At 40.2% G+C, this 121,896-nt stretch overlaps 1 long non-coding RNA gene and 1 pseudogene across 1 annotated transcript; one reads left to right on the forward strand and one right to left on the reverse strand.

The window, feature by feature from the left end:
• Positions 1–57,425: 57,425 nt before the first annotated feature.
• On the forward strand, positions 57,426–57,604 carry LOC112443045 (uncharacterized; annotated as a pseudogene).
• Positions 57,605–63,135: 5,531 nt separating this feature from the next.
• On the reverse strand, positions 63,136–104,438 carry LOC112443037 (uncharacterized). The gene is made up of 3 exons (XR_003031320.2): positions 104,121–104,438; positions 96,215–96,295; positions 63,136–63,759 (listed from the first exon to the last, which is right to left on the reverse strand). It is a non-coding gene; the product is annotated as an uncharacterized lncRNA (long non-coding RNA).
• Positions 104,439–121,896: the final 17,458 nt, after the last annotated feature.

Consider the following 121,896-nt stretch of genomic DNA (forward strand, 5'->3'; position numbering starts at 1 on the left):
GTAGCCCTCTAGGTTCCTCTGTCCATGGGATTTCCCAGGCAAGAGTAGTGGAGTGGGTTGCCATTTCCTTCTCCAGGAGGTCTTCCTGACCCAGAGATCAAACCTGTGGCTCCTGCATTACAGTCAAATTCTTTACTGCTGAGCCACTAGGGGAGCCCATATAGGTTCATAAATTATAACAAATATACCAATCTTTTGTGGGTTGCAGATGGTGGGGGCTGGGAGTACGTAAGAACTCTCAGTATTCTGCTCAATTATTCTGTGAACCTAAAAAACAAGTACTATTAAAAATAGAAGACATGCAGACAGAATTTATTCATAATTAATTTAGAGACATATTAAGCCCTGACTCCATAGTTTAGAATAGTAATTACAAAAAAACTTTAAAATGGCAACTTATTCATTTAGGGTGTGTCCATGGAACTTGATGCATCATCCACTGTTTTGAAAAAGCATGTTCTGTGTTAACAATTAATTGGCAACACACTCTAGAAATGGGTCTGATCAGTTCAACATGGAGCATTTATCTGTAATGTGTTTGCTTGCAAAGTCATGTTTATTTACCAAAGATTAAAAACTATAGTACAGTACCAAAGGTTTTGTTTTAATTAAAATATTTTAATGTTAGTAATTCTATAACTTGCTTAGAAAACAGCCAACTGGGAAAAACAATGTTTATTAAGTCCAAGTGTTGCTTGTACTGGAAGGAAGCTAACACTCAAAGATAACTCTCAAATTATAATGGCCTACATATTTTAGGATTAGCATGAAGATTCTGATGTATATAGTTTTTAGCCTTCTGGCTTGTTTTCTAGTTGATTGTCTTGTCTTAGCTGCTTATAATTTAATATTTGACAGAGTTGAGCCAGTGCAATTTTGTTCTTTCTTTCTTATATTCCTAAAATGGATTGAAACACCCTACCAGATGGTGCAGAGATAAAGAATACACCTGCCAATGTAGGACACACTGGTTCGATCCCTGGGTCAGGAAGATCCTCTGCAGTAGGAAATGGCAATCCATTCTGACATTCTCACCTGGAAAAATCCATGGACAGAGGAGCCTGGAGGGCTACAGTCCATGGAGTTGCAAAGAGCCAGACACCACTGAAGGCACACACACACACACACACACCTTCATATAAAATAATTATTTGATATAAACTTTCTGGCAAAGAATAAATTAGTATATAGGACAATAATATCCATTTTTGTAGAGCAACAAAGCTGCATTCTTCAATTTTTTTCTCTTCTTTTTTCCAACTTTAAGGACATTTTGCTGAGAGAAGCACCTAGAATAAAGTTCAATAAATCAAATTATTATGTTTTGTCATACTAATGACAAAAAGTTACTAAACTTTAAGAGAGATCAATGTATAGAGAAAACATGAAGACTATTGTATATGACAAAAGTATCATCTCAATTAGAGTTGAGAATTTTTCATTTTAAAATCTTTTATATTTGTATTTTCCAAAAATTGGGGCAATTGTTTGGAAAAGATTCCATCCGATTCTTATTTCATACTGCTTAAACAAACAAACAAACAAAAAAGATGAAATAGTTGCATGTATGTTAAGCTAAATGATAGCCCCAAAGATACCCAGTCCTAATCTTTGGAACCTGTGAATGTCATCTTGTCTTGCAAAAGAAATTTTGCAGATGTAATTAAGTTTAGAATTAGAATTGGAAACTTTATCCTAGACTATCTGGGTACACCCTAAGTGTAATCACAAATGTCCTTATAAGAAAGGGAAAGACAGAGATTTGACTGTAGGAAAGATGTGACAATGGAAGAAAGGGTTTGGAATGATTTAAGAAAGGGATTAGGGTTTTGCTGGTGGCTCAATCATAAAGAATCTGCCTTCCAATGCAGGAGACGTGGGTTTGGGGAAGATTCCCTGGAGAACAGCATGGCAACCCACTCCAGTATTCTTGCCTGGAGAATTCCATGGACAGGGGAGTTGGAGGACTACAGTCCATGGGGTCACAAAGAGTCAGACACAACTGAGCAACTAAGCAACAACAAGAAAGGGATTGCAAGTCAAAGGACACAGCCAGTCAGAAGCTTCTAGAAAAGTCTTGGAAAAGGGTTCTCCCCAGAGCTTCTAGAAGGAACCAGTCCTGCCCCCTGTAACCCGTTGAAACTGATTTCACACTCTGGTCTCCAAAACTACAAGAGCATAAATATGTTATTTTGAGCCACCCACACCACGTGAATTGCACTTCGGGCCATGGAAACTACGGCAGACCATAGTTTGGAGACCAAAGGTGAAAGGTGAAGTCGCTCGGTTATGGTCAACTCTTTGCGACCCCATGCACTGTAGCCCACCAGGCTCCTCCATCCATGGGATTTTCCAGGCAAGAATACTGGAGTGGGTTGCCATTTCCTTCTCCAGGGGATCTTCCCAAACCAGGGATCAAATTCAGGTCTACCACATTGCAGGAAGACTCTTTACTGTCTGAGCCACTGGGGAATCCCATAAGCCACCCAGTTCATAGTGATTAGTTTCAGCTACCATAGAAAACAAAGCTATATGTGTAAGTCAAAATATACCAAAACAAGAGAAATCCATTCAAACATCCTCAAGTAACAACAAATAACACACCACTCATATATTCTTTGATGTGGGATGGCAGAAGTAACTATTTAAAATGTGCTCTATCTGGCTAAGAAATTGAGAAATCAAAGTATCACAAATGTGAAAGGTTTTTTTGCTGTTGTTAGAGTATAGTTGCTTTACCATGTTGTGTTAGTTTCTGCTGTGCAATGAAGTGAATCAGTTATATATATATATCCATATATCTTCTACATCTTGGACCTCCCTCTTCTCCCATCTCACCAGAGATAGCTACCCCCATGTTTTCGCACATATATCTGTTAACCATTTTCTGGAATAATCTTTCATCTTTTAGTGTTGATATTTATCTAAGGTCAGTATGATTTTTGTTCCCTTGCAGCAACTTTAAAGACTTTAATCATAAAATAAAATCATTTCCAGTACACAAAAAAAGGACAAAACTTATGTCAAATACATACAGTATGCATATTGAGGTTTTCAAGAGATGCAATTGATGGATGCCACTTTGAAATGAATAAAAATAGATTGATGTGTTGGGTAGAGTGATGGAAAGATGGATAGATATATAAGAAAGAGTACATGCTAATGGTAGACTCCAGAGGGTACTAATACAGGTTTTCACTGTAAATTGTTTTCATGATTTCTAAGTTTGAAATAATTTTTAATAAAATAGTGGGGTTGAGTCATAAATGAAAACACAGGTTATCTATGGGATAAGAAATAATCTTTTTTCCATGATACCAAGAGTTAAACCTGGAAATCAAAATTTTATTGGATTTGCATGAGTCAAGTGAATAAAGTTAAAAGAAAAATAATGAAGTGGGAAATATTTGCCATATGTGTGTCAGAAGGGTATGTATCCATAATATGATAATAAAATATTGTCCCTAGAGATTGACACATATACACTGCTGCTGCTGCTGCTAACTCGCTTCAGTCGTGTCCAACTCTGTGCAACCCCATAGACCGCAGCCCACCAGGCTCCCCCATCCCTGGGATTCTCCAGGCAAGAACACTGGAGTGGGTTGCCATTTCCTTCCCCAATGCATGACAGTGAAAAGTGAAAGGGAAGTCGCTCAGTCGTGTCCAACTCTTAGCAACCCCATGGACTGCAGCCCACCAGGCTCCTCTGTCCATGGGACTCTCCAGACAAGAATACTGGAGTGGGGTGCCATTGCCTTCTCCAGACACATATACACACTACTTCATATAAAATAGATAACTAATGTGAATATACTGCATAGCACAGGGAACTCAGTGCTCTGTGGTGACCTGAATGGGATGGAAATCTAAAAAATGAGTAGGTGTATGCATATATTTAACCGATTCACTTTGCTGCACAGCAGAAAATAACACAACATTATAAAGAAACTGTGTGCTGTGCTATGCTTAGTCACTCAGTCGTGTCTGACTCTTTGCAACCTCATGGATTGTAGCCCTCCAGGTACCTCTGTGCATAGAGATTGTCCAGACAAGAAAACTGGAGTGAGTTGCCATGCCCTCCTCCAGGGGATCTTGCCATGCCCTCCTCCAGGGGATCTTGCCATGCCCTCCTCCAGGGGATCTTCCCAACCCAGGGATTGAACCCAGGTCTCCTGCATTGCGGGTGGATTCTTTACTGTCCTAGCCACCAGGGAAGCCAAAGAATACTGGAGTGGGTAGCCTATCCTTTCTCTAGAAGAACTTCTTGACGCAGGAATTGAACGGGGGTCTCCTGCGTTGCAAGCGGATTCTTTACCAGCTGAGCTACCGAGGAAGCCCAAAGCAACTATACTCCAATAAAAATTAATAAAAAAATAAATATTGTCCTTTGAGGCTTGCAGTAGTCTCCAAATAATCCTGAATACATAAAACTATTGAGTTTTAAGATTCAGATTAATATGCTATATTTATACTTTGACGTCAACTCCTTTTCTTTATCTACAATATCATTATTATTTGAGGAAAATTATATGCAAAAAGTATGGAAGAAACCCCATGAAAAGTTATGAGAAAACTCTCTTTTATTTGTCATAATGAATGATGCTAATTAGTGATATACATGATATTTTGGATCTTCCACCAGCAGAGCATGCACATGGATGTTGACTCAGAAGTAAACTTGCATCTATTAATAGATGACCTAGCCAGTCTTTCCTTGATCTCTTCCAACACACAAGGTGGGTGCTTTAGAAATTAACTCAGCTTCAATTAATTTAAAGATTATGAACTGAATATAAAATCTAAAGTGCCCCTTAACATCTATTCTCTATAAATAAGGTCATTTATTTAAACATTATAAAGATGAGCTACTGTCTCAAGAGTCTACATTGGAAAAAGAATGATTAAGAATATTATGGTGTGTTCTAATCAGTGGAATTGTATGTATCCAGTACAAACTGTTTTCAGAGAATCTTTAGCTATCAGGGGAAATGTTCATAAGGATGGTTACACAAAATAGCAGTTATGTAGAGTTGTTTGTATGGTATGGTCCCAATATTTTAACAAAACAGACCAGAAGGAGCAACACCAAACTGCTGGCAGTCATTTTCTGGATTGTGGGAAATGGTTGCTGTTTCTAGCTTTTAGTTCTCTCCTGTATTTTTCTTTCCTCCTTTCTTCTTTTCTTCCTTCCTTTCTTTCACTCTATGTCTTTCTTTTTACTATAGCCACGAGTCATTTTTATAATAAAACAACACAAAAGATACATTTATACATGCATGTATGTGTAAGTGGACAATGTGATTCCATGAAATCACAGAAGCAGTAATTCCAGTCTTAGTAACCTTAAGGGAGTTGGTCACTATTGAATTCCACCCAATCTGCTTCTCAACCCTGAGTCTCTGGTTCCTCGGGGCAACCACTGAGGGAACTTATAAACATACAATACTTAGGCCCTATGCTTAGAAAGGCTGAGATTGTTTTAAATGGGGACAAAGCATTTGTATTCCATTAAGTTCCCGCAAGAGACTAATATGCAGGCAGATTTGAGGATTACATAGCTAAACGGTGGTTCTCCAGAGAAGGTGACGGCACCCCACTCCAGTACTCTTGTCTAGCAAATCCCATAGACGGAGGAGCCTAGTGGGCTGCAGTCCATGGGGTCACAAAGAGTAGGACATGACTGAGCGACTTCCCTTTCACTTTTCACTTTCATGCATTGGAGAAGGAAATGGCAACCCACTCCAGTGTTCTTGCCTGGAGAATCCCAGGGACAGGGGAGCCTGGTGGGCTGCCGTCACAGAGTCGGACACGACTGAAGTGACTTAGCAGTGGCAGTAGCAGTAGCTAAACAGTGGTTCTCAGATTTTCATATGTAGAACTACCACCTGGTACTTGTTAAAAAATACGGTTTTTGGATTCTTACCTTTCAGTGTGAGGCAAAGCCAAAGCAGAAATCTGCATTTTTAACAAGCACCTAACTGTTCTGATACACCCATTTAATAAGCAACATGTTATAAAACAGACTGGAGAAGGAAATGGCCAACCCACTCCAGTACTCTTGCCTGGAAAATCCCATGGACAGAGGAGCCTGGTAAGCTACTGTCCACGGGGTCGCAAAGAGTCGGACACAACTGAGCAACTTTACTTACTTATAAAACAGAGCTATTATGCTTTAAAATATACAGGGAAGTTGAGAGAAAGTATTTTATAAGGGTAATTTATACCTTTACTCCAAATTCACACTGCCAACACATATGTATATATGTACTTTTTTTTTTCACTATTTCACGTCTTGCAATTATGTTTCCATTTGTAGTTTACCTTAAAATACAAAAGTGTCATCTAGGGGTCAAAAGAGGTAACTGCAAGTTTATTCAAGTTTCTGCATTAAATTTGTAGTTATTCCACTTCTAAGAACTCTTGCACAAACACTAGACAAGCAAGTTTCAAGCTGAGACAAGTTCTGAAGTCCCTCTAATCTTTGACTCCTTGCTTTACTATTGTACTCGTGAACTATATGATCCTCTGAATCTCAATTCCTTTACTAGAAAAATAGGGCTGTCCGTTGTGCTTCTTCCACAGGGTTAGGTATCAGTGCTTGAAAGTACTTAGCACAGCACCTAGCATCTACTACAAGCTCAGTGAAAGGTTATGCCTTCTTATACCAAAATCCACTCACTAAATCTGATTCATATTTAAGTTGAATAATATATCAGGTGACTCCAATACTTAGCCACCTGAAAGGAGGAGCTGACTCATTGGAAAAGACCCTGATACTAGGAAAGATCAGAGTCAAAAGGATGAGGAGGCCCCAGAAGATGAGATGATTCAATAGCATCACTGATTCAATGGACACAAATTTGAGCAAACTCTGGGAGATAGTGGAGGACCATAGGAGCCTGGTGCTCTGCAGTTCATAGGATCACAGAGAGTCAGACACAACCGAGCTACTGAACAACAACAAATATGACCTCAGTGGTATATGCTGTTCTTGATCATTGCAAAACTGCAAATATCTAAAATCTGTGATAAATGTTTAGCTACAGTAACACTGATGCAAACTACTGATCTTGTTTTGATGATTAGCCCTAACGTGCACTCAGAACTAAGACTCAGTTGTGAGTTCAAATTAATTCAATTCTTTCTATGACCTTAAACATATCTTCAGTTCAGTCACTCAGTCGTGTCTGACTCTTTGCAACCCCATGGACTGCAGCACACCAGGCTTCCCTGTCCATCACCAGCTCCCAGAGCTTGCTCAAACTCATGTCCATCGAGTCAGTGATGCCATCCAACCATCTCATCCTCTGATGTCCCCTTCTCCTCCTGCCTTCAATCTTTCCCAGCATCAGGGTCTTTTCCAATGAGTCAGTTATTCACATCAGGTAGCCAAAGTACTGGAGTTTCAGCTTCAGCATCAGTCCTTCCAATGAATATTCAGGACTGATTTCCTTTAGGATGGACTGGTTGGATCTCCTTGCAGTCCAAGGGACTCTCAACTTCTCCAACAACAAAGTTCAAAAGCTTCAATTCTTTGGTACTCAGCATTATTTATAGTCCAACTCTCTCATCCATACATAACTACTGATAAAACCATAGCTTTGACTAGACAGACTTTTGGTGGCAAAGTAATGTCTCTGCTTTTTAATAAGCTATCTAGGTTTGTCATAGCTTTTCTTCCAAGGAGCACATGTCTTTCAATTTCGTGGCTGCAATCACCATCTGCAGTGATTTTGGAGTCCAAAAAATTAAGTCTGTCACTGTTTCCATTGTTTCCTCATCTATTTGCCATGAAGTGATGGGACCAGATGCCATGATCTTAGTTTTTTGAATGCTGAGTTTTTAAGCCAGCTTTTTCACTTTCCTCTTTTGCCTTCATCAAGAGGCTCTTTAGTTCCTCTTCATTTTCTGCCATAAGGGTGGTATCATCTGCATATCTGAGGTTATGATATTTCTTCCAGTAATTTTGATTCCAGCTTGGGCTTCATCCAGCCTGGCATTTTGTATGATGTACTCTGCATATAAGTTAAGTAAGCATGGTGACAATACACAGCCTTGATGTACTCCTTTCTCAATTTGGAACCAGTCTGTTGTTCCATGTCTGGTTCTAACTGTTGCTTCTTGACCTGCATACAGATTTCTCAGGGGTCAGGTGAGGTGGTCTGGTATTCCCATCTCTTCAAGAATTTTCCACAGTTTGTTGTGATCCACACAGTCAAAGGCTTTGGTGTAGTCAATAAAGCAGAAGTAGATGTTTTTCTGGAACTGTCTTGCTTTTTTGATGATCTGTTGTTTTTCCTATGATCCAACTCTCTTACTTTTTCTATGATATATTTAAGTGTTATATAAAACTTATATAACACACTCCAAAGCATACCAAGTATGCGGCAATCTCTGTTTTCCATGCCTGGGCAATTGCCTCTTCTGAGTCCTACAATTTTTGTTGGAGAATGCATCCTACAGTCATCTACCTGCATTCCACTTGTCACTCAGTGAAATACCTCGTCTCCATTGCTCTCCAGAGCCACTGTGGCCAGCTGTCTATGAAGCTGTGGAAGGAAGATACTCCCCAACGCAACTCTGCATACCAAGGTGAACAAATCTACCTCTGTCCTCTGCATGAAAGGCTGTGCACCGTGTTGCAAAGATGACTGGTCCCAGGTTCATTAGCTCCGTTGTTCATAACATGAGATTTGCAGAAGTTATGCCAAGGGTATGACAGTATTGGCCTGAGTGGGATCCACAGTTTATCTGACTCCAAAAAGGTATCTCTCTTTCTCCCTCTCTCTGTGACTCTTTTTCTTCCTCCCTCCTTCTCTCTCTTTCTGTTACATATGTGTGTGTGTATATTAAATAGTTTATTATAATAAATGAGAATATATGTAAAGCTTTTCACACAATGGTAGGCATGTACAGAAAACTTACTATGTGCCACCCAGTACACTAAGAACTTTGCATACATTCTCATTTATTTTCACAAACTTAAGAATGTGCATCCCTTCTTATGTTCTGGCTTCCTCTTTGGCTCAGCTGGTAAAGAATCTGCCTGCAATGAAGAGACCTGGCTTTGATCCCTGGGTTGGGAAGTTTCCCCTGGAGAAGGGAAAAGCTAACCACCCTGGTATTCTGGCCTGGGGAATTCCATGGACTGTACAGTCCATGGGGTCGCAAAGAGTCAGACATGACTGAACGACTTTCACTTTCACTAAGAATGTGCATGATGATATCCTCATTCTACAAACATTATTGCAGGATTAAAGAACTTAAATAATTATCTAAGGGCATACGGCTATGAAGTAACAGAGCCAGAATTCAATACTCCATCTCAGAATTTCTCACTTCAAATTATATACACATATTATGCATTTATATACATATTACATATAACATTTATATTTAGATTATGTAGCTTTTTAATGGGAAAAATACATATATAGATTCACACATATATGTTTACCTGTATATATATTTATATGTATATGTTTAAGCAACTATGTATGTACAATTTAAACTACTAATTAACTATTAGTAGAACATATGCTTTGAGTTATTTTCTCAGTTTGTAAGTGATTTTTTTGTTTGTTCTCAGTTTGTAAGTGATTAATTTCACCTAAATTTAGGACTCACCTCTACTGAGTCCTTTTTTGTTCATTGAATAATGCAGATAATCACGATGGTGTGATCACTGACCTAGAGCCAGACATTCTGGAATGTGAAGTCAAGTGGGCCTTAGAAAGCATCACTACGAACAAAGCTAGTGGAGGTGATGGAATTCCAGTTGAGCTCTTTCAAATCCTGAAAGATGATGCTGTGAAAGTGCTGCACTCAATATGCCAGCAAATTTGGAAAACTTAGCAGTGGCCACAGGACTGGAAAAGGTCAGTTTTCATTCCGATCCCAAAGAAAGGCAATGCCAAAGAATGCTCAAACTACCGTACAATTGCACTCATCTCACATGCTAGTAAAGTCATGCTCAAAATTCTCCAAGCCAGGCTTCAGCAATATGTGAACCGTGAACTTCCTGATGTTCAAGCTGGTTTAGAAAAGGCAGAGAAACCAGAGATCAAATTGCCAACATCCGCTGGATCATAGAAAAAGCAAGAGAGTTCCAGAAAAACATCTATTTCTGCTTTATTGACTATGCCAAAGCCTTTGACTGTGTGGATCACAATAAAGTGTGGAAAATTCTGAAAGAGATGGGAATACCAGACCACCTGATCTGCCTCTTGAGAAATTTGTATGCAGGTCAGGAAGCAACAGTTAGAACTGGACATGGAACAACAGACTGGGTCCAAATAGAAAAAGGAGTCCATCAAGGCTGTATATTGTCACCCTGCTTATTTAACTTATATGCAGAGTACATCATGAGAAACGCTGGACTGGAAGAAGCACAAGCTGGAATCACGATTGCCAGGAGAAATATCAATAACCTCAGGTATGCAGATGACACCACCCTTATGGCAGAAAGTGAAGAGGAACTTAAAAGCCTCTTGATGAAAGTGAAAGTGGAGAATGAAAAAGTTGGCTTAAAGCTCAACATTCAGAAAACGAAGATCATGGCATCCGGTCCCATCACTTCATGGGAAATAGATGGGGAAACAGTGGAAACAGTGTCAGACTTTATTTTTGGGGGCTCCAAAATCACTGTAGATGGTGACTGCAGCCATGAAATTAAAAGACGCTTACTCCTTGGAAGGAAAGTTATGACCAACCTAGATAGCATATTGAAAAGCAGAGACATTACTTTGCCAACAAAGGTTCTTCTAGTCAAGGCTATGGTTTTTCCTGTGGTCATGTATGGATGTGAGAGTTGGACTGTGAAGAAGGCTGAATGCCGAAGAATTGATGCTTTTGAACTGTGGTGTTGGAGAAGACTCTTGAGAGTCCCTTGGACTGCAAGGAGATCCAACCAGTCCATTCTGAAGGAGATCAGCCCTGGGATTTCTTTGGAAGGACTGATGCTGAAGCTGAAACTCCAGTACTTTGGCCACCTCATGTGAAGAGTTGACTCATTGGAAAAGACTCTGATGCTGGAAGGGATTGGGGGCAGGAGGAGAAAGGGATGACAGAGGATGAGATGGCTGGATGGCATCACTGACTCGATGGACGTGAGTCTGGGTAAACTCCGGGAGTTGGTGATGGACAGGGAGGCCTGGCGTGCTGTGATTCATGGGGTCACAAAGAGTCGGACACAACTGAGGGACTGAACTGAACTGAATATCTATGCATATATTTGTGTGTGTTTTACATGTCATATATATATTTTGTATTTATACATATATATTTATGTATTTTGTATATTTACACATATATACACACACACACGTGTTTTTCAGTGAACAATGTAAAATCCAGCAGAGGTATGACCTAAAATCATTCTCAAGCCAGAAAAATAACTCAAATCATATGCACTACCTTGGTGAACCAGTAGCTTAAATTTTACAGAATATGCCAGTTCTATGAGTTGTATGTAATCTTTGGTTGTAAGTACACACTTTTTGTTTTCTGATCCTCAAAGAATAGGAGAAAACAAGCAACAGTGTTAAGAGATCACTTGGGTTCACAGCAGATATATGCATGGTTGGTGTTAATCCTTGTTTAGAACAGGGCAAAATCCAGAGACATCAGAGCTCTTTCCAACATTCTTTCAATGTTATCTTTGGAAAATAAAGTTACTCTATATTAACCACACAAATGAAAATCTTCATTTGTTAACCCTGTTGACTTAACCTGGTTTTCTTTTCTATTTATTTCAGACTATTTCCTTCTTTAATTGTCCTTTATGTGTCTACTTATCTATCTTGATTATTAGCTAGATTCGTTTTAAAGCCAACTAGAATCTGTTTTCAATTTCTTTCAGAATAGTCAACTACACAGTGTTCCCAGCATTTAGCCCGAAGTTTTCAATTAGGTTGCAATGACTTTTTAACTTGAAAATATTGTTGTTCTTTCTGGCTGTATACTTAAGTAAGGAAAAACAACTTTCCCTTTACTTTGATAGTCTTCCACCAAATAATAAAAACCTGACCCAAGACACTAAAGTAGACCAACCCACTGAAACTGGTGGGAAGTAAGACACAGTGAAAATGAAGTGGCACTGAACAATTTTGACAGTAAGTTAATTTTGTATGTTTTTTTTTTTTAAAAAGCTAACATAATCAAAGCAAACTGAAATGAGTTCTGGTATTTAAAAATAACATTTGTTCTATCTTTAGAGTTTATTATAAAAATACTATTGACTCTGACTTTTACAGTGTTTTCATTCTAAAGAGTTCCAACTTCAGCCCAATTTTCATTTCCTATTTAAAGATGATTTGACAAATGTGTAAGGAAAAACTCATTTTCTTTGGGGCAAATCGTAATAAGAGAAGATATAGATTCATATTCCCAGGTGACTCAGTGGGTAAAGAATCCGCTTGCAATGCAGGAGACACAGGTTTGATCCCTGGGTTAGGAAGATCCCCTGGAGGAGGGCATAGGCAACCCATTCCAGTATTCCTGCCTGGGAAATCCTAGGCAAGATAGAGGAAGGAGCCTGGTGGGTCATAGTCTATGGGACCGCAAAAGAGTCAGACAAGACTGAATAACTAAACAACAGCAACAATAGAAATATCACTGTGATCAAACATTCTTCAATGAAGCCCTGACCTACTTACTGAATACTTAACATTTGGTTCAGACTCTGGTTGGAAACTAATGTTCCACTATGGAGAATACATTTATCAACATACTTAGAATATCACTAGTATTCAGTAAAAAAATAAAGTGTAAGATAAAATGCATATGTTGTAGGTATCCAAATGTTGCTAACTATAAACAGACACAATTATTTCCAATCATTTCTCTGCACAGTCATTTTTTTTTCTTTTAATTTTCTACTGACAAGGCTACCAACCCATCTAATCATTGGTTTTGAGAATACAAAGATAAATCACTAAATTATTTTGTTCCATCCTATGTATTATTATATATCATAAATATATAACACATTTTATTAATCTTTAATAAATATGATCACAGCAATCACTTATTAACTATGTGCCAAGTACTCTGCTCAATGTTTTACCTTCATTTTTTCCATTTAATCCTCATATCAGCTTTAAGAGATGAGCATTATATTTATTCCTATTGATAGATGAAGAACCTGAGGTTCAGTGAGCTTCAGTGGCATGAAGCATGCTGTCAATAAGCATCTATTAATCGTATTATGTATTTCATGCTATCAATTCTAATTCAATATCCCTTAGCAGCCACATCTCTTCTATTATCAGAGAAAAATAGAGATGATAGCCTTTCAGTCTTATTTCTGGATATCAAAGAATGGCTGGACTTGCAGCCACCTGTTCCCTAGAAGAAAAGCCAAATAGTGAGCAAGAGAAGTCACAGGCCAATTGCAAATATAAATTATACCCAAGTGATTACAAATATAATTATGAACTTGGTTAAGGACTCTATCTTTTAGAGTTCAAATAGTCAATTTTACCATCCAAAATATATGAAATCTGATATTAGAAACATTAGCTAAGAGAAGTCAAGTTTCTAGATATGGAAAAACTAGAAATGAGCATGCTTTATTTGTGTGTGTGTGTGTGTGTGTGTAATAAAGTTTTATTAAAGTATAAAGGAGATAGAGAGAGCTTCTGACATAGACATCAGAAGGGGGTAGAAAGAGTACCCGCTTGCTTAGTGTTAGCAATGGAGTTATATACTCTCCGATGAATCCAAAGAATGTCTGGAGGTTGTAAAGACCTCACCAGACCTTTTCCCATAATTTATATTTTAAGATAACAGAATTAGCCAGAAGGTTTAATCCAGAGACTGTCCTCAGGAAGGATACATTATTGTTATATAATCCTAAGGAATGTAGAGGAAAAAAATTTTTGACCTTTCTTCCTCCTTGAGGATTCCAGACCCCTCTCTCCTTGGGGACCCCTAGACTTCTTATCCACCTGCCTAGAAAATGACTCTCTCATTCCCGCCTTTTTCTTTTAGGAGAATTATGTTGCCAAGGGAAGAGGGCGTCATTTACATTCCATAACTACTTCCTCCTGTTTAGGGGCATGGTCCCTAAATTGTAGAGGCAACATATTCTCCTAACCCTCATATTGAGGGTCTCTGATCCAGGAGCCCCAGGTAATAGTTGGAGGAGGCTGTGGCACTCGTAGGAGCTTGGACAACCATTTGTAACTTAAAAGCTTTTAGACGGTTAGAAAACCCCATTATACAGTTACAGATGTAAGGCAAAATAGTCATTAAAACAAGTTAAAATCAAAATGAAAAATCACATTATGTCCATAGTTAAAGTTCAAAGTGTTGCACCAGTCCATTTTAGGGTTGTTAGAAGTCATCAATTTAAAAAGAGGCATCACATGTGATTGTTGTCAAAGGTATTTGCAGACTTGGAGAAAGTCTTTTCCTTGAAGTGAAGATGTCCACCATGGGAAGCCTTCCACTGATGAAGAGGGGAATGCTCCACAGACCCAGCAGTTAGACTGATTGTGGAATTCAGCGTAGGAGTGAGCCCAGGACAGGAAGGCCAAAGGGCAGACTCAGGATTTTTGGAGTCAGCAGAAGTAGGGTCACACAGATTATCAGACCCATCTTTTGGCTCATCCAGACAGTCCCATTATGGAAGCAGATCAGGAAGAAAGTGGGCTAGTGGGCTAGGGGCTTCAGTAAGCACGGAGTAAGTTGTCCCAGTATCTAAAAGGAAATCAACAGATTGCCCGCCGCCCACCCCCCGCCTCCCGTTATTAATACCCGGGGTTCCTCTGGTGTAATTAGGACAGGAGCTTGTGTGGGGACCCCCAGGAACCTTCAGTCCTGATTGCCTTGAGAGTCCAACCGCTGAAACCTACGCCTCTGGGGGCAGTCTCTCTTCCAGTGTGATCCTTTGCAGACCGGATAGGGAGCCCGGTGCGGCTTAGATGCTTGAAGGCAATTCCGCTTGAGGTGCCCCTCCTTTCCACAGTAATAGCAAGCCCATCTCTTTTCACCTGGGTCCCTCTGGGCATTTTTGTTTTCAGACTGTTTAAGAACGGTTCTCATAGCCATTACGAGGGCTTCCACCTGTTCCTTTGTCTTTTTCTGCCTTTCTTTCTTTTCCTCATATTCCTTACCAAAATAGACTGTCTGGGCCAGTTGTAACAGATTATCTAAAGACTAATTTGGTCCATATGTCCGTTTTAATAGCTTAAGGCGGATATCTGGAGCCAACTGAGTGAGAAATCTCTTTTAAGATCACTTTTTCCTCTTCACTTTCGGGATCAATCTCAGTGAATGTGCTAAGGGCTTCTCTCAGTCTATCTTGGAATTTACCAGGAGCTTCCTTTTCCTGTTCTATGTTTGCCAATTTGCCATAGTTTAAAGGGTTAGCACACGCCTGCCTGAGTCCTTCAGGAATACATCTGACAAAATGACTCTGATCCCACCTTCCTTTAGCTGTGTTGTAGTCTCTAGTCTCAGTCTGGTTCTTTAATTGGGATGGCCTGATTTCCAGTGGGGAGGGTGACTATCTCGTTCTCTCTCTTCCCTACTGATTCATTACCAAGCCATTCATCTTCATAAGCAACCACTTTTCCCAAAACTCGACTCTTTGAGTTGGGAGTCAGCATTTGTCCCAAGATATACATCACATCTTTCCAAGTAAGGTCATAAAGCAGAGTAACACCTTTAAAAGCTCTAATATATTTTTTTTCCTGAAGTCTCCCAGATCCTCCTTGATTCTTTGTATTTCTTGATAAGAAAAAGGCTTATTAACTCTCATAGATTGATTATTTCTCCCGGTGGGTGCTTCATGAAGAGGCAACAGCTTGTGAGGCTGTTCCTCAGTCTCTCTGGCTGCTCTGCACATATGATCCCAGGGATAGATTGGATAAACCTGCTTTTCTTTATCTCTTTGTCTCCTGTCCTCCATCTCATCTAGCAAAGTAGGAGGACAGGAGGGAGCTGAAGGAGTCACACCCAAATCTATACCCTTTGGACATAAGTCTGGCATATTTCGCAGAGAGAGAAAGGGCAACACATAGGCTACTTCTATCCATTTCCCTTGTTTTCTACAGAACCAGTCTAATTGTAAAACAGTATTATACTTAAGAGACCCTCCAACCGGCCACCGTTCGGCATCCTCCAATAGATACCATGACCATGCAGTATCACATAGGAAGACCAGGCGTGTCTTCTTTAAGCCCTGGGGATTAAATCTATCCCAGTTTTTCAGGATACAGTTCAAATGAGTGAGGCTGGAATTGTTAGCTCCCATCTGTAAGAGAGAAAAAAAGCGACCAGTGCCATCTTTCTACCAGAGGTGTCCCTCCTTGCTCTAGATGGAGGTGTAGACAGATTTTACACCAAAGCTTTTCTTTGTCTTTCCTGGTCAGACTTAATCTGTCTCTTACCAACGCAGGCGCCATACTTGTCCCTCCTGGTTCTACCACCAAGACAGGATGGGGATGCACCAGGGGTAGACCTGATGGCACCCCTAACTGCCATCCAGCTCTTCACCATTACCTCTGATGCCACCCGGGGTGCAATCAGAGTAACCTTCTGGAATGCCTCCCAGGCTAAACCGCTGGGGGAAACATTTGTCACCTGAGTGCCTGTGCACGACCCTGAGTATATTCTTGACCACAATAAGACCAATACAAACATAAAACTGAGATGTTCCTTCCAAGCGTCACCGCACCAGTATAAGAGTCTACTCAGGTCCACTAAGAGCAAGTGCTACCAAAGGAAAAAAAACCCATTGTAGTTCCAATCTGAATAACCTTTAACCTCAGAGATGCTCTTGTAGCTAGAGCTCCATCTAACTTCTGAACTTTCAATTCCTAGTGAGGCTAGGCGCTTCCTGACTACCAATCCAAGTTTGGGACCTAAGTCATAGTACACAATAATAGCATAGATCACAAGTCCCTTGAAAGTCTGTGATCCGATAGATTAGGTTAGTACTTCTAATTTCTAAAGAGTTATGAAATGGTCAAAGAGACTGAAAATGTGACCGAGAAAGGAAAGTTTGGTCCATACGCTTTGCCCATTTCTGGTCGGTTCTCAAAGGAAACATTGGGTGCCTCTTGGCATTGGCAGGTTGGTATAAACCCCCGACAGGTTTCTGCCATTAGGTGTATGAGGTCACCACGGAACCCCAGAGCAGGGCTCCTCACTTGCTTCATGCAGGGCCTTTCATTCATTCACACAAGCACACCATAGAGTTAGTAAAGTACAGCAGAAAATGTGTTCTCTAGGAGAACAAAGAACTAGAGCTCCAAGCATCCTTACTTTATCCTGAAGAATCCCAGACAAGCCCCCAAGATGAAAGCTTGTTGCTGAATCACTCAAAGACTCTGGGATTCTTTGCGTGATTCAGCAGAGGAGGAGCAGAATTCAATCCGGGGCTAGAGACAAGGCTTGTTTGCTCAGAGCTTTTGTGTAATAAAGTTTTATTAAAGTATAAAGGAGATAGAGAAAGCTTCTGACATAGACATCAGAAGCAGGTAGAAAGAGTACCCTGCATGCTTTATTTTTAAGCAGCCAAAATAATTTATTAATTGAGACCAAATGAATGTCAAGATCACTTTGCCAGACAGATATATTATCAATAACTACCTTGCCCCTTTTCTACACAAACTCCGGGACCAACACCTATTATAAGAGCACTGAAGAGTCTTGATGGAAAACGTTGCTTCCTTCTCCAGGCTCCCTGGCCCCACTTGAACAGAGAATGCTGTAAAAAGTAGAGACAATTCGCAGCCCTGGTGTGACATGCCCTAAAGAGGATTCTTAGAATAAAAATTATTCCTCCTCAAAGATGGGCAAGATTGCTCATTGCCAGAGAATTACTAGAATACATCTTTCATTTCCTATTTCCCATCTTCCACTAATGATAACCCTTCCACAACCCTTTTTGGTGAAAGCAACAGAGTAAACATAAGGGTATTTTAATTTCTCCAAAGATCATAGTCTTACCTCTAAAGGGGCTTGGACTCACAACTCTAAATCTTTGGGAAAAGAATAAACTAGAAATATATATCAAAATGAAAAGTGTAAACTGAGACTGTCAATAATAACATGATGGAGCTGTTCAATAAAAGTTTGTCTAGAAAAGGTAAGACCAAACTCAATAAATATTAGTTTATCAAGATATTCATGCATTGATTACTGCACATAGTATTGTCTTCTGAAATGGTAGTTTACCCATGAAATCTTTCCTTGAGATACTCACCTTAATCTGTCCACCAATCCTAAACTATCATATCATAAGTTTGGAGCAATCTCACCCTCTCCCCAGTTTGAAATACTGCCCAGACCCTAGCCTCCCACAAAGATCCATTCAGATTTCCCTTTTGTGAGATTCTACTGAAATCAGTCAAAATAAGGTTCTGTCACACTGAAGTGACTTCTAATCTATTTAACTGTGCTTTATTAAATGGCTGTTTTGTAATATTTTAGGGAATTCAGTAAAAGAATGCCAATATGGTACAGAGATCTGGAATCTTTCAAGTGTATTCATCAAGAGCTCAAGCTGGTTTTGTTTAATCCACTTTACGAGCATTTTTGTTTTTCAAGATTTCAGGGAACTGATTTGGGTGATTTCATCACAACTACAAGTATGGAGATTTCACAGAGAGAATATTAAGATTATTTAGCATAGTCTCATAATTTGTAAGTGCAGATCAAAAATACTTTTCAGAGGTTGATTTTAAAGCATCAGCAGCTTTTGAAAGTACAAAGGAATACAAAAGACAGAATTTCATTTTTTTCAATTTGTGTGTGCATTTCTCACAAATTAAATCCAGACATGTTTCTTAATGCAACATTTGGAAGATATTTTTTAAATAGGCCAACAACTAATTATTTGCCTACTTAAACAAATAAGTAGTTTAGAGAAGGTAATTTTTTTATTTTGTTATTTTAAAAATCAAGTCCAAAATGAAAAAAAAAATGAAGAAAAAATTGGCTTAAATTCACAGAAATAAGAGAATTAAGCTATAGATATCTAAATAAACATTTGTTTAAAAGACTCAATTTTAATTTTCTCTATTGCCAGTTTTCTCATTTAAGAAGAAATTTTTGAGGAGCTGTAAATGAAGCAGTTGTGTTTATAACAGTTTGAATACATGATATAAATACCCTTTCTTTGCAAATGTATTAATATCTGTGCTAACCACACATTATTCCTTAGAAGAAAAGCTATGACAAACCTAGACAGCATATTAAAAAGCAGAGACATCACTTTGACAACAAAGATCTGTCAAGTCAATACTATGGTTTTTCCAGTAGTCATGTAAGGATGTGAAAGTTGGACCATAAAGAAGGCTGATCGCTGAAGAATTGATGTTTTCAAACTGTGGTGCTGGAGAAGACTTTTGAGAGAGTCCTTTGGACAGCAAGGAGATCAAACCAGTCAATCCTAAAGGAAATCATCCCTGAATAGTCATTGGAAGGACTGATGCTGAAGCTGAAGCTCCAATACTTTGACCAACTGATGTGAAGAGCAGATTCATTGGAAAAGACCCTGATGCTGGGAAAGACTGAAGGCAGAAGGAGAAGGGGATGACAGAGGATGAGATGGTTGGATGGCCTCACTGACTCAATGGATATCAGGGAGATAGTGAAGGACAGCAGCCTGGCCTGCTGCAGTTCATGGGGTTGCAAAGAGTTAGACACGACTTAGTGACTGAGCAACAACAACCATATATATCATCTATGTTAACTATGCTGCACTGACACAGTATTTGATTGAACACCTTTCCATATCAGTTCCATTTTCACTCTTAGCAGGAAGTTTTAATCCAATGGATCTAATCTGGGTTCAAGGACAAATAGCCCTAACAAAAGATAGAAAGAACTATTGACTTGATGATATTTCTACTTTTCCTTGGCAAAAGCCCTAGCATATGGAATTACAAAGGCCTACCTCATTGGATCAGATGGGAGAGGAAAGGAAACTGGGAAAAAAAAAAAAAAAAACGCACAAATTAAGGTGTCAATGACTTGAAAAATGAAAGTGTGAAAATCATTTAGTCTTTCAGCCCTTTTTGACTTTTTGAGACCCTATGGACTACAGCCCACCAGGCTTCTCTGTCCATGTAATTCTCCAGGCAAGAATACTGGAGTGGGTACCTATTCCCTTCCCCAGGGGATCTTCCCAACCTAGAGATAGAACCCGGGTCTCCTGCATTGTAGGCAGATTCTTAACCATCTGAACCATGAGAGAAGCCCATCAATGATCTAACCAGGCTCAAAACCTAGTTCTGTGGAATCCTGGAAGGCAATAGAGAACTTTTCTTCACCTACTCACTTTTTAGACATGAGAAGAAACACAGAAGCTAATTAAAAATGAAATGCTTAATAAATACAAGGAAACTTTAACCTTATAATACAGGGATTGACACTTAGAGAACAAACTGTGGTTACCAGGGGGAAGAAGGGAAGAGAGAGGGAGTTTGGGAAGGACATGCACATGCTATACTTAAAATGAATAACCAACAATGACCTATCATATAACACAGGGAACTCTGCTCACTATTCTGGAACAACCTAATTGGAAAAATAATTTGACCAAGAATTAGACACATTGACATGTTGTTTAAAAAAAAAAAAACTGTAAAAAAAAAAATGCAAAAGTTTTGTGTTTACCAAACACATGTTTTACAATCAGGCTCTGAAACTGTTACATGAAAAATACTGATATGCCAATTAGAAAGAATAACCAAGGAATTTTTCAGCAGAGGGATGAGGTAATTAGTAACTCTGCTGTGGTTATTGAAAATAGCCCCTCCTTCCTTCCTTCCATTTTTTCTATTTATTTTCCATTATTTAGATATATGGAAAAGAATAACAATATAAATCATTCAAAGTTACAATTAAGTTATATAAATTTATATTGGGTTTAAGGAAATAGTTTAGAAGTTATACTTTGATGTGGAATTTTGGTATAATGGCTAGGTTTTCATACAACAGTCGTGTGAGATGGGTGGGTAGAGAGTTGCTCTGGAGACAAAGCTGTCTGTCTTAGTTATCTTTGCCATCCTGGTGCTCAGCTCAGCATCTGACACTTAGTAAGCTCTCATTTTTTAATCTGTGAAGAAAATGTTCTCTTAAAGGACCTAGTATGTCCAATTACAGATGCCAATACTACATAATTTTTTATTTAATAACTGATCTTAGAGATGTAACTGGGAACATAGGAAGTTTCCTATCATTTCTTCAGCAGCAGGGCTGGAATAGGTATGGAATCACGTGGTCCAAGTTCAAATCCCATCTCCAGCACTCGCTTTCCGTGTGACTCTGGGCAGGCTCCTTACCTCCCTTGGAGTGGCTCTTCTTGCTAGGAAATGTGTGTAAGAGGCGAAGTTGCTTCAGAGGACTTTTGGAAGGACTAACATGGAAATCCATCCAGAGAGCTTAGGGTGATTGCCTGGTCCATAGAGGACATTCAGTAAATATCAGTTATCACTATTACTCATCCCCTACTATGAAATCATTACATTTTGGATTAGCCCACTGTGTTAATTTTCTGTGGCTGCTGTAACAAATTACTGCAAGCCGGGTGGTTTAAAACGACACAAACACTTTCTCACAGTTCTTAAGTTCAAAGTCTGTATCACTGGGCTGAGATCAAGCTGTTGACAGGACCATGGTCCCTTAGAGGCTCTGCTAGAGGATGTTTTCCACTCTTGCCTCTTTAAGCCTCTGGAGGCTTCCAGTTTTTCTTGGCTTATGGCCACAGGGGTCCAATCTCTGCCCCTGGGGTCACTTGATCTTATATTCTGTGTATGTTTGTGTCAGTCTCCTCTGCCTCCCTCTTATAAAGTGAAAGTGAAACTTGTTCAGTTGTGTCTGACTCTTTGTGACCCCATGGACTATACAGTCCATGGAATTCTCCAGGCCAGGACACTGGAGTGGGTAGCCTTTGCCTTCTCCAGGGATCTTCCCAACCCAGGGATCGAAGCCAGGTCTCCCGTATTGCAGGAGGATTCTTTACCTGCTAAGCCACAAGGGAAAGCCCCTTGTAAGGCTACACATTATTGTATTCAGGGCTCACTATGATAATCTCTTCAGTCTCAAGAATCTTAAACTTAATAACAATTAAAAATCTTTTTTTATATAAAGTGATCTTCGTGGACTTCCCAGGTAAAGAACCCACCTGCCAATGCAGGAAACGTAAGAGACATGGGTACAATCCCTGGGTTGGGAAGATCCCCTGGAGTAGGGCATGGCAACTCACTTCAGTATTCTTGCCTGGAGAATCCCCATGGACAGAGGAGCCTGGCAGGCCACAGTCCCTAGGGTCCCAAAGGGTCAGACAAAACTAATTTATCAAGCATACATGCAAGGTGATCTTCACAGGTTCCAGAGATTAAGACCTGGATATCTTTGGGGAGTACCATTATCTAACCTACCATATTTATACCTCAGAAATCAGAGGATTTACTTCCCCAGCTACATGGGAGTAGTCTGTCTATCTTTCTGTCTGTGTGTCTGTCTCTCTCATACTCTTACTCCCTTTTTCTCTCCTCTTCCTCTAACCCTGGTCCCACTTACCTAATTATATATGTCAAGTGGTTTGGCCAAACAAGAGTTTTGTTATTGTACCTACTGAAAGCCTGGGATAGGCAGCTGCAAGCCGAAGTCAGAACTCACATCTCTGCAAGGTGTGCTTATTGCCATCCAGTCACAAAATGGCTGTTCCAGACCCAGGGATTCAAGATAGGAAGAAGAGTGTTTCCAGTAACTTCTGTCTGTTTATCAGCAAACCAAAACTTTCCCTGAAAACTCTCAGGAGATATCTTTTTATGTCTTATTGGCCAGAGGTGTGTCTCTAGACCCTGAGGAAGCTGAGAAAAGATGATAAATCTTTTCTCACATGGATAATGGAAAGCATCAAGACAGATCAGAGATAACTGCTGCGTAAGCCAAGCAACAGTATCTACAGGACACCTGGTCTGAAGAAATGCTGGGAAGAGGGTGTGCTGGGCAGGGGAGCAAGGAGAAACAGACTTGGAACCCTAATGAAGAGCTGCAAGGAGTCAGATATGAGACTATATAGTTCCATACAGCCTCTCATGTCATCTTCACATGAATCATTTGAGATCATAATTAGTGTTCCCACTTTGCAGAGAAGAAAGTAAGATACATACTCTAGTAGGCAGAGTTAATAAATGATGAACCCATGAATAAAACTGAACTGTGTCTAAATCCAGACACTACACTCTTTCTAGCATTCAAAAAGAAGTTTCAGATCAGTCAGCACATCTGTGGCTGACTTTTTTCCCTAGCAGTCACTCTTATTCAAAAGCTATTTTATTTTGACAGTGTTAACCAAAACTCAGAGTGCTTCCCCAAGATCATAAATCTAGTCCAGGGCTGCGGTTATGAGGGCAGCTAAAATGCTCTGGTTCCATCACACAGTTGTCCTGAGAGGCAGCGCCTGGTCACCACACTGTAATGTGCAGCTGAGATGGGAATGTGACACAGTGGGCCCAAGAGCTTGTCTTCACCATAGACTTTGGGATCCCTGGGCTGCCTGTGTTGCATGTGAAGCTTTTCATCAAGAATCATTGGCTAAATTGTATTTGCTCGTGACAAGTACTGACAGGAATGCAACCCAAGCCTTGCTGCTGACATTTGGGGTTAAATCAGACTTATGTCTCCAATTCTGCCTTTAAGACATGAGTTTCCAAATATATTTCTGGGAGATTTTTACAGAGAAGTTCCATTGGTAGAGATTGGATCATTATTAAAGAAAGGCAAATCCATGTTTAAAAGTTTCTATAAACATAGAAACATTTAGACAAGAAGAAATATATATATATATATATAATTCAAAAATCTGCCCCAGAACTGAACCATTTTTGATGATCTGAAGTTTATCTCATACCCTCATCTCCTTTCCCTTGAACTAATCTAGTGTTTTCTTTTCCTGTTTGGTTTACATAATTCAAACTCATCAGTTTCTGTGTTTTATGAAACCAATAGAGAAAAAGAAAAAAATTTGGCCCACTAATAAAAACACACTGTACAATGCAAAACAAGTTTTAGATTTATGTTTTGTTCTGATAAAGTGTAATGATTGTAGCAACACAAATAGGCAGTTATCAAGAGGATCTCAGATCCTAAAAAATGAATTTATTCCCTTACAGTTAAAGAATGTTCTACACAGTGAAAATACAAGACAGGATTTCATAATTTGCACATTCTTGGAGATGGAGGAGAATTATTGACTTTATTCACCCCTAAAAATAAACCCATCTCTCTATGGCTCTGGAGGAATAGGTAAGTTCTAGAAGACATGGGAGTAAGGGTATCAGCCCCTAGGAGAGATCCAGTCCCTTTAAAGTGAAGAAAACTGAAGAAAATAAGAAAGAAATCTCTTTCAAATCATTATGATGTACACCTTTAACTTAAACACTGGTGTGTGCCAATTATATGCCAATAAAACTGGAAGGAAAAAAGATCTCCTCTCAGCTTGTGGAAACACAGACTGGGTTTAGACACAGTTTCTGTATCACTCAAAGCCAGTAAGTCTAACCCATCAGACCCTTTATGTCTACACTTGACCACTTTCTTTAATTACTGGCCAGCAAGAATGGTCCCAGAGATAAACACCAAAAGCTAGTGGATTTACCACTTTAGATCCATGTGCTTGCTTAGACGTCCAGTCATGTCTGACTCTTTGCGACCCCATGAACTTTAGCCCACAAGTCTCCTCTGTTCATGGGATTCTCCAGGCAAGTGTACTGGAATGGGTAGTCATTCCCTTCTCCAGGGGATCTCTCCAACCCAAGATTGAACGTGAGTCTCCTGTATTGCAGGCAGATTCTTTACTGTCTGAGCCACCAGGGGAAGGCCATAGACCCACGTGTGACACCAGTTGTCAGGAAGAGACTTTGTGTTACAGCCCTATTAGATTTGTCAAGGTTCTGGCTCCCCCTAAATCTGCCTGAAGAGGCTGAATAATTCTACCTATAAGTACAAGAAAGTTATTACCCCACAGGGATGAACTTGGACCGAAGCAAAACAGAAGATGGAGGAAAGTCAGCAGACAAATTACTCACCCTCTTCCTCTATGGGCAGTTCTAAGACATAGTAACCTGTACAACTTTTCTAAAGATGTTCTGCAAGATGAACAACCAGTTGTGTATTTTGCAAAGCTATGGCCAGTTCAGTAATACACCCACTGTCCTTCACTCTAGATTTCCCAAGACTGAACCCTGAATAAAGTATTAGCTTCTAAGTTATACCACAGGCTTTATATCCTAAAGAACCCATGTTAAGACAAAGAGTAATAAGAATCACACCTTCTCCCTGAAGTAGTTTATAAGGCATTATTGAAGTTTAAGGAGTGCAGAAATTGGTCTGGTACAATCCAGGGATGGTCACAAACCTAAGTCAGAGCCGAAATGAAGCAGAGAAACTATGCTGTCCTATGGAAATGGAAATGGAATTGGGAATCACACTTACCTGTGCCCAAAAAGATTGGAGAGAGGAAGAACTGGAATTCTCCTGTAAGACTGGACTCCATCTCACTTCTCAGATCACAGTGAGGTCCTTTAAAAAGGGCATTCCATTAGAGTAGGCTGAATTTTCAGTAACAAAACAGTGAAAGGAAGGAAGCAGATGGGACGAATGTAAAAAAGAATTTTCTTCCAAATCTTTATTTCTGGGCCTGCTAACAAAAGACTTGTCCAAAAGGTTAGGAAGAGATTACCTTTCAGTTCAGTTCAGTTCAGTTGCCCAGTCGTGTCCAACTCTTTGTGACCCCATGAATCACAGCATGCCAGGCCTCCCTGTCCATCACCATCTCCTGGAGTTCACTCAAACTCATGTCCATAGAGTCGGTGATGCCATCCAGCCATCTCATCCTCTGTTGTCCCCTTTTCCTCCTGCTGCCAATCCCTCCCAGCATCAGAGTCTTTTCCAATGAGTCAACTCTTCACATGAGGTAGCCAATGTACTGGAGTTTCAGCTTTAGTATCATTCCTTCCAAAGAACACCCAGGGCTGATCTTTAGAATGGACTGATTGGATCTTCTTGCAGTCCAAGGGACTCTCAAGAGGCTTGGTGTTCAGCTTTCTTCACAGTCCAACTCTCACATCCATACATGATCACTGGAAAAACCATAGCCTTGACTAGACGGACCTTTGTTGGCAAAGTAATGTCTCTGCTTTTCAATATGCTATCTAGGTTGGTCATAACTTTCCTTCCAAGGAGTAAGTGTCTTTTAATTTCATGGCTGCAGTCACCATCTGCAGTGATTTTGGGGCTCCAAAAAATAAAGTCTGACACTGTTTCCACTGTTTCCCCATCTATTTCCCATGAAGTGATGGGACCAGATGCCATGATCTTCGTTTTCTGAATGTTGAGCTTTAAGCCAACGTTTTCACTCTCCTCTTTCACTTTCATCAAGAGGCTTTTTAGTTCCTCTTCACTTTCTGCCCTAACGGTGGTGTCATCTGCATATCTAAGGTTATTGGTATGTCTTCCGGCAATCTTGATTCCAGCTTGTGCTTCTTCCAGCCCAGCGTTTCTCATGATGTACTCTGCATAGAAGTTAAATAAGCAGGGTGACAATATACAGCCTTGACATACTCCTTTTCCTATTTGGAACCAGTCTGTTGTTCCGTGTCCAATTCTAACTGTTGCTTCCTGACCTGCATACAAATTTCTCAAGAGGCAGGTCAGGTGGTCTGGTATTCCCATCTCTTTCAGAATTTTCCACACTTTATTGTGATCCACACAGTCAAAGGCTTTGGCATAGTCAATAAAGCAGAAATAGATGTTTTTCTGGGACTCTCTTGCTGTTTCCATGTTCCAGCGGATGTTGGCAATTTGATCTCTGGTTCCTCTGCCTTTTCTAAAACCAGCTTGAATATCTGGAAGTTCACGGTTCACGTATTGCTGAAGCCTGGCTTGGAGAATTTTGAGTATGACTTTACTAGCGTGTGAGATGAGTGCAATTGTGCTGTAGTTTGAGCATTCTTTGGCATTGTCTTTCTTTGGGATTGGAATGAAAACTGACCTTTCCCAGTCCTGTGGCCACTGCTGAGTTTTCCAAATTTGCTGGCATATTGAGTGCAACACTCTCACAGCATCATCTTTCAGGATTTGAAAGAGCTCAACTGGAATTCCATCACTTCCACTAGCTTTGTTCATAGTGATGCTTTCTAAGGCCCACTTGACTTCACATTCCAGAATGTCTGGCTCTAGGTCAGTGATTACACTATTGTGATTATCTTGGTCGTGAAGATCTTTTTTGTACAGTTCTTCTGTGTATTCCTACCACCTCTTCTTAATATCTACTGCTTCTGTTAGGTCCATACCATTTCTGTCCTTTATCGAGCCCATCTTTGCATGAAATGTTCCCTTGGTATCTCTAATTTTCTTGAAGAGATCTCTAATTTTTCCCATTCTGTTGTTTTTCTCTATTTCTTTGCATTGATCACTGAAGAAGGCTTTCTTATCTCTTCTTGCTATTCTTTGGAACTCTGCATTCAGATGTTTATATCTTTCCTTTTCTCCTTTGCTTTTCACTTCTCTTCTTTTCACAGCTATTTGTAAGGCCTCCTCAGACAGCCAATTTGCTTTTTTGCATTTCTTTCCCATGGGGATGGTCTTGATCCCTGTCTCCTGTACAATGTCACGAATCTCCGTGCATAGGTCATCAGGCACTCTATCAGATCTAGTCCTTTAAATCTTTTTCTCACTTCCACTGTATAATCAAAAGGGATTTAATTTAGGTCATACCTGAATGGTCTAGTGGTTTTCCCTACTTTCTTTAAGTCTGAATTTGGCAATAAGGAGTTCATGATCTGAGCCACAGTCAACTCTTGGTCTTGTTTTTGTTGACTGTATAGAGCTTCTCCATCTTTGGCTGCAAAGAATATAATCAATTGAATTTCGGTGTTGACCATCTGGTGATGTCCATGTGTAGAGTCTTCTCCTGTGTTGTTGGAAGAGAGTGTTTGCTATGACCAGTGCATTCTCTTGGCAAAACTCTATTAGCCTTTGCCCTGCTTCATTCCATATTCCAAGGCCAAATTTGCTTGTTACTCCAGGTGTTTCTTGACTTCCTACTTTTGCATTCCAGTCCCCTATAATGAAAAGGACATCTTTTTTGGGTGTTAGTTCTAAAAGGTCTTGTAGGTCTTCATAGAACCGTTCAACTTCAGCTTATTCAGTGTTACTGGTTGGGGCATAGACTTGGATTACTGTGATATTGAATGGTTTGCCTTGGAAATGAACAGAGATCATTCTGTCATTTTTGAGATTGCATCCAAGTACTGCATTTAGACTCTTTTGTTGACCATGATGGCAACTCCATTTCTTCTAAGGGATTCCTGCTCACAGTAGTAGATATAATGGTCATCTGAGTTAAATTCACCCGTTCCAGTCCATTTTAGTTCGCTGATTCCTAGAATGTCAACATTCACTCTTGCCATCTCTTGTTTGACCACTTCTAATTTGCCTTCATTCATGGACCTAACATTCCAGGTTCATATGCAATAGTGCTCTTTACAGCACCAGACCTTGCTTCTATCACCAGTCACATCCACAACTGGGTGTTGTTTTTGCTTTGGCTCCATTCCTTCATTCTTTCTGGAGTTATTTTCTCTACTGATCTCCAGTAGCATATTGGGCACCTACTGACCTGGGGAGTTCCTCTTTCAGTATCCTATCATTTTGCCTTTTCATTCTGTTCATGGGGTTCTCAAGGCAAGAATACTGAAGTGGTTTGCCATTCCCTTCTCCAGTGGACCACATTCTGTCAGATCTCTCCACCATGACCCGCCTGTCTTGGGTGGCCCCACAGGGCATGGCTTAGTTTCATTGAGTTAGACAAGGCTGTGGTCCTAGTGTGATTAGATTGACTTTTTCTGTGATTATGGTTTCAGTGTGTCTGCCCTCTGATGCCCTTTTGCATCAGACCGTCTTATTTGATCAGCCTTTAGCAGATGTGAAAGTTCATGAGGACTTGCCTGAGGAAAAGGGAAATTTCCTCAAGATTGCAGCTTCACTCATGTCGGCAAATCCTTGCCTGTCATTACTTGACACAAGTCAAACAATCAAGTGCATTGCACCAAGTATATGAGTGGCCATCCAAAGTTAGGATTTTCAGTGTTAGGTCTGTCTACTAGTTTTGTGATGTTCATCAAGTCGGATCAATGTTCTGAGTATTAACATCCTCTGCGGGCTCCAGCTAACATTCACAAGATTATTAGCTGAAACAGTGAGGTAATGTGAGATATGTTTTTAAATTTCTGCCTCAGTTTAAATGTTTTTGACCAGGTAGTACAAAATAACCAATGTGGCAAAGTCATGAAGGCATCGTTGTTGTTGGCCAGAAACACAGAAGTAATTGTATGCGTTGGTGAATCCTGCCACCTAGTCAGCATTCTCCCACAGCATTCTTCAGTTATCTAGCTTTTCCCTTGAGTTTGCCATGGCTACAAACAGCATGTCCTCACACTGCTGCTGCTGCTGCTGCTAAGTCGCTTCAGTCATGTCCGACTCTGTGCGATCCCATAGATGGCAGCCCACCAGGCTCCCCGTCCCTGGGATTCTCCAGGCAAGAACACTGGAGTGGGTTGCCATTTCCTTCTCCAATGCATGAAAGTGAAAAGTGAAAGTGAAGTTGTGTCCGACTCTTAGCAACCCCATGGACTGCAGCCCACCAGGCTCCTCCATCCATGGGATTTTCCATGCAAGAGTACTGGAGTTGGGTGCCATTGCCTTCTCTCATGTCCTCACACAGTTTTATTGAAAAGTAGGAAGGGGAAAGTAGGAGAGAGGAAAGAGTCTCTTCTGTGTTTTCCTTTTCTAATCAGAAGCAAGAAAACTCAAAAGTCCCCACAGACTTCCCCTCAGTTCTCATTGGCCAGAACAGGCTTATATACCCCACTCTAAGCCAATCACAAATAAGAAGGTCAGTTCAATTCAGTTGCTCAGTTGTGTCCAACTCTTTGCAATCCCGTGGACTGCAGCATGCCAGGCCTCCCTGTCCATCACCAACTCCCAGAGCTTGCTCAGACTCATGTCCATCGAGTCAGTGATGCCATCCAACCATCTCATCCTGTTGTCCCCTTCTCCTCCTGCCTTCAGTCTTTCCCAGCATCAGGGTCTTTTCAAATGAGTCAGTTCTTCGCATCAAGTGGCCAGAGTATTAGAGTTTCAGCTTCAGCATTAGTCCTGCCAATGAATATTCAGGACTGATTTCCTTTAGGATGGACTGGTTGGATCTCTTTGCAGTCAAAGGGACTCTAAAGAGTCTTCTCCAACATCACAGTTCAAAAGCATCAATTCCTCAATGCTCAGCTTTCTTTATAGTCCATACATTACTACTGGAAAAACCATAGCTTTTACTAGACAGACCTTTGTCAGCAAAGTAATGTCTCTGCTTTTTAATATGTCTTCTTTTTAATTGGTTGGTCATAGCTTTTCTTCCAAGGGACATGTGTCTTTTAATTTCGTGACTGCAGTCACCATCTGTAGTGATTTTGGAAATAAAGTCTGTCACTGTTTCCATTGTTTCCCCATCTATTTGCCTTGAAATGATGGGGCCAGATGCCATGATCTTCATTTTATGAATGTTGAGTTTCAAGCCAGGTTTTTCACTCTGTTCTTTTTTTTATTTCTTTTTTCCAGCTTTATTGAGTTATAATTGACATATATTATTGCATTAAACTGTACAACCTCATGATTTAACACCCAGCACCTCACAGTTACACATTTTTTTCTTGTAATAAGAACTTTTAAGATCTACCTTCTTAGCAACTTGTAAATATATATAATAAACTATTATTAACTATAGTCACCATGCTATATATCCTCAGAACTTGTTTATCTTATAAGCAGAAATCTGTACATTTGATCTCCCTCACCCATTTTGTTGAGCCTTCACTTCCCCCTCTCCACCTCCCCTCATCCTCTACCCTGCCTTTAGCAACCACCAATCTGTTCCCTATGAGTCTGACTTTTTAGATTCTACATAAAAGTGAGATCTTTTAATATTTGTCTGTCAGTTTTATTTCACTTTGCATAAAAACAATCTCTTAATAAAAGCAACAAGAAAAAACAAAATTAAGTATCAAATGGTAAACTGCTAATAAGGCTCCAATTATTTAACCTTCCTGTATCTATACCATTTGCCATGTGACTTCACAGCTCCTCTTACCAAAGAGGTGGAGGCACTGTATTTCCCCTCATAAAATCTGGACTGCCCTTGGTGACTTGCTTTGGCCAAAAAAATAAGCCTAGGGGTTTTAGAAACTTTAAATATTTTTTCTTGCTTGCTCTTTTCCCTTTACCATAAACTGCCAAAAGAACATACCTGGGACAACTATCTACCCTGCTAGAAGAGGAAATGTGTACAGAATGGCCAAGTTGTACTGATCACCCAGGCAAAGTCATCCTAGATCAGATAACATTCAGGGGACATCCCACTTCAGATGCAAGTGGCCCAGCCAAGACTAGCAAATTTACTTAAAGTCAAGTCACTCAGTCGTGTCCGACTCTTTGCGACCCCATGGACTGTAGACTGTTTCACTCTCTTCTTTCACTTTCATCAAGAGGCTCGTCAGTTCCTTTTCATTTTCTGCCACAAGGATGGTGTCATCTGCATATCTGAGGTTATTGATATTTCCGCCAACAGTCTTGATTCCAGCTTGGGCTTCATCCAGCCTGGCATTTCACATGCTGTACTCTGTATGTAAGTTAAATAAACAGGATGACAATATCTAGCCTTGACGTACTCTTTTTCCAATTTGGAACCAGTCTGTTGTCTCATGTTCAGTTCTAACTGTTGTTTCTTTGATCTGCATACAGATTTCTCAGGAGGCAAGTCAGGTGGTCTGGTATTCCTATCTCTTGAAGAATTTTCCACAGTTTGTCATGATCCACACAGTCAAAGGCTTTGACATAGTCCATAAAGCAGAAGTGAAGCGAAGTGAAGTGAAGTTGCTCAGTCGTGTCCGACTCTGCGACCCCATGGACTGTAGCCTACCATGCTCCTCTGTCCATGGGATTCTCCATGCAAGAATACTGGAGTGGGTTGCCATTTCCTTCTCCAGGAGATTTTCCTGACCCAGGGATTGAACCTGGGTCTCCTGCATTATAGGCAGAGCTTAACTGTCTGAGCCACCAGGGAAGTCCAAAGCAGAAGTAGATGTTTTTTTGGAACTCTCTTGCTTTTTTAATGAGCCAACAGATGTTGGCAATTTGATCTCTGGTTCCTCTGCCTTTTTAAAATCCAGCTTGAACATCTAGAAGTTCTCAGTTCACGTACTGTTGAAGCCTGTCTTGGAGAATTTTGAGCATTTCTTTGCTCATGTGTGAGATGAGTGCAAATGTATGGTAGTTTGAACATTCTTTGCCATGCCTTTCTTTGGGGTTGGAATGAAAACAGACCTTCTCCAGTCCTGTGGCCACCACTGAGTTTTCCAGATTTACTGGCATATTGAGTGCAGCACTTTAACAGTCATCTTTTAGGATTTGAAATAGCTCAGCTGGAATTCCATCATCTCCACTAGCTTTGTTCATAGCGATGCTTCCTAAGGCCTACTTGATTTCACACGCCAGGATATCTGGCTCTAGGTAAGTGATCACACCATCATCATTATCTGGGTCATTAAGATCTTTTTTGTATGGTTCTGTGTATTCTTGCCACTTCTTCTCAATATCTTCTGCTTCTCTTAATATCTTTTCTTCTCTGTTTCTGTCCTTTATTGTGCCCATCTTTGCATGAAAATTTTCCTTGGTATCTCTAATTTTCTTGAAGAGATCTCTAGTATTTCCCATTCTATTGTTTTCTTCTATTCCTTTGCACTGATCACTGAGGAAGTCTTTCTTATCTCTTCTTGCTATTCTTGGGAACTCTGCATTCAGATGGGTATATCTTTCCTTTGCTCCTTTGCCTTTAGCTTCTCTTCTTTTCTAAGCTATTTGTAAGGACTCCTCAGACAGCCATTTTGCCTTTTTGCATTTCTTTTTCTTGGGGATGGTCTTGATCACTGCCTCCTATACAATGTCATGAACCTCCATTCATAGGTCTTCAGGCACTCTGTCTATCAGATCTAATCCCTGAAGAAATGTTCTTTTCAGTTCAGTTCAGTCGCTCAGTCATGTCCAACTCTTTGTGACCCCATGAATCGCAGCATGCCAAGCCTCCCTGTCCATCACCAACTCCCAGAGTTCACCCAAACTCATGTGCATCGAGTCAGTGATGCCATCCAGCCATCTCATCCTCTGTCATCCCCTTCTCCTCCTGCCCCCAATCCCTCCCAGCATCAGAGTCTTTTCCAGTGAGTCAACTCTTCACATGAGGTGGCCAAAGTATTGGAGTTTCAGCTTCAGCATCAGTCCTTCCAATGAACACCCAGGACTGGTCTCCTTTTATGATGGACTGGTGGAGTTAGGTGTGTCTAATTTGGTTTAATCCAATCACCATTCACTCCCAGGCTGGGGGAGGAACTCCGTCCCTTCCCAAAGTCCATTACCACCAGATAGGTAAACAGAAAAAGAGTTTTATTGCCACAGAAGTGGTGATGACTATTGGCCAAGTGATTGTCAAAATTTAAAAGTGTTTAACAGGTAGCATTTTTAAAATACACTGTATGTCAAACATAAATAAAGATTAAGAACAAGTTTCTGTCCTTAAGGATCTTGAGATTTAACCTAGGAAACAGCTTTATTGAAATCAGGAGAATCTAGTTTGAGAATCTGTTTTTTGTATGAATTTGGATTCCCACTACTTTCAAAGCAGTGATCAGGGTAATAGGTGTATGCTGTATTTACCATTTGATCAATCCATTCTGCAAAGATATAAAAAAAAGGAGCCCTTCCCATTGAAAATAAATCCCTGTTTATTGAAACTGGGAGTTAAAATTGCATTTCTAATCTTTACATATATAAAAAGAAAGTTGATTTCTTTGCTTTCTCTGCTTGGGTTCTGATGTACATAAAAATTGTTGTGCATCCCTCCCTGGGGGCTCTATCTTCTAGCAGACCACAGCCTTTCCAGGCCTCCAAACATGCTAACGCGTGGGCAGTGATACCTAGTAGAAGGGAGTCATTTCATCATCTTTCATTTGATAGGACTGTTAACAGAAATGGTACACCCTGATCTCAAGAATTAAAAGCAGAGACAGGTGTTTGGGAATTTAGAAACAAACTCTTTATCTGTACAGAAAAGAACAGATAACAGTTCCTGGAAGTCCCCCCTGCCAACCGCCCTCTTCCTGTCTTTATTTTCCTTTACCTCTGTGTTTGAAAATTCTGCCTTGCTATTAGTTTTTAATGAAACCAGTATGTTTATCATATTTGACAGCAGACTTGGTTGTTTGCAATTCAGGGCTATGTTATTTTTTCCTCACACAGATTCAACTGGCAACCTCTGCAGATTCCTTTGCACAAAAATGACACCAAAGTTCTAGTGGCAAGAAACAAATTCTACACCTCAGTAATTCTGCCAGCAAGATAAAGTATTGCCAACTCAGTTTTCTTTTCCTAAGGGGGGAAAAAAAAAAAAACAGAAAGGATAAAATTTAAATTTGGACAAGAAAACATGCTTCCATATTGTAACAGAGCAGTGGGCTTCAGAGCTTTCTATGATTCTAAATGCTTGGTTGATACTTCAGCAGCCTCTTCAGACTTATCATTTACCACTATGTCAAAAGATCTTGGACTCTACAAACAGACTTGATTAGCGTGACTAAGTCTCATAGTCTCAAAGCTACAGGCAACACTGGATAAATAGTAAATAATAAGAAACATGTTGCAACATTCATTGTCAAATTATATTCTCCATTCTTTCTTACATCTATGAATTTCTAGGAAAATGAAGTTCTGCAGTTTCATTAAATTATCTAGACGTCATTTAAGAAGAAAAAAGAAAACAGCTTTAGTATAATTTCAACTGTCTCCTTCATGACAGACACAAATACATGGAAAACTCTGGAGTTTGTAAAGATTTTCCCTTGTCCCCACCATCCAGTCAACATACAGAACCACAGGTTCTTTTCCCATCACTGCCAGACTTTTCAGAAGAAACTTTACATTTTTTCTTCATTTCTCCATTGCTTTTTCATAATAATCTTTCTGCCTCCACCCATTTGTGTAATGGTTTCTCAAAGTGCAGTGATCTCTTTACAAATGCACAAAGTTTTTTAAAATATCTATTACTATTACTCCATTTGTCCTTATTCGTAGGCTTTGAAAGACAGCATCAGATCAGATCAGATCGGTCGCTCAGTTGTGTCCGACTCTTTGCAACCCCATGAATCACAGCATGCCAGGCCTCCCTGTCCATCACCAACTCCTGGAGTTCACTCAGACTCACGTCCATTGAGTCAGTGATGCCATCCAACCATCTCATCCTCTGTCGTCCCCTTCTCCTCCTGCCTCCAATCCCTCCCAGCATCAGAGTCTTTTCCAATGAGTCAACTCTTCGCATGAGGTGGCCAAAGTACTGGAGTTTCAGCTTTAGCATCAGTCCTTCCAAAGAAATCCCAGGGCTGATCTCCTTCACAATGGACTGGTTGGATCTCCTTGCAGTCCAAGAGACTCTCAGGAGTCTTCTCCAACACCACAGTTCAAAAGCATCAATTCTTCGGCATTCAGCCTTCTTCACAGTTCAACTCTTACATCCATACATGACTACAGGAAAAACCATAGCCTTGACTAGAAGAACCTTTGTTGGCAAAGTAATGTCTCTGCTTTTCAATATGCTATCTAGGTTGGTCATAACTATCCTTCCAAGGAGTAAGCGTCTTTTAATTTCATGGCTGCAGTCACCATCTGTAGTGATTTTGGAGCCCAGAAAAATAAACTCTGACACTGTTTCCACTGTTTCCCCATCTATTTCCCATGAAGTGATGGGACCGGATGCCATGATCTTCGTTTTCTGAATGTTGAACTTTAAGCCAACGTTTTCACTCTCCTCTTTCACTTTCATCAAGAGGCTTTTTAGTTCCTCTTCACTTTCTGCCATAAAGGTGGTGTCATCTGCATATCTGAGGTGATTGATATTTCTCCCGGCAATCTTGATTCCAGCTTGTGTTTCTTCCAGTCCAGCATTTCTCATGATGTACTCTGCATAGAAGTTATATAAACAGGGTGACAATATACAGCCTTGACATACTCCTTTTCCTATTTGGAACCAGGCTGTTGTTCCATGTCCAGTTCTAACTGTTGCTTCCTGACCTGCATACAAATTTCTCAAGAGGCAGATCAGGTGGTCTGGTATTCCCACCTCTTGAAGAATTTTCCATAGTTTATTGTGATCCACACAGTCAAAGGCTTTGGCATAGTCAATAAAGCAGAAATAGATGTTTTTCTGGAACTCTCTTGCTTTTTTCCATGATCCAGCGGATGTTGGCAATTTGATCTCTGGTTTCTCTACCTTTTCTAAAACCAGCTTGAACATCAGGAAGTTCACAGTTCACATATTGCTGAAGCCTGGCTTGGAGAATTTTGAGCATGACTTTACTAGCGTGTGAGATGAGTGCAATTGTGTGGTAGTTTGAGCGTTCTTTGGCATTGCCTTTCTTTGGGATTGGAATGAAAACTGACCTTTTCCAGTCCTGTGGCCACTGCTGAGTTTTCCAAATTTGCTGGCATATTGAGTGCAGCACTTTCACAGCATCATCTTTCAGGATTTGAAATAGCTCAACTGGAATTCCATCACCTCCACTAGCTTTGTTCGTAGTGATGCTTTATAAGGCCCACTTGACTTCACATTCCAGGATGTCTGGCTCTAGGTGAGTGATCACACCATCGTGATTATCTGGGTCGTGAAGATCTTTTTTGTACAGTTCTTCTGTGTATTCTTGCCATCTCTTCTTAATATCTTCTGCTTCTGTTAGGTCCATACCATTTCTGTCCTCTATTGAGCTCATCTTTGCATGAAATGTTCCTTTGGTATCTCTGATTTTCTTGAAGAGACCCCTAGTCTTTCCCATTCTGTTGTTTTTCTCTATTTCTTTGCATTGATCACTGATGAAGGCTTTCTTATCTCTTCTTGCTATTCTTTGGAACTCTGCATTCAGATGCTTATATCTTTCCTTTTCTCCTTTGCTTTTCACTTCTCTTCTTTCACAGCTATTTGTAGGGCCTCCCCAGATAGCCATTTTGCTTTTTTGCATTTCTTTTCTATGGGAATGGTCTTGATCCCTGTCTCCTGTACAATGTCACGAACCTCATTCCATAGTTCATCAGGCACTCTATCTATCAGATCTAGGCCCTTAAATCCATTTCTCACTTCCACTGTATAATCATAAGGGATTTGATTTAGGTCATACCTGAATGGTCTAGTGGTTTTCCCTACTTTCTTCAATTTAAGTCTGAATTTGGCAATAAGGAGTTCATTATAGGGGACTGGAATGCAAAAGTAGGAAGTCAAGAAAAACAGCATTCTCACCTGAAAATCCTGCTAAACTTAATCATATGTTCAGATTCTCCTAAATGCAAGTATTCTCCAGAAGATTCCTAGGACTTCAGCCTTTTTCATCTCAGACTTTCTCATCTACTCCTGTGGCTACAAATATCTGCCACTTCTGCATCTATCTCTGAATGTTATTTCTCATCTAAACAGTAGACTGTCTTGTGAGATGCTAAGTTTAATCAGCATAAAGGTGCACCTTGGCACTTCAAAAAATTCCCTTTTGTCCAAACCTATTTCTGCGCCTTCTAGTTATCTTCCCCCAAAACCATGATGAAGACACAAGGGTTATCTACGGCTCTTCCTTCTTTTGAACTTCTCACATCCAATCAGTTGTTCAGTTATCTCTCGCGGATGTCTGCAGTTATTTCCTCATCTAAGCCACTGCTTTTTTGCTTTTGTTTGTTTGTTGATCTTGCTGCATCGGGTCCTAGTTGCAGCCCACGAGATGTCTGTTGTGTCATGAAGGATCTTTTGTTGCAGAACACGGGCTCTCCAGCTGTGGCGCACAGGCTCAGTTGTCACGGACAGGCTTAGTCACCCTGTAGCACGGGGTCTCTTCCCCAACCAGGAACTGAACCACGTTGTCTGCTTTGCAAGGTGGATTCTTAACTGCTGGATGACTGAGGAAGTCCCTAAGCCATAGTTTTTACTGCCATGTTCAAGATCAAGTTTCTATTACCTCTGTTCTTAAGTCATTCCAACAAATATTTATTCTCTTTCCACCTCTTGCCACTTGTCCTTTCCCGGTCAGAGAGATTTTCCTAATGTACAGTTCTGACCATATCAGTCATGACTCGAAAGATATCTATGCTTTCTCCATTTTCTACAGGATAAAGATCAGTGTCTAGTTTAGCATTTAAGGTCCTTTATAAATAGGGTGTTAGAAAACTTTGCAATCTTAAAAACTCTTGTGTAGAATGCATTGTTTTACCACAAAGAAGGACTTGCCAGAGGACTGTAAAAAAATAAATAAGAAAGAGTAAGCCGTTTTTGTCTTTTTTTAAATTGGATGGTGAAACATGTTTTTTTAAAGAATGATTGTATTGCCATCTGCTGGAATGATTAGAGCACAACATTTGAAGCAACTTTTTTCCAAACGTGTGAAAGGTTTAGCTTCAATATTCAAAAATTCTCTCTGAATACGGGTTTTAATGTCTAATAGAATAGCACACCAAATTACAATTAACAAATTGACAAGGGCTTTGCTTATATGAGACTGTGAATATTCACCCTTTTTTACTGAGAATATTCCAGTTGAGTCTAAGAATAAAATGATTATTTTTATGAGAAGAAAATTGCCTTGTCTAATATCAGGTGACTTTCAGAAATCACATTTTCTGATGCTACTCAACAATTCAAAGGTTTCCTTCTCAACCTTTGAAACTCAGAACTAGAATTATCTTTCCCAGTGAAGGATTCCTATGCCAAGTCTCCCCCTTCTTGAATTCATATTTGCATGTACCCTTCATTTGGGAGATTAAACAGATTGCAGTATATTGACATGTACGTTTCCTGTGTTTGCCTCTCAATATGCAGTCATACTTGAGGAGCTGGTCTCTAAAGTCAAACTACCTGTTTCAAAATGTCAATTTGACACTTACTAGCTGTTAATTAATATTTTGGTGATTAGCTTCCTCCCCTGTCAAATAGAGATAACAATACGTTCCTCAGAGGGTTGTTAGAAAAATTATTTTAACAAAAATTATAAAATCACTCAAAACACTGCTGCCATATAGCAAACCCTTAAGAATTAATAGCTAGTATCATGCATATTGCTATAGATAGGACAGTATTCTTGTGCAAAAATAATCCCAAGAGGTAGCAGTGAGTCCAATTCATAATAGTACTATTATTAAATGACAGATTTTTATTAGCTAGTTTTAAATTAATTAGATTTTTGAAGTATAATTTACATACACTAAAATTTATTATTTGATGAATTTTAACAATAGTTGAATAGCCATAACCACAATTAAGATAAAGAATTATCTATAACCCTAATGTATCTTATGGCTTTTTCATATATCCCTGTTCCTACCTCCAACAGCTAAGAGCTCCCAAGCTCTAGCAACCACTGAATCTATTATCACTATAGCTTTCATTTTCCAGAACTCTATATGAATGGAATCATACCATATTCTGTATTTTGTGTTTGGATTCTGTTACTTAGGATAACAATTTTAAGATCCATCTATGTTGTTTATATAACAGTAGTTCATTCTTTTTTATTATATATTAGTATTTCATAGATTTTTGGATTGCTTCTATGTTTCTGCCACTGTGAATAAGGTTGTTATGAAAATTTGCATACAAGATTGTGTGCACTCTTGGCAATATTTTTCTGAATAAATCTCCTCAGACAAGGAAACAAAAGTAAAAATAAACAAATAGAACTATATCAAGCTAAAAGCTTCTGCACAGCAAAGGAAACAGTCAAGCAAACATAAAGATAACCTACCAGATGGGAGAAGATATTTGCAAATCATTTATCTGATAAGGGGTTAATATCCAAAATATAGAAAGAACTCATACAGCTCAACAACAACAAAAATAAACAACTTAATTTTAAAAATGGGCAAGGGGTTGAATAGTTTTTTTTTCCAAATAAGACATATAGATGGTCAACAGTAACATCAAAAGATGTTCAATATCACTAGTTATTAGGGAAATACAAGTCCAAACCACAGTGAACTATCTCATCACAACTGTTAGAATGATTAAGAAATAACAAGTGTTGGAAAGGATGTGAAGAAACACTACACACCCTGTTCATGGGAATGTAAATCGGTGCAGCCACTATGGAAAACAATATGGAAATTCCTCAAAATATTAAGAATAGAACTAGCATGTGGCCCAGCTGTTCCACTTCTGAGTATTTTTTGAAGAATATGAAAACCTAATTCAAAAAGATTTATGCAGCCCTATGTTCATGGTAGCATTTATCTATAATATCCAAGATACAGAAATAACTCACCATTGGATGAATGGATGTAAAGATGATGTGGTTAATATATACACAGTGAAATACTACTAAGCCAGAAAAAAATGAAATCTCGCCATTTGCAACAACATAAATGGATCTTGAGGTATTATTCTAAGTGAAATAAGTCAGATGGAGAAAGGCAAATATCTTATGAATACACTCATATGTAGTATACAAATAAATAAACAAAGCAAAAGTAAACACACAGATAAAGAGAACAGAGCAGTGGTTACCAGAAGGGAAAGGGAGGTCTAAGTGGGTAAAGGGGATTATGTGTCATGGTGGACAGAAACTAAGCTTTTGCTGGTGAGCACACTATAGTGTATGACTGCATGTGTGCTCAGGCACTTCAGTCATGTCCAACTCTTTGCAGCCTCATGGACTGTAACTCACCAGGCTCCTCAGTCCATGGGATTCTCCAGGCAAGAATACTGGAGTGGGTTGCCATGCCCTCCTCCAGGGGATCTTCCCAACCCGGGGATCAACTCTGGGTCTCCTGCATTGCAGGTGAACTCTTTACCATCTGAGCCACCAGGGAAGTCCCGACGGTGTGGGGTGAGGGTCTATGCTGAGTTGCTTTGTATCCATTTGAAGGTGTGTGGTGAGAAGCAGAAAGTACCGGCAGAATTCAGTGAGGAGCTGAAGAGGCAGAAAATGGTGAAAGAGGAGATGTTCTCAGAATCCTGGGAGGAAGACCAATGAGCCGAGAAACAGTGACAAGCCCGGGAGGCAAGGAGACAGAAAGAGCTGGTGGAGAATACACGCTTGGTACTGGGCACACAGGTCATTGCCATCAGATCACCAAAACAGGTGGTGCAGCAGCTGAAGGAAGAGGAGGCAGGCACACCTTGCAGAAAACAATGATGCAAAGGGTAAACTTGAGAAAGGACAGGATAAATTAGGGGAAGAGAAGACAAAGCAGGACTTTTTGCAAAAAGCCCTCAGCGAGACAGTAGGATACATTCAGGAGGAGTAGAGAACACAGCAGGACTTGTATGTGAAGCTCATATAGAGAGCCCTTCAAAGGTTCCAGAAGAGACTGATAACAAAGAAGCAAAAAAGAGAAGAAAATGGAAGCTTTCTCAGGGCTACGTAGTGGAGTGATGTAAGGAGGAGGATATTCCGGAGAAAGAATTGGACAGGATAACAGAGGAAAAGAAATTGCCTGAGACGGACAGGTTGCTGAGACCTGAAAGGGAGGAAAGGGAGTAACTTGGGAATGAGGTCATGTGCACAAGAAAAGCTCAAGTGCAAGAAAGCTTGCAAAAAAACGAAAAGAACAGGAAGAAGGTGCTATAGAACAGGATCACGTAAATGAAGATCTTAAAGAACTTAACAGAGTAGGAGAGTTTTCTAAGAGGTAAGGTTTAGCCCAGGAGTACAGGAAGCTTCTGCAGATCCGAATATCCTACCAGCTGCAGACGCAGGAAAAAGAAGAGGATGAGTTTGAAGCAGAGATAGCAGCAAACCAGATTTGTCAGGACAAGACTCAGGGGCTCTGCATCACCCACCAAGTGTCGTTTAGAAACATGCATTCCATGCAGAGTTGTCCTAATAATCTTCCAGTATAGTCTTGTAAGAACCAATATTTTTTTTTCTCTGTCTTTAGATATTTTTGACTATGATATGGGCTTCCCCGGTGGCTCAGATGGTAAAGAATCTGCCTACAAACCAGGAGACCAGGGTTCGATCCCTGGGTCAGGAAGATCCCCTGGAGAAGGGGATATAATATGCTTGTATGTTCTTTAAAAACAATAGAGTACAGTAGCCTCTTCAATTTTACCACCATCCTTGCAGACTCACAAGCAGCCTAGCTTATTATTATTAGGAGAAAGATTCCTTAGAACTAGCAGATCTTGTTCCATGGGAGTTGTGAGTTAGCAGACTGAGGGAAAAAAAAAAAAAGCTTTACCAGTCCAGGAGGCTAGTGACAATGGGCCAAATAGCTGTGAGTTTGGGATTAATGGCTAGGGAGAGAAGCCCCAAGATTCCTGGGCGTCTCCTGGACCTCAAGGCATGGAAAGTTAGCACCGGAGGGAATCTTGGTCAAGCAGACATCTTCCGGGGTCACTGAGGTGACAGGCCTGGCAGCTGCTGACCTCCTCAAACATCTGCAGAGACCGTGGGTTTTGTCCCAGGCTCCTCTGAATCACCTAGCCTCTTCCCAGGGGCAAGGGTTTCTCAGCCCCTCTGTCCCATCCCAGGGCCTTATTCACTTGGCTGCCCGCTCACTATGGAGCCCCGGATCTTTGCTATGCAGGTAGATCTTTGCTTTGCTCTCCCTCTCCTAACTTTACAGATGGCTCACGTTTTCCTCCCTCTCCTCTGGCCCAAACTCACACAAACGAACTCTTCAAGGGCCCAGCTGGGATCCTGGTGGGAGAGAGGGGTTAAGAACATGTACTGAGCCCACCATCTGCACAGAATCTTTGACAAATTATATGTTAGGATTTGCGCTTCCCCAGGGGCTCAGCGGTAAAGAATCCACTTGCAATGGAGATAGATTCTATCCCTGGGTGAAGAAGATCCCCTGGAAGAGGGCATGGTAACTTACTCCAGTATTGTTGCCTGGAGAATCCCATGGACAGAGGAGACTGGTTGGGTTACAGTACATAGCGTCACAAAGAATCCAACATGACTGAAGCGACTTAGCACACCTGCATATTATGGTTTTATTAAAAATACTAAGTATTTTTACTTCTTTCCCACACTGGGTCGATCTTGACCCAGGGATCAAACCCGGGTCTCCTGCATTGTATGCAGATTCTTTACTATCTGAGCCACTGGTGAAGCCCACTTTTACTTCTTTACTTCTTTCCCCCTTTATCAGTTCTTTAGAATAGACATTTTATCTTTTAATTCTCTCTTCTCTCTGTTTCAAAGTGTTTGGTTTAAATTTGAAATTCAGTAAATAGTATCTTCTCCCAGAATCCACTTTAGATCTCCTTTACAGGCAATTCCAAGTCGTACCTCTAGGTGGGGCACATGATGTATTTCTCCTGCCTAAAAAAAGGAAGCCATGATTCCATCACGAGGCTCTGAGACATTCTGGTTTGATTGCTTTTCAGATTTGGGAAGGATTTACCTCTTGTGAAAGGGGTGTGTAAAAAAAAAAATCTCCCTTAAGCCTTAAGAAATTGTTTCTATGGGTGAGAAAGACAGTGAGTAACTTCCCAGCCCCACACCTCACATTAGCAAAGTGAAATGTTTATTTCAGAAAGTGAGAAGAACAGATGTCAGGAGGGGAAAAAAAAAGTGTTAAAAAAAAAAGTTCTTCTGCCAAAAGTTTATCATCTGGGATTTTGATTTAAAATTCCACTCAGACTCTATTTGTTAAATACCATTAAAAAAAAAAAATCCCCCATCCTGCCTCCACAAAGGGCTGGAAAACTTACTTTTGATGCCTCTTTGACCTTGGCTGTCCATCTTGTTCCACTGAAATGAGCAGATTATTTTCTCTAAAAGTAAATGCCTGAAACTCTTTTTATAGATGCTAATAGATTAGATGAAATGGCTCTCTATGACCATTATTCAAGAGTTAAAGACCAAAGTTCAAAAAGTTTTGTTAAAAACTAATCTGGTGCCCTGCTTAGTGCAGTGTGATGCTGATTCACCTTTAATGCTGCCCTTGGAGGAAGGTAGAAGGACAAATCCAAAGGGAATATTTCTTGATCAGTTTTTCAAATTGCCTTCATCTACCACAGAAGAGAAACCCAGAGAACTTAAATGCATCTTTCATTCTGGAGGGAAAAGATATAGTGACTCTGATTCATTAGAAAGTATGCCTCGGATTATCTAACCAAATAAATGGTAATGGATTTTGAAAAGGAACAACTGGTAAGACACACACTGACCTATAGGCAGGAGTATGTCCTGCCTGCAGCGCTTCTGCTACACCAGGCTTCACCAGCAGAAAGTGTTCATAAACCTCTCCACAGTGGTCTACAACATGGAATCACATTCACTGGTAAATGCACTAGTTAAGAAGCCACAAATGAGCATTCTGAGCTGGCTGGGCTCAGAATAGACCCTGTGACCTACAGAGTTCCCATTGTATGGTTGCCCAGTGATGTGCCTTAGAGGTTAGGAGGCAAAGGAAAGACTGGTGGCTAATGTTTGAGATCCTTAGATTATAGCAGGAGCACTATAACCTGCCAGAAGCATGTCTGGCTCATTCTTCCTCAACAAGATTCTTGTAACGGGGTGAGAAGCAGCTAGACCTATTCAACAGAGTTAAGCAGGCAAAATGTTAAAGGCTCAGATGACAAAATAGAGCACAGAATTTTGAAGAAATTAGAATGTGGGTCTGTATGTGTCCCATATAAGCAGTGCTAGATGCTGACAATGTGACTGGAACCTTTAGGGGAGTCTGGAAACAGCAAGATAATGGCGTCTCCATGGATGACTGACAAGGCTGGTGTTCTTAACCCTGATGTGCATAAGCAAGAGAGGAAAATAGAGCAGTTGTTCTACAGTGTCCTAAAAATGGGCTGATTACACTCTAGCACTCCTTTGGCCAATTTCTGGCAATGAGCATCCTTCTTCCCTAAGTTAATAGACAAAATAACATATCTTTTGTTGACAACAACCATTTGGCTTAGACTGTCTCAGTTCATCTTCATGGAACTTCCCTGGAGTGTTTACCATCCTCATTTGATAGATGAGGAAACTGAGGTCTAAGGAAAATAAATAGCCAAGGTCTCGTGAGTAGTGAGAGATAGAGTTAGGAATTAAACACAAGCAGTCTAATCCCAAAGCCTATGACTGTATATATTACAGTTGACTACTTTTCCAAAGCAAAATCCCCCACGTATACGAATACTAGATGGAAGTGTTATCCTAACTATCTCAGAATGAATAATGTACATATGTTTTATGGAAGCAAAGGCATATGTAGCACAGGAGCAAGGTGATTAACTCTTGGATTTATGTGCCTCATCAAGGAGATCGGAAATCCCTACAAGAGATTAAGATGATGCTCGTGGGACTTCCCTGCTGGCTCAGTGGTAAAGAACCTGTTTGCTAATTTAGGAGACCCAGGTTTGATCCCTGGTCCAGGAGGATCCCTCAGAGCGGCTGAGGCCGTACACCACACTGTTGAGCCTGCACTTTAGAGCTCAGGAGATGTAACCACTGAAGCCCGCAGATTCTAAAGCTGTGTTCCACAATGAGAGAGGCCACTGGAATGAGAAGCCCTCACAGCACAACTGGAGAGTGACTCCTGCTCGCTGCAACTAGAGAAAAGCCTGTGCAGCAATGAAGACCCAGTGTAAACAAAAATTTTTTAAATGTTTTTTAAAAAGATGGTGCTTGTCAAACAAGTGGGGCTGGGAAAGGGAGCCCAGGCACAGGGGACACACATGCAAAGGCTCATATCGCTGCAGAGTATCATGTGTTGGTATAATTGCAAGCAGACTGGCTTAGCTGAAGCGTCAGCCATGGGAGACGAAAAGAGGCTGGCCAAGTAGACAACAGTCAGGTCTGGTCAGAGGGGACTTTGGGAGAATGCATTCTCCCCAGTTTGGAGATAAGGAGCTTTTACCTTATGGATAATGTCAAGTCACTAAAAGATTCTAGGCATTCGATATATATATGTGTGAGAATGGCATTGATATAGCCTGATGTGGCAAGGGTAAGACACTCTAAGTATGTAGCTACCGGGTTGTTTTCCAGAGTAGGGTCACTCCACATTATTTTTTTAAATTTTATTTAATTTATTTAAAGTACATATATATACATGTATACATATATATATATATATGTATAGTTGGTATCATTTTTCCCATTTAGATTATTATAAAATACTGAGTAAAATTTCAACCGCTATACAGTAAGTCTTTGTTGTTTATCCATTTTATATTTAAAATGTGTGTATATGTTCACCCCAGTTCCTAATTTATCCCTCCCCCCCACCTTTCCCCTTTGGTAACTGCAAGTTTGTTTTCTGGGTCTGTGAGTCTGCTTTGTAAATAAGTTCGTTGGTATCATTTTTTTAAAAATTCCCCATACAAGCGATATCACATGGTATTTACCTTTCTCTGACTGACTTTACTTGGTATGGTAATCGGTAGGTCCCCTACTTCATTTTGACATTAAATGGTATGGCCATTTCAGAGGAACTCATGCATCCAGGGGGCATTAAATAGAGTAAAGCTCCATTTAAAAGCATCACACATTTCCCTCCAAGGTACTCAACATAGAAAGGGATGCTCTATTCCTACTCTTCTACAGCTGCAGTCTTTCTTCCACCTGATTCCAGTAATTTAGAACATTCCTGTTGTCGTTTTTTTTCAGACTACTTGTCTGTGGGAGCAATTAAAATGCATTTCTCAGTATTTATATGTGCAATCAAAGGTTTTAATAAAAAGTTGACTTTCCTGGCACAAGTTGAGTTGACAACCATGGAAACCCTTCCACTGATTCTAAATGAAGAACTGAAGACTCTTCACCACTGACAGATGAATTTTATTTCACAATAATATAAATGTGTGTGTGTGTGTGTGCGCACACTCAGTCATGCCCAATCCTTTGTGACCCCATGAACTATAGACTGCCAGGTTCCTCTGTCCATAGAATTTTCCAGGCAAGAACACTGAAATGGGTTGCCATTTCTTCCTCCAGGGGATCTTCCCAATCCAGGGATCGAACTTGTGTCTCCTGCATTGGCAGGCAGATTCCTTACCATTGAGGCACCTAGGAAGACCAATACACACACACACACACACACACACACACACATGTGCTAAGTTGCTTCAGTTGTGTCCAACTCTGTGCAACCCTATGGACTATAGCCTGCCAGTCTCCTCTGTACATGGGATTCTCCAGGCAAGAATACTGGAGGGAGTGAAATTCCATGCCCCCCTCCAGGGGATCTTCCCTGACCCAGGAATTGAACCTGTGTCTCTTACATCTCCTGCATTGACAGGTGGGTTCATCACTAGCACCACCAGGGAAGCCCAAGAGAGGGGGGGGGTGGGGGGGGATGTATATGTATTTATATACACATATATAAACACAGAGAGACATATATACACATATATCCTCATTTTATTTTTAAACTTCATTCTTATAGGTTAAATAAAACTACTATCCTAATGTTTTGATTTTTTAATTTACACATTAGCAATACCTAACTGATAGAGTTGTTATAAGACTTAAATGATATAACATATAATGGACCTAACATGAAGACTCTTGAGAGTCCATTTGACTGCAAGGAGATACAACCAGTCCATCCTAAAGGAGATCAGTCCTGGGTGTTCATTGGATGGAATGATGTTGAAGCTGAAACTCCAATACTTTGGCCACCTCATGCGAAGAGCTGACTCATTTGAAATGTCCATGATGCTGGGAAAGATTGAGGGCAGGAGAAGGGGACAACAGAGGATGAGATGGTTGGATGGCATCACCGACTCAATGGACATGAGTTTGGGTAGGCTCCAGGAGTTGGCAATGGACAGGGAGGCCTGGCGTGCTGTGATTCATGGGGTCACAAAGAGTCGGACACGACTGAGCAACTGAACTGAACTGAGCTGAACTGAACACACCCTTACCCAAAGCAAGTGCATGCTCACAGCTCCACCTCCCTCACTTTTAGCAGATTAAACTTGGATGAAAAGAATACGTGGACAATGTCAGGCAAAATATAGAAGCTTACCTATGAAAAATAATTTTTTTGTCCTTTATAATAAGGAAGTTCAGTGATGGCTGGATCCAGGGCCTCAATTGGATTAGGTTTATTATATTAGGCTTTATAATTACATATATATTATAAATAACTATACATAAACCTAATAATATGATTAGGTTTATTATATCTCTCCTTCCCCTCCCTTTTCTCCTGCCCTCCTTCTCCTCTGTCTTTTCCTCCTTTCTTCCTCAATATTGGGATGTTGGCTCCATGCTCAGTGGTCTCTTCTGAGAAGTGACAAGGACAGCTACCAGCAGCTCTAGACTTAAACTGTACTAACTGAGCAGTCTTGAAAGGGGAGAATACTCCTTCTAACAGCTTCACCAAGATTGTCCCAAAAGTTTGGCATGACCCAAAAACCATGGAAATCCAGAGAATCATCAGGAAATTCTTATCACAACCTCTTTGCGTCAAATGGGTATGTTCTGCTTAGAATATTTCATGGAATTCTGGTAAATTCAAATAAAGAGAAATAAATTAGCTGACAAATATTCAAACAAAGGTAATTACTCTGACTAAAAGGGGTGAAGAAAAATCACTTTGGGATCATAAAATAAAGACTTGATTCTAGTCTAGAAAAACGAGGGCTTCAAGCTTGCACATACAAGCCTTTCTGTAGCAAAGTAAATTAGAAAACCCAATGACCAGTAAGTGCCTTTATAAGGAGAGAGAGACTGAGACACACCCGAGGGAAGAAACTCATGTGAAGACAAAGGCAGAAATTGGAGTGCCAAGGAACTCTGGAAAGTGCTGGCAATGACCGAAGCCAGGGAGAAGGCTGAAACAGATTCTCCTTCAGAGCCTTCAGAACTGTGAGAGGGAGAAAAAAATCCCTGTTTAGAAATCTAGTTTGTGGTGGTTTGTTTCAGCAGCCATAGGAAACTAATATAGATGGCAATATGCTGCAAAGGAATGAAAATTAAAATTCTCCACAGAAGAGCCTATTTAATAGTTTAGTTCACTCCATCTTTTTACAGTCCATGCAGAAGCCAGTTATCATGCTGAGAGTTTCCTTTGTCTTATCTGTAAGATGGGGATAATTGTATTTTTTTCTGTCAACTTAGAGGATTCTATGAAAATCAAATCCAGTCTTTCTACACTACACTGGATATTCCCAAGTGTGTTTAGTTGAACTTGAGGGTTAGAATGGTTCTGTGATAAAGTAAGTTTAGAAAATCTTAGATGTATAACTTTTATCCAAAATACTCACAGCACAGGTTATTAGATAAAAGACAAAAAGAAGGCCGGTAATTTGGAATCTGTTTAGTCTCATTTAACCCCATATTCTCCAAATTTCTCTGACCAGAAGTATCTCCTTTGAGGGACTTCAGTTGATATCTTGCAGATGCTCGCATTGGTTTGGAGCACAGTTTATGAAACACCGCACTTTGTAAGATAATGTAGGAATTATTTCTGTAATTATTTCTGTTGGCTATAGTGGAGAACACTTGGAAAATCTGCAGAAATCATCACTCGTCTTCATGGTAGTGCTCCGGACTTTGCAAACTGCCCACATGGCTTCTGTTGAATGGAATTGGAAGAACTGTGTAAATGGAGTAACAGATTTGGTAAAACGTGTACTCCACCCCCAAGTTCAGGAGCAACAGAAGTTCCCCTGCCTCCAGAAGGAAGCAAGCATCTGCTAAGACGCCTCCGTATCCTGGGCCCTGTGACAGATAATTTCACAAATGTTATCTCATTTCACTGAAATCTTTGTGGTCTTAATGTTTTTATCCTAAAACTCATACATGAAAAAGATATTTAAGTATGAACATTTATTTCCTTTAACATCAAAAACAACTGAAAATTACATTATTTATTAGCACTTTTACCGGCAATAAGACATAAGTAGGTACTTAAGAGTCTAGCCCCAAAACCCAGGTCAGGTATATTTTAAATTAGAAAGACTTTTTTCAAGACTTTCATTTCACTGGACCACCAAAGTGTTAGTCGTTCAGTCTTGCCTGATTCCTTGCAGTCCCATGGATGAGGCCACCAGGCTCCTCTGTCCATGGAATTCTCCAGGCAAGAATACTGGAGTGCATAGCCATTCCCTTCTTCAGGGGATCTTCCCAACCCAGGGATCAAACTCAGGTCTCATGCATTGCAGGCAGATTCTTTACCCTCTGAGCTACTGAGTAAGGCCCACCTTATAGTGTGCTTACCACCAAAAACTTGCTTTCCATCCATCACTATACAGTCGCTCCCTTAACCCATTTCATCCTCCCCCACTGCTTTCCCTTTGACAACCCCTGTTCTGTTCTCTATATCTATGTGTCTGTTTTAGCTTGGTTAATTCTTTTATTTTGGCTTTTCATTTTTTTGTTTTGTTTTATTTTGTCTTCATAGTCCGCATATGAGTGAATTCATATGGTATTTATCTTTCTCCATCTGACTTATCTTGCTTAGCATAATACTATTAAGGTCCCTCCATGTTGAAGACTATTTTTATACATGAGGCTCCAAGATGTGTGGCACCTCGGCTTGGGTAGTATGATAGAAAGTGAGCGAGCCAGGGTATATGATCACTGGCAGTGCAGTTCCTCTTCATGAAGCATATTTATACTCTTGTCATGAGAAAAACAGTTTAGCAGGGAACCTGGAAACACTGCCCCTAACTCCTGAGGAAGAGCTACATATGAGTGATCTCTAATGACCCCTGGTGAATTTGGCAAGAACCAATATTTTAATCAAATTGATTTCTCCAGGCATATAAAATGAGATATTCTTTTGATTTCTTTGGGGTACCAAAAAAGCTATAGATTCAAGATCATTCTGTTTAATAAGTGCAATCAATTATCGCATGTTACCACACCAGTCACTGTGTTAGTCATTTCTATGCTGGATACTTCCCATGCCTCTCTGTACTTAGTCTCCATCCTGCTTCCCACGCCTGCTCTGTGCCCAGAAATAGCGACCAGTGTGGATCACATCACATGATTCCCTTCTTCTCTGTTCCACACAAGTGTTCTTCCAGATTGCTCTCTTCCCCCTCCCTACTCCTCTCCACAGCTCTCAGATCTTCTATTGCTGGTCTAAGGATACAGCACCAGCCATTGTGTTGCTTCCTACCCACAACTTGATAAATTGTCCATGTCTTAAAATCTCTTCCAATTACCCCCACTTGAATGTTCAATCGTTTTTCTTTGGGGCACTCTTAGTATACAGCTTTGCAATGCTGCCTCTTTAGCCCTCCTGCTTTCATTCATGTATCATCTATCTACCATCTACATCACTAAGACGTAGGTATATCCCCATTTTACAAATTAGAAAAGAGAGAGCATTTGCCTGAATTCACAAAAAGTGGGAGTGGGGGCAGAGTCATCCTTTGAACCCAGGTTTGTCTGAGTCTAATGCCTGCACTCTCAAACATGATATTGCACAAAAGCAGTTCTAACCAATAGTAAGTGTAAAAGCATAGGCAGTCTTGAATTAATAGATAAATCAATTCACAATGTATTTAAAATGTTAATGTAAAAAATCACTATATGCCGATATTTCATAAGCATGAGCTTATTTACTTATATGCTCTAACCCCATCATTACATCATTTTAGAGGTAAAGAAAGTGAAACTTATCCTCTAAACAGTCCCATCAGAAAGAACTTTCACAGAAAAGCCTCAGGGAGTGTAATACCTTGAAGGGTATTTTATTAAAGACACAAGGGTGAGACACAAGGCAAAAGATCCCAACATACCCCATGGTGAACAAATTAATAACTTTATAGTAATTTTTCTCTTCAAAGCTCCTTCTGGTCTACTCTACCTGTGGGGGCCTCCTGCTCTTCCTCCTCTTCTGATCCTGTGTTCCACTTTGACCACCTGTTCTCCTCTCTCAGGTTCCCTCCTTGCCTCAATATTTTCTATGCTTCTGCTCTTTGTACAAATGTCAATGTTCTTCCCCAAGTATATAGCCCAAACTGCACACTTCAACCCATCCAGGTCTAGACTGTCAGTGAGTCATAATCTAACCTCTTAACAGAGCAATTAGAATAATCATTCATGTATCATCTATTTACCATCTGTCTATCTATGGGTCATTCTCTATCTAGGTATGTATATCTAGGTTTGTATGTCTGTGGAAGTATTTTGAATTGCATCAATTCAAAATGGCTAGTTTTCTGAACAGTATAGAGTGGGAAATTTAACTTCCAAGCAAAGAAGTTCTCCAGATGGTGTCTGAAGATGAGAGGAAAGAAAAAAAAAAGAGAGAGAGAGAGAGGTATTCAGAATTTATATAATTTCCTCAAGGTCACAACCAATAAATAGCAGAGCTGGAATGTGAATGCTCCATAAAAAGTCATGTAACCTTTTATGTTTTATTACAGTGAGAATACAAAAGAACAAATTTTTTTTTCCTCAGGGACAAGGAAGAAAAAATTAGTCATATTTAATATACAAGTTAGTTTTAAGCATTTTGAACAGATTATGTTTCTCTGCCTGGAATGCCATAAAACTGACCACAAGTTCCCAAATGTCTGTGGGTTGCTTCTGTGGTTAGTATTGTCAATCAACTGAAATGGACCAAAGCTTGGCCATAAGGCTATTCGATGCATTTGATAATTACTGTAACTTGCCAGTCACTGATCAGTAAACCAAGATTTTCTGAGGACCCATTCTGTGCTCAGTATTGAGCTGAGAAGCCTTGTGTGATACATTAAAAATGTAACACATGTTCTCATTCTCTGCTTTTAAGAAATATATTGCTGAGGAGTTAAGACAGAGCACATAAAGCAATCATTCACTGTGTACGATAGTACATATTCGTGTGCCAAGCTGTGTGTGTGGACTACAAACATCAAAAGAGAGAAAAGTGGTTCTGGGTGTTCTTGGGTGTTTGTGGAGGAGCTGGGCTGACATCCTGGGTGATGAAGCTGATTCCTCTTTCTGCCTTCTGCAGGTTAATTACTAGAGATTAATCATTAGATATCAATCCTTCAGTCCAACATCCTCTGGAAATAAATTCTAAGTAAAAATGGTTACTTTCTAAAGGTAGCAATTGTTTTAAACAGTGTTGTCCAACTAGTGCAGAGGGTTTCTTGCCACCTAAGATGTCCCAAGGAGGTTGTTCAGAGCAGACACATCCTGAAAGCTGCTTCCACAGCTCACATCAGTCTTCTGTCATTCCTCAGCAAAGCTCTGAGAATCTCAGCTCTCTTCAGACTGCTCAACAATCAAGGATCCCCAGGTGGTAAGGAAAGCACACAAGAAGCCCCACAAGCCTCCTCATTGGCTCCCCCGACCCCACCACCAGCTCTGGACTTTGTTCCTCCCAGGGATAAAGTGCAGGCAATGCAAGATAATCATTCCAAAATTTTTGTGGGTCCAGGCCTTTCCAACTCTGATCATCCCTAGTGTGTGGCTTGTCAGGATCATGGTAGCATATTTTACTCAATAGACCTGAGCCCTTAACAGTCCTATTTCCTAAACACCAGCTTTTATGGAGTCACCAACAGAGAAAGGATTGTAGGGGAGAAAAGAGATGATTTTCTTTTTCCAGTGTTACTTCTGAATCCTTTTCCTTCTAGTCTTCATGAATCTTTCTGCTCACCCAAAAAGAAGTGGAGTCATCCTGCCAATTCCTCCCTAAGAAGCAACCACTTGACTTGCTCCACATGCCTGACCAGAAAATCTGAATATGTATGAGAAAGTGTAAACACCCACGTGGCTGGGACGTGGGAGAGCTGAAGGGTAGAGTCCATTCCTCTGTGTTGGCCAGATGATGTCTATGTCACAGTGTCAGTACAGGAAAAAAATGACATGGAAAAGGTAAAGGGATATTTTGGCTCTTCTTTTAAAACTCAAAGCAATAACATAGTCCCTGGCAGTCAAGGTTCAAAAAGCCAGCAACATAATTAGTCTGTTCAAGTCTCAGCAGTTCATACGGTTTAGAGATTTAAGGAATGGCACTAAAATGCCATAAACATAATCCAAAGAATAAAGTTTTGAGAACTGTTTGTTTTTAGTTTAGGGGTTTTTTGTTTTGTTTTGTTTTTAAAGAAAAGACACACTTGCCTTTATGAGTCTCATCATAGGGATTCCATTTCAGAACCTTGGGTTTTAGAGAAATAAATAAACAAAATTCCAAAGTGCACTGAGGTCTCGCCAAGAGGGGGCATTTAGAAGCTGATTGCCTCAGAAGTAAGCGGGGAATCGGGGCTGGGGGCACGAGCATTCACTCATTTTCATAGAGAGGAGGCAGAGGCCCATATGGTGTGACTTCTAAAGGACTATGGGGCATACAGCCTTCCCCCAAATCAATCTTCCATGCTTTGCTCCTGTTTTAAAAGTCACATTTTGTTTTAAAGTCAAGATTTTCCAAGTGTGCTTCCCGAAGCCCTGGGCTTCGTTATCAGTGCCTGTGGAGCTCTGGAGGATGCCAGATGGGTGGTCTCCCAGACCCCACTCTCACTCTGTTCCCACTTATTCCTATTTTATTTGTTTGAAATTTTTACTAGCAAATGAATTGAGCTATTTAGTTGGTAAGAAGGGTTTTACTAAGAAGTAAAAGCAAGAAGAACAATAACAAGAAAACTTCTGAGTCAAGTTGTCACTTTCAGCTGACAGTGTATGAACATGCCCAGCGCCGATGTGGATTAAGAACACAGGACACAGCATTCCCAAGAGTCACCGCAGCTCCCTTAGCAAAGAGCAGAGCTTTGAGGCTGGAACCCCAAATCTACAATATGATGGGGGTGCTTATGGGGGGAGGGGTGACTGGAACAGGTAAGGTGTCAAAAAAGGATGAAGAGGACCAAGGAAGGCTAAGCCCCAGGAAGTGACACACTTTAGGGACTTGGTAGAGTATGCAGCATAAGAACATGGAAATTTCCAGGGAAGGTGCTAAAAGAGGCAGAGGACACTGAAAAGTTATGACACATAATATCAAATGTATCAAATGAAAGATTCAGCTGATGCCATATAAAGAACCTCAGATATCAAGTGAGGGGAGAAGCTGAAAACCAAGATGCAAATTTCTAAGTAAATTGCATGGAATCAGGTACATGATTTAGGGCCTTCACCCACTTTGGGGCTTCCCTGGTGGCTCAGATGGTAAAGCATCTGCCTGCAATACAGGAGACCTGGGTTCGATCCCTGGGTTGGGAAGATCCCCTGGAGAAGGAAATGGCAACCCACTCCAGTACTCTTACCTGGAAAATTCTATGGATGGAGGAGCCTGGTTGGCTACAGTCCATGGGGTTCCAAAGAGTTGGACATGACTGAGCAACCTCACCACACCCACTTCAAGGGGATAAAGATTCCCCAACTGGAAATTAAGAGGGAGATTTAAGAGAAAGTTTTAGATAGAGAGGGGTTGCCCGGTGGCTCAGACCATAAAGAATCTGCCTGCAATGCAGGAGACCAGGGTTTGATTCCTGGGTCGGAAAATCCCTTGGAGAAGGGAAAGGCTAGGAGGAGCCTGGTAGGCTACAGTCCATGGGGTTGCAAAGAGTCGGACATGACTGAGTGACTAACTCAACACTTTTAGATAGAGAAAGCCTTACTGTGAGTTCTACCCTCCACTCTGGGACAAGGAGTGAGTGTGAGGCTGGCTCCTGCCTTGGAGTTTAGTAGGAGAGCTTTCAAAGGAGAAACTCTAAGAGAAACTGCTTCTGTTGCTGAGTTTGGGAGGTTCCTCTGACATATACTAAAGCCCCTCTGGTGCTCTGGAGGAGCAGAGAGAACTGTGCTTAGGAGATAACTTTGTCCCTCTTTGACTGCAAGTCAAGATCCGTGCTGCCTATAGCCAGGTGGAGATGTCCAGGGTCCTTTTATGTGGGATCCTACAGACATGCATAAAAGAACTTCTGCCAGAGGACAGGGAATTGGGTTGGAGAAGATCTATGCAAGAGGAAGCACCAGAAATTCAGAGGCTGAGGAATGAAGGGAACAATAGATCAGAGATGAGGAGAACTGCTGTCATCTGAAAGCCAAGCAGGTTGGAAGTCTAGAGGACCATCTGTGAGGCTCTGAAAACAAGAAGGCAGCTTACAGACAGCATAATTAAGTAGGTTTTTTCTTTCCTTTTTGTCTTTCCTCTCCTATCTTTAACCTCAAAGTCAGAAAGAATAGCTGTTGACCGATGAGAAAGATGAACGAAGAGGCAAGAAGTTCATCATATCCTTTTCTCCAAAGACAAATTTGTCCAGTTCCGGCTCTAGCAAATGGAGGACGTTTTATTTGTGAATGCAAATTGGAGTTAATTAACATATTATGACTGAAGATCTTAATTTCTGAAATAAGACTTAAGAGATTGGGGGTCTCATTTTATAAAATTAGAATGACCAGAAATGTCATTATGCTTGATAGTTTTCTTCCACAGGCAGGAAAACAATATCTTCCCCAATGAGTTCATCTTAAAGTGGCAATCAAACAAAAATGCCTTTTAATGATAAGCCCATAAACTAGGCTTGTTTACAGAACCAGTTAAAAATGATTATAGGACAGAGTTGATCCCACCCTCATTTTAATGTCCCGGGCAGGTCTTCACACAGAGCTGAAAGGTAGCCATACACTGTGGTCAGGGGAACAGTGATAAATAGAAGGATCCAGGGAGGATCTGGAAGGTTGGGTGTATGTTTGCTTGTTTGGTGTCTTTTAGTTTTTCCTTGGGCTTCCCTGGTGGCTCAGTGGTAAAGAATCTGCCTGCCAATGTGGGAGACATGTGTTCGATCAAGAAAATCCCCTGGAGAAGGAAATGGCAACTCACTCCAGTATTTTCGCCTGGGAAATCTCATGGACAGAGGAGCCTGGTGGGCAACAGTCCATGGGGTAGCAAAAGAGTCAGACACCACTTAGCGACTAAACAAAAACAACAAAATTTCCCTTGCAGAAGATTCTTGCAGAGCATTCAGCCTAGGAAGTCTTTTGATTTCACCACATGGCAGAATTCTGCATAAACTCCACTTACTACAGTAAAAAGAAGTCTATCTTATGTATTCACACCATACACATGATATAGCTATATATCATACCATATACCCATCTCTCTCTCCTATTTATATTTGTTTATAGGAAAATGAACCCTAGCCCTAAAAGTCCTTCTGTTTTCTTTCTTTAATTTTTTGGGAGGGGAGAGTAGTTTGTATCCTTTCAAAATATCAAGTTGGTCCTTATTTGCTTCTCTCAGCAAGACCATTCACAACTCAATAATGGGAAACACAGTCACAGAACAAGAAAGAAAAGAAAAATTAAACTCAGGAGAAAAAAGATATGGATTCATAAGACCAAAACAATAGGCATTCTAAAACAACCCAGCATTGATTAGGTGCAGCAGGAAATAGGGCTGGAATAATGGCTCAAGAATTACAGGAAAGAATCCCTTCCAGGTCTTTTAGCTAAGAGCAAGTATAGTATCTGTTCTTACCAGCTGTATCATCTATCTGAGGACAATACAGTAAATGGAACAAATTTTTGGAGCAGGGAATTGGAATAGGAGCTTACTTAACTTCTCTCTACACATACACCTGGTATTCTCCAGAAATGGTGCAACTCCCTGTCATAACAACAGTTGCAAAATGTAGATTTTGCCTTCCTCACATTTTTTCATTTCTTTGTTCCTCTTCAGCACTTGCAAGTGAGGTATTAATTTTTCTCTGGAGGTTTCATGCAGCTTTGGCTCCACCCACTATACTGTCACAGGGAGGATTTGGTTTCTTTTTCCTCCCTTTTTGGCCTCACATCTGTGACTTGGGGGCTTCCCAGGCAGTACTAGTGGTAAAGAACCCACCTGCCTACAGATGCAGGAGATGTAAGAGATGAGGATTTGATCCCTGGGTGGGAAAGATCCCCTGGAGGAGGGCATGACAACGCACTCCAATAATCTTGCCTGGAAAATCCCATGGACAAAGGAGCCTAGGAGTCCACAGTCCTAAGGGTTGCAAAGAGTCTGACCCGACTGAAGCAACTTAACATGCACGCGTGACTTGGAGCCCATGGGTTGCTTTCTTTTGAGTATGGCATTGACCTCCATGGATTTTTAACCAAGTGTTTGGTGAGTATCTTCATTATTACCACCCTTTGGTTTTATTTGGTTTAGTTGCTAAATTGCGTCTGACTCTTGCTGACCCCATGTACTATAGCCTGCCAGGCTCCTCTGTCCATGTTATTCTCCAGGCAAGAACACTGGAGTGTGTCACCATTTCCTTCTCCAGGGGATCTTCCCAACCCAGGAATCGAACCCGGGTCTCCTGCACTGCAGGCAGATTCTTTACTGACTGAGCTACGAGGGAAGCGCTCTGCCACTGCTCTCATTGACCCAAGGCCTTTATTTCAGTAGCTCTCAGAGCAGCAGCAACCCCAAATCCAAGAATTAGTTTTACCCATTTTGTGTTAGATGGCATCTCTAGGTAACCAGTGCTTCAGCTACCTTCCAGGCTCCATGCTCTTCACCAATTCAAGCCTGACCATCAGATGTTTACACCTTCAATGGTCTGCCCCTTCCATCTTGCCCTTCTGGGTACCCTATGCCTATGGTCACAAGGAGCCAGGCTCTCCCAACCCTTTCACTTTTCCAGTCTCTTACCCCATAAGGCTCTCTATATTCTCTTGGACATCTTCTTCAACCCTGCTCAGAATTCTGAAATCTTGTTCTTCATCCACTCTATTCTCAACTTCCTTCTCTTAAAAAAAAAAAAAAGAAAGAAAGAAAAGAGTTACAGGAATAAAATATCTGAGAACCCTGTTTCCTTGGGGTTTTAGGAAGCATTTCTAATGAGCTGTTTTATTCATAAAATAATTCATAACAGTTTATCTGAACAGTGCCTGATAGTCTTCTGGAAAAAATGTCTAATTCTATCCCTTGACCCACAGGGGAAGAGCTTGCATGTCATAAAAATTGAAGGGAGGCTTGTGCATTTCTGGATCCAAGAAAAACAAGAGTGGCATTGATTAGTGTTGGCCCAGGTTTCCACCTTCTTACAGACAACACTAAGGTGCGTTTACTCATTGATGGCTTAGTAAGAGACAAGAGTTGAAGTCAGTGGTAGTTTAGAGGAAAAGCTCAGTCTCCAGCCCATTACTAGCTGGGAGATGGCAACAAAGTCATTTAACCTCTCTAGGCCTCAGTGTCCTTACTTTAAAGCAAAACTGATACCAGCCCTAACCTCATAGGAGTTTTATGAAGATTCAACAAGCTAATGTTGATGTGGTGACCATGGTAAAGAACTGCTCATCTTTTATGTTGGGTGAATTACTGATGAATAACCCCAGCTTTTGTTGTTTGGGATCCACTATCATTTATTCCCACAAGGCTGCTCCCAGTTAACAGTCAAGCACAACACTGGTACCAATGCAGATCACTTGAGCTATAAGACCTCTGGCCCACAAAGGTGACTTTGGCTTAAAGACTCCCATTGACTTGGCAGAACATTGGAATTGCATTGCAGCTTGAAAAAATCTCTTCCTATCCAGTCTTCCATCCTCCCTATCTTCTTCCACAAGCGTCAGATAATCACTGTGGTAAGAAGACTCCTGCCACTTTCTTCAACCTCCTCTTGTTTACCTTTCACATGTTTTTACCCACAATAAGCCTTTTTGTTTTTATCCAATCTTAGTGTATACAAACACAGTTGGTAAAAATCAACATCTAGTGTACAAAGATACACAAACATATACAGTTATCTCTGATATGTAGTACTTGCTCTGTAAATAGCACTTTTATTATTAACAAATAGAGTGATTGGTAGCATAAACTTGGGAATTCAGAAAAAGGAAAAATCATTTCAAACCAAGACATTCAGAAAGGTTTTGTAGGTAAGATAGATTTAGAGCTAGCTGGAAGAATCTCTAAAGTAAGATTTGTTCAAGATGGGGGTCTAGGAGAAAGAGGAGATAATAAAAGAAACACAGAGGGACTTACTCAGTGATCTAAGTGGTTAAAACTCTGCCTTCTAATGCAGGGAATGTGGGTTCAATCTCTGATCAGAGAACTAAGATCCCACATGCCATGGGGTGCAGCCAAAAGGAAAAAGAAACACAGAGAGTGGCTGGGAAATGGAGATGCTTCTAGATTGGCAGGAGTGTAGGGAACATGTGCTGCTGTAATTCTGTGCAAGTCTAGAAAAGTAGGTTGAGGATAAACTGGAGTGGAGTTGTATGAGTCAGTTGTGTTGTTATACCAAGCAAACCCCAAATCTCAGTGGCTTACAACAACAGACATTTGTTTCTCATTTGTGTTGCATATTGGTGGCTCTTATGGCTCCATATCATATGTCTTCTCAACTTATTCTTTGACTCAGCCTGAAAGATCTGTTCTTCCTTGAGAAACCTGGTTTCCCCAAGGCAAAGGACTGGCAGAAACATACGATGTCTTTCGAAGCTTCTGCCAGAGACAAGACCTATGTCATGTCTGCTCGTATTCTATTGCCCAAAATAAGTCATATGGCCACGCCTGACATCAGTAGAACAAGGGATACCCCTCCAACGCAGGAGACACTAAAAGTTGCATTGCTGTGGATGAGGATATATAGTCCTCTCTCAGGAAAGGGGGCTAAATAGTTGATAACAAGAAATTGTTCTACCACAGGTGAGAAATTATTCAGTTGACCATACATCAACATTTAATATCTTTTAGCAGGCCAGTGAGATCATCAGGGTGGCCTGGATATGAGATGAAATGAAGGAGTAGAGAAGAGAGTAAGACTGTATTGAACCAGGTAGGAGACACAGACAGGCAGGCTAATGTCATGACAGCTGGTATTGACTGTGGCTTCTCTTCTGGGACTCAACTCTCTTGTCTTTGTTCTGAGAACTACACAAGAGGATGGAGAGGAAAGTCACCTGTTAGGACAAGGAACAATGAAGTCACTTTCTAAGTATCTAGATAAAGAGGGGTGTAGGGCCAATTCTCAGGATAGGCCTCAGAAAACTGTGAAAGAGAAATCAGATTTATCTTCAGAGCCCACTCTCCTTGTACCTCTCCTTTCACAGGACCCCAGTTTCCATCCCTATGGAACAAGCCCCAGCTCACAGTGCTCTCCTTTGTCCCCAAGATGCCCAGGTGTCCCCACCTGTGATCCCTCACAGGCCCTCCCACACCCTCCCAAGTGACTCCCACTGCCTCTGGCCTGACCCTTCTGCTTCAACCCACCTTCTTCCAAGGACAACTTCCCAATCACTAATGTCATCCCATCCTCAGGGCCTGGCTAGGCAACTGGCTAGCTGTTCCCTTCAAAAACACAGTTCACTATAAAACATTACTTTACTACTAATTTTTTTAAATTTATTTTATTTTATTTTTTAACGTTACAATATTGTATTGGTTTTGCCATATATCAACATGAATCCGCCACAGGTATACACGTGTTCCCCATCCTGAACCCTCCTCCCTCCTCCCTCCCCATACCATCCCTCTGGGTTGTCCCAGTGCACCAGCCAGGTGGACAACTTCACCTCCAAAAAGCGGTCTCCTATATAAGCCAGTTGAAGAAGATATTCTTAAGCAAGGAAACCAGTTAGAAGCAGTTCTGAAACCAGATCACACAGGCAAGTTCTCAGTGTGTTAGCATCCTAGCACCCCATCTTGGCCCCTTCTTAGCAGACTATGTGGAGCGCATCACATATAATTTCTTGGTCTGCACAGGGTACAGTTAGATGATGTCAAACATTGCCTTCTATTATCCTGCATATATGCGTGCATGCTAAATCACTTCAGTCATGTCCGACTCTGTGCGACTCTATGGATTGTAGCCCACCAGGCTCCTTTATCCATGGGATTCTCTAAGCAAGAATACTGGAGTCAGTTGCCATGCCCTTCTCCAGGGGATCTTCCTGACCCAGGGACTGAACTCTCATCTCTTACATCTTCTGCATTAGCAGGTGGGTTCTTTACCACTAGCACCACCTGGGAAGCCCATCCTACAAATGCATTTTAATGAGAGTAGCAGCTTCAGAGCCAGGGACCAAGGCCTGAACATTCCAGAACCTATTACACAGTATAACCTAATATAATGATCATGCTGTGTGCTACAAAACTGCTGAAGGGTGGCAGTTCTCTTGCTGTAATCCTCACACACATGGACAAACTTTCTAAGTCACTATTTTTGATGGGAATAGAAAGGAAGGTCATGCTAGAGAAAAAGGTGACTCCCTGATCTGCCCATGATCCTTCCTGGTGGCTCAGTGGTAAAGAATCCACTTGTCAATGCAGGAGACATGAGTTCAAGCCCCAGGTCAGGAAGATCCCCTGAAGTAGGAAATGGCCACCCACTCTAGTATCTTTGCCTGGGAAATCCTATGGACAGAGGAGCCTAGAGGGTTACTGTCCATGGGATCGCAAAGAGTTAGACATGACTGAGCGACTGAACAACAGACGAGCACCGGTTTATTAAGTATGTGTGGGCTCATCTTGAGATGCAGGATCCTTTTCATCCACCAGAACATTAGAGTGCTGGTTGAGACCATTCAATATTAAAAAAAATAAATCAATCAACTCAATGATTCTAACATCTGCCCCTTGGGTGAATAAATAACCCGGCACCTTCTCACCAGTGGCATCAGGTCACAGGGTAATCTTCAGTACACCATCTCCCACAGGCACAGAGGAGAGGCAAAAGCCTTCTCCCACCACAGCTTCCAGATTTTCCGCTCTCAACAAGCAGTGCGTCCAGTTGGACCTGAAAATACATCGCCTGCTGCCAGTTGCTCCTGAGCCACCTCTGAAGTCGAGGGCCAGCTCTCCACTGAGCAAGGCTGAAAGCAAGTCACTTGGAGGCCTGTTTCCTCCGCAGCCCCACTGCCACATCGGTGCCCCCCACCCCCGCCCCCGCCCCCGTGCCTGGGACTCCGTGGGACTCCTGGCACCAGATTCCCTTCCACAGCGGAGACGGTCAGTCACCGCTCCTACCACCGGTGAGTTAAAAGGCATCTGTTTATGAATAAATTTTGCCAAATGTGAGTGGAGTGCGGCGACGGAAGAGGGCAAGACAGGGAAAGTTGTGCTGAGAGAGACTGGGAGGCTTGGGGCTGACTTGGCAGATGACAGGTTTTGTTACAGATTTTTATTTTTTTTTTTTTTTTTTTTTTATCTTCTTTTTTTTTTTTTTTTTTTAATTCTTCCAATTTTATTTTATTTTTAAACTTTACATAATTGTATTAGTTTTGCCAAATATCAAAATGAATCCACCACAGGTATACATGTGTTCCCCATCCCGAACCCTCCTCCCTCCTCCCTCCCCATAATGTTGCTTTAAGAACAGAATAGAAAGCCAAGCCAAGAAACATCAACAGTAAGTTTTCTTCCTTTCCACCCCCCACCCCCACCCCCTCCCGCAAAAGATATGCTGAAGCCAGGTTTAATTTTATGTCAGGAAAGAATTCCCTCCTGAGACTTCCCTGGCTGTAGTTCAGTTGAGGATAATGTTTTCCAGCCATGTTTCCAGAGTCTCTCAAAGACTGAAAGGAAAACGGGCAATCTCGAAGCCTTTGCTTTGAAGCAGCAGGGGGCGCTGTTATGATAAAGAAACCGCGGGTGGTTTCTTCTTGGACGGAGGTGATGACTGAAATTCCGGCAAGGTTCTCTACCTTTTCTTTTCAGGACCAGGGAGTACCTAAAGAATAAAATATTTACAGATGCTAGCAAATTTTATGCCTCTGATTTTAATGCAAAGACTTCATGTTATATTTTACATCAAAAGGGAAGAAGTTCCAGCATCTGCAAGACATAAAAGTATTTCATGATTACTTCCATCACCGTGTAATAAAGCATATCTCATACAGTTATTGCAGTCCCAAAGTCCCCGATAGAAGTGGATGTTTAGAATTGGACTTCCAAGGCATAAAAAAGAGCCATTGTAACCACCTCGCCAAAATCCACCTACCCTTACCGTATAAGATATATCAATGCTGCCCAGACTACTTCTGTCCAGTAATACTGGTTTTTAAATTATTGGGCCCATTTAAAAATTAAGGGAGAGGTTGGGAGGCCACACTCACTGATTATCATTAGAAACAATATTTGCTCTGTTTCTTACCAGGTTGTTTTAAGGTCCTACATTAAAACACACAGTGGGACTTCACACACAGTCAAGGAGTAAATGACTGTTACTACACATATACTGTACTACCTGTAACTGTGTTATTATGAATGTTAATGCATTTTAGCTAATTCTCATGGCCCCCTACCTCTGATTACTTATTTCATTCTAGCATCAACAGAATCCTTATGCAGAAAACCTTCTGGAGCTAAAATTCTACAATATCTCATACACATTTCTGTGAGTGTTGCTTATACATTGTTAAGAATATCTCCAGGAGTAGTAAAATAGGCTTCTATGGGAGTTAGTTAAGGGAATGCTGAAGTTCAGGGAAACAGTCCCAGAGAAGAGGGAGGTGATGGGGAATTGGCTGGAACATAAAGGATTTAACAGGAGAAGAAGCATCATTCATGGAGGAAGTTGAAAAATCAGAAGACCTCTCCAAACATGTATATAGGTAATATAATACCCCCAAGGGCTTTCCTGATGTCTCAGAGGGTTAAGAATCTACCTGCAATGCAGGAGTCCTGCGTTTGATCCCTGGGTTGGGAAGATCCCCTGGAGGAGGGCATGGCAACCCACTCCAGTATTCTTGTCTGGAGAATCCCCATAGACAGAGGAGCCTGGTGGGCTACAGTCCATGGGGTTGCAAAGAGACAGACAGGACTGAGCAACTAAGCAGAGTACAGCACATACGACTTCAAAGACTAATATTATATGGTGCAAGGAATTCTATTACAGCAGACTGCCTCAGATTTTCAGAGTGAATATGGGAGGATGACCTGAGAAAGCAAGAAATTGGTCAGAAAATAGACTTAGACTAATAAGGGACTGGCAGGAACAGAGTCTACAAATAAGAACGATGCAATATATATATATGTGTATATATGTGTGTGCACATATGTGTGTGTGTATTGCTTGTGGCAACTCCAATATTCTTGTGTGTGTGTGTGTGTGTGTGTGTGTGTGTGTATTGCTTATGGCAACCCCAGTATTCTTGTCTGGGAAATCTCATGAACAGAGGAGCCTGGTGGGCTGCAGTCCATGGGGTTGCAAAGAGTCACACACAACTTAGTGACTAAACAAACCACAAAAAACGGAGGTGTGAAATTGTTGAGGGAACAGAGACAGAGTTAAAAGTAGCTCAAACATGGCCTAGTCTTCCCTCAGAAGAATTGTGAGAGAAATTACTCTTAATATTCTCTAGTATCATGAAATACTTTGCATTTCTGCTCTAGAGAGAACAAACATATCAGCTATTTCCAAATATGGATGGCTTACATAATATATCTCCTAATATATGAATCAGCAGAGTTCTCAATGGTTCTGGAAAGTTTCAGATAATCCTGAAACTGGTTAGCTACTCATTCTAAACTGATCTGAGTAGGAGCTGCCATACATCTTCACTTCATTTTTATATTGTGAGCCCCTTTGGGTATTTCTGCACGTCCTCCATGGGTACCTCTGACCATGTTCTGATCCCCAGAGGGTTCAGTAGGGACATTAGTGAATGGTGCTACCTGTCAGATTTAGTGATTAATCAGTGAAGGAAGATTTGCTTTGATATCAGTTTGGGGTTGAATTTTGGTTGAACTTTGTGCACAGCGTCTATGAATTTAAATGAGTTTCCACATGAACCTACTTTAGAAAGCAGTGGTAACTCAACAAGAAACATAATCCTCTGTGTTTCTCAATCGTTCTTCCCAATTGTACAATATCAAGTATTAATTCTCTACTGGGTAGTAGGTTTCCTCTGGTATCCGAGGCAATGTCATAGTTTTCCAGTTGTTTTCAGATATTAAGGGCTTCCCTGATAGCTCAGTTGGTAAAGAATCCTCCTGCAATGCAGGAGATCCCAGTTCGATTTCTGGGTTGGGAAAATCTGCTGGAGAAGGGATAAGCTACCCACTCCAGTATGGCAACCCACTCCAGTTACCCTTGCCTGGAAAATCCCATGGACAGAGGAGCCTGGTGGGCTGCAGTCCACGGGGTCACAAAGAGTCAGACATTACTGAGTGACTTCACTTTCACTTTCCAGTGCGCTTGGGCTTCCCTTGTGGCTCAGCTGGTAAAGAATCCGCCTGCAGTGTGGGAGACCTGGGTTCAATCCCTGAGTTGGGAAGATGCCCTGGAGAAGAGAAAGGCTACCCACTTCAGTATTCTGGCCTAGAAAATTCCATGGACTGTATAGTCCATTGGGTCACAAAGAGTCGGACGCAACTGAGCGACTTTCACTTTCAGATATTAAGCCGCAGTCCAGCCATTCATTTATAGTTTATCTTCACCTTCTACCCACTGCCAATCCAAGTATGAACTGGTGCCCTATCTGAGGCCTATTTCAAGGGTACCACCACCTTGTGTCCCCCTTCTAGGATTACCCTTCAGGGGTGTTGAGCTGAGAGGTGCACAAGGAATTGGAAGAACACCAAGCCAACCAGATACCACCATAATGTCTCTGTCCTCATGAGTGCTCCTTCTCTGGACACAGCCTGGCCATTGATGTCCACTGTGAGGCAGGCTCCAAATTCTGACTCTGGGGGCTAGAGGTATGAGTTCTTTGAGATCCAATGATTTGAGAAGTTGGAAATCCATTTTCAGCTCTTGTCACTGGCCATGTACTCCATTGTCTTCTGTAGCTGGAGTGTGGTGGGGAAACTGTCTTGGAATTGGGGCGACTCAACCTCAAATTCATTCAAACCCGCATCCACTTGACCCACAGAAATTTCCTTTCTTGGCCATTAAACTGAGTGCCCCAACACTGTCCCCTCCCTCTAGCCCTTTCACCAAGACTCATCTTCCCTGCTCCCATGATAAATTCAAGTTCTTTTCCTCAGCAAATGCCCAGCTGGAGGACCAAAGGATACAACAGTCTTTATGAATAATTCTCTTAGAATCCCTAAGGAGGTTTTTAGGGATAAAGGCCAGGTATCCCGATTTCCATTCCCCATGAGAAGGGAGTTGCCTCTCATCTCATACACACTCTATTCTACTGACCCTTGGGTTTACCTCCTCACTCCCTAGCTGCCAGTTTTTTAGCGTAGCAATGTAGCAGAGGGCTTCCCAGGTGGCTCAGTGGTAAAGAATCTGTCTGTAAAGCAGGAGACACAGGTTTGATTCCTGGGTCAGGAAGATTTCCCCAGGAGAACGATATGGCAATCCCTTCCAGTACTCTTGCCTGGGAAATCCCATGGACACAGGAGCCTGGCGGGCTACAGCCTTTGAGGTCGCAAGAGTTGTACATGGCTTGGTGACTAAAGAACAACAAAATGTAGCAGATGGAGGCTGGTAGTAGCTGGCCACACTTATCACCTCTTAGGAATGTTGAGTCTGACTCCAGTGTCTGTCAGTGCAGTTACTGAGTTCTTTCTCTGTCCTTTCCCTTGAGTCTTAGTTGCCAATCTCGGGTGTCCCACTGATAGAACAAAATGGAAGTAAACAAAGTTCTTTGGAAGAAAGAAAATATAGAGTAAACATAAATACTTAGGACAGCTATTTGGAATCATTTGGGCCATTCTTAAGAGTTTTCATTATTACCTATTACAATAGCTTCATTTTCATTTAACCAATAAGAACCAAATGTTTATCACAAGTCAGACATAATGATAGACTTTGACACTGCAGAAGAGAAGACATAGCCCCTGCTCTTTCAGAGTCCTTCACTATTGTGTAATATTTACAACACAGCATCCTGATGCTAGTGTGAAGATAGGTTAAGGCCGCTAACAGCAGACAGAGGACATGCTTCTCCAGAAGTCGGGGTAGATTTCAAAGAAGAGACATTATCTGATGTGGCTCTTGAAAAATGAAAGCCATCAGTCATTAGGTAGGAAAAAGAAAATAGGGGAAAACATCTCAAAGAGAGATAATGATGGCATGTGCAATGACAAAGACTCAGCACATATGCCTTTGGAGGGTGTGCTAAGTCGCTCAGTCGTGTCTGACTCTGTGGCTTTATGGACTGGGGCCTGCTAGGCTCCTCTGCCAGTGGGATTTCCCAGGCAAGAGTACTAGAGTGGGTTGCCATGTCTTCCTCCAGGGGATCTTCCCCACCCAAGGATGTTCCCCAAACTCTCATCTCCTATGTTTTCTGCAATGGCAGGCGGGTTCTTAACCACTAATGCCACCTGGGAATCCTTTGGGGTGGAGTGATACCAAAAGATGGGCCTAGCAGAGCCACTTGAATCTAAACTGCAGGTGGCTTTAGATTGTCTGTTAAGGAGTTTCGGGTTTTTCTGCATGTGAAATGGGAAATATCAAAGGTTTTAAAGCAAAGGGCCAACTCAAAGAATGTCATGTTCATAATAAGTCTCTGACCTCAAAGTAGACTAGGATAAGAAAACAAGGAGTTAGGAAACAGTTGTGATCACCTGGGGGGAATTGAGTGCCTGAACTCTGTGTGCAGTGTCAGGAAGAAAGAGAAGGAACAGATAGGAGAAAACTTTCAGAGAAGAATGGAATTGAGAATGACTCAGTGATTTTAAGCTTGGGTGTCTGGGTACATGGAAATAGTCTGCTAAGATAAGGAGGAGCACAGGAAGATCTGGCTGAGGAGGAGATAAGGGTGCAGTTGGGGACATGTTACACTGGAGATGAACTGTGGGAAAGCTAGGAGGTATTTGGGCAGGAGTTCAGGAGAAAAGTCTAGGTTAAATGTGGGAATAATTGGTGAGCAGACGAGGCTTGAGCCTAGCTGAGTGACTGTGAGAATATCCAGTGAGAATATGTAGAAAGAGAGCAAGATGCAAAGGATAGAACATTTAAAGGGCCACAAGGAGTGAGAAGGGAGTTCTGGAAAAGGGGTAAGAAAAAAATCATTAAGAGAAGAAATTAGGACACAGCCTCTCTCAAAAGGGAAGGCCAGGGGAATGTCAAACAAGACAGAAGTAGTTCCAGTGTTAGATGTTAGATAAAAGTATGCAGAATAAAAACCAAAAAGAAATGGTTATGAGATAAAGAAATTGCAAAGTACTGGGGTGATGCTAACTTTAAGCAGACCATGTTTTTCTTATGTTTAGATAATTGAAAGGAATATCTTAAAATAGGTGTTTTAGAGAACTTTTAGCTGTCTCTTGGATCAGAAATCTCTGGAAATGCTGATTTTTCCATAGACCATGAAATGTGCTTATATCCTTACATTTTTTTCTTTAGGATAAACATTTTTTTAGCAAATAAGCAAAAAAAGGCATTTTTTCTGTTTGTTTGTTTTGAAGGGGTAAACTATATATGAAAATGGCCATAACTGAAAGAGTTGGAAGTGATAACAGCAATTTTTCTCTGTAGGAAAGGAAATAACTTAGATTCAGGAAAAGTAGCTTGCTGACAAGGCAGTCAGTCACATGGCTCCCTGAAGGAAGTTAAGAGACTGGTTTTTTAAGGTCATAGTTCTATGAAAAGTGCAGTTGAGGTTCACATGAATAAAGTATTCTTTGGTTATAATGAGTGGACGGTCAAAAAAAAAAAAAATCCAGCAGAAACACAAAAGGCTGAGGTAGTAATGCCTCTCTCCATTCTACAAGCTTAGAAATGTCAAGTCAGATTATTTGCTGAAAGAGTAAACATCTTGAAATATGGTAAGAAAATGCATAAGTAGAATTTATTTAACATTTTATTTCCATTCTCTGCATGTAAATGCATATTTTCTTGAACAAAACATCAAAAGTAAAACTTTTGCAAAAATATAGCATTCTCCTTTTGTGAAGTCTTGGATCAAAGGCTCATCATATAAATATACATTATGTTTTCTTATATTCGTGTAATTCCCTGGTGGCTTAGACGGTAAAGCGTCTGCCTACAATGTGGGAGACCAGGGTTCAATTCTTGGGTTGGGAAGATCTCCTGGAGAAGGAAATGGCAACCCACTCCAGTATTCTTGCTTGGAAAATCCCATGGATGGAGAAGCCTGGTAGGCTACAGTCCATGGGGTCGCAAAGAGTCGGACACGACTGAGCAACTTTACTTTCTTATATCCATAGATAACACATTGTCAAATAAAAATGATACCTTTAGGTTATTGCTACTTAAGACAGTATCTTGTGATATATATGGACTTAAAGAGGATGGAGGAGAAAGGAGATATTGATAAAATTAATTAAATGCCTACTGCAGGCATGTGCTGAAAATTCTGGTAATATTCATGACAAGCTCTGTGAGTTGTGTCCAGTGCTCAAAGAGTTTGGGTGTACTCCACTTTGGCACAGGTCTTCTAAGCTCCCCAAGCCTTACTCTGTTTATTCAGTCATAATGCAATTATCAAAGACAATGAACCCATTCTCATTTTGAGTCAGGGATAACTGGGATCTAAGAATAAATAGGGGTTTCCCTTGTGGCTCAGCTAATAAAGAATCCACCTGCAATGCAGGAGACCTGGATTCAATCCCTGGGTTGGGAAGCTCCCCTGAAGAAGGGAAAGGCTACCCACTCCAGTATTCTGGCCTAGAGAATTCCATGGACTGTATAGTCCATGGGGTCACAAAGAGTCGGACACGACTGAGTGACTTTCATTTCACTTCAAGAATAAATAGAGATGGACAAATTAAAAGATTATCTTGGCACCTCACTATGGATTGCTTTGTCTCTCCAGGTTTCATCTCTTGACTCTCTTTTGGAAAGCAAGCCTGTTTAATAGTCATAAAGACACGGGAGTCTACCTAGATAATTTGCCTTTTCCTTGAATTGTACATTCTTTTATAACCTCAGAGATTTATCTATGCCTGCATTCTACCCAATGTGGAATCTGTCTGACACTGTGAAGCATCTGAATCAAATATCTAGGCCTAATCACCACACAGACTTGAGTTCCAATACCAGCCCACTTTCACCAATTAGCTGTAAACTGAGGCAAGTTGGTTAACCATTTAAAGTAAAATTGGGATGATTAAAATTCCTTCTTTGGGGGACTAGTATCAAGACTAAATGTGATACTATTTTTTATAACATACTTGGTATAGTGCTCTGACCTTAAATGATAGTTGGGAGAAAAACAGACTGGGGTTCTTTCGGTTACCTGGAGCTTATCTTTTTTAACTATTTATTTTGTATTCAGGTATAGCTGATTAACAATGTTATGACAGTCTCAGGTAACATCAAAGGGATTCAGCCATGCATATGCATGTATGTATCTTCCCCCAAACTCCCTTCCCATCCAGACTGCCTGGAATTCGTATTTTAAATAATAGTCTTTCCCATTTTCAAAATGTCATCATGTTATAATGCCTTTCCATCGATCAAGCCAAAATCTATCTTATTCTTACTTTTTCCCACTAATTCTGTCCTCTGGAACACCATGAAATAAATCCAGTTTTCAAATATTTCCATTTCATTCAATACTGAACTGTCCATTGTTGAGGAACCAAATGAGCAAGACATAATTTTAGGCTCAAATAATCTCAGGTAATAGAGGAAAGAAGATACATAGACAAATAATATACCTTCACAGTACACTATTTAAAGTGTGTAGGGGTCCAGAAATATACAGTGTGCATTCAATTATTATACAAACAGAATATGCATAAAGGACAGGAAGAAATTAATTATTGGAACACAAAGATAGAGATGAAGCCTGTGCTTGAAAAAAATTTGTGGGAGAGGAGTTGTGCTATGCTCTGAAGGATGTGTAAGACACAGGAGCATCCTGAAGGAAACTGCATGTGCAGAAACACGCAGGCAATGTTCAGAAAGCAAGGGGCCATGCAGTGGACAATGGGCATGACTCTGTGGTGTCAAGCGATATTGTGGTCTATACATGCACGAAACATCAGGGTAACCTGAACCAAACCAATGCTTCTCGTATAACTGTTATAGTTAGTAACACAGTCATCATTGTGTATTTTCTTCATCCATCAGTATTCACAGTACAAAGCTAACATAGATAGTCACTGAAAATCATTCATGTTAAAAAAAAAAATCTTACATGAAAAGTTCGGGACATACCAGGTCTAAGTACAGAGTAATTAGTAGAAGTGAGCCATTTTTTTTTTTTTTTTCCCAGCTGGCATAGTTGCCTCCCTTCCCCTTTCATTTATTCAAGGACACCATGCTGGAAATTTGCCCAGATTAACTTTCTCCTTACTTCTACAGCTTTCTCATTAACCAAACAGATATGCTGTGACTTCTCCCAGTCTGGAAAACAGTTCACCTCAACACTGCTTCTACCTCCAACCAACTACTTTCTACAGGGGAAAAAAAAAAAATCTTAGGAAAGAAAATGGTGTATGTATATAGTCTCCATTTTCTGTTTGAGTTTTTTTTTTCCCCTGTGGGTTTTGCCTTCAACACACATCTGCTGTCTGACTGCATATCACGACACGTACCACTACCATTCTAGCCCAAGGCATTGTCATGTCTTTTGGATCCCAATAGTTTCTGACATGGTCTTCCCATTTTGGGTTTTTTTGTTTTGTTTTGTTTGTTTTTTGCCATTAGTTTGCTCTACTTTATTTCCAGCGTAGCATCTGGACGTGATTCTGCTCAAGCATATGTCAGATCATGTCATTCCTCTGCTCAGAACCCACTGAAGCTTTCCATCCCATTCAGAGTGGAGAGTGGCATTCTCTCCACAGTAATCTCTCAGGACCCATGCTCTTCAGCCTCATGCTTCCATATCATTCCTTGAGCTTCCCAGACTTGTCTCATTTCAAATAACTGTGTGCCATATGCTTACTTATCTGCTGGCAAGTTTTCTGTTTTCAGAATGATTTCTATTGCTTGTAATAGGTTGGTCTACAGTGAAAACTAGTTCTCTTTGTGATTTGAAAACACAGTCTACAAACTCCATTATTAAAACACATTTATTTTTTAAAGTGTATCCCTAATGCTTTACTAATTTTTTATCATGTGGACCCTTTTCAGCTTTCATCCTCTTAAATTATCTTTATTGTTGTGCATGCCTAACACCTCCCTTCTACTTGAAGGTCTCTCCCACTTTTTCTTCAGAAGTACTGGTCCTTGGAAATAGGTCCACCCTCCATGAGTGCTCTACAGTCTCAGTCACTAGATCGTCCTCTTCAGTTCCCAGCCCTTCGGCAGTTCACAGAATTCTGTCTTTGGTCCTCTGCTCTTTGTACATATTCAGTCTGGGAAATCTCATCCTTTCCCTAATGCAGATCTCCAACTATACACTGAGTGCTCCCAACCTGAACTCCAACTTCCCTCCTGAGCTCTGTTCCCAGTTGCCTTCCAGCCAGCTGTTTCAATACGTTCCAGTATTTTCATCATTTCATTTCAGACTTAATACATCCCAAATTGGACTCGTTAAATTTCTTTGCAGTTAGCTTTTCAAGCAAGTCAAACTGTCAGTAAATGCACCACTAGCCATCTAGACACCATTTTACAGATCTCCAAGTCCTTACTTCTCTGCCACATTCCTTTTCTTGCAGAGATCCTTAGAAGGCATCTTTCCAAGCCCGCAGTCTGCATCTTTGAACAAAACAGTGTGTGTAGCTTAACACAAATATATCCCTAAAATTAAAAGCTACATTCTGTGTCCAACAGAACAGTCTTCGGCACCCTAAAATGATAGATGTGGATTCTGAATACCAAAAAATCTGGGTTTATAGTCTGGCATTGCCTTTTGTGGCTTTAGGAAAGTTAGTAAGCTTTCTTGAATCTCAGCTTTCTTATCTGCCAAGAGAGATAATAATGATTACTTCACACATTCTTTGGGAAGATTAACTGAAATAAATAATATGCTCACCCCTAGTGACACACTGATACTTTTAAGAGACACTCAAAATATTTAATTTCCTTCATTCTCTCCTATCAAATGAGGCAATTATACTGGCTTAAAAATTCCTTTGCTCAAATATGTTTGAAATGTGATACCATCCCTTAAAGAACAGGTTGTAAAAGTAGTTCAGCTGTGATTTAATATTGAGAAAGTCAAGCAGAGGGAGTCAGTTGAAGAATGTAATTCACCTGATTCACAAGCCACCTGATGTTATCTGGAAGGTACCAGTGATCTTTTCCATGACATCTTATTACAAAATGGTATGTTCTCTTTGTTCTGTTCTGTGGAGTGATGGGTATTTGTTCTTAGACTAAGATCATTGGAATTCTCCAAAACAAGTGAATAGAATTAAAGAAGCAGATTGGTAGTGATTTAAAGCCTAGATTCTGAGTAGAGCTGCCAAAATTCAAATCCGCACACTAGCTATGTAGTCTGAGGCCAATTACTTGATTTCTCCATGTCTCAATTGTACTGTAGTGTTGCTGTGAGGATTAAATAGTGTAAAGAATTAAAGGACAGAGGAAAGATCCATTTAACACAGCACTAAAGAGCCACTGATAAAGAATTCACTTGCCAAGGCAGGAGACACAGGTTTGATCCTGGGTTGGGAAGATCCCCTGGAGAAAGAAATGGCAAACCATTCCGGTATTCTTGCCTGAGGAATCCTACAGACAGAGGAGGCTGGCAGACTATAGTCTTCGGGCTATAGTCCATGGGGTCACAAAGAGCCGACAACTTAGGACTAAACAGCCACAAATGAGCCACTGAACACATGCCCTCAGGGAGTGAGCAAAACCTGGAGGTTTCTTCCATAAGAAGAGAGCAGGATTTCCCTGCTTTAAGGGAAATACCAGAGTTATTATTAAACAGTAAGTATGACAGTTGACAACTTTAAGACATCTAAGAGTTTTTAAATATTGATTTTAAATACTGTTCTATATAATCTCATTCTTTAGGTTCTGAAGAAAAGTCAAGTTTCTTATTTAGTGCATAATTTAGAGCACTAAATTTAGGTTTTTTAGGGCAAAGCTATTCTGTACTAAAAACCCATGTTATTTTTATTATTTCTTTCCATCCCTCTTTAACATTCACACACAGAAACAACCTCGTCCTTGGACCTATGCTTCCATTAAGGAACACCATTATTCACTTCACTGCAGTTGTCATAATAATGTGTATGGTCCTAAAAAGAAAGATGTAACCCAGATAGGGCTTGAACTTCCTAAGTTTGTATTTTCAAACCTATGAAATAATGGCAAGTATCACAAGCAAGGAAAGAGACTACTGCTGATTTTCAAGAATGATTTTAACTGGATAATGATAACCAACTATACTGCAATCACCATGATCCTTTCACCATTAGCTTACTATAAAACATTTCACTGTCTTCTCTCCAAAACTCCCTTCTTACAACAAACTCTCCTACTGACTCTCTAATGACTCACCACTAGATTCTCTTTTGGCTACTGTCTTCTCACTAAGGTAAAAGAATTACACTCTCTGAAGTATTTGCATTATACCTCCACAGAAACCCAGATAAAGTTGGGGCATGGAATTTTAGCATCCAGTAAATAATCTCAATTCCTGACTTAACTGAGCATGTTAGGGACTATAGAAATCAAGCTTGGAAAATCGGTTCTATCCTCTATCTACTCAAACAATCATTTTCACCATGTAAAAATACTCCTATCTTTTCTGTCACTACAACTTTACTATGAGGTAGCCACTAAAATGGGAAATAAAGTCCAATTTTAGTAATGGCACCCCCCAGGTAGATCAGAGCTACCTTGAGCAAAATTAATTAATTGTTTTGTGTCTCAGTTCAGGAAGCAACAGTTAGAACTAGACATGGAACAACAGACTGGTTCCAAATCAGGAAAAGAGTACGTCAAGGCAGTATATTGTCACCCTATTATTTAACTTAAATGCAGAGTACACCATGTGAAACGCTGGGCTGGATGAAGCACAAGCTGGAATCAAGATTGCTGGGAGAAATATCAATAACCTCAGATATGCAGATAACATCACCCTTATGGCAGAAAGTGAAGAAGAACTAAAGAACCTCTTGATGAAGGTGAAAGAGGAGAGTGAAAAAGTTGGCTTAAAACTCAATATTCAGAAAACTAAGATCATGGCATCCGATCCCATCGCTTTATGGCAGATAGATGGGAAAGCAGCGGAAACAGTGAGAGACTTTGTATTTTGGGGCTCCAAAATCACTGCAGATGGTGACTGCAGCCATGAAATTAAAAGACGCTTGCTCCTTGGAAGAAGAGTTATGACCAACCTAGACAGCATATTAAAAAGCAGAGACATTACTTTGCCAACAAAGGTCCATCTTGTCAAAGCTATGGTTTTTGCAGTAGTCGTGTATGGATGTGAGAGTTGGACTATAAAGAAAGCTGAGTGCCAAAGAATTGATGCTTTTGAACTGTGGTGTTAGAGAAGACTCTTGAGAGTCCCTTGGACTGCAAGGAGATCCAACCAGTCCATCCTAAAGGAAATCAGTCCTGAATATTCATTGGAAGGACTGATGCTGAAGCTGAAGCTCCAATACTTTGGTCACCTGATGCAAAGAACTGACTCTTTTGAAAAGGCCCTGATGCTGAGGAAGATTGAAGGCAGAAAGAGAAGGGGACAACAGAGGATGAGATGGTTGGATGGCATCACTGACTCAATGGATATGAGTTTGAACAACCTCCAGGAGTTGGTGATGGACAGGGAGGCCTGGTGTGCTGCAATCCATGGGGTCACAAAGAGTTGGACACAACTAAACAGAACTGAACTGACCTTCCTCATCTGAAAATGGGTATTGAACAATACTACCTATATCATCGGATTATTGTGAAGATGAATTGATGTAATTTATGCATAATGTCTGGGACAGTACCTTGCATACATTCAGTGCTTAATAAATTACTATTGGAGAAGGCAATGGCACCCCACTCCAGTACTCTTGCCTGGAAAATCCCACGGACGGAGGAGCCTGGTAGGCTGCAGTCCATGGGGTCGCTAAGAGTCGGGCACGACTGAGTAACTTCACTTTCACTTTTCACTTTCATGCATTGGAGAAGGAAATGGCAACCCACTCCAGTGTTCTTGCCTGGAGAATCCCAGGGACAGGGGAGCTTGGTGGGCTGCCGTCTACAGGATCGCACAGAATCGGACACAACTGAAGCAACTTAGCAGCAGCAGCAGCAAACTACTATTACTATTGTTATTTAGTTTCCCAGGTGGCTCAGGTAAAAAATTCTTTCCAGGTAAAGAATCCACCTGTCAGTGCAGAAGCCACAGAAGACTCGGGTTGGATCCCTGGGCCGGGAAGATCCCCTGAAGAAGGAAATGGCAATCGACTCCAGTGTTCTTTCCTGGAAAATTCAATGGCCAGAGAAGCCTGATGGGCTACAGTCCATGGGGTCACAAAGAGTTGGACACAACTAAGCAACTGAGGACACACACAGTATTGTTATTGTTTCCATTTTATTCAATTACTGAAAATAAAGCAAACTAAGACAGGAGCAATATGGAATGCCAGGATATATGAAAACCTTCAAATGTATATGTTTTAAACAAGAGTCCAAGCTACTCAGCTAAAGAAACCTGAAATCTCTGCAAGCTGTAGTAGTAAAGCTCAAAATCTAAGTACAGTGAATACTGGACAGGAAGGACAAAAATAAATAAATAAAAATAGAAATTCAGTTTCAAACTGTGCTTTACAAAACAATAAGTGACATTTTTCACATGAATGAATTTTGCATTTGCATCCTGGAAATGTTCTGTGGTAGAAGGATTTTGACTTTTCTGGTGCCAGTCAGGGATAAATTACTCCCAGCAGAGAGAGGAACCCAAGTACTGACATGAAAAGTATTCACCTAAGTGTTAAGCACCTCACTCTCCCCTTCCTCTCCTGGGATAGAGTCCACATTTGGGCAACTGCTCTGAGTTCTTTTTCCCTATTATAATGCTGTCCCTATTATAATGGTGAGTAAATAAAATCTGAGTAAATACAGTCAACAAGATTAGGACTGTCTCAGATTTTGGAACCAATTTCCCATGTCTTGAACTGACAAATTTTCTGGTTTCTTCCAGAACCTGTTTCCTCCTTCAGTCTTTTCATGAGCCCTAAACATATGTCTTTTAATCATCTCTTGTTCTTCAAACAAGAACTTATTTTCATCAGAAGGGAGGAAACTACTACTTCATCTGAGAAAGAGTTGATGAGATTATGTGGCTAGGAAATGCTCCTATTTGCTTAAAACATGACAACAGTCCCCATCTTCTGTATGTGTCTGACATAATTTTTACTGCATATCAGGAGAATAAGCTACTGCAACATTTTCCTTTAGATACCAGAGATATAAATGGTAGGACCTTAAGGGCAAAAACAAAACCATTCCTTGATTATTCCACCAGGGGAGCCTTCAGATAGCTCAGAGCCATTTAAAGACAGTGATCAAGCTAATATGTAAGTAACAGGTAATATAGCCTGTGCATACTTACTAAGTCACTTCAGTTGTGTCCAATTCTTTGTGACCCCAAGGACTGTAGCCCACCAGGTTCCTCTGTCCATGGGATCCTCCAGGCAAGAAAACTAGAGTGGGTTGCCGTGACAATATATGCCAATATGGTAGATAGTATAGCATAATTGACAGCAAAACCAAGTACTCTAGAGTAATTTATTATAAAACCTTACCTTCCATTCCAAATAAACTTTCAGACAATATTAAAATGTACTCAAAATTATAATTTGCCAGGAATATGAGGAATAAAAAGAAGCTACTGCTCTGTGGTAATCTGAATGCAAGATGTTCTCTGTAGAACGTTGTCACTGCCTTTAGTGATAAACTATTTAGAGGGAAGGAAAGAGAAGAGGAACTCTCTCTTGACTCAGCAAGAAACTATGAATGAATGAAAATTAAGTTTAAGAAGTAAACAAAAAGAAAATAAAGTATTAAAAACTGAAAAAAGAGTAAAGATTAGACCATGAAATAAATAATTTTATTCATATGATCTGGGAGAGAAAAAGAGACGAAGAAAGGACATATGCTTAGAGGTTATGGAAAGACTGAAGGAGGAAACAGGTTCTGGAAGAAACCAGAAAATTTGTCAGTTCAAGACATGGGGAAATTGGCTCCAAAAGCTGAGACAGAGAAAGAGAAAAGAGATAAAAAATGCCTTACATTTTATTGCAGAGTATACTTCCCAGAGCATCTGGCAAAAGCTGTCTTTCTTCATTCCTACTTCCAACACTAGATTTTCAAATGAACCTATCTCCTTCCTTACTGGAAAATGTCTAGAATCTAAATATAAATGACCTCAGTGATCCCACTGACCTCCAGTCAGGCATTCAGAAGGCCCTCTCTGGAGAGGATTACTGAGAATGGGGGCAGGAGAGCATCATGGCCTAGGAGTGTTTCCAGAGTTGGAGCTCAGTGTTAGGCTTGAAAGAAGGGCAAAGTCAGGGAGGAGGTGGACATTCTGGAAGAGTAAACAACATAAACAAACACTGAGATGGAAATATTTCAATGTGCTTACAAGACAGTGATGGCGGTGTTGGGGAGGTGGCTGCGGGGGGAGTGGGCACGAAATACCATTGCTGGGATTGGTTGCATCTTTCGGAGTTTCTTAACCATCAGCCTAAGGAGATGGGATTTTTTTCTTTACCATCATAACCTGTAGGCTGAGAGGAGGATTTTGAACTCTAGATAGGTATTATGAAAGAAGCATTTTTGAAAATTCACTTTGATGATATAGTGCAGGAGGGCAGAGGGGAGAGGAAACCAAAGCAAGACCTTATTTCAAGAACCCACATATGAGATGATGCATTAAAATAAGGTGGTATACTAAATTATTGGCTTAAGTGTAGAAGTAGTGGATCAAGAGACTATAAAGAAAAATGGCATGGCATTGTGGGTGGAGGAGATCATTCTATTTGGTGGCTATTTTGTCTCTCCTTTTATTGTGTTTATTTGAAAGACTTCTTGGCACTTAATTACAGCTGCCGAAGTGTACTTTCTTAGGAATGCTTATCTTACCTTTCCTGATTTAATGGTCTTTTCTCTCATATCCATCACCAATATTACCAAAGAAGCACTGCTGTTTAACAACTTCTAGGTGATTTCCCAATTTCTCAGAGGAGATTCTTGTACAGTATAATTCAGTAGGAGAAATATCTGCAACCTACATGTCTATGAATTCTCTCAGCTTGCTGACAAGCAGTTAAACATTTAGAAAACATCTTCCTTATAGGTAGAGGCATCTGAAGTTATCCTCAGTACCAACAAAGAATGACGACTACAAAGCCAAGGATACAAGACCACAAATAATCTGAAAAAATATCATTTCTGAAGCCCTGATTGGAATCAACACAGATAACAAGGCTTTTATCTGAATTCCTTCAACAACAACACCAAAAATCTTGAAAAATCTTTTACACAGTTTTCTGTTGACAAAAAGAAGGGAGGGAGTTTCATATTTTCCTTCAATCCCAGACATAAAGGGCAAAGTGAAAAGGAGGCAGAGCTCTTGATAGGTCCAAGGAATATAATGGACCTATCCATAGGAGACATTGACTCCCTGACTCTGATTTAGTTCTAACTGATATCACCAGGATGTCTACAGTCATCTGAACAAGTGTCACCTGTCCAAAGAGGACTCATGTCCATGATCAATCTTCCTACCACCACAAATATGGAGCTTCTCCAAGGGCCTTTTGTCAGACTGCAGCCAATTATAGGAGCTAGCATCTTGAAAATTATTCTTGAAATCCTCCTCATCCTAACTCCTCACATAAAATCAGTGAAATTCAGACAAGGTCCTCAATCACTGTTAAGCCTGCTCTGAAATATACTTTGAATTCATCCATTCCTCTCCATCTCCGCTGCCTCCATCCTCTTCCAAATCACTATGACCTTTCGAGACTGAGAAAATGAGGTCCTTGATTTCTCCACATCCAGTTTTTCCTTCTCAAATGCCTTCTTCATACAGAATTCAAAGGATTCTTTTTCCTTTTATGTATCCTATTTTATGATATCTCTGTCCTCACTGGCCTTCTCTCCATCCTTGACCACAACCTTGCATAAACTGTTCCTCCATGTTTACCCATAATCTGCCAATTCTTAGAAGGACCATTCCAGACTTCACCAAATACATGAGTTCCCCTGGTTAGTTTCTTCTGTTTAGAATTCATCTGGCTACATAGTACAAATTGTCTTCTAGTCTAGTCTGTGATTTCATGTATATTTATATACTTATTTGCTTAATGGCTTCCTCCCCTGCAGATGGTTCAGGCCATGATAGCAGAGACATTTTTCCCTGTAGTCTAGAGGCATAGGACAAGTCTAGCATAGGGCATGAACCCAATAAATGCTCAATAAATAAATGAATCTAAAATGTAAACTCCAGTAGGGTAATAGTTATCTGTCACTGGTTTACTATTGTATCCTGATTGCCAAGGGATATGTACCTTAGAAACTTGGGTAGATGCCCTCAAAGTATTAGTTCAGTAAGTAAGTAAAGAAATAAAGAAACTATTTTCCCATTAATAGCTATTCCATTGAGAGATAGGCCTAATTACAGAAAATTCTTTCTCAAAGTGAGTTGGAGCCTCTGTCTATCACTTCTATGGTTTTGCCCTTTAATCTAGACCTGACTACATAAAGTACAGTTAGGTCCTTTACAGCATGAAGTTAAGACACACCAACTTCCCTCGACCATCTTCAAGTGATGGCATGACTTTCAGACTTTTCCTTACTCTGCTTGTTCCCTACATATACTGTAGTTTTATAGTTTTTTTCTCTTGAAATGCATTGTCCCAAACTGTACCTGGGATATGTACTATGATATTATTATCCCCATATTTTCATGCTGGATATTTTTATTGGCAGTGCTTAATTACACACCCTGGCAGGCAGGCTTTAGTATTAATTTATACTGAATTTTCAGCATGCTGTTACACCCCAGGAATGCAATTAAATCAGGTCATCTATGTCTACTACTTATGTATTTAATTTTATGTGCCTAAGTTAAGATTTTCCACTTATCCCTAGTAATTAACAATGAGATTTAACTCTTATTTCCACACTCGAGATCTCTGTGAGTCCTGGTTCTGTCATTCAATGAACTACTCTCTGCTCTCTGTCCTAGTTCTGGCATTCCGGGTCCCTGCTGTCTGTCTCAATTTTATGTCACCCAACACCCCAAAATGTTGTCTGTACCCTCATCTTAAAACCCTGTTCTTATGAGAAAACGTTCTCTGCTAGCACTCTGTCATCTTTCTAATTGTTCTCTCTTAGTCTCCTCTGAGGCTTTTCTCTATATACTTATTCACTCATTCCATTTGATAGGTCATGGAATAAAAGTGTTCTGAGCATCTCCCGTGTGCCAGAGATTGGGCTAGTACCCTGGATGGAAATACAAAGATGAAGAAGACACAGCTTTTGTCTTCAAATTAATTTCCCAAAAGTTCCATGGCCTTCACATAATACTGGGTGATTGTACCTATAATAATTGCCAAAAACATTGCTAAATTCTAAACCAATGTTCCACCTTTATAATCTTTCCTAAGCTCTAGATGTTTATTTTCAATGCTTTACTGGGCTTCACTTAATTATCTGGCAAAACTAATTCAAACTCATCATGGCCAAAACTTAACTCATTATTTATCACTGCCTCCAACCACCTCTAACACTTTCTATATCCCTGATCTTGATTGATGGTATCTTCATCTGCCTATCAGCTAAACTAGGAGGTTAAAAATCACCCCAGATTTACTATTATTTACCTTTCACATAATATGGGTCATTCAGTTCAGTTCAGTTCAGTTGCTCAGTCGTGTCCGACTCTTCGCGACCCCATGAATCGCAACACGCCAGGCCTCCCTGTCCATCACCATCTCCCGGAGTTCACTCAAACTCACGTCCGTCGAGTCAGTGATGCCATCCAGCCATCTCATCCTCTGTTGTCCCCTTCTCCCCCTGCCCCCAACCCCTCCCAGCATCAGAGTCTTTTCCAATGAGTCAACTCTTCACATGAGGTGGCCAAAGTACTGGAGTTTCAGCATCATTCCCTCCAAAATGGGTCATTGGGTCCTGTCAATTCAATCTCATAAATAACTCAAATACCTCTCTTCCTCTACTGCTGCTATTTTAGTTATCTTCTATCAGATGGATTATTTTTATATTCTTCTAATTGACTTCCATACTTCTAATTCCATTCTTTCCAAATACACCCTCGACATTGCTGTCTGAACAAGAAGAAATTAAGGCACTTTTATAACACATGTATTCTATATCATAGTAAAGTGAAAGTGTTAGTTGCTCAGTCGTGTCCGACTCTTTGTGACCCCATGGACTGTAGGCAGCCAGATTCCTCTGTCAGTGGGATTCTCCAGGCAAGAATACTGGAGTGGATAGCCAGTTCCTCCTCCAGGGGATCTTCCTGACCCAGGGATTGAATTTGAGTCTCCCATGTTTCAAGCAGATTCTTTACCATCTGAGCCACTAGGGAAGTCAACCCCGTATCATAGCAAGATTTCAACAAACAAAAGAAGAAAATGGGGGCAAAGCCAAAATAAACTAGAAAAATACAATGGATCCGAAAATCATATCTAATGCTTATTCATTTTTACCAAGGCTCTGATCCTGCTATAAGTGCTCTTCTTGTGCTATCTCATTCCATCATGGATGCCCCTATGATGATTGATAAGGAAACTGAAAGGTTCACATGTCCTGGCACTGCGCTACTGACTTAGTAGATCTGAACCCAAGATGTCTGTCTCTAGAACTCATGCTCTTAATCACTCACTGTGTTGCCTTCTAAAAATGAAATAGAAGTACGAAAGTTATTCCATGAAATTTTATATACTTGCTACAGGCGATCAATTTTTAACTGTCAAACAGCCAACACAAAGAGGAAAGAAAACAGATACAAGGTTCATAATGTTGGAAAGTAAAAACAAACCAGTTACCCATGGAAAACACTGCAATGCTTAATGCTAAGACCAATTTTGAAAAATGGAGGCAAATTGACATAAGCCAAGCTGGCTGCTTTAAACTGTCAAGTTCTCTTGGTAGGATCTATATAGCCTCTGATGGTCAGAGTAGGTGAGGAGCACACCAGGCCATGTTAGTAAACTGTGATGAAAGCAAGTCTCAGTCTAACTTCTGACATTATTTGCAGCATTTAGTAGCAACGTGACAGAAGAAAATACAGTCACACAACCTTAAAAATCTAGTGACGTCTCAGCTCCCATGTCAGGAATGACTTACTCAAGCCAGATGTAGTAACTGTAATGCTACATGAAAACTGATCAGATTATGGGTGAAGGATGCTCTTTCAATGTTGCCAGTATTTTGTGATATCAGATGGTGAGGGCTTAATGTATCCATCTCAAATTAGACATATTCCTTACCACAGAGATCAGAAAGAAAATAAGTCCATAGACCTGAGCAAATGTTTTCTAGGCCAAAAATAAGAATAACAAGTAAGTATTGTTGTAGCTTAAATGACAGTATTCATATATGAAAGAATCTAGTGACTCATGGTTATACAAAATCTACAGGTAACAGAAAATGTGAAGGTACAAAGCCTTGCTCACCATGCACCATCCAGGGTCCAGAATCTTGTTTTTAAAAAAACATTTATTTGTTAAGGTGCTTTTGATTATACCTATTCTTACCTTTTTTTGTATTGTCTTTTATTTAACTGTCAAAATACGATAAGGAAGCGTGGGAGCCACTTTGCTGTCCCCTAATACTACAAGGACCTTTAGGACTTCTGTGGACAGTCATCAGGGAGTCTCTGATCCTACTGAACATGGGCATAAGCTTTAGTGCAAATAGATATTCTATTGCTCTCATCAGATCTTCAAAAGGGACTTGGCCTGCCTACAATATGATGCATTTTTCTGTACTCTTTTTTCCCTTCCAAGGCACACCTGTTGGTCTCCTTGACAATAGTTTTGCGTTACTCTTTTAGGTAGGTATATTCTCTTTTCTTCACAATGTCAATTTCAATCTTTGTTAACCTGGTCGAGAAATCTCCTGTTCAACCTTTCAGAGCTTTGTGAAGAGCACTAAATAAATGCTTTTCCAAAAAAGCTCCTCTAGCGTGTGAGCACCAGTTACGTTAGAGTCGGGGCTCACTGAATTTGGAGTTAACACTGGAAACATGTAAGAAGAGAAAACCTTTCCCTTCCCATGTTTTTCTCCTTTTAAACTTAGCTTCATTCTTAGGACCCCAAAAATCTGAATGAAGAAAGTGAAAAGGTCAAAACCACATCATTCTAAATATATAGTGATTCAAATACATGGAGAGAACCATAAAGAAGCTCATGTAACTAGCAGCAAACTACAAATGCTTAGAAGGGGGTTTATCATGTACAAATTGTGGATCCATCTCTATTGTCCTGGTGGCTCCAACCAGGGAATGTGTCTGTCCCCTTGTTGACATAGGCCATCCTAGAACAAAGAAAGTTGATGACATAAACACATCCTTTTCCCAGCACTTGAGTGTGTGTGATTTAACCTTTAACTCTTGCTTGTTGATGTAGGTGAGATGTCAAATACTTTCTACTGAGCTGTTGGCAACTCTTTAAAGTGTTTTCATCACTCTTGCACTAAGATGAGTCCAGGGTCAGTTTAACCCATCACTGTAATCTCATTGTAATCGAGTCACCTCCCCCACCCTCTCTTTTCTTTCTCTGCCACTTCCTCCAGACCTCAACAGGAAAGCGGCGACAAAGACCAGGGATCAGCCTGGTAGTCACTGTAAATCTGCAGTTAACTTCAAGTGTTGCTTCCTGTTTTTGAAAAACTACATTCCTAGCACAGAATAGAGACTGAGGTCTTGTGACCAATTGTGAACAAATGATGTAAACTGTGACACAAACAATAGGGAGTCCATATCAGATACTGTAAGCCCGTTTTCATCCTCCTTTAATTCTTTAGACTTAGAGATAAATCCTCTTACTTCCTCTAGACCACACCTGCCATAAAAAGAAAAAAACACACTTTTTACCCACTTCACACCTAAACCCATTCCATCTTTCCTGAGGCTGAACCTAAACCCATCTTGTCTACTCAAGGATTTAAATGGACATATTTCTGTTTAATGTTTAAGCCAAAAGTATAATGTTCTCACTAGTTTTGCCTTTGCAAGACAAAGATCCTTCCACCACCAAAAGAGGGGGAAAAGCATAAAAATTCTCAGCAGTGTAATTTCATATATATTTTTTTCTTAGTGGTCATTCTTGTTATTTTAGAGATAGTAGACAATTCTGCTAAAAGAATTGACACTTTAGATGAGAGCAAAATAGCTACGCATGTATATATAACACATACTTGGAGAAATAAACTTGAATAGACTAGATACCACCATCAGCATTTTCATCATTTCAGTCTGGAGCTTGCACTCATTTCTTGGAAAGGAAATTTCTGTCTCATTAAAGAGAAACGATTATGCCAAATGTACAAAAATAACAGTGGGAGGTGGTGGGGTGGCAGTAGGATGGAGGAAGGTCACTGTGTGACTCAGAGAGGTTTGGCTTCTATAATTAATATTTTGAAGCTATTTTACATCATATTTGAAATAGAATTATATGATTAGTAGGGGAAAAAGTTACACACAGCTAAAATGGGGTTTCTTAATCATGCACATACATGTAGTACTATCATATAGCAAAATTGGGATGTGTCAAAACTATATATATATAGTTTTGACATATATATATATGTATGTTCATACAGACCTACATGTAATCATACCTAGCTAAAGTAGGGTATGTCTTTTATGGTTTATTAAACATAGATTTCTATTTTATTTACTTATTTATTTTTTCTGTATGTGATTCTATACTAAAAAAGCAATGTTCTGAAGGCTATTGTTATCACAAAGTAATCACTACTCATTTTACATAAGCAAACACACTTGCCAAGGTAAATATCCCATTGCAGTCAAAATGGAGCCAACATGAGTGTATTAAAATTAGCCAGTAATTTTGGAGGAAAAAGCAGGAAGTTGGGTGGGATGGAGAAGCTGCATATGAATGGAATGGATTACACAAGCCCAGTTTGGGGAATCACACATTCCTAGTGTTTCTATGGAGTCCTCGACTTGGCTAAAAATACCTTTGATGTAGAATGACTTAGTATATTTATTTTTATTGAAGTATAGTAGATATACAATGTTGTGTTATTTCAGGTGTACAGTAAAGTGATTCAATTATACATATTTGTGTGTGTGTATACATATTCTTTTTCAGATTCTTTTCCAGTATAGTTTATTACAAGACAGTGAACATAGTTTCCTGTGCTATACGGTAGGTCCTTGTTGTGTATCTGTTTCATATATGGTACTATATATCTGTTAACCCTGATTCCCCCCTTCCCCTTCTGTAACCATGTTTGTTTTCTATGCCTGTGAGTCTGTTTCACAAATAAGTTAATTTGTATCCTTTGTAAACATAAAGATCATTTATCATTTTTATCATCCATGCCACATAATAAAAAATTATCTCAGTTAAACTATCTGCTAGGCAACTCATTAAAATCTTTGTTTTAATTAATTCATTCATTTCAATTGCAGGCTAATTAATTTACAATATTGTGGTGGTTTTTGTCATACATTGACGTGAATCAGCCATGAGTGTACATGTATCCCCCTGTCCTGAACCCCTTCCCACCTCCCTCCCCATCCCATCCCTCTGGGTCGTCCCAGTGCACCAGCTTTGAGTGTCCTGCTTCATGCATTGAACTTGTACTGGTCATCTATTTCACATATGGTAATATACATGTTTCAGTGCTATTCTTTAAAATCATCCCACCATCTCCTTCTCCCACAGAGTCCAAAGATCTGTTATTTATATCTGTGTCTCTTTTGCTGTCTCACATATAGGATCGTCATTGTGATCTTTGTAAATTCCATACATATGTGTTAATACACTGTATTGGTGTTTTTCTTTCTGACTTACTTCATTCTGTATAATAGGCTCCAGTTTCATCCACCTCATTATAACTGACTCAAATGTGTTCTTTTTAATAGCTGAGTAACATTCCTTTGTGTGTATGTACCACAGCTTTCTTATCCATTCATCTGCTGATGGGCATCTAGGCTGCTTCCATGTCCTGGCTATTATAAACAGTGCTGCAATGAACATTGGGACACACATATCTCTTTCAATTCTGGTTTCCTTGGTGTGTATGCCCAGCAGTGGGATTGCTAGGTCATATGGAAGTTTTATTTCCAGTTTTTCAAGGAATCTCCACACTGTTCTCCATAGTGGCTCTACTAGTTTGCATTCCCACCAACAGTGTAAGAGGTCTCCCTTTTCTCCCCACCCTCTCCAGCATTTATTGTTTGTAGACTTTTCGATAGCAGCCATTCTCACTGGCATGAGTTGGTTCCTCACTGTGGTTTAGATTTGCATTTCTCTGATAATGAGTAATGTTGAGTATCTTTTCATGTGTTAGCCATCTCTATGTCTTCTTCAGAGAAATATCTGTTTAGTTCTTTGGCCCATTTTTTTATTTTTCTGGTATTGAGCTGCAAGAGCTGCTTGTATGTTTTTGAGATTAATTCTTTGTTGCTTCATTTGTTATTATTTTCTCCCAGTCTGAAGGCTGTCTTTTTACCTTGCTTATAGTTTCCTTTATTGTACAAAAGCTTTTAAGTTTAATTAGGTCCCCTTGTTTATTTTTGCTTTTATTTCCATTACTTTGGGAGGTGAGTCATAGAGGATCTTGCTGTGGTTTGTGTCAAAGGGTGTTCTGCCTATGTTTTCCTCTAGGAGTTTCATAGTTTCTGGTCTTACATTTAGATCTTTAATCTATTTGAGTTTATTTTTGTGATTGGTGTTAGAAAGTGTTCTAGTTTCATTCTTTTACAGGTGGTTGACCAGTTTTCCCAGCACTACTTGTTAAAGAGATTATGTTTTCTCCATTGTATATTCTTGCTTCCTTTGTCAAAGATAAGGTGTCCATACCTGTGTGGATTTATCTCTGAGCATTCTATTTTGTTTCATTGGTCTATAATTCTGTCCTTGTGCCAGTACCATACTGTCTTGGTGACTGTAGCTTTGTAGTATAGTCTGAAGCCAGGCAGGTTGATTCCTCTAGTTCCATTCTTCTTTCTCAAGATTGCTTTGGCTATTCACAGTTTTTTGTGTTTCCATACAAATTGTGAAATTATTTGTTCTAGTTCTGTGATTGGTAGTTTGATAAGGATTGTACTGAATCTATAGATTGCTTTGGGTAGTATACTCATTTTCAATATATTGAGTCTTTCAATCTGTGAACATGGTATATTTCTCCTTCTATTTGTGTCATCTTTGATTTCTTTCATCAGTGTTTTATAGTTTTCTATATATAGATCTTGTCTCTTTAGGTAAATTTACTCCTAAATATTTTATTCTTTTCTTTGCAATGGTGAATGGGACTGTTTCCTTAATTTCTCTTTCTGTTTTTTCATTGCTAGTAGTGTATAGGAATGCAAGGGATTTCTGTGTATTAATTTTATATCCTGCAACTTTACTATATTCACTGATTAGCTCTAGTAATTTTCTGGTTGTGTCTTTAGGGTTTTCCATGTAGAGGACCATGCCATCTGCAAATAGTGAGAGTTTTACTTCTTCTTTTCCAATCTGGATTCCTTTTATTTCCTTTTTTTCTCTGATTGCTGTGGCTAAAATTTCCAAAACTATGTTGAATAATAGTGGTGAGAGTGGGCACCCTTGTCTTGTTCCTGACTTCAGGGGAAATGCTTTCAGTTTTTCACTATTGAGGATAATGTTTTCTGTGGGTTTATCATATATGGATCTTATTATGTTGAGATATGTTCCTTCTATGCCTGCTTTCTGGAGAGTTTTTAATCATAAATGGGTGTTGAATTTTGTCAGAGGCTTTCTCTCCATCTATTGTGATAATCATATGGTTTTTATCTTTCAATTTGTTAATGTGGCATATCACATTGATTGATTTGGAAATATTGAAGAAACCTTGCATCCCTGGGATAAAGCCTACTTAGTCATGATGTATGATCTTTTTAATATGTTGTTGGATTCTGTTTGCCAGAATTTTGTTAAGGATTTTTGCATCTATGTTCATCAGTGATATTGGCCTGTAGTTTTATTTTTTTTGTGGCATCTTTGTCTGATTTTGGTATTAGGGTGATGGTGGCCTCATAGAATGAGTTTGGGAGTTTACCTTCCTCTGCAATGTTCTGGAAGAGTTTGAGTAAGATAGGTGTTCAGTTCAGTCGCTCAGTCACATCCAACTCTTTGCAACCCCATGAATTGCAGCACGCCAGGTCTCCCTGTCCATCACCAACTCCCAGAGTTCACTCAAACTCACATCCATCGAGTTGGTTAGGTGTTAGCTATCTCTAAATTTTTGGCAGAATTCACCTGTGAAGCCATCTGGTCCTGGGCTTTTGTTTGTTGGAAGATTTTTGATTACAGTTTCAATTTCTGTGCTTGTGATGTGTGTGTTAAGATTTTATATTTCTTCCTTATTCAGTTTTGGAAAGTTATACATTTCTAAGAATTCATCCATTTCTTCCATTTCTTCCAAGTTGTCCATTTTATTGGCATATAGTTGCGATAGTAGTCTCTTATTATCCTTTGTATTTCTGTGTGTCTGTTATGATTTCTCCATTTTCATTTCTAATTTTATTGACTTGATTCTTCTCCCTTTTTTTCTTGATGAGTCTGGCTAATGGTTTGTCTATTTTATTTTATATTCTCAAAGAACCAGCTTTTGGTTTTGTCTCATTAAAATCTTTACACAAAAATCTTTAATATACCCATAGATGTGATTTTGTATCACCAGTTATTTAAAGTGGTTATATCCATTACTACATCTTGAGAGGAAAAGGTGGAAAATCGGGCACTTTTGGAATCATAGTGCCTGTCTCAGATATCATCTGTAATCACTCCTTGCACTAAAGAATCCAGTGGCCCATTGGCTTTAAGGTTCATGTACAAGTCAGCAATAGCCTCATGAATACCATCTAAAGGTATGCTGCTGAGTCACTTCAGTCATGTCTGAAACTTTACAACCCTAATGTCTGATTCTTTGCAACCACAATGTTCCCAAATGGTCATCCCACACATGCTACTTTTCTCATGTGTTTGTGCATCTGTGTGCTCAGTCATGCTCAACTCTTTGCAACCTCATGGACTGTAGGCCACCAGGCCCCTCTGTCCATGGGATCCTCCAGGCAAAACTACTGAGTTGCTATTTCCTTCTCTAAGGGATCTTCCTGACCCAGGGTTCAAATGTATCCTGCAGCTCCTACATGGCAGGTGGAGTTTTTATCACTGAGCCACCAGGGAAGCCCATCTAAATCTATCCCCTGACATTAAAAAAAAAAAATTCCATCTGTAGAAAATAAAATTTAGGGAATTGATAAAGGATGGTGCACGCTTGCTAGATACTAGCAGTCCCAAATTCAGATTTAAGGCATGTCAAATTTCTATATTACGAGTTAGAGAATGTGAAAGTTTACATGGTTCAGTGTGGCATAGCAGTAACTATCCAGGGAATTAAATACTTCATGGGGTTCGTATTTGAACTCTTAGGTAGACGAGAAAGGGCAAGAACAAAGGACAGCCATTAACAGAGCTCTGCCTGATACCAGAGCAGACTGTTTAAGTGAAACGATTTAAAGCCAGTATCACTTGACTGGATTTAACAGATTTTTAAAACTAAAATGTAGTCAAGGACTTCTCTCGAGGTCCAGTAGTTAAGACTTATCCCGTGCTTCCAATGCACGGGATATAGGTTCAATCCCTGGTTGGGAGACTAAGATCCTGTTTCCCAGGATCTTTTACCATCTAAATAAGAATCATTTTTTAAACCTTAAGAAAAAAAAATTTGAGTCAAATTATTTTTGATATACAGACAAAGCCTGAAACACCTCAAATTGTATTTTGTTTGTAAAAAGTATTCCAATAGGGGCTTCCCTGGTGGTTCAGTGTTAAAGACTCTGCCTGCCAATGCAGGACACACGGGTTCCATCCCTGGTCTGAGAAGATCCCACCTGCAGCAGAGCAACTGAGCCTGTGTGCCAAGCTATTGAGCATGTACTCTAGAGCCCACGAGAGGAAACCACTGAGCCCATGTGCTGCAACCTCTGAAGCCCGTGCACCCTGGAGCCCCTGCTCCACAAGAAGAGAAGCCACTGCAATGAGAAGTCCACGCACCACAAATTAGGAGTAGCCCCCACTCGCCACAACTATAGAAAAGCCCACACAGCAGCTAAGACCCAGCACAGTCTAAAATAAATAGTAAATATATAAAATTTTTAAATAAAAAAATATTTCATTAAAGTGATATGGTAAAATGTATATTTTATGACATTTATACATATCAAAGTATTAAGACAAGATACAATTTTCTTAAAAGTAAACAGCAGCATATTTAAAAGAAAAAAAGAGAGAGAGAGAAAGGAAACCAGAATCAGGGCACTGGTTGAAGTACCCCAACCACTGAGGAACTTGGATGTCAAAGCAACATCAAATGGAAAGTGACTTATTGGGTATAGAGAGCTTGGATCTGTTTCTTATCAAAACGTTCACTTTGCCAGCAGAGTCTGCCCAGCCCACGTCCTGACCCCTTCCTCTGCCTTTCTACTCCTTCCCAACCATTCTAGACATCTCCTCCACTATTTGTTTCTCTTATGTGTTCGTTCCTTTGTTCTTTCTTTAGACTCCATGTTGGCAAAACCTATAATTTGTTAAAAATGGAAAAATGCCAGTTTGTTATTGAAATCACATGCCCACAAATCCGTATGTATACATACAACAAAAACACACATGTACAGTTTGCTTACTATTGTAAATCAAATACGTAAAGGAAACAGTGGCTATATAATAGCATACTTATTAATGAGTGAATTAACCGTTACAACACTGCATCTTTACCTAGAGTGTCACCTAGTGCATTATAAAATTAGAAACATACCAGACCCGATTCCACAAGAGACATTCGGGGAGGTAGATGAGAACCGGAAGATGGTTCAGTCTCTTTTCCTTTACGCTGCCTGTCCAGCACTGCAGAGTTGTCAGTACCCACCCCTCCTTCCACGGTTCCTCTTTCAGTCCCAAGAGCCGCCATCCAGTTGTTGGCCTGATTCTTCTTCCATGTGATAGTTGCACATTATTTTAAATTTTCTTATACCAGACTGACTTTTATGCTTTCACTGTTATCAAGTTCTGTGATTTTGTTCACAATTCCTCAATTATTCAGGTACAAGTAATGTTCATTTGGGGATGAAATGTCCACAAGACAAGGCACACCGTAGATGTGTATGTAATATAGTAGGTCAGTGTATCAAGACAATTCAAGTGGAGCAAAGAACCCATTTCCTCTAGTGGAGTAAAGAAATTCATGTGTGCTGGGCTCATGTCTCCCAAAACAGTGACCCAATCGACCACCTTTTTCTTCCCTCCTCCCTCATCAACAGTTTGTTTTCATGTTTTTGAAACCTAGGGCTTCATTGGAGTATTTTTCTCTAGACCTTAATAAGACATATTAAAAAGGAAAAAACAAAGAACATGCTTTTTATCTTTTATAAACATATGTTTTAAAATTGTATTGAAATATAGTTGATTTACAGTGTTGCATTAGTTTCAGATGTACAACAAAGGGAAACAGTTACATATATATATATAAATACACATATATATGTATATATATTTCTTTATATTCTTTTCCATTATAGGTTATTATGAGATATTCAGTATTCAGTACAGTTTCCTGTGCTATACAGTAGGTCCTTGTAGTTATGGTTATCTCTTTTATATGTCATCGTATATACATTTTAATCCCAAACTCCTCATTTATCCCTCCTCTACTTTTTCCCTTTGGTAACCATAAATTTCTTTTCTATGTCTATGAGGCTATTTCTGTTTTGCAAATAAGTTCATTTGTATCTTTTTTTTTTTAGATTCCACATATAAACAATATCATATGATGTTTATCTTTTTCTGTCTGGCATACTTAGTATGATCATCTCTACGCCTATCCATGTTACTGCAAATGGTATTATTTCCATTCTCTTTCTATGTCTGGGTACTATTCCATTGTATATGTATATACATCTTCTCTATCCATTCATTCATCTTTGGACACTTAGGTTCCTTCCTAGGAACACGTTTATTTTAAAGTTAACAACAACAAAAAAAGTTTTCATCTTTACACAAGAGGAAACAAGGTCCAAACAACATACACACACAAAGAAAACAATGGTTTATTGTTTACTATAAAATTCACTAAATTTGCTTCTATTTAATTTGCATATGGAATTTGGCAATAGCACTACACAATGGAATTTTTATTAGAGTAATTGCACATTGGCACATCTTTTTTGGAAAATAACTGCCAGTATGTTGGCCAAAAATCAGAACATAAGTTGACTATTTAAAATTTGCATGCACTTGACCTGGTAGTTTTACTGTTAGTATAATGTAGTATACTATTAGTATAATCTATAAATGAAAATCTAAAATGAACATCAAGATTTATGTGCAAGCCTATTATTCCTTACAGCAGTGTTGTAAACAGCAAGAAATTATTAGCAAACCCAAATTCTGACAGTAAGTACATATTATAGTCAATCTATAGAATTTGTATTCCGTAGACACTGAAAACAGGATTTCCAGAGTACTACATGACATGAAAAGTTAGTAGTAATGTTCAAGAAGAAAATACAGCATATTCAATTGTATACATAGCAATTCCCAATGCATAAATGTATGTAAATTAATACATATGAATAAAATCCAAACATAGGTAAATGATAGAAAATTGTAATGAAATATATCTAAAATGATTATACCTGGATAGTAGGACTCCAGGTGATTCTGATATTATTTTTCTACTTCTCTATGTTTCCAAAGTTTTTTCATTCATATGTGTTAGCATTTTTTTTAATCCAACATTTTTATCTGTCTCTGTAGTCTCCACCAGATGCTTTAAAATCTTTCAAGTAACCTATCACTGATGATTTCTTTTTTCTTACAGTCTTAACTTAAATTTTGTTTTCTTTAGATGCTGCTACTGACTGATAACCTCCCAACTGCTCCATTTGTCTTGCTGTATAAACTTTGATAGGGACCTTTCTCATGCTTTTGACTTCAACAGAATTGCTCTTGGAATTGTCTCATCATTTGGATACCATTGTTGATAATCAGCATGCCTTGGGTACTGTACTATACTAAGTCGCTTTAGTTGTATCCGACTCTTTGTGACCCCATGGACTGTAGCCCTCCAGGCTCCTCTGTCCATGAGGATTCTCAGGGCAAGAATATTGGAGTGGGTTACCATTTCCTTCTCCAGGGGATCTTCCGAACCTAGGGATCAAACCCACGTCTCTTAAGTCTCCTGCATTGGCGGGTGGGTTCTTTACCACTTGTGCACTGGGAAATCCATGCCTTGGGTAGGAGGCCCTAAAAAACTGAGTCTATGACAGGGCTTCAGATATATGTGACTTGTTACAGGAAAGGAAGACCCTTCCAAACCTTATTAGGAAAAAGCTTCTCTTGTTGTGGGGCATGGGCCCTAGGGCATGTGGGCTTCAGGAGCTGCAGCTCCCAGGCTCTAGAGCAACTCAGTAGTTGTTCCACAGCATGTGGGATCTTCCCAGACCAGGGACTGAATCCATGTTCCCTGCATTGGCAGACAGATTCTTTGCCACTGAGCCACCAGAGAAGCCCCTCAAGAATTTTATATATCTAAACCTGTCAATCATTGGCCAGATAGGAGGGTGAGGGGAAGGGTGACACCGTCACAGCCCCAGCAGGTGGCTCCCATCAACTACTGACAATTCTCCAGAAAGAACCCCAAACACCTGAAGGATGGATGCATCAGCTGGCAAAGCCAGTCGGGGTGGAGCAGTAGCAGAATCCACTACCCATGATGATGATGGATGGAAAAGAGATGGGAGGACAGGGACGTGGGGAGGTGACTTTCAAACCCGTCCAGGTAATATCAAAAAGGCACACTTTCAAACTAATGCTCCCATCCCAGCTGAAAGAATGCTGATTCAGGACGACACAGCTCCAACCATCCAATATCACAGGAGACCACAAGTGGAAGGCCACTGGAATGATACATGGCATTTAAAATTCCAAAGTTTTTAACATAGGGGCTTAAAGAGGCCCCTGTTTAGATAATCTTCTGCTCTGAACTCCTGAGAAAATATTAAGCAGATATACTTAATTTCCTCTAATACTTAATATGTTTTCCATCCAATTGTGAGCCTTAAAAATAGCTGCTAGACTTCCCCTAGAGATGGCTTCATTCTGGAATCAGATGAAAGGCCTCCTTGGTCCAGTGGTGCAAATTACTGGACACTGGGATAAGTGGATCTATAAACTATGCTGTTAATATAAAAACCTCTATCATTCCTACCTCTGACATCTTGGTGTTGCCAACAAATATGATATACTTTCCAAATGTTCCTCTTCATCCCATCGTGCTCTGTGTGTCAAGCTGTAAGAGAAAGTTGGTAGCTAAAAAATTTAGGTCTTGTGAGAACTACTTCAGATCTTTTCAAAGCCTAGATCTACAGGTTCAAAAATCTGCTGTCATTTAAGAGAAAGAAGTCAATCAAATCTATTACTGGATTTTAGGTGGGTCTGAAAGCTCTTTACTTTTCAACATGTTATGATCATATCGTGTGGACCCAAAGAAGAGCATTTTTCCCCTCTTAATGCCTCATAATTCAAAGAGGAGAAGCCCTAAAGCAGACATTGAAAATATTAACACAGAAGGTGCAGAAGTAGGGGAAAATACTGTTAGAAATGCGAGGAAAAAAGAAAGAAAGAAATGGAAGAGAAAAGAGACATTTGAAAAACATCTTTCTCTTTACTAAGCAATTTGCTTCCTAACTTTTTTGTGGCTCCAGTGATAGTCTTCAGGAAACTTGGTGATGTCATTTCCTTTCAATCGGCCAGTTACATAAATGTTGGGAAAGAGCCAAGTAAAACAGCCCTCAAACAGATGGCCATGTGTGTAAGTGCCAGAAAGTGAGAACAGCCATTTGTAGTTATTTTTTTTTTACCCCACACGCATGGTATAATGTTTATTTTACGACCCCTCTTATGGACTTATGTGGATCATTCTTGTCATTTTTCTTGGAAAAAAAAAAATCCCAAAGGAAGCAGTCATAAAATATAAAAGACGAATCATGAAATAGTGAAAAACAAGGTAACAGGCAGAAGTGAGCATTGCATTGGGAGAATTTAAACCATCAAAGAGCAGTCCAGGCAAGGCTCTTTGGGTGCTCAAACATGCTGAGAAGGGACTATCTCTGACTGTCAGGAAATTTCAGATGAAGGAGATTTTCAAGGCAAATGAATTCACCTTATGATTCATAAGAAGGTAGAAATGAGATGCCTGCATGGCTTTCACAGAAGAGCACACTTTCTCGATTTACTTTTATTCCTTCAAAGCAAATCAAAATGTAGCTGCAGAGTTCCTTCACAATGAGTGGTCTCCAGGCCTCCCTGTTCCAAGTACATATTGATGCAATCAGGAGGAGTTTACACTTTTGTAACTGTGAAGAATTTCAGTTATGCATAATAAAACACAGCAAGGAGTTTGAGGCTTTTCAGCTTCAAAACCTAAATTCTGTTCCTGCTGTCTGCAATGATTGATAATAACATTTTTTGTCTTTTCTGCTAACGAAAAAGAAGCACAGGTTTTTTTTTAACACCTCGTACAGCACACATTATGTTACGCAGGTTCAAAGTAAGTTAATCCTTCATAAATTCTATCAATTAGCTTCCTTTGATATTTCACTATTTCAATTATATAAGAACATGTGAAAAAGTTTAAAGTCTATCCTCTTAAATCCAGGTGTCACAGAAATCAGCAGGGAGGGAAAAAAATGAGAATTAGCTAATCATGGACCTTCTTTTGATTATTTTCTTCTTCTGTTAAAATGTTTCTTTTATTTCCTTTGAGATTAAAGGATTTAATTTCTCTTTCATCCATCAAATTTCCACAAGTATGTAGCTGTGCATTCTAATCTCTACTTGAACACGTAGCTGTAAAATGTCAGATTTATTTGTTCACAAATATTTCTTAAACAACAATTATGGGCCAACGACCGTGGTAGAAATGGGTGATAAAGAGATACCAACTGAAGGATCGTTACTGAAACAGGTCAAATGTTCCAAGCTCTTATTTAAATATTACTTTTTTGGTCTTTTCAAAACTTCTAGCAATTTTTGTGCTGTTCTAACACTTGAATCCCAGGAAAATATTTGGAACTCTGCTACTTCCTGTGAGAGTTCTATACCTCTTTGGGTCAGGGAAGGACAGTTTTAGAGACTCTGTTACCTTAAGGTAGAATTGTGTCCTCAAAAGGGTTTTATGCTTACTTTGGACTCTGCTGCCTGAACTCCACCAAGCAGCGTAATAAGTTCCATATGCCCATTTTTTTGAAGAACACATTTTCAAAGCAGCAAATGTTTTGACGGATTGGCTCTCGGAGCGCCTGAATACTGTTATACACATCATTTAGCATTTCACAAGGCCCCTACTGTTCAATTCTGGGAATGGAGCCAGGGTAACCTACCTACTGGTGTTCCAAGTAACGTGAAAATATTGAGAATTCTTAACCATCATGCTTCACTAAGACATATCTGGAATGTGAGGGCTTCTTTGCTGCCATGGAACTGTGTGAATGTGTGTGCACATGTGTGATGGTGTGTGTGCACACGTTTGCAGACATGCATACATACATTATAAGTAAAAGAAAGAAACATACATACCCTTAGAGTCAATAAATGAGCAACAACAACAACAAAATTTGATGATGGGAGTTTTGAGCGCTTAAAATTTTTAATCTTTAATTTAAAGTAGTCATTGAATTCCGATCTTATATGAGAAGCAATGGAAAGTAACAAAAATACAATAGTGAGTGTATAATAGATTTAATGTTTTTCTTTCATGTAAAGAATTTCATAAAGTTTTCTTGCTTGCCTCACATTATCAACTTTGTGCATCCTGTATTACTCACATAATAAGCATTCTTGGACTCAGTCTTGCCAAATTTGCTTAAATATAATGTTCTTCTGGGATACCTCTTCCTTCCTCCCCCCACCTCCACCCAGGGATTCTGAATCAGTAGATCTGGAGTTGGGCCTTGGAATTTCTATTTTTAAGAATCATGTCATCTTTCTCAGGACCCAGTATGAAACCTTTAGGTATTTTTAAGAAACCTTTTAAAAGTCAAAAATTAAGACTCTATCTGTGTACAGGAATCTACTATCTAGTATTCCTAGTTATTTTTCCTCTAACTTACTGGCTTCTGAATTACATTCAGGAAATCTATCCTTCTGTTAAAACCTTTTTACTATTTCAGCATCTGACCTTCCTCATTGTTCCAACATCTTTCTCTCAGTCACTATATAATGAAAACATCATAGAAAGGTGGCTTATAAACAACAGAATTTATTTATCACAGCTCTGGAGTCTGGGAGTCCAAGATCAAGTCACCAGAAGTTTCTATGTGTAGTGAGGGCTCACTCTCTGGTTCACAGACGATGCCTTCTAGCTGTCACCTCACAAGGCAGAGGGGACGAGGGGCCTCTCTGGGGGTGCTCTTTTATAAGGGCACTATGACACAATGGACCTGAGTTTGAGCAAACTCCAGGAGATGGTGAAGGACAGGGAGGCCTGGCGTGCTGCAGTCCACGGGGTTGCAAAGAATCAGACATGACTGAGCAACAACAATATGCCATTCATGAGGGCTCCACACCGTTATGACCCTAAACACCTCCAAATACCATCATGTTGAGGAAAAAGGTTTCAACATACGAATTATGTAGCGACACAAATATGCAACCTATAAATGTCTGAGGAAAATATTAGATACAGTGATCTGGGTGTTCAAAGTGATATATTTTAAAATTCATATTTATGGTAAGAAATGATGCACCTTAATAATGTATTCTCTTAGAGAAACATGGTTCATTAGGGAAGGGAGTGCAAAGAACATTTTAACTTCCTTAATGAAGATAAAATGTTAAGGCTCCGACCATATCAGCCTGAAGGCGCCCAATCTCGTCTGATCTCGGAAGCTAAGCAGGGTCGGGCCTGCTTAGTATAAAAAAAAAGTAAAGTTTAAAAATAAAATTAAATTTAAAAAAAAAGAATAATTGCTCACTCAAGAGTAATATAATCCAATAGTTCTGATAATACAAGGCAATGGACAGGTTTTGCTTGATTTATTAACTATGGAAGCATATTTAATTAGGAGGCAGTCCAGCAAAGAATGCATTCAGAGGTTTAAATTAAAATCTCAGTTAACACCTATAAGAACATTGAGATCTTGAGCATGTTATCTTTTCTAACCTTTTAGAAACCTCTTTTTCCCTCCTTTGTTAAAAAGAAGATCCATCTCATACAGCTGATTTGAGACCTAGGAAGATAATCTAAGTGGGTGGTGGTGGTTTACTCCCTGTCAGTGTTCAACTCCTGCAACCCCACGTTTTGTAGCTAACCAGGCTACATGCGATTCTCCAGGCAAGAATACTGGAGTGGGTTGCCATCTCCTTCTCCAGGGGATCTTCCTGACCCAGGGATCGAACCCGGGTCTCCTGCACTACAGGCAGATTCTTTACTGACTGAGCCATCAGGGAAGCCCAATCTAGGTGGAGTCTGACATGCAGTAGGTACCCATATGTTTTTAGGTTTATCATGAATGTTATTGGCTTCCCAGATGACTCAGTGGTTAGGAGTCCTTCTACCAATGCAGGAGATGCCGGATACCTGGGTTTGGTCCCTGGGTTGGGAAGATCTCCTGGAGAAGGGAATGGCTACCCACTCCAGTATTGTTGCCTGGAATAGTCCATGGACAGAGGAGCCTGGTGAACTACAGTCCATGGGGTCACAAGGAGCTGGATACAACTGCACAACTGAGCACGTACACATTCATGTCATTGTTACTGAAATATTAATTAATGACCTACTATTTGCCAGGCATACACAAGATAGCCCGAGTCTGTTCTATATAGACCTTCTGAAGTGGACAGAAAATAAATACATATTGAACATAAATAAAACAGAATTCCAGCTATTACTCTATGCTGGGAAGAAAACAAAGCAGGGTAATGCGCTGGGAATTACTAGGAATAACTAAGATGGCTGTGAGAGCCGATTCAGGAGATGGCGTGATATCCTCAGAGAGTGGGTGATGATTAGGAGCCCATTGTCCAAGGATGCCTGTCCAAGGATGCAGGCAAATGTGGATGGACAGTGACAGCAAGGGGAAGGTGGGACAAGATGGAATAGGAAGTAGGCAGGAATCAGATACATGCTTCCCCCCTTTGTTGTTTCTTTTCAAACTGGGGATATACATATTTGCTAAAAAATAAATGATTCTCATTGAGGATGGGAATAGTAAAAGTACTTTTAAATTGTTTTTTCTTTTGTTTGGCTTTTAGTTGTTGTTGTTTTTTTTAATTGGTGGATAATTGCTTTACAATGTTGTGTTGGTTTCTGCTGTACAACAAAAATGCAAATCAGTCATAACTATATATATATATGTCATTACAGAGCACCAGGCTGGGCTCCCTGTGTTATATAGCAGGTTCCCACTAGCTACCTGTTTTATATATGGTAATATATATATATCAATGCTACTTTCTAAATTCATCCCACTGTCTCCTTCCCCGCTATGTGGTTTAGTTTTTTAAGGCTTATATCCTTGGTTATTCTTTGTATTTTCTGACTGATGGGACCCCATGCCATACATATTGTTACATATTTTGAAAATCACAGCTTGTATCTAATATTTCATTGTCCTCAGAAAAGTACACTTTTCTTTACACTAGAACAACTAATGTGCCCTATGACCTGTCAGGGAAGAAGTTAAAAGATGCTTGTTTTCTTAGAATGTAATATCAGCTTTCCCAGTCTCCCCATTATGTTGGGCCACTGATGACTTAATTTCAATGATATTGGGTCACCAATGGTTGTTCAGCTTTCTAGCTAATTTACCAGATTTTTAAGTTATTGCACACTCGTTACAAGGACATTGTGCTATACCATAAGGAAAGTTCCTTTCTAATACAATAAACAACTGTATATGTATTCTTAGGAATAATTTCTATGCATTTCAACAAAGGAGGAGCAAAAGATATGAAAATTAGACACTGCACATTTTAGATCAAAAAATGAGGATTTTATACAGAATTATAAAAGTTGGAGATTGCCATTGGAGTCTGCTAGCCAAGCCCTCATTATAGAGATAAAGAAAATTAAACCCCAAAATGCTAGCAACTTTCACAAAATTACTTCCTCAAAAAGATAAGGTTCTAGGGACTTCCCTGTGGTCCAGTGGCTAAGACTTTGCCTTCCAGTGCAGGGGGTACAGGACGGATCCCTGGTCAGAGTGCTAAGAGCCCACATGTCTTGCGGCCAAAAGAACAAAACAAAAAACAGAAGCAATACTGTAACAAATTCAAATAAAGCCTTTAAAAATGGTCCATATTAAAAAGAAAATATGCTAACTAAAATTCAAATTACTTATTTCCATAGCTTGTGCTCTTTCTATTCATAAACACAGGAAAACGTATATTTGCTGTGTACAAAGGAAATTAAATTCTTATGAAGAATTAAGGGAAAAATAAAGCTTTCATTCAACTCTATATTGAGTACATTTTATTGAGTATTCATTTAGGACCAAATTATCCTCACTGATCCAAGCTTCCAACAGAGTGAGCTTCATAACCTATACATTTCACATTTTAGTAGCTCTAAAATATGAAAAATGAAGGACTAAATAGCAGGAAGTTGTATGCCCCACTTCACCAAGAGTTAGAGGAATTTGGGATAAACATGAGTCAAGATCTCGGTTTTTAGGGTGTGATTGAACTCCTAGATTCATCTGTTTTTAAAACTGTAAGGAATTATTGCTATTGTGCACTAAAATCTTCCACACTGTTATAAACAAATGGCATGATACCTACTTAAAGAAAAGCATGCAGTTTCAAAATTGAGACTCTCAATTTTCTTTTTTGGCTAAATTGAGAAATATTCTTCTGAAATACATTATGGTTTTTCACTGACAGGTGCTCTGTCCTAGCTGGTAAGTGGTAAAACAGAAGATCTCTGAAAACCTTTCAATGGCAACATTGCTATGTCAATGTGTCCTGGCCACCAGAGAACTGTATACAGGAAACATTTGGATTGATGCTCACTATTTCAAATCAATATTAGGTAAGGAGTGCTGATGATGTCGTTCTCTAGGACAGCTGGATCAAGAGCTTACCCCCTGCTCAGTCGTGGCCTGAGGGACACAGAAACTAGGGATGCCCCAGATCAGACCATGAACACCTACAAGGAGGCTTTAAACTTTGTCTGTATCTCAAAGGTGCAGCAGATGGTAGACAGCAATATGAGGAACAAGCCAGTGCATATTAAGGCGCAAAGCATAGGAGAAGAGAGGAAGAAAATGAATATGTTTTAAATACTCTCTATGAGCTGAGCTCCATGGGAGTCTCTTTGAGTATTATATCATTTGTTTCCCAATACTCTTTGAAGAAGGGATTAGAACTATTTCATAAAAAAAGAAAATGAGGATCAGAGAGTTTAAATAAGTTCCTCAAAATTACACTGTTCCTCAGTAGAACAGCCAGAATTTGAACTGATTCCAAACCAACGCTCCTCTTCCGACTGAGACATGAATTCATAACCCAGTTCTGTATCCAATGAGGGCATCCAGGTATGAGAAGCAAGAAAGCATTATGTGGGTTTGGTCAAGCAATTTGAAAGAAGAATTTGTGAGCTGCTGTTTTATTTTTCTGAGACATAGTCCTGCCAAATTTTGAATAGGACAATAGTCTTGTTTCTTAGACTTAGGATTAAGTATTTTTGATCTTTTTCTTGCAACATCAGAAATATGACTTAGCTTTAGAAAATATGTCTTGAACACAAAGTGAGGATTTATAAATAAATTAGTTCTGACTCTAACTGCTGACGTGCCCATTACTGCCTCAAGCTCTCAAATCTAAAAATTGCTGCATCTTTCTTGGCCCACCACCACCAGTAACTGCCGCTCCCTAGCACTGGTTTCATACATGTGCATTCTCAGATCCAAATGTTCAGACCTGGTAATAAAACAGGTCAAATCAGCCAGTGCTTGGAAAGTGACAATCCGGGTACAGACCATTGGCCCAACAATGGTTTTCTTTGTAACAAATAATCAAAGTGTATCCCTGATCCAGTGAGTAAGAATGAAGATGAGTTATGCTTCAAGATTGCTCATAATAGAGCAGGGAATTCAGGTTAGATGGCTCCTCACCTTTTAGTCAGGTACCAGCAGCATCTGGTCATCAAAGTCTGAAGGCTTTATTATCTTTTGAGAACCAGTACATCCAAGAAGCACTCAATCCAATGGCTCTTCTTCCTTAATGAATATGAAGCTGAAATAGTTCTGTTTGAATACCAAAAAGATAGCTATAACACTAGCCAGTATTTATTTAGCAGTTAGCATCGGCCAGACCTGCACAGGCACTTCACTTTTGATTCTCATCAAAAGTGCTTAATCACTCAGTTGTATCCAACTCTTTGAGACCCCATGGACATAACTGCTTAGTGGGTCCAATTTCCTCTGCATGAATCAGAGTTTTAGACTTTTGTGACATGCCTACCATTCCAGGGAACTCAGAATATGGAGCAGAATGTACAACAAAGTGTAAAAGACTGGTGTTTTATGATGAACACACATTTTAAGATTTACCTAATGGGTCAATCCTGTTTCCCATCCTGGTGATATGCCTCTGCCTCAAACATTCTAATTTGCCTTAAAAACACCAGTGCTTGTGACTCTTTCAACTAGGGGTTTACCTGAAACTTTCTTCAACTTATTTGTGTTTTCAGTGTCAACCACCTCTTTGATTACGTCAGTGACACACAATAAAATGTCCGTAATAACAAAAGAGGTTTCCTTCTTCAGAGATCTTCCTTGCCCAGGGGTCAAACCCAGGTCTCCAGCATTGCAGGCAGACTCTTTACTGTCTGAGCCATCAGGGAATCTTAATAATAAAATGAGTTAATAATTGTTGAGTGCTTCTTCTGTGTTCATAATTAACTCAATTAACCCTCACTGCCCTGTGAGGAAGATAGTTCAGTCAGTCTCTATTAGAAGATAGTCAGTCTCTATTAGAGATGAGGAAATCAGGGTTCAGTGAGGTTAAGTCACTTCACCAAGGATGTTCAATTCGTAAATGGGGCAAGGTCTCCACATAACCTCTAAGAGTCCACAAAGTATGCTCTAAACCCTGATACTCAAAGTGTGATCCCTAGACCAGCCCCTAGTGTCATCTGAGAGCTTGTTAGACATGCAGAAACTTGGGCCCCAGCCTAAGATAGTAAGTCCAGATGTGAATCTTAACAAACACTACAGATGTTGGGTGTGCACCTTCAAGGAAGAGAGGCACCAACTTTAAATGGCACCCTTGACCACAGGTGGGGTGGCCAACTGTCCTGGTTCGCCTGGGACTAAGGGCTGCATGGGACATGGTGCTGAAACGAAGCAGGTCTCAGGCAGACCAGGCTGAGCTGGTTACTCTGACTATAGGACTAGGCACTGGGACTCTCCGAAGAGAGGTCACTGAGTATTTTCCCCCTTTCTGGGCTTAAAGTACACCCTGTGTTGGCTTTCCACCTGACATGTGTCAAAGGGGCATGCTGAGCGTGTCTTCAGATGGTGATACTGATCCTGTCAATGTGGATGGGAAACACCATTGAGGAAAGATGGGCCTCCAGCCCTCAGATCCTTATGCATCCACCGCTGGGTTCCTGAATTTTGACATTTGACCTAAGCCATGATAGGAAGCATCCTTTTCCCTCATAGCAATTGTATCAATCTTATATCAATCTTCCTCACTGTATTATAATGTGAGGAAGATTCCCACATGAATCATTTCCCACGTCCCAAATGAACATGTTAAAACTGCAAACAAGTACATTCACACTCAACTAACTGTCTTATGGGTTCATTCATTTAGTTCTTGAATCTTTTTTTCTAAAACATCAATAAAATCCAGATGTGTGAAAAACTCTCATCATTTTAATACTAATGATGTCCATAAGAGAAATTTAAATCTGTGTGTTATAATTCATTCAGACATCACTATCTCAATGCTTTGTAGAAACTACTACGGTTTAAGCCATTGCTACAGATTTCTCCTAATGAAGGAGAAATTGTAGATTTTTTTAAACCCAAAACATGGTCTACAAAGGCTTTTCTCATTTTCAACAAAAATAGTATTGGGTTGGCCAGAAAGTTCATTTGGATTTTTCCATAACGTCTTAAAAATCTGAATGAAGTTTTTGGCCAACACAATATATAAATTCTACATATGAAATCTAGAATGTTTCTTTGTCCCAAGGAGGGGAAAAACTTTTAACATATTTTAAACAGTAATATTTATATGCAGAATATACAGAAATTTTTGGCATATGGAGCAAAATTATTCCCCTTTTTGGCTTTAATTTATTTTGTGGGTAATGAGAAAGTCTTGGCATTATTCTCAACTATTAACACCTGGTGGAGAGAGGACTAAAGTCTTCCATGGCCAAGATTGAATCTCCCAATTATTTCATTACTTCACTCTCCTCTCAGACTTGGAAGCAGCTTCTCAGACCCCTACTTGGTACTAGCACTACCTGTGACCTCATTGTCATTTATATTTAAGCTTTTATCTTGTCTCTCAACCACACTGAGCAATTTTAATGCAATCACTGTCATTCATTCATTTATTCAGAAAACATTTACTGATCACCAACCATGTGTTAAGTCTTGCATACTGCTAAGTCGCTTTCGTCATGTCCAACTCTGTGTGACCCCATAGACGGCAGCCCACCAGGCTCCCACATCCCTGGGATTCTCCAGGCCAGAACACTGGAGTGGGTTGCCACTTCCTTCTCCAATGTATGAAAGTGAAAAGTGAAAGTGAAGTCGCTCAGTCATGTCCGACTCTTAACGACCCCATGGACTGCAGCCCACCAGGCTCCTCCGTCCATGGGATTTTCCAGGCAAGAGTACTGGAGTGGGGTGCCGTTAATAACTAAAATGTCTTTGGTGCTTTAAGTGACTATGAGATAAAATTAAGAAAAATGAACATAATGCAGCAGAAAATATTTTAACAGACATTACAAATTTACATGGGCTTCCCTGGTGGTTCAGTGGTAAAGAATCCACCTGCCAATTCAGGAGACACAGGTTTGATTCCTGGATTGGGAAGATACACTGGAGAAGGAAATTGACAACCCATTCCAGTATTCTTGCCTGGGAAATCCCATGGACAGAGGAGCCTGGCCAGCTACAGCCCATAGGGTCACAAAAGTGTAGGACACGACTTAGTGACTAAACAACAACAGATGTACATAAAAAGAACTTAGAAATGCAAAAGTTCAAAAGATTTCTTCTTACTTGTAAGATCAGGGAAGAATATTAGGGAGAAAATCACATTTGAACTGGTGTGCTTGTGAGATTTCTAGAGAAGAAGCCACATACAGAAGTCCTGTGGCAGGAGCAAATAAGGCATGCCTCAGAGGTAAAACATGCCTGATTTGGCTAGAGTTTATGAAAAGAGCTGAGGTTTTAAAGAAATTTGGAAACTGACTATGTGGTTTGAGATGTAATCCAGTAAAGATCAGGAAGTCAATGAAGGTTTCTGAACAGGGAATTGTCATAGTCTGACAAAACTGTATTCATCCCCCAGGAATGTATAGGAAAACAAAGCAGGAGACAAACTCATGGTGCAGAATTTATTCAGAGCCTGTTAAAACAATCCCAGGATAAGTAATAAAATCTACATTAGAATCTCTTTCTGCCACCCTTAGCCATTGGCCTTCCTTTTCATTAAATACATTTACTGATGATTTATCCATCTGACTTTCAGTATCTCTGAAAGAATATTTTTGTCTTTCGCTTTTTTACTTTTTGCACCAAAGAGTCTTCAAGTGATTCTTAGTTAAGAAGTACAGAAGAGGGTAGCTTTCACAGCATATACAAAGAGACAGTATTGTTTTCAACAACAACAAACACCTCCTCATTTATTAAGCATGTAGTATACCATGTACAATATGCTAGGTGATCTGCATATAACTTGCTTAATTCTCAAAACAGCCCCATGAGGATGGTATTATTATTTCTATTGTAAAGATGGGGGAACTGTGGCTTTGGTGGTGTTGTTGCTCAGTTGTTCAGTCATGTCCGACTCTTTACAGCCCCGTGGACTGCCTGTGGCTTAGATAGGCTAATTTCGTACATGAACTAAGGATATTGGGTTAATGTTATTCAATATGAAGAATCCAGAAATCTCTCATTCTCTAAGAGTTTAGAACCTTGTTCTATTTTTAATTCTGATCTTCAGTCAGACCGAACTCATAATCAGTGATCAATAACTCATAATCAGTGATCAATAAGCCTCATAATCAGTGATCAATAAGTGATCAATCAGTGATCACCAAGCTGGAGAGTCTAGGAGGGAATTACGGGGAGGCAGGGAATGGCTGTCAATCTTAGGACTCAAGGTTCCAGGCAACACTGGGTGGAAATGGGGCAGAAAAATTATAAAGGTGATGGCATTGTTCATTTTTTATTTAAATAATTCCTTCTAATACAATTGCAGATGTTGTAGGATCATTGGGGAAACTGAAGACTTTTAAGCACATATTCTCAATTGGATAAAAGTCCTTGCACTACATGGATAAAATTAAGGTGAAGTTCAATATTCTTAGTACAAGTAATCGTTGGGTACAATGACTTGAACTAATCATTACTTAATACAAGTAATCATTGTCACCTGTTTCTGCCATCAAGTCCCCCACAGAATGACCTCCACAGGGGGTCTAATTCCCCGCAGGCTTCCCTCCTAACTTCACTTAAAATCAAGGAAATATATTTCATCATTTTTTGAATTGCGTATAGCCATGAAGTGGCTGGTGAAACTCAGATCAGTTGGAATAATGAAAGCATGAAATCACTACCCAGTTTTCACAGGAAAGGCTAGAACATTTAATAGAAATCAGGCAAGGACATGAATCCATTTTGTCAAAATGTCCCCTTAGCCACAATTCTCATGGAAATAATTGTGGGTCCTTTGTCTTGGCAATTCTAAATATTCCTGTTTCATCCTCAGAATTAAAGGAAGGTTCATGTTCTGTCTAGGCACAAAGCTGAATGACCAGATAGTGAAAAAAAGAGCCCATTTTCCCTTTTTCTCCTGGTGAGACATTTTTCCTGGGGTCTTTCTCTTTCTAGAATCTCTAAATTACATTAATTCTAATCAGTTGTGTGTCTGAAAATGACACCACATTTCTAAAAGTCACAGTTTGGGGAGGAGGACTAACTGTATAACATGGTGCCATGTTCATCATAGTGTTCTACTTCACAGAGCTGGAAGCTAAGTCAGAGGAGAGGCTTACTCAAGTTTTTATGGGATGGAAAATCTTAACTCTAGAGAAAATAAGACTAAAAATAATTTATTCAGTGTTCATCCATCTATTCACAAATAGTTGTTATCTACATGGCACTCTGCTGGGTGCTATGCAGAAACTTTTGGAAAGTGATTTTGTACAATTACAAATTATACTTAGTTGACATATTCCAATGGATGTACATGATGCTTCTGGAAATTAACACAGAAATAACAGAAACTGTGAGAACACAGCCCAGACTGGGTTTAATTAAATAAGTGTTCATAAGATGATGATGAAAACCATTCTGGTATATGGTCATGGCATTCCATCAGTGTTGTGGCCATGTCTTTTCCAAGTGTTGGCTATGGAATGAACCATCTATTTTACTTCTAAGACATCATGTCTCAAATGTAATTACTTTTATGTCTTTATGAATGTAAAGTTGGTTTATGATTTATTATTATATTAATAACAACATTGCATATACTATATAAAACCACATTTAATTTATGTGCACATATGTATGATGAGTAGGTAAAAAGAAAATAAAGACAGGCCAGGGAGTGGAGGAAGGAAGGAAAAGAAGAAAATATGAGAAGAAAGAGAGCCTATGCTTTCCAGATTCTTCCATTTCTCCTTCCTCTGTCAAGAGAATGAAGTTTTCCACAAACCAAGGCACAAATGTCATCTTACTTTTTCTTTAATAAATTTAATTTCAGTGCCTCAACTCAATACAATTGATAAGTTTGATATCAATTGTTCTTGGGGTCTGAAAGCTCATAGATGTCCAAAATAGAACACTTTCCAACCCAGTCCAACCTTCTATATCTTCCCCATCCAAGACTCTGAAGCTGATCATTTGTGGTGCTCCATCATGGGTCAGGGCTCTTACACTGTGGACACTTGCCCAGGTGTTTGCTCAGGCCATTTTGAATAGTGTGTGTATAGGTGGGGGTAGGGGTAGAGGGGTGGGGAGTGTCCGGAAAAATCATGGGAACCTCTAGTCTTTTTTTTAGTTGATTTACAATATGGTATTAGTTTCAGGTGTACACCATAGTGATTCAGTGTTTTTGCAGATTATATTCCATTATAGGTTATTATAAGATTATGGGCATAATTCTCTGTGCTATACAGTATATCCTTTGTTGTAGTTTAGTCACTAAATCATGTCCCACTCATTTGCAACCCCATGCACTGTCCATGGGATTTTCCAGGCAAGAATACTGGGGTGGGTTGCCATTTCCTTCTCCAGGGATCTTCCAGGCCCAGGAATCAAACCAGCTGGCATAGTGCTAAAGAATTCACCTGCCAGTGTAGGAGATGCAAGAGATGTGAGTTCAATCCCTGGGTCTGGAAGATTCCCAGGAGAAGGCAATTGTAACCCACTCCAGTATTCATGGCTGGAAAATTCCATGGACAGAGGAACCTGGGGGCCTAGAGTCCATGGGGTCACAAATAGTCAGACACAATTGAATGACTGAGTACACATAAAGTATATCCTTACTGCTTATCTACTTTATACATAGAAGTTTGTATTAATATATTCATCCCATACCCCTAATTTGTCTGTCTCCCCTCCCTCTCTCCTTAAGTAACCATAAATTTACTTTCTATATCTGTGAGTCTGTTTCTCTTTTGCATATGTATTCATTTGTACTATTTTTTTAGATTCCACATATAAGTGACATTACTGGAGTAGGAAATGGCAACCCACTCCTATATTCTCGCCTGGAAAATTGCACACACATAGCCAGGAGAGGAATTACCAGATCAAGTGATAGTTCTCGTCTTAGTTTTTTAAGGAACCTCTATACTGTTTTCCCTAGTGGGGACATCAGGTTACTTGCCAAGTGGTGCAGTGATTAAAGAATCCACCTGCCAATGCATGAGACCAAGAGACTTGGGTTTGATGTGAGGGACAAGAAGATCCTCTGAAGTAGGAAATGGCAACCCACTCCAGCATTCTTGCCTGGAGAATTCCATGGACAAAGGAGCCTTGCAGGTCACAGTCCCTGGGGTTGCAAAAAATTGAACATGACTGAGCACCCATGCACTGCATCAATTTACCTTCCCACCAAAAGTATATGAGGGTGGGAACCTGTGGTTTTAATGATAAGATTTTAGTACAGAATCCTCCCCCTCTGACCTGAGAGTCTGCCACATGTGAGAGACAGAGAGTTTCAACCCTCTCTTTCTCTAGTCCCCACCATCCAACCACCTTCCTTAGATGAGATCACTTCTTTATATCCTCAAGAATCCTCTTCGCTTTAGACAAGCCAGTTTAAACATCTCTGCAGGTTAAAACTTGAAAAAATAAAGAAAAAAATAACATTTCCCCTGAATTGAGAGAAATCCAGGCTAAAGAATGTAAAAGATTCTTCTTCCTTTTGGGAGGAAAATGCAAATATATCACATTTTTTTTCAATGTCACAGGGCTTCCCTGGTGACTCAGAGGGTAAAGCGTCTGCCTGCAATGCGGGAGAACTGGGTTTGATCCCCAGGTCAGGAAGATCCCCTGGAGAAGGAAATGGCAACCTACTCCAGTACTCTTGTTGAAAAATTCCATGGATGGAGGGGCCTGGTAGGCTATACAGTCCATGGGATCGCGAAGAGTTACACACAACTGAGCAACTTCACTTCTCAAGAATCAGGTGGCTTGCCACTTCTTGCTGCAAGGTCATCTGACAGTATGTTCCACCTAATCAGGGTTAAATAGATATTATCAACATATACTCATCTACATCGGTATCTGTACACTAATTATTAATATCTGAGTCTTTCTGTATAGCAATCTATAATTATATCTACAATATTACTATCTATCTTTATGTCTCTCCATAGCTCTCTCCATAGCTACTTGTATCACAGATTATTTCTCAATGGATCATTTGACGTATTGTGTTGTCAGTAAATCATCTTGATGCACTTATTATCTCCTATTAGCCACACCATTCCCTTGGAAATATCACAAAATCTTAAGAAGTGTAGGGCTGAAAACAATCCCAGAGTTGACTTATTTGGTATTTCCCAAACGTTAAATATTTCAGCACCACATTTACAATTTTTGTTATACTCACATGTCATGGTCTATTACTTTTTTATAATTTATTTAAATCAACTCATTTATCTTACTGAAATACAATTGTTTAAAAGTAAATCTTACTGGCATAAATGGAGAAAAACTTCCAAAATAATCTGCCTGAGAAAAAATACGAAAACACAACACTGTTCAATCCTAGTGGCTAGAGTAGGCAAACTTTGAGCTTGAGCCTGTGTCTTGCCTCATTTCTTTGTGACCCAAAGGAAAATTTAAAACACAATGAGTTTCTCTGCTTGCAATTTCAGTTCAGTTCAGTTCAGTCGCTCAGTCGTGTCTGACTCTTTGCAACTCCATGAATTGCAGCATGCCAGGCCTCCCTGTCCATCACCAACTCCCGAAGTTCACTCAGACTCACGTCCATCGAGTCAGTGATGCCATCCAGCCATCTCATCCTCTGTCGTCCCCTTCTTCTCCTGCCCCAATCCCTCCCAGCATCAGAGTCTCTTCCAATGAGTCAACTCTTTGCATGAGGTGGCCAAAGTACTGCAGTTTCAGCTTTAGCATCATTCCCTCCAAGGAAATCCCAGGGCTGATCATCTTCAGAATGGACTGGTTGGATCTCCTTGCAGTCCAAGGGACTCTCAAGAGTCTCCAACACCACAGTTCAAAAGCATCAATGCTTTGGCGCTCAGCCTTCTTCACAGTCCAACTCTCACATCCATACATGACCACTGGAAAAACCATAGCCTTGACTAGATGGACCTTTGTTGGCAAAGTAATGTCTCTGCCTTTGAATATGCTATCTAGGTTGGTCATAACTTTCCTTCCAAGGAGTAAGCATCTTTTAATTTCATGACTACAGTCACCATCTGCAGTGATTTTGGAGCCTTAAAAAATAAAGTCTGACACTGTTTGCACTGTTTCCCCATCTATTTCCCATGAAGTGATGGGACCAGATGCCATGATCTTCATTTTCTGAATGTTTATCTTTAAGCCAACTTTTATTTAATCATACTCAATTCTGAGTCTATAGGTCACCCCCCCTCAAAAAATATTATGTGTCACACTTTGAGAAACACTGATGGAACTTATTTTCACTGTGCTCAAGAAATTAGCCTCAGAGAAAATGGGTTCCCACCTAGCTGCTGACAAAATGAGACTAGTCTTTGAGTTTCTTAACCTTGAGCTCTGTGCACTAACCCATGTCATCCACCTACCATAAGTTATTATAGGATCATTTCCTTGTGTCCTGCCACTCAGTTCACTGAAGTTAGGAGCTGTGACGATGTTCTTTACATACTCTCCTGCACATGGTATCTTTTACTCCATAGATGGTTGGATTTGATGTGAAATGCTAGTGGTGTCCCCAGGAAAAGTTTGTGAGGAAATCAGCGTTTCCTTTCTGTCATCTCCAGGTTTGCAGAAATGTTGCCAGGCATTATGCCAGAGACTAGGGTGACTGAGGCACAGCCTCTCCCCTCAGGAAAACCCAGGTGATAGCAAGGCAGACAGCAGGTGGACAGGAGGAAGAGTTGCACAGCTAGAACTCTCCTACAGGCAAGACGTGCAGTAGGAAGAGTCCAGTCGTGAGCAACCTAAGGAGCACAGAACTATGATGAGAACAAAAACAGATGAGGAGTTGGAGTGTGGAAGGGGAGGAAGATGAAGAATAAGAGAAAACATACTGGTTCAGAAGATTAGAACTCTTTATGATGCTGAAGGAGGACCAGTTCAGCTCAAATAAAAGCACTCGAGGGACCTCAGTTGTTGTTAGGAGTAAAATTAGAATATAATACCAGAGTTCCCCAGAACAAGGCAGTTCAGTGGCAGTGGCTTCTAGTGTCTATGTCTAGCCTATGGAGCTGGGTTGATCACGTTGGTCCACAGTCTCTGTCTCTGGCCTACCCAGCATACTTGTGCTGAGATCCTGTTGGGAGCCTAATGGTTTGCTGCAGGGCAGGCTCTAGTGCCATATGGGAGGCTCATAGCCACGGACCACCCAAACCTTAGGTAACTGAGAAATTGTTAAGGAAAGTCCACCCAGGGAGCTCAGATGGTTCCAGCTCGGCAGCCTGACCTGACAGAAAATTGTCTTGTGTCCCATATAGAAACTTTCTCCTTTCCTTGTTTCTTAACTTGCCTAAATGCCAATTTACACTTCTAAGAAAGAACTTGCTCCTTGGGTAGTATCCATCTACAATTTCCATTTATTGCCATATTACTGCAAATAGGAGAGAGCTCAGGGCAGCTGTGTTGGCAGAAGCTATTACTGCTGTGTTTTGATGAAAATCTAGCAGCTTTTCAGTCCCCGTTATTTTAGCATCCCTGCACAACTTCCCGCCCTCACACTCCTGCCACCCATCCCACCCCTGCTCCTTCACTGGACTCATTGTTTTTCTTGGAGATGTTCTTTTCCTTGTCAACCAACTACAGGAATTGGGCCTGATGTACTATAGCCTGGAGAGGATTCACAGTTACATCAGAAGGAAGAAATAGTCCAAGTTCATTCCAAGAGAATCAATTAGCTTTAATAGCAAACCATCTCCAGAGAATGTGATGCTTTAGGTGTTGGAGCAAAAAACACAGTCCAAACTCCCCACCTCTAACACTCATTTGTCACTCCCTGATATAAGAAATCAGTGTTTCCAAGCTCTTCTTACTGATTCTCATCCATTTTGTACACCCATCCCTCCCCCCACCAAATCTAACATAATAGTGCAGAGCTAATGCTCAGATCAGAAGATTTGCCAAATAAATGATTCATGAGAATTCAGGAATATTCCAGTGAGTTAAATGTAAGGGTAAATAAATATGGGAGATATCTGGTAACTTTCTGATAATTTAATCCATCATTGAAGTCACATTACCTAGAGATTTCCTATAAATTACTCATAACTGAAGTACTGTAGGTCATATATGACTTCTTGGTAGTGTTCTCAGTTATACTTTGTGAATTCAAAAGCACAAACTGTTACTTTAACCCATATGATATAGTGATGTAATTAATAATCCATGTAACCTGTGGTGGTTTAGACACTAAACCATGTCCGACTCTTGTGATCCCATGGACTGTACCCTGCCAGGCTCCTCTGTGCATGGGATTCTCCAGGCAAGAATATTGGAGTGGGTTACCATTCCCTTCTCCAGGGGATCTTCCAGACCCGGGAATTGAACCTGGGTCTCCTGCATTGCAAGCAGATTCATTGCTGATTGAGCTATAAGGGAAGCCAATGTAGCCTGTGGAAGTCCTATTACTGTTTAGAGACATGAGATATGAGGCTTTGAGATACTGCCTGCACAGAGTTGTCTGGAGAAAATATATACAAATAAACAGAGAAGGTGCTGGGAAAAAGGAAGATGCAGGATGCTAACCTGTTTACAAGATAGGCCTCAAAACAACGGAGAGGAAATAGGTCAAAGCCCCAAAAATAACTTTCAAGGGACACCTGATCTTTTCCTGGGTCAGTATTGCTTTCCAGGGGGGTCCAATCTGTAGACAGAACACGACAGTAGGCTCCTAGGCTGGGGTACTTTATAAAGTCAGACACCTAGCAATCAGTATCATGATTCCAAGTGGTCCATCTGGTTTAAGGCTCAACTCCTATTAATAGCTAGGGATACAGATAGGAAGTTGCAGATATAAGAAAAATATATTGGTAAAAACAAGGAAGAACTGTATTATTGGTTGGATTGTGTCCCTTCCCCATTCATGTATTGAAGGATGAATATACTTCCCCAGTATTTGAGAATGTGACCTTCTTTGGAAATAGGGTCTAATCTAATTGTAGATGCAATTAGTTAAAAAGAGGGCATACTGGAACAGGGTGGAGAGTTTGCTCAAATTCATGTCCATTGAGTCAGTGATACTATCTAACCATCTCACCCTTGCTGCCCCCTTCTCTTTTTGCCTTCAATATTTCCCAGCATCAGGGTCTTTTCCAATGAATTGGCTCTTCGCATCAGGTGGCCAAAGTATTGGAGCTTCAGCATCAGTCCTTCCAAAGAATGTTCAGGGTTGATTTCCTTTAGAATTGACTGGTTTGATCTCCTTGCAGTCCATGGGACTCTCAAGAGTCTTGAAGAGAAGGGTAGACACCTAATCCAATATGACTGGTGTCTTATAGAAAGGGGAAATTTGGACACAGACACACACTCAGGGAGAACACTGTAGAAAGAGTGGAGTTGTGTGGCAGAAGCCACAGAGCACCAAAGATGGTCAGCAAACTACCAAAGCTGGGAGAGAGGCATAAGACAGATTTCTCCCTTACCGCCCTCAGGAGAAACCAATGTTACTGACACCTTGATCTCAGACTTCAAGCTCCAGAAATATAAGACAATAAATTTATGTTTTTTGAAGCCACTGGTTTTGTAGTACATTTTTAGGGCAGCCTGAGGATACTAATATAAACCCCAATCATGTCAACTGGTAAAGCTCCAGGGAACTAGCTGTTGCTGTTGTTCAATCACTAAGTTATGTCCAACTCTTTGCAACCCCATGGACTGCAGCATGCTGGGCTCCACTGTCCTTCACTATTTCCCAGAGTTTGCCTGAATTCATGTCCATTAAGTCGGTTATGCCATCTAACCATCTCATCTTCTGCTGCCCTCTTCTCTTTTGCCTTCAAACTTCCCCAGCATGAGGGTCTTTTCCAATGAGTCAGTTCTTCACATCAGGTGGCCAAAGTATTAGAGCTTCAGCTTCAGCATCAGTCCTTCCAATGAATATTCAGGATTGATTTCCTTCAGGATTGACTGGTTTTATCTCCTTGCAGTCCAAGGGACTCTCCAGAGTCTTCTCCAGTACCACAATTTGAAAGCATCAAGCAAAACTTAGGACACCAGGCAGAAGAGTGGTCATGGGGACGAGGTAGATGTGGCAGAAGTAAGGAGGGATGGTTACAACTTGTCCATGTCACCTCAGTCCCCATTCCATGAATCCCAGACACCAGAGAGAGAAGAAGACTGATCTCACACTCTCCACTGGGGGCCCAACCCTCCCATTACACACCAGTGCTTTGGCCAGACTCGTCCAAGGTCTGAGTGGGCCAAGGACAAAAGGGATGGAATGCTCTGTGTCTGCAGGAACAGAGAGCCATCACGGTTGCCGTCTCATGGAGAAGGCAGGATCTGAGGTCATTGCCAGCCAGCTCAGAATCTGCAGCTCTTTTCCTGATACCCTCTTGTAACCATTTCCCAGATTTTTCTATGATGCCTAACATTCCTCTGGTTCTTAAATGAGTTTGACTTTGGGGATTTAAATCTGAGTTTACCTGCCAGTAGCCTAAGTTCCCCAAACATCCCTCTTATAAATGTCAACCCCAATATTTGTTTATAATACTTGAATTTCCTTTGGTTCATAAATGAGCTTTGCTTTGGGAGTTAAGATCTGTATATACCTGCCACTAGCCTAGACTACTCAAATATTCACCCTGTGTCCACCATCACCCCATTTGTCTTTTGGGGTCCTTTCCGGGCTCCACCCTGCCATCTCTGGTTAGTGTATCTTCCTCTTTGACCTCCTGTAATGGACTAGTCAGAGCCCCAGACACTATTTCTGCTAAGTTGTGTCCCATGGGACAGGACACCTCCCAAACAGGCGGCCAGCAGACAGATTGAGAAATCATATGAGCCAAAACAGCTGCTGTGGGGAGAGGCTAATAATCCAACATGATGTGAGTACAGAAAATTACTGGCTGTCCAGAAGCAGAGAATTTTAGAAATGTACCTCATAGAACTCTTATTATACAGATCAGGAAACAGATCAGCAATTTCATCATACTTACAGAGCTGGCAATTCAAAAAACCAGCAGTTTGCACTGTACCTGGTAGGACTTGCTGTACTTGGGTGGGCAGCTGGTTCTACAAAGCAAAGGCTTGGGTGGCAGTGGGAGAGTAAATGAGTACTCTGGGCACAGGTACGGGGACAGAGCCAGCCGGAGAATGTGTTTACAATAGAGGTCTCATCAAGATGTGCCCAAGGGAGCTGAGTGGCAGGGGAGGGGGGCAGGTGCAAAAAGAAATACCCCAGAGCCACAGGGTGGCTAAGATGGGTAACTCAGCTGGAGAAGTAAGACTGGGCTCGTGAAATAGCTGGTGGGTCAAGTGATCAGAGAAGGAGCTTTAAAAGAAACCTGAAAGTCTTACTGTACTGGATGGAGACCACACTAGAGAATCCATTATCAGTTGTTCTCAGACTTTGATGTATGTGCTCAGTCACTCAGTCATGTCCAGCTCTTTGCAATCCCATGGACTGTCACCTGTCACACTTCTCCGTCCATGGAATTTTCCAGGCAAGAATACTGGAGTGAGTTGCCATTTCTGACTCCAGGGAATCTTCCTGACCCAAGGATCAAAGCCCGAGTCTCTTGGGCCTGCTGCATTGGCAGGCTGATTCTTTACCACTGTGCCACCTGGGAAGCCCCACTTTGATGTATAAGATATAGATATCCAGTCTTAAAGATGCTGATTTACTCCTTGGAGTAAAGACTAGTAGTCTATGTTTTTTAACAACAACTGCATCACCCCATGATTCTGAGAATCATTACTGCCTATGAATATAATAAAGACCCAGGCTGTCTCCAAGGCTTTTGCAGCCTGTGTCTAGGTATGTGTTTTCCCTAGAGTCAAGATGCTGGGGGAAGGGAGTATTGAATATGTAATTCTCAAAATAAGACCTTAAATTTGTAAAATTTAAAGGAAAAACAAATTCAAGGGATTATTGTTGATTTATAGTAACAGCATGATATATTTGCAAAAACATCATGAATATAGAATTAATATTGAATCTGGTTTGAAGAAGGCACTGGGGCTACCGATGACAGACAAGCAAGGGAAGAAGACAATGATATGTTCATTTCTTTTCTGCACCGTGTAGAGTGAAAGCAACTCTAAGATTTGATGGACTTCCTGTAATCCCAGATACTGACAGCGCCCAGCTTGTCAGCACCTGAGCCCTTTAAACAGCTCTATCAGCAGAGCTTCCAAGCAGAATAAAGAGGCAGATTGTCCATGGCTGCCTACAACTGAAACCGGAGCTGGCCAGACCCCGGCCAAGAGCGAACGCAACCCAGCCTAAGACAAGCACGCGAGCACACACAGGCATGAAAAAGAAACCCACGCTGGCTTTTCTTAACCATCAAAGTGTAGGAGTCACATGGGTAATACCTTTGCAAACAGCTCGCTAGTACTTAGTCATTTTTCACAGCTGATGGATTGTGTTTCCTTTAGTCTTTTGGATAACATTAAAAAAATAAAAAGCAACCAACACCACAGGGACTTCATTGAAATCACCAGGGACAATGAACTGCATTGAAATCGCAGGGAATCCATGCTCTCCTCTTTATCTCCCTTTGCCCTATGTGTAGAAATACTTATATTTTTCAAAACAAGAAAGAATTTGAGACCCTGTGAAAATGTTATAAATTGTCCCTGTGAATCACCCTCTAGTCATCCAGAAAGAGGCCTCTCCATCCCGTTCCAGTAAATGTTATTCCAGTTCATGACTGTGCTTGCTGGCTGCTGTGAGATCTCTGGGAACGGCTTGGACCTGGCAAGGCAGGTCCTCAGGGTAATGGCCTTCCCTGCCTGCTGGAAAGAATCATTTTTAAGTTCGAAAACAAATATCATCTTTTACATCTCAGTTGCTGTGTTTTATTAACCTACTATGTCTGTTGAAGACATCTTGACCTAAATACTAAAATGTCCATTTGAATCTTTGTATATCTTAGCAATCGATTTTTTTCATATATTCATCTACAAATAGATATCAAATGCCTATCTTTCTCTCTACATGGCACAAACATTATCTGAAATGAGCATTCTATAAGAAAGAAAAACTTATACACAGCCAACAATTCTTGATTCATGTAAGATTTGATACATGATTAAGTGTCAAAATTAGGTAGACTTTCAAATTCCAAGTGATGTTCTCATTTGTAAATGTATTTGGCACATAAAGTGTCTCTATGTCAGAAATCACTCAAAGTGGGGATTTTTAAGCCCAGCTATAAAACTAAGCTTTGGTTCATATGCCAGGGTTTCAGATAATGCTGGATTCTGTGAAGGGATATGAAGCATTACGTTTAACATGTAAGTAATTCTGTTCTTGCTTTTTTAACGTACGTGGATGGATTTTCATTTAAATCTGAAATTGCTGGGGTTCTATAAATGCATTTGTTGCTTCTAATGTATATTCTGATCAATAGTTTTCTCAGTTCATATCTATTGGGTGACCTTGTTGTGATTTGTGAGAAAGGATGTTTCTAGGAAAAAAAGGTTGACACAGTCCACTTGAGTGAGACTAATGACAATTTTGATATGATGAAATGTATTTGCCTATTCATTTCTTAAAAAGAATTACAGAGCTGGATTTGCACAGGTTAAATTTAAACTATTCATGGCTTAGGCCTTTTCATGTCTCTCTGTGAATTGGCCACTGTATATCTGTGTGTTATTTCAGGATTGCTTAGAAATAGATGCCAAGACAGAATTAAACATGTAGGAGATTTACTGAGGGAGGAAGCAGGAAAAGGCAAGGAGATCCTTGATAAGGGGATACAGACCTGCTACCAGTAGAAGGAGAGGGGAAAAGAAGGAGGGTTGGATGGAAGAGTTGCAGATGGCAGTGAAATGTCAAGATAGTTTTGGCCAGGCCAATGGGAACTCCTTGGGCCTGGTGGAAAGTCCTGTGCCTCACAGAAATTAGCCTGTATTCATCTTCCCCATCCCCTCCCCACACTCTGTGCTCAGTCATGGCAAGGAGTAGCCCCTGGGAAGCAGGACAGCAGCACAAACACAGTGATGGATCCAGATGGGCAGCAGCTGAAAGCCCCCGCCAGTTAGGCTCCCTACAAAAGTTGACTCGAATAACACATCCTAATGTCCACCACTCTCTGTCAATAAAAGCCTCACCAAAGATGTGGAGAAATTGGAATACTTGTACACTGTTGGTGGGAATATAAAATTGTTTTCCACTATGGAAAACAATATGAAGCTTCCTCAAAAATTTTTAAATAGAACTACCATATAATCCAGAAATTTCACTTCTGGGCATAGAGTCCAAAGAATTAAAAACTGTGTTTCAAAAAGGTCTTTGCACACCTATGTTGACTGCAGGGGAACCAAGTGGTGGTCATCTTCACAGTAATCAAGAGGTGCAAGCAAGCCAGTGTCCTTCACTGGATAAGTGGGAAAACAAAATGTGCTAGAGACATGCACTGGAATAGTGCCCAGGCTTTAAAAAAAAAAGAAGGAAACTGTGACATGCTACAATGTGGATGAACCTCGAGGACATTATGTCACATTAAATAAACCGGTCACAGAAAGACAAATACTGTGTGAGTCCACTTATGTGAGGTATCTAAAGTAGTCAATATTTAGAGAAACGGAAAGTAATAGTGGCTGTCAGGGGCTGGAGGGAAGAGGAATGTGGAGTTATTAAGAATGTAGAGTTTCAGTTTTGCAAGGTAAACAATTTCTAGGGACCACAAAGTAAATATACATGATACTGCTGAACTGCACACTTAAGGTGGTTAAAATGGTAAGTTTTATATCTTTTAACCACAATTAAAATTTTTTAATTAATAAAAGTGTCATCAGAACCAAAGTT

Source organism: Bos taurus, chromosome 20 (genome assembly GCF_002263795.3).
Source record: "Bos taurus isolate L1 Dominette 01449 registration number 42190680 breed Hereford chromosome 20, ARS-UCD2.0, whole genome shotgun sequence".
NCBI classification, from domain to species: Eukaryota; Metazoa; Chordata; class Mammalia; order Artiodactyla; family Bovidae; genus Bos; species Bos taurus.